This window comes from Gymnoscopelus microlampas (genome assembly GCF_963454915.1).
Source record: "Gymnoscopelus microlampas genome assembly, chromosome: 23".
Lineage (NCBI taxonomy): Eukaryota > Metazoa > Chordata > Actinopteri > Myctophiformes > Myctophidae > Gymnoscopelus > Gymnoscopelus microlampas.
The window spans coordinates 21,894,016-22,036,282 of NC_139960.1; the positions used below are offsets into that span (position 1 = coordinate 21,894,016).

The 142,267-nt window shown below is 41.3% G+C and overlaps 11 protein-coding genes across 16 annotated transcripts in view; 7 read left to right on the plus strand and 4 right to left on the minus strand.

Annotated features, from left to right (window-relative positions):
• Window positions 1-1,879: 1,879 nt before the first annotated feature.
• LOC311040331 (uncharacterized protein) lies at window positions 1,880-14,481 on the minus strand. The gene is made up of 10 exons (XM_084050543.1): window positions 14,396-14,481; window positions 10,529-10,725; window positions 10,065-10,182; window positions 6,276-6,388; window positions 5,847-6,018; window positions 4,316-4,621; window positions 3,360-3,511; window positions 3,084-3,191; window positions 2,863-2,907; window positions 1,880-2,067 (listed from the first exon to the last, which is right to left on the minus strand). Exons 1-10 carry the CDS (start codon window positions 14,436-14,438, stop codon window positions 1,900-1,902), a joined length of 1,422 nt encoding a protein of 473 aa, XP_083906669.1. The 5' UTR covers window positions 14,439-14,481; the 3' UTR covers window positions 1,880-1,899.
• Window positions 14,482-16,745: 2,264 nt separating this feature from the next.
• On the minus strand, window positions 16,746-27,321 carry LOC311040330 (uncharacterized protein). Of its 2 annotated transcripts, XR_014600256.1 has the most exons (11): window positions 27,176-27,321; window positions 25,628-25,794; window positions 25,173-25,287; window positions 22,845-22,954; window positions 21,965-22,127; window positions 21,116-21,427; window positions 19,271-19,431; window positions 19,028-19,135; window positions 18,777-18,821; window positions 17,130-18,382; window positions 16,746-17,068 (listed from the first exon to the last, which is right to left on the minus strand). XR_014600256.1 is itself a non-coding variant. In XM_084050542.1 (10 exons), exons 1-10 carry the CDS (start codon window positions 27,216-27,218, stop codon window positions 18,215-18,217), a joined length of 1,392 nt encoding a protein of 463 aa, XP_083906668.1. In that variant the 5' UTR covers window positions 27,219-27,321; the 3' UTR covers window positions 16,747-18,214. The 2 variants fall into 2 exon arrangements, 1 of the variants encoding a protein (XP_083906668.1); XM_084050542.1 differs by having other exon boundaries at window positions 16,747-18,382.
• A 684-nt stretch (window positions 27,322-28,005) lies between these two features.
• Window positions 28,006-37,908, plus strand: LOC311040314 (uncharacterized protein). 3 transcript variants are annotated; one of them, XM_084050516.1, is made up of 10 exons: window positions 28,006-28,223; window positions 30,054-30,223; window positions 30,521-30,653; window positions 32,275-32,390; window positions 33,315-33,480; window positions 34,131-34,442; window positions 34,714-34,874; window positions 34,945-35,058; window positions 35,814-35,858; window positions 36,456-37,908. In XM_084050516.1, the coding sequence occupies exons 1-10, from the start codon at window positions 28,181-28,183 to the stop codon at window positions 36,621-36,623; spliced, it is 1,428 nt and encodes a 475-aa protein (XP_083906642.1). In that variant the 5' UTR covers window positions 28,006-28,180; the 3' UTR covers window positions 36,624-37,908. The 3 variants fall into 3 exon arrangements, with proteins under 3 accessions (XP_083906642.1, XP_083906643.1, XP_083906644.1); XM_084050517.1 differs by having other exon boundaries at window positions 34,951-35,058; XM_084050518.1 differs by lacking the exon at window positions 28,006-28,223 and adding an exon at window positions 29,202-29,276.
• Window positions 37,909-43,638: 5,730 nt separating this feature from the next.
• Window positions 43,639-43,866, plus strand: LOC311040320 (cytochrome c oxidase assembly factor 5-like; the record flags this gene model as incomplete). Its single annotated transcript, XM_084050526.1, has 1 exon — window positions 43,639-43,866. One exon carries the CDS (start codon window positions 43,639-43,641, stop codon window positions 43,864-43,866), a length of 228 nt encoding a protein of 75 aa, XP_083906652.1.
• A 536-nt stretch (window positions 43,867-44,402) lies between these two features.
• LOC311039775 (CDP-diacylglycerol--inositol 3-phosphatidyltransferase-like) lies at window positions 44,403-45,140 on the plus strand. The gene has a single exon (XM_084049754.1). It carries the CDS (start codon window positions 44,428-44,430, stop codon window positions 45,106-45,108), a length of 681 nt encoding a protein of 226 aa, XP_083905880.1. The 5' UTR covers window positions 44,403-44,427; the 3' UTR covers window positions 45,109-45,140.
• An 8-nt stretch (window positions 45,141-45,148) lies between these two features.
• Window positions 45,149-51,655, minus strand: sdsl (serine dehydratase-like). Its single transcript, XM_084049753.1, has 9 exons — window positions 51,607-51,655; window positions 50,609-50,769; window positions 50,035-50,071; window positions 49,218-49,357; window positions 48,795-48,883; window positions 48,209-48,442; window positions 47,650-47,780; window positions 46,194-46,280; window positions 45,149-45,637 (listed from the first exon to the last, which is right to left on the minus strand). Exons 2-9 carry the CDS (start codon window positions 50,753-50,755, stop codon window positions 45,534-45,536), a joined length of 969 nt encoding a protein of 322 aa, XP_083905879.1. The 5' UTR covers window positions 50,756-50,769; window positions 51,607-51,655; the 3' UTR covers window positions 45,149-45,533.
• Window positions 51,656-53,199: 1,544 nt separating this feature from the next.
• LOC311039788 (malonyl-CoA-acyl carrier protein transacylase, mitochondrial-like) lies at window positions 53,200-57,533 on the plus strand. Its single transcript, XM_084049772.1, has 6 exons — window positions 53,200-53,527; window positions 54,237-54,539; window positions 55,511-55,598; window positions 55,735-55,952; window positions 56,566-56,703; window positions 56,931-57,533. The coding sequence occupies exons 1-6, from the start codon at window positions 53,357-53,359 to the stop codon at window positions 57,204-57,206; spliced, it is 1,194 nt and encodes a 397-aa protein (XP_083905898.1). The 5' UTR covers window positions 53,200-53,356; the 3' UTR covers window positions 57,207-57,533.
• Window positions 57,534-57,719: 186 nt separating this feature from the next.
• On the minus strand, window positions 57,720-61,902 carry bik (BCL2 interacting killer). The gene is made up of 6 exons (XM_084049773.1): window positions 61,850-61,902; window positions 61,731-61,759; window positions 59,402-59,504; window positions 59,046-59,198; window positions 58,540-58,654; window positions 57,720-58,326 (listed from the first exon to the last, which is right to left on the minus strand). The coding sequence occupies exons 3-6, from the start codon at window positions 59,494-59,496 to the stop codon at window positions 58,219-58,221; spliced, it is 471 nt and encodes a 156-aa protein (XP_083905899.1). The 5' UTR covers window positions 59,497-59,504; window positions 61,731-61,759; window positions 61,850-61,902; the 3' UTR covers window positions 57,720-58,218.
• Window positions 61,903-62,813: 911 nt separating this feature from the next.
• ttll1 (tubulin tyrosine ligase-like family, member 1) lies at window positions 62,814-85,080 on the plus strand. Its single transcript, XM_084049955.1, has 10 exons — window positions 62,814-63,179; window positions 63,573-63,687; window positions 65,040-65,248; window positions 66,117-66,297; window positions 67,710-67,847; window positions 68,302-68,410; window positions 72,442-72,585; window positions 73,212-73,298; window positions 76,365-76,528; window positions 83,529-85,080. The coding sequence occupies exons 2-10, from the start codon at window positions 63,575-63,577 to the stop codon at window positions 83,656-83,658; spliced, it is 1,275 nt and encodes a 424-aa protein (XP_083906081.1). The 5' UTR covers window positions 62,814-63,179; window positions 63,573-63,574; the 3' UTR covers window positions 83,659-85,080.
• Window positions 85,081-92,529: 7,449 nt separating this feature from the next.
• Window positions 92,530-132,286, plus strand: pacsin2 (protein kinase C and casein kinase substrate in neurons 2). 3 transcript variants are annotated; one of them, XM_084049713.1, is made up of 12 exons: window positions 92,530-92,651; window positions 106,070-106,161; window positions 106,378-106,534; window positions 108,953-109,188; window positions 113,693-113,845; window positions 114,418-114,593; window positions 118,437-118,557; window positions 120,282-120,329; window positions 123,126-123,259; window positions 126,054-126,221; window positions 129,060-129,241; window positions 129,995-132,286. In XM_084049713.1, the coding sequence occupies exons 2-12, from the start codon at window positions 106,105-106,107 to the stop codon at window positions 130,105-130,107; spliced, it is 1,545 nt and encodes a 514-aa protein (XP_083905839.1). In that variant the 5' UTR covers window positions 92,530-92,651; window positions 106,070-106,104; the 3' UTR covers window positions 130,108-132,286. The 3 variants fall into 3 exon arrangements, with proteins under 3 accessions (XP_083905839.1, XP_083905841.1, XP_083905840.1); XM_084049715.1 differs by lacking the exon at window positions 126,054-126,221; XM_084049714.1 differs by lacking the exon at window positions 120,282-120,329.
• A 704-nt stretch (window positions 132,287-132,990) lies between these two features.
• arfgap3 (ADP-ribosylation factor GTPase activating protein 3) overlaps window positions 132,991-142,267 on the plus strand; it is a 14,341-nt gene continuing 5,064 nt past the window's right edge. Inside the window, exons 1-11 of the mRNA XM_084049912.1 lie at window positions 132,991-133,138; window positions 136,099-136,217; window positions 136,603-136,675; window positions 137,312-137,443; window positions 138,226-138,306; window positions 139,634-139,736; window positions 140,202-140,261; window positions 140,913-140,959; window positions 141,068-141,216; window positions 141,573-141,710; window positions 142,005-142,133. Coding sequence (XP_083906038.1) covers window positions 133,070-133,138; window positions 136,099-136,217; window positions 136,603-136,675; window positions 137,312-137,443; window positions 138,226-138,306; window positions 139,634-139,736; window positions 140,202-140,261; window positions 140,913-140,959; window positions 141,068-141,216; window positions 141,573-141,710; window positions 142,005-142,133 — 1,100 coding nt within the window. The 5' untranslated portion in view covers window positions 132,991-133,069. The remainder of the gene's footprint in view (window positions 133,139-136,098; window positions 136,218-136,602; window positions 136,676-137,311; window positions 137,444-138,225; window positions 138,307-139,633; window positions 139,737-140,201; window positions 140,262-140,912; window positions 140,960-141,067; window positions 141,217-141,572; window positions 141,711-142,004; window positions 142,134-142,267) is intronic.

Genomic DNA, 142,267 nt, shown 5'->3' on the forward strand with positions numbered 1-142,267 from the left:
AGAGGGAAAAAAGAGCAGACCAAGTCAACAAAAAAAAGTATAATTTACTTGAGCACCTGCCCCTCAAAATGTCTGTGCACGCCACTGATGTTATTGCTCCCAGGAATACAGTGGGAAGGAGAAATGCATGTGTCTAGTACACCGCAAGGGAAATCACTATGCAGGGGCATCAGTTTCCTGAAGTAGGCAAATCTGAAGAGGAGAAAGGGGATTGTCGTATGCAGAAGAAATGAAGAGAATTGAGGGGGAAATAGAAAGGATGGCAGGACATGAAATGGAGGGGAAATGATGAGAGTTGGGATTTAGCAAAAATATTGGTTTGGCCAAGGTTCCACAGATAGAGAGCCCATTTATTTTTCCCATAGAGATTTCAGAAAATATTTATATAAAAAATGTTAAGCCTGGAACCAAGCAATCCAGACTCCTGGTGAATCATGACCACAAAACATTTGATTCTGTGTCAAAAAATATTGGAAAACTGCAAACAAAAGTGTATTTATTAAATATAGTATATAATATAATTAAATATTAAAATATGTTTGGACACAGAATCAAGTGTTTTATGGTCATGGCCCATGGGTCACCAAGAGCCTGGATGGCTTGGTTCCAGGCTTAAAATAATTTATATAAATATTTTCGGAAATCTCAATGGGAAAAGGTAACGGGCTCTCTATCTGTGGAACCACAAAATGGCCGTCCATTGCTATTCCCTATACAGTCCATTCCATAGCCCAGACCCAGTGGTCTGAGTTTGTGTGAACCATAGAGTTTAAAATATTAAAAATTAAATAAATAAATATTCATATTAAATTCCCTCAGTGAATTATCTTCTCTTCTTTTTAGTGTTTTACAGCGGATGGCATCCATAAAGTTGCATTACCGCCATCTATTGGAATGAAATACTCTGACTATAATATATCAGTGTCCCTCCCTGGATGTGCGAATATAATAGTCAACTTCCACCCAAAGTGATCCTCTTGCTTCCATATGCTGTCCGTTCCTATTCACCCTAGACCCTTATTAGGCCTAAGATGGTGTGAATTCTTCCCCTAAAGTAATGTCCAAGTCTTCCCCTTTGACATCCAGTACATTTTTGATTGATTGATTGATTGAATGCTTTTTTAGTCAAAAATGTAAACAGCACGAGGTACAGTCAGACATTCAGACTAAAAGGATAACACAAAAAACTCCTTGGGACCTGTTTCCATTGTGGTCTTATGTAATTCAATTCATAAGCATAGCATAAAAATAACACAATAATACACATCATCAACAAATACAAAACATTATGTGCACAAAGGATAAAAAAGGGGGCAAAAGCGCCAGTGAATGACACCTCCTTTCTATGGCAAAATGCATTTATCCTCCCTTGTGGTCTCCTGATAGATGATTTTTCAGAATCAAAATTTGACACGTCAGGAACCCCTGGGGAGTTCCATTACATTACAGGGTGTTGCATTCATTGTAGCTTCCACAAGCAACAACACACAGGCTGGCAAAATAAACTAGTTTGGACTTTGTTCAATTGTAAACTTAAGCAAGATGAAGCTATCAGGATTATTTATAGCCCTTAAGCACTCACGCTGTGTCCTCGGTGTTCGTTTATACATTTTTAAATAATTGTGAGCAGTCTAATAAAAAAATTAAAAAATTAATGAGCTGTGCTCTATTTAAATTAGACCTGTTGTGTAAACATGGATCTTTACAATACAATGTGACTCCATTGCGTGGGGGAGAAGTGTTGGGGCCGTGAGAAAATCATCAGTCAATGAGAACCTGAGATTCAACGTTCTGTGAGATTGTCATGCCGGTACGTTATGCAGGGGATAAAAGGCCGGCAGGCTAATGTTAAGTCATAAAGCATCAACTGATCTTTAGATTTTTTCCCTAGTTTTTTTCCTAAAGAAAGTTGAGTTTGTCTGAGGTGTAGACATCAGAGTAAGGCGTGTCTGAACTGAGGGGTGGAGCGGAAGGGAACGTCATTCCCTTCAGCTCAAACTGGGGTTCAGCACCAGAAGAGAAGAGAGAATCATATAGAGGAGGTTCCTCTGGTCCTGTGATCCTCGCCTGGAGAAAGACATTATACTTTAATGCAGTAAATATACAATATGAGAAACTACTTGAGTAAAAAGTATCAGCATCAAAACATGATTAAGCACATTAAACGCCAAGAACGTAGTCCTACGGTCCATTAAATCCAACTGTTAAGCGCCGAGACCGTAGTGCTACGGTCCGGGTGCTTTTTCCTTTTTTTTTTTTTTTTCAATTTTCGACATGGACCATTTTCAGTGTAACACCACCGGAAACGGAACTATTTGCGATCCGTTTTTTTCCCGTCGGCCTCCATTCTAAAGCGCACACTAAAACTCCTTTTTCTCCCTTGTAGTTTTTTCTCCTCGGTCATCACTGTTTAACATAAACCGTTCTAACTACAACATGGGTGCCCCGTTTGACACGTGGTCTGCACTGGTAGACACAGGGACATGTGCACGATGTTTACAAACAGTGCATCGCGCATTCTTAAGGATTTTAACGGGGTCTATGGCGACGTGAAAAAAACAAAAAACAACAATAAAACCTTGGCACTGGTGAGTACATTATGAGATTAACCTCTGGCGGTGGATGTGTTAAGGAACAAAACTAAAAGTACTCCCAATTGTTCAAAAATGTGTCAATCCTTTTCGAAAATAGCCAAAGTATAAAATAGAGTTTAACAGTATGTTTTGTAATATGCAGAGTAACTAAAGCTGTTAAATTGTAGTGGAGTAAAAAGCACATCACACAGGGCTTAGCGGAAACGAGGCTTTGGGTTTAAGCACAAAGCTATTTGGTTTCCTTATTTATTTGGGAGTGGGTCCATACCTCAGGTTGAGATGAGCTCATATGAGGTTCTTCAGGACCAGGCACCTGTAAGATGAAACAATCCTCATCAATTCTGATCTGTCAGGTTATACATCAGTGGTTCTCAAAGTGTGGTACAGGGACCACTCACTCAGTTATGGTTCCTTGAAATGTAAAAGTTTGAGAACCACTGGTATAGAATACATTTGAGGTGGACACATTATGATATGTTAAACAGCTACCAGTGGTGGCTGGTAAGTGGATCCAGGCTCTTGGGGGTAGAGTGGGTAAGTTGGTCCATGTGATGGACTAGGACTAGGATGAGCTGAAGTGGACGGCTGAATGTTGTCCTGTAATTGAACATAGCAGTTTGACAAGAAAACATAGAGTTGCTTCAAATATGAATTATTCTGAAATTAGTCTAAGCAGGGTGTGTTTGTGTTGGGTACTCACATCATGGTAATATACATTGTGTTGGTGCTTACATCATGGTAATATACATTGTGTTGGATACTCACATCATGGTCATATACATCTGGTGCTGTGTCAGGAACATAGTTGTTCTTTCTAGTGGTCTTCTTGCAGCAGCGCTTTCTCACATACCAACAGCAGAACACCACCGCTAATATGCCGAAAGCACCACCAATATATTTGAGATAAGGGTAACGCTCTGAAAGAACAGAAAGAAATGCCCTGGTTTGTTTATGTGAACCAGAAACTTTGATGAGATTAAAGGCTCTTTTTCGAACACAAGAACTAAAAGAACCTTGCCGTGCCTTGAAAGAGGTTCATGATTTGTTTCCATTTGCGGCTTGGTTTCACATATGGTTCTCACAATCTAATTTAGGCCCTGCTCAGGAGGTACTACTAACGTTGACTTCTGGGAACCCAAGAACTCAGAACTAATATTTTCAGCATTTGTCTAAAATAGCTATTTTCACCCTGTTTTTTTATGAGGTACTTCCCCCTTCAGCGGTAGTTATGGTTATAATGCAAACTAAATGGAATGTGAGCACAAACTCCAGTCACAAAAGCAATATCAAAAACTTGCTGGGCTCCAAAAGTAAATCATGTAAAGAATGATAGCCAGCACTCATGTTCTGTCCATTCAGGTACTTCTCATTTATTTAATAAAGCAGGCAACATGACCCAGAGACAGACGCGTTTCGGCTACAAAGCCTTCCTCAACGTAGTCATCTTTCGATGAGGAATCATGATTGCGCTGAGGAAGGCTTTGTAGTCGAAACGCGTCCGTCTGGATCATGTTGCCTAATTTATTAAATAAATGAGAAGTACCTAAATGGACAGAAAGTGAGTGTTGTCTATCATTCTGGTGCAATCAAACAAAAAAACATCACAGAATTTCATGAGTTCTGGAAAGTCAGATCAGATTATGAAGGTTCTGGGTTACCCTTCATAGTGGAAAAGGGCCATTAACGTGGTAGCAGGATCAGTGCAGCATACTGTAACTCACCCTTTACCTGCAGAAACACTACGAGGGCCAGGTTGCCCTGCAAGTCACTGAAATCAAGGCGACCCGAGTCTGATGGCTGGAGGTCCTCAATGGCAATCTGCCGTGTCGGTCCATACAGCTTTTTAATTCTACCTGGAAACATGTTGAACGTGTTGAACTGCAGTTTGCCTGCCTTCATCACCAGCACTTTCTCTGAATGATCCGCATCTGCTTTAAAGGTCATGTCAAACAACGCAGGATCCATCCCAAATAATGTGATGTGGAGGTCCTCGCCCTGGACTTTCTCCTGAAAGTACTGTCTCTGTTCTGTAATATGAGATAGAAGGGATGGCATTTAAATAAAACTATGGAATTAAGTCAGGATGAAAGATTGAAATATCAGAGGATCATTTGCAGTGGTGGACAGTAACAAAGTACATTACATATACTTGCATTTTTTTGTTTTTTTTCCTTTTTGGATACTTCTGACTTTCACTCCACTACATTTCAAATACAGATATTGTACTGTTGAGTGTACTATCTGTCTACCAGAATTGAGGAGGACACCCATGGAGTGCGGAGTCAGTGTTCGCTATTGTCTCACAGCAGACGCATGCTCCAAATAACTCCACACTTTGCAGACACAACGTTGTTCCCTAACAGCAACACAACAATAATTCACCTATAATTCAGGGCTCCAGTATACAGTATGCAGCCGCGATAGGCAAGCTAACAACCTTAGACTGTATCAGCCATATGGATAATTAGACAGATTATTAATTATAAGGAGGCGACAAATTTGTTGCAGGCTAGGCCTACCTGATGTAATGCCAGCTAGCCTACCAGCTAGCGTTAGCTCAATCGTCTCCTCATCTCATAGTCATACAACTCAAACATGACAATTGGGGGTAGCCGCTGTCGTATATACTGCCCACCATTTCTTTTACATGTATTTCTTTTTGACAATACAGAGATCTTCATATACGGAGATCTCTGTCTGTCAGTCCTTGTCCCTTTTATGGGCATGCCCATAAAAGGGACAAGGACTGACAGATAGAGATCTCCATATATGGCCATATTAGTTGGATCACTGGTCCCCAACGCGGCCCGATCTCTAGATGTGAGGACCGCAAAGCGGCCCGAACCTCCAGTAACTCTAAGAAAGGAAAAGTACATTATGAATCAACCACTTAACCACTTGAACCTCAGTAGCCAAAAAATAGGGGGGGGGGGGGGCAAAAATAGCTGATCTACAAGCTCAAAGCACTTGTAGGTCAGCTATGTTTGCCCAATAAATTTGGTGTAGATGGGAAGCCAAAAATAGCCGATCTCCAAGCTCAAAACGCTTGTAGATCGGCTATTTTTGCCAAAGAGATTTGGTGTAGTAGATGGAGATCAGCTATTTTCACTACTATTAATATTTTTGTACATTTCTGGAAAATCTTAGATTTTTTTAAAGTATCTATACTTTGACTCAAGTAACTGGGGTTGAGGACTTTGCCCACCACTGAGTTGTTTGTGATACAATGTCAGATAATTCTACATCATTAACCTTCAACTTTCATCCTGTTTCTGGAAACAAACTTGTGGTTTATGTCCCTGAAGGTGTAGTAGCCAACAGATTCATAGGTGAGTTTGTTCATCATCCACTTGTTGTTCAGCATCCTTCCCCTGCCTCCTGCCTCACTGGCTGCCGGGTTAGTGCGATTCCACAAGACCTGGGACTGGGTAAAGAAAAAACAAAATCGATCATTTCATAAAATAAACGGCTTGGGTATCGAGAGTTACTATTCATTAATGTTGACAATTATTGATGTCGGAATCGATAAAATCCTAATGATAGCCATCCCCACTATTTTGGGTATTAGTATAGGCGGAAAATAAAGACATAACAAAACTTTATGAAAATAGCCAATCCACAAGCTTGTGTTGCAACGCGTTGTGAACTTGTAGATAGAATAATCAATAGTTGCATTCCTACCTCGTCTGACCCATATGTGTAATCAAGAGGAATGAATTCCAGGGAATACGCATTAGTGGGACATCTGAAGTAGTAGTCAGATCCAAACGCCTTTGTCACTCTACTTGAGCAATCTAAACAGACACACACACACACACACACACACACACACACACACACACACACACACACACACACACACACACACAAAATCAACATTTTAGGACAGTGATTTTACAAATGCCATTTTTACCACTGTTTAACCATAATCCTAAAGCCGCAAATAGCCAATCCACAAACTCACAACAGGTCGTGCTGCGATGCCTTGTGAGCTTGTAGATCTACTATTTTCGGTGCACGACACCCACGTGCAACTAATAAATCAGGCATAACTCCAACCCCAACCCTTAAACCACAAAATGAATCTTTTCATAACTGTAAGCCTAACACTAAGATTATGTTTTACCATAAAACAACCATTTCTCTTGTGAGGACCAGGTAAATGGCCCTCACAGTGTCTATTTCTCAAATTCTACTATACTTATGGGGACATTGGGCCCTCACAAGTACAGTAATACAATACACACAAACATGCAGAGGGGGAAACATGAATAATACTTAATAATGAATGTGACAGGGGTTAACTGGTGTGGGAATCTAGGTGAATGGTGCACCCACTGCACCTGACTTAGTCACATGACCAGGAAGTATAAAATCCTAGCTCCTGCCAGTAGAGAGCCATTTGTCTCTGCTGTAGGCTGCATGGTTCATGCTGGGAGGAGGAGAACACATGGTAGGCCAAAAAGTTCAAACTGAACCTTGTAGATCTGCTACTCTGTGCGACCCTTTTGTTTGTTGCAGCTAATGCTAATGTTAGCTTATTGTTTGAGCACATGTTACTGCTGGCTTTTGTTTGTTTGGTTGCCTATTTTCTGTTGAGCACATGGAGGCTTCCCATGCTCTTTAGCACTTTAATTTAGCCAACATCATTGTGTTTTATTATCTTATTTTAATGCATTTATTTATTATTTCAGTTTTACAAATGAAGTGACCTCCTGTGGTGTCTGTTCTGTCTGCCCTACCTGGAGACACAGTATACATTTTATGCATTGCCTCTTTGTGGATTTTAATGTATTTTAGTTTGTAACATCACTGTCTTCTTTTATACAGCAGCTCTGGTGTTGAGGTTGCCCCCCTCGCCTTGGCCTTGCATTGTGTGCACAGTTACTGCAACACAAAGTAGGGTTTAAGCTGTTCTTTTAATGATTTGAATATAGTGTTTTATTTAGTGTGATATTAGGGCTGGCAACTAATGCGTTTTGTTTGTCTCCTTAAAGGGACCACACCGGCCACTGTTTTCCACTGTTAATTTACTCTTTTTGTTTTGTTTATTTGATATAACCTGGCACTGCATGTTTTGTATTTGAATTTTGTATTTATATTGCATGATTTCTTTGAGGCCAGGCCTGTCCCCTTTTCTTTTCCCCTAGTTATTTTGGTATTCACTGTGTGCACGGGCCGACCCGCCCTTCCTTAGACTGCGAGAGGTAACTGTTGGATTGCCATTTTAATAGTAAATACCTTGCCTTAAGGACCTTAATTGTCGTGCTAGTTTGTAATAGACAACAGTGATGTGTTTTGTAATTTCATGGTAATAAAGTTGTTATATTTTTCCACAAACTGCCTCTAGTAAAGTAATTGTTCCTGTTTAAGGCAAGTTGAACAGTGTAAGGTTTAGGGGTTCCTCCTGCCCCCTCCAAAAGCGGGAGGTGGCGTAGTCAGGCATATTACGGTATTACTACTCAGTTACTACACTGACATTACAGTGAAATAATGTGGTCAGGACTTGTGATGCATATCAGTTTGAAGGGCGTGGCTCTGAAAGAGTCTCGCTGTCTATAAAAGGGTGTGTCTGTGTGTGCGTCTGCATGCATGGGCCTGTGTCTGTATTTTGCAAGACAACTATTCCACAATCTCTGAATGCTATATAGAGTCTGGAACTGCACAACCCTGAAAAGCAGAGAAAGGAAGCTGTCATCTGTTCGTCATGTCTGTTGACGAAAATATACTTTGAAATATCTTTTAACGTTTATTTTTTGTCGCATTCCTAAGCCAATAATTTGATGACCAGTGGACCGATAGGCAGCGGTTCCGCTCATCGGTCATCAAATCATTGGCTTAGGAATGCGACAAAAACAAAAGAAATATCCATGAATTCAAGTCTCCATGGGGTGACTAATCGAAAAAAATACATTTTGGGTGTGAACTATTAGCCTGGTAAACCCTCCCTCCGGAAATCTCATTTCCATTTGATTTCAAGAAGGAGTCTGGTCTGAAACGCCTTTCTGCAATAATCGCTGTGGGCTGGAGTTGGGCGGGAGTAATACCGTTGACTGACAACCCCTTCAACCAATGATCGTTTTCCCCCTTCAGCCAATGAGCAGTTCATTTTGACGAGCTCCAGACTATGTGACGCAACGGGACTTTTGGGACGGCCATGCCGAAAATAGGTTGCCTTATTGGGATACATGCGTGTCACTCCCCGCCCCTGCCGGTTCTCTAAATTTATATTTTTAAATAGGCTCTGTCATGATTAATTGACCACATATATGAAGTTAAACAACTAAATTCTATCCAAACGATATGTTAATAGTAAATTCCGTGCCTCAAAAAAGAAGTTTGAGACCGTTTTAAGAACGAAACTAAGAAGTGACGGCACTCGGAGAACAACAATGGCTGCCGTTCGTCTTTTGTCGGCGGCTCTCAGGCTGCACTCGGGTTCATTCGGGCTCACTCGAACTCGCCACCTGATTGGCCAACTGTCGCTGTCAATCACAGAACAATGAGCGACGACGCTGATAGGCTCGTCGGCTCGGCGAGCAGAGCGATTATTGGAGAAAGGCGTTTCAGACCAGACTCCTTCTTGAAATCAAATGGAAATGAGATTTCCGGAGGGAGGGTTTACCAGGCTAGTGAACTATCCCTTTAAACATAGAAAGAAATGACTGTCACAAGGTGACGAGTTGTTAGCTTGTGGATCTGTATGTCTTTCTGGAGCTAATCTCACAAACCACTGGACTGATCAGCGGCAAATTTCTTCTGTACTCACTAATTTGTTGACATATTTTCTATACTTTTTGAAACATTTAACTTCCCTTTTTATAATGGAAATCAGTGGGGCTCGGATTGTCCAAATTTGGATAGGGATGATGCAATCGGTTAGACTATTTCAGAGGCAGGCCAAATAAGGAAGGTTGCTGAAACCATGACCAAATGTACAGTAATCACACATGCATATCATGCATACGTCATATGGCTCTTTTCAACCATGAAGTGTAAAACCCACAACCTTCCAGAACCGGTTTAGTTATTATTTCATAGATTCTGTTTACGTCTCCATTATAACCAGAGACTCCCCTGAAGGGGGAGGTACGTCATAAACAGTGTTCATTTTGACAGCAAATCTTGATTTTGTTTTAGTCACAGTCTTTTGAATAAAATTCTATTTAGCTTTAGTCATCTGAAATGTTTTACTTTTAGTCTAGTTTTAGTTGACTAAATATTATAAGGTTTTAGTTAACTAAATCCACATCTGCAAGATGGAGCATGACACAGCACACACAGCCAAATGACTTGTCTTTATTTTTTGACGAAATTGTCAGTATATTTAGTCATAGTTTTAGTCATCATAGCTTAGTTTTTATTTAGTTTTCGTGAGTGAAAAAAAGGTAGTCGACGAACATTTTTTGTGGGCCTAGTCTTGTTATTTACATAAATCCTAGAACAGCACTGGAACACATATGGTCTCACCTTTGACTTGCACTCTGAATGGGTACATGAATGACTCTTGATAAGCGAAAAACCCCTCATCTCTCTCTGTCACCTCACGTATGATGAACTTAGCTCTCGATATCTCGTAGCGTGGGTCCTTGGGGAGAACACAAAAACAGAGACGAGAGCCAATTGTAATTCTACCCTTGTAAATTCGTTCTGCTTCAAGTAAGATCGTAGGATCTGTCATAAAATAATCCTCGATTAAACTATCTGAACATCAAAGGGGTTGGCATGAGACTATATAGTCTGCAAAGAAATGGTCAAATGTCCTCAACCCAGGTCTGAAATGTAATCACTTCAGGTGCAAGGCCACTTGGCCTTTGGTGTTGTATATTTTGTCAAGAGTAGTAATGGAGTGTACAAAAGTTATGGGGCTCCCTGAAATTAAAATGTTTGAGAACCACTGATGTAGGAGATCATATCCCATATGTCTAACTCACCGTCCGGTTCTTCGTGGTCACTTGTATCCGTTCATCATTTGGTACACTATAGCTGCCTGGTTTAGCTGGCACGAAGTACCACGCTCGAAGAAAGGTAGAGACCATAGGGCTATGGTATGGTACGGTATCTTCCAAAGATATAGTCAAATCACTCCCATAGCATTCCGGCTCTTTCTGTGTGATCCATCCATATGAGCCTTCAAACACAGACAGAGAGAGGTTAATCATCTATTAACCTATCTCATACATGGGCAACTGGTGGCCCGGGGGCCACATGCGGCCCCCACCTTCACTTAATGCGGCCCGCAGGTTAATATCGGAACACTGATATATTATTGATTTCAGCTGTTACAATTGCAAACATGCTAACATGACCCGCTTTAATTAATTCTATACGTCTATATTAGTAGCTTAATGACTAGTATTAAGAATCAGAATCAGAATCAGAATCAGGTTTATTGTCACATCACAGGTTTACAAGGTAAAAAAGTGGGTGAAATTCGTTTTTGTACAACACTCCCATCGCAACGTTAAATTCCGTAGAAAGAAGAGTGGGGAGAGAGAAAAAGAAGAGGGGTAGGGGGTTAAGTGGGAAGGAGATCAACAGAGAACAATAGAAGGCCAAAAACAAGTTATCTACATATTTACAAAGTACCTGAGATAAGAGACAAACTAAGGTGCCTGAGCATAGCAGCAATGTATGTATACTGTGCATGATATACTTATAGACGCTAAGGTGCTTAGAGAGAAAAGAGCGCAGTAATAAAAAAAATAAATAAAAAAAGATTGTGCGTTATACATGGGGATTAAGGTGCAGAGGGTCAGTGCGTGTTCACCTAAGGTGGACTGACCCTGGTATAATCCGCAAGTAGCTCCATGAAGGAGAGCAACAAAAAGTAATCTTTAGCATTGACTAAAGCTTTTGCCACAAAGAGTACAATTAAAGCCCTCCTGTGTGTATCAACATGTGTTTCTTAAGATTAGCATTGACTAAAGCTTTTGTCACAAACTGTACACTTAAAGGGTTTTTTTCCCGCTGGTATGATTCCTCATAAGTCCAAGTCATTTCCTGGTATAATAATCCACAGGTGTGTTCAGGAAGAGCCAGAAAAGTCTGCAGCCAGCTGGGCAGTACCGCCTATTGTCAGGCTGCTGGAAAGGGGCTCATGCTTCATTCAGCATTCTGACAGCAGCCGGGTTAAAACTATTCCAGAACCTGGTGGTGGAACTCTGGCTGGTTTAGCTGGTTTAGCTAGCTATAATTAAAATTATATTGTCTTTTTTATGTCCAATATATTTGTATCTAAGTTCATAAAGTTAACTTGAAATTCAATTCAAAATTTACTTTTCAGGATTCCAATTCAAAAATTGCAAAAAAATATTCAGAATTTCAAATAGCAGAAATACAAGCTCAAAACACGTTGCACTGTGTTTTGAGCTTGTAGATCTGCTTTTTGCTACTTTTGTGTGACATAGAATGACGAAGTAGGGCATTCATTTACGAAAAAAGTTAAAACACCGAGATATGGTTTCTGCCCGACAGTATGAAATGTGGCCCTCTGGAGTGAGTGTGGAAACATAGTGGCCCTCTCCATCATCAAAGTTGCCCACCCTGAGTCTGCTATCTGAACATCACAGGGGTTGGTATAAGGGCATAGTCTGCAAAGAAATCGATCAAATGTTTGTATTATTTGCAGGTATATAGTTAATAATGAATTACCATGGTGGAAAGTAAAGTATATTTACTCAAGTACTGTGCTTAAGTACAACTTTGAGATACTTTTATTTCACTTGAGTATTTAAAAATGTCAATACTTTATACTTCTCCATTACATATCAGGGGCAAATATTGTACTTTTTAAATCCACTGCAATTATTTGAAAACTTAAGAGCAAGTGACATCACAGATTTAGATTATTAATTAAAACAAATATTTATTCCGCCTATGGCCAGTCAACCCCGTCCGCATGCGCAGTAACTGCTCCCGTAAGATTGCATTGGGAAAACATGCCACAAAAAGCGATTAAAACGCTCGTTTCAAGACGTCGGTTAGTATTTTTTTCGAGCGCTAAAATATTAAACATCCGAGAGCAGTGGGGACGACCTTTACTTTTTGGATACGGTGTGCGGAAAAGGGTAAGAATCATGCATAGTACTAACGTTGAGACTGGACGCACAGGTGATTGTTTGCAATCAATTCCCAACCTGTTGTTTCGGGGTGCACTGGTTTCAGCACACCCCAACCCCCTCTTTGTGTGTTGGCTAGTGAGGCGCGTCCTAGCGAGACCTGACAGAATGGGTTTCATTGCGCGCATACTGGTTGAGCGCGTACTGGTTATTATCAGTGTGACGTCGTCTGTTAAGGCGTTGGTTCTCAAAGTGGGGTCCGGGGACCCCCAGGGGTCCTTGAGGGAGTTCCAGGGGGTCCCCAGCTAAATGATGGATAGTTAGGAACCAAATGGACCCTTATTAGTTCATGAGCCAGACAAGATTTCATTATCGAAAGAGTGGGCAAAACCAAACCTATATTAAATTGTTCATAGGGTCAATATGAGTAAATAAATATATGATAACCTTTCCACAGGAGTAGCTTTTTCATGGTTATCACACATTTTGTTGTTTTCCCCATACATACATGACAGGTGAAAAAATTACAACATTTAAAAAAGAGTTATGATAATGAAACTTCCTGACATGAAGACAATGATTTATCGTATTACAAGTTTTCTGAAATTGTATATTTAAATATGCAAATTAGGCATTTAGTCCATGAGCCAGAGCCCCAAAATTGAGCCAGATATTGAATATTCCCTCGTTAAAAACCTTTGCCTCCAACATCTTAACAAAATGAAATAAGTATGTTGACTCTGGCTTTGTCCAATGTTGATTCTGGAAAGTTATGCAAATTTGGGCATATTTTCCTAATGCCTAATTTGCATATTTAAATATACGATTTCAGAAAACTTGTAATACGATAAATCATTGTCTTCATGTAAGTAATCAACTCAGGAAGTTTCATTATGATAACTCTTTTTTTAAATTTTGTAATTTTTTCACCTGTCATGTACGTATGGGGAAAATAACAAAATGTGTGATAACCATGAAAAAGCTACTCCTGTGGAAAGGTTATCATATATTTATTTACTCGTATTGACCCTATGAACAATTTAATATATAGGTTTGGTTTTGCCCACTCTTTCGATAATCATTGCTCAATTTTGGGGCTCTGGCTCATGGACTATATGGGTCTGTAACTCTGAGAGTGTACAAATGGAACCAACGGGTCCATTTGGTTCCATTTGTACACTCAGAGTTAAATTATAATTGATTTTACAAAATAAATTGGGGTCCCAGAGATAGAAATGCCATTAAATGGGGGTCCGTAGCCTCAATGCATGTCAAAATGGTTGAGAACCACTGTGTTAAGGGGTCTATATTCGCCGGTGTCGCCTCCTACAGGCACCCGAGAATGTGGAACCTTAGCTACAGTATACACGAATCCACGGCGCGCTGCCCTGCGCGCCGCCATTGCTGCGGTCTGAACGCTACGCGGACGTAAGACCGCAGCAATGGCCGCCTACAGGCAGCTCCAGGCAGCGCGTCTGTGGATTCGTCTTATGGTTCACATGACGCTCGTCTGTCATCGTATTGGTTTGACAGTCACGTTTCAGAGCTAGTGCCTAGCCTAGCCGCCGCGCCCTAGTCTAGTGGAACCTCATCTCGGAGCTCTACAGCGGAGAGAAAGGTTCCGATTGGAGCTATAGATCCAAGGCTAGATAGTTACAATAATGTAGTAGCGAAAAACTGAAGTTATATTATTTTACATCCATTGCGTTTGCATTAACATGACAGACATGAGTTACTTACCACCACAGTAACATGACAGAATCACCAGAAATAGAAGTAACATGTCCTTTACAGAGAGAAGACAGCTAAAGACTGTAGATCCACCAACTGCTGTTATTAATGTCTAATAGATACAGGTTAAAAGAAACACATTAGTAAAAAATAAATGATCTAAAAGTTAACCAAAAGTAAACAAGCCAGTTCATCTTCTTCTTTTTAGTTTCCGTCAGGCTGTACACTGACACGTGTAATGCTGCCCTCCACAGGCGAGGAGTTTACTACTTTACCCTACACCATTGGTTCTCAAAGTGGGGTCCGAGGACCCCCAGGGGTACTTGAGGGGGTTCCAGGGGGTCCCCAGCTAAATGATGGACAGGGACCAAATGGACCCTTATGGGTCTGTAACTCTGAGAGGCCGACAGTATGAACCAAATGGACCCTAACGGGTCCATTTGGTTCCATTTGTATACTCTCAGAGTTAAATTAACATTGATTTTACAATATGAATTGGGGTCCCAGAGACATACATGCCATTAAATGGGGGTCCGTAGCCTAATGCATGTCAAACTGGGGGTCCTTGAAATTAAAATGGTTGAAATGGCACTGCTAGAGAGCCATAAAAATCTTCTATTATGGGGGTCCCTGGCTTATCTTTTCAAATGGGGGTCCGCGGTCTAAGTGTCAATTTGGGGGTCCTTGACATGAAAAAGTTTGAGAACCACTGCCCTACACTTTCGAATATAGATCAGTAGAGTGGAGAAAGCCCAAGACTGTTCTTCCAATATGCTGAAAATTCACCTCTGGTGTAAAAAAAATCACACCCAGTGTGAAGTGGGCGGTGTGTGGTCATCACAACATGACTCACTTTAAAAAAAGGATAAATTACTTTTTTTAAAGTCCATACTGCTATTCATAGGGCTGCACATGTGTCATGTGTTTCGCTAGCCAATCACAGTCCTGAATTTGCAAAGTCAGCCAATCACATTACAGTTAGTGGTGATGACACTAGCTGTAATGTGATTGGCTGATATGAAAAAAGTATCGATTTGCATTAACAATGGAAGGGTTAGGGGGTACACAAATTTTTTGGTCGGTGTCCAAAACTCACTTATAGGGGGCGGCTACACCGCCCCAAAAATAGCCTTAAAAGAGAAGCCTTTGAGGCCCTGATCTGCCAATTCCTCAAACATCTGCTGCCTTTCATTTCTGTACTTCTCACATGACATGAGAACAAGACATATTGCACTGTCTCCAGCTGTCCACACTGACGGAGTCCGTCTGGATGTTTGCCTATGACATTTAAGCAACTGGCTAGACCACAGTGTCCCAGTGTCAGCCTGGTTATAACAATGTCATCCCTTCTCCCAGAGTTCATTGTATACTTTTTTTTAAATATAGATGGCTGTACAGAAAAATACAGCCTGCTCCTTTCCTCTTCTGCCCGCTCTTTTTGCCACTGGATCTCTAGCTGTACAAATGCTAAAGCACTCAAGTTTTCCTAGTGGACCTGGACCTTCAGATCTATAATTTCTTCTTTTTTTTTAGCTTACTTGCGACCGTCAGATATTTCATTGCCTTTGACCCATACCCACAGAAAAACAACTTGGCAGCCCATTGTCTCTATCCTGCACATGCAACACATAACCTCACAGATCAAGTCAGAGCGGGCCTTTGATTCTCAAACCTCTCAAAGCCACCAGAGCAGCCGCAGAATCTGAGCATATCATACTTTTTGCAGGTTTGACCTCCTCTATCCACCACATGGCCCATAAAATTGCCAATAGTTCAGCTGAAAAGACAGAAATGACGCCAGTTATGCGGATACTCTTCTGGATCTGACGCTCCTCCACATACATGCCAAACCCAGTTTTCCCAGAGACTGGGTACTAGACCCATCAGTAAATATCTGCACATATTCTCTCTGGAACTGACCTAGGTACCTATGCACATGATCACTTGAAAGCTCTCCTTTCCGGCCCAACAGGGACAAATCCACTTCTAGCTCTGGGAGAAACGAGAAAGGAACAGGAGACCTTACTGACCAAAACATATTGTCCTGGTTTAGCCCAATGTTAACTGCAAGCCGTTGTATGTGGCGAAAAAAGGTTGCTTTGTCCTCCTTGCCTGTAAACTCCCAACACTCCTCCAATATGCATTTTTCTGCAGAGCTGTATTGAAAACCGCTTAATTTAACCCAGTAGTGAAGTGACGTCCCAGCTTGTTTCTCATGTTGCTTAATGGTGCCTCCCCCATTTCAACCAGCCAGACTGGAATAGGAATTGTGACGTGATTTTGCTGACCCAAACACTATACTCCCATAAAATGTAAAACAGCACAAGGTACAGTCAGACATTCAGGCTAAAAGGATAACACAAAATACTCCTGGGGACCCGTTTCCATTGTGGTCCTATGTATTCAATTCATCAGCATAGCATAAAAATAACACAATAATACATGTTGACAAATACAAAACATTATACATACAAAAGGATAACAAGGGGGGGGGGGGGGGCGGCAGTGAATGACACCTCCTTTCTATGGGAAAATGCATTTATCCTCCCTTGTAGTCTCCCGATAGATGATTTTTCAGGCCAGTTTTGAAAGAATCGAGTGATTTACATTTCTTAATGGATGGTGTCAGGGCATGCCACATTTTGGTGGAAGTAGTAGAATGAGAATTTTCGCATGTTTGTTCTATATTTGGGTAGCACCAGAACGTTTTCACTCTCTCTAGTATTGTGGCTGTGGGTGTCACTCAGGTTGGAGAAGTAGTTAGTCAGGTATGAGGGTATTGAGGGCACTGTCCCTTTGACCATCTTAAAAACCCCAATCCCATTTTTAATTGCTTAACACTGTCTTCTTGTACAGCACTTTGTAACATTGTTTCGAAAGGTGCTTTATAAATAAAATGTACTTACTACTTAATTCTATCCTGGCCGCTTCCAGCACCATCTTGACTCTTTCTGACTTTGTTTGTATATGGACCGCACAATTGATGACCATTGCAAAGAAGGCCAAGAATCGTTTCTCGTCCAACCATGCAAACGTTTTTGTATCAGTTGTTGTGCACTCCCATTTCATGACTTTTGCTAAATATATCATGTGTACACGGATGTCTTAAAAAAAAAAAAAAAAATGTATACCAAATCTGCCGCCGTCTTTTCAGTCAAATCATCGTTTCCCCTCTCTCAAAATTTGACACGTCTGGAACCCCTGGGGAGTTCCATTACATTACAGGGTGTTGCATTCATTGTAGCTGTGTCATTGCATTTCACAAGCAATGACACACAGGCTGGCAAAAGAAACTAGTTTGGACTTTGTTAAATTGTAAACTTAAGCAAGATTTAGCTATCAGGATTATTTATAGCCCTTAAGCATTCACGCTGTGTCTCTCTCTCGCTCTCTCTCTGTCATGTCAGCTCCTGCAGTCAAATCCTTGGTGTTCGTTTATACATTTTTAAGTCAGCAATCCAACTCACGGACATCTGATGGGCTTGTGAGCAGTCTAATACAAACATGAAAGTATAGTTTATCCCAAATAAATGAACAGCATAGTAGCCTCGTAGTTACTGTAGTTTCACATCCTACACACACAGAATGGAGTAGTCAGTGAGCTGTGTTCTATTTAAATTAGACCTGTTGTGTAAACATGGATCTTTACAATACGATGTGAATCTCCATTGCGTGGGGGAGAAGTGTTGGGGCCATGAGCAAAAAAACATCAGTTAATGAGAACCTGAGATTCAACGTTCTGTGAGATTGTCATGCTGGTACGTTATGCAGGGGATAGAAGGCCGGCAGGCTAATGTTAAGTCACAAAGCATCAACTGATCTTTTTTCCTAAAGAAAGTTGAGTTTGTCTGAGGTGTAGGCATCAGAGTAAGGCGTGTCTGAACTGAGGGGTGGGGCAGAAGGGAATGTCGTTCCCTTCAGATCAAACTGGGCTTCAGCACCAGAAGAGAAGAGAGAATCATATGGAGGAGGTTCCTCTGATCCTGTGGTCCTCGCCTAGAGAAAGACAAAAACTAAATTAAACTTTAATGCAGTAAATATACAATATGAGAAACTACTTGCAGTTATATTGAAAAACACACAGTTACAAGTAAAGGGCCTGTTTTTTTTACCTTTAAAAAGTAAAAGTACAAAAGTATCAGCATCAAAATATAATTAAAGAACAAAACTAAAAGTACTCCAATTGTTCAAAACTTTTCGAAAATAGCCAAAGTATAAAATAGGGATTAACGGTGTGTTTTGTAATAATAATCTAAATATGCAGAGTAACAAAAGCTGTCAAATTGTAGTGGAGTAAAAAGCACATCACACAGGGCTTAGCGGAAACGAGGCTTTGGGTTTAAGCACAAAGCTATTTGGTTTCCTTATTTATTTGGGAGTGGGTCCATACCTCAGGTTGAGATGAGCTCATATGAGGTTCTTCAGGACCAGGCACCTGTAAGATAAAACAATCCTTATCAATTCTTATCTGTCAGGTTATACATCAGTGGTTCTCAGAGTGTGGTACAGGGACCCTCAGGGTTCTAAATTGATCTTTACAGGTCTGTAACTCAGTTATGGGTCCTTGAAATGTAAAAGTTTGAGAACCACTGGTATAGAATACATTTGAGGTGGACACATTATGATATGTTAAACAGCTACCAGTGGTGACTGGTAAGTGGATCCAGGCTCTTGGGGGTAGAGTGGGTAAGTTGGTCCATGTGATGGACTAGGACTAGGATGAGCTGATGTGGACGGCTGAATGTTGTCCTGTAATTGAACATAGCAGTTTGACAAGAAAACAGAGAGTTGCTTCAAATATGAATTATTCTGAAATTAGTCTAAGCAGGGTGTGTTTGTGTTGGTGCTTACATCATGGTAATATACATTGTGTTTGGTACTCACACCATGGTAATATACATCTGGTGCTGCTTCAGTGTCAGGAACAGAGTGGTTCTTTCTAGTGGTCTTCTTGCAGCAGCGCTTTCTCACATAGCAACAGCAGAACACCAATGTCAATATGAAGACCGCAACACCAATGTATCTGAGATAAGGAGGATAACGCTCTGAAAGAACAGAAAGAAGTTCCCTGGTTTGTTTACGTGAACCAGAAACTTTGATGAGATTAAAGGCTCTTTCTCGAACAAGAACTAAGCGAACCGTACCGTGCCTTTAAACGGATTGAACAAGTTATTGATTTGTTTCCATTTGCGGCTTGGATTTACATAAGGTTCTCTCAATCTAATTTGGGACCTGCTCAGGAGGTACTACTAACCTTGAGTTCTGGGAACCCAAGAACTCAGAACTTATACATTCAACATGTGTCGAAAATAGCGAAAATAGCTGATCAACAAGAACTTGTAGATAGGCTATTTTCACTTTTTCATTTGTTTTTTAATGAGGTACTTCCCCCTTCAGCGGCGGTTATGGTTATAATGCAAACTAAAAGGAATGCAAGCACAAACTCCAGTCACAAAAGCGATATCAAAAACTTGCTGGGCTCAAAAGTAAATCATGTAAAGAATGATAGCCAGCACTCACATTCTGTCCATTCAGCTACTGGCAACATGACCCAGAGACAGACGCGCTTCGGCTACAAAGCCTTCCTCAACGGAATCATCTTTCGATGAGGAATCATGATTGCGCTGAGGACGTCTTTGACCCAGAGGAAAGCGTCCGTCTGGGTCATGTTGCCTGCTTTATTAAATAAATGAGAAGTACCTGAATGAACAGAACCTGAGTGTTGGCTATCATTCTGGTTACACGCACTGACATTTGCACCGTAATCCAATATAACGCACTGACCTTTTTTTCTTTTATTGTGCTTTTCTTTTTTTTCTCTAAGCACCTTAACCAACCAACATCCATAAGTATATCATGCACAGTATACATTGCTGCTATGCTCAGGCCCCTTCGTATTTTTTTTTATCTCAGGTACTAGTGTAAAATGTAGATAACTTGTTTGGCTTTTTACCAGGTGCTCGAAGAGCGCCGGGTCTACAGACAGGCTGGGACATAGTCCGACACCTAAGTGTCATTGGCTGTCCTGGCTGTCCTTCACTCCTTTAAGCCAATGGCGACCCGAATGGGGAGACGGCCCGCCCCCCGCAGTAACCGTGCTCCGCTCCGCTCCCTCATTCACACTGCAACAGTTGTTGCAGACAGTGCAAGTTTTACTGCAGCCTCAGGCAGGAGGGTTAGCCTAAATGCTAGCGTGCTTCATTAGACCTAGTTTGGCTATTAAGTTATTATTTGGCCATGTTCACACTGACTTCAATCTTCGCTATTGTTGGGAAGACCTGTGTGGTGGTGTCAAAAAATGTTGCCACCACTTATATAAAAAACATTATAGCGTTTAGCGTTGCAGATTCAATGTTGCCAGGTTTGGCGAGAGAAACAAGCAATCCGAAAAACAAGTAATCAGGTCTATGAAAACAATCACACACACACGCACGCACGCACGCACGCACACGCACACACACAGAGCACCTGGTAGGATATGACTTCAAGTCATTTCTTTCTTGTTTGTTGTTCTCTTGTTTGATCTCCCTTCCCACTTGCCCCCCCCCCTTTCCTCCGCCTCTTCTTTCTATGGAAATAACGTTGCGATGGGAACGATGTACGAAAGTGAATTTCACCCACTTTTTACCTTGTAAACCTGTGATGTGACAATAAACCTGATTCTGATTCTGAAAGTGGAAAAGGGCCATTAACGTGCTACCAGGAATAGTGCAGGATACTGTAACTCACCTCCCTTTACCTCCAGAAACACTACGAGGGCCAGGTTGCCCTGCCAGTCTCTGAAATCAAAGCGACCCGAGTCTGATGGCTGGAGGTCCTCAATGGCAATCTGCAGCGTCGGCCCATCTAGCTTTTGAATTCTATCTGGAAACAGGCCTGACAACCGCACGTTGAACATCAGCAGTTCGCCTGCCTTCATCACCAGCACTTTCTCTGAATGATCCGCATCTGCTTTAAAGGTCATGTCAAACAACGCAGGGTCCATCCCAAATGTGATGTGGAGGTCCTGGCCCTGGACTTTGTTCAAGTACTGGTTCTGCTCTGTAATATGAGATAGAAGGGATGGCATTCAAATAAACCTCATTAAAGTATGAAATTAAGTCTGGATGAAACATTGAAATCTCAGAGGATTATTCGCAGTGGTGGACAGTAACGTAACGCAAGTACATTGCATGTACTGTACTTGAGCATATTTGTTTTTGTGGATACTTAGGACTTTCACTCCACTACATTTCAAAGAAAGATATTGTACTACCATATTTCAACAAAAAAAAAGGAAAAGTACATTATGAATTAACCACTTAACCATTTGAACCCCAGCAGACATATTCTGGGGGGGAGCAAATATAGCCGCTCTCCAAGCTCAAAACGCTTGTAGATCGGCTATTTTTGCCAAAGAGATTTGGTGTAATAGATGGAGATCAGCTATTTTCACTACTATTAATCTTTTTTTGACATTTCTGGAAAATCTTAGCATGTTTAAAGTAACTGCACTTTGACTCAAGTAACTGGGGTTGAGGACTTTGCCCACCACTGAGTTATTTGTGATACAATATCAGATAATTCTACATAATTAACCTTCAACTTTCATCCTGTTTCTGGAAACAAACTTGTGGTTTATGTCCCTGAAGGTGTAGTAGCCATTGTATTCATATGTGAGTTTATTCAACATCCACTTGTTGTTCAGCATCCTTCCCCTGCCTCCGGCTGCCGGGTTAGTGCGATTCCACAGGACCTGGGACTGGGTAAAGAAAAAACTAAATCGATCTTTTTTTTTTTTTTTAATAATCGATCCCTATTTTGTAGGGTTGGGTATCGAAAGTAGGTTCGAAGAATGAAGGAACCGAATCCAAATCGTTGGGTATTGGGTACCCATAAAAATGTATAAAATCCTAATCATTTAAGGGTTGAGTATTTTCCTCTAAATAAAGCGTACAAAAAGCTTTAACTGCTACCGTTTCCATTGTGTTGACAAGACATGGAATATAATAATAACGCATGAGAGGTTACCAATCATTAATGTTGACAATTATTGATTTAACATTAGTTTACAGAGACAATTCAGCATTGGCTCCATCTCAGGTACTACTAACATACCCAGTTTCTAATAATACTAGTAAATATTATTTACTTCAGTTATTTTGGGCATGTAGGTGGAAAAAACAAACAACAAAATACAAAACTCATTATCTGCCAAAAACATTTATAAACTTTTTTGAGAATTTAGCTATTGCCTGCCAAAAACATTTATAAACGTTTTTTCTTAGTACTAGCTTAGAAAAGTCTGGCAGTCTGTGAGGGTAAAAAAAAAAACTCTGGCAGTTTAAGAGTTAAAGTATATAATATAGGGCTAAATGGTAAATCAATTTACTGATTTTTTCTTATTTTTTTTTTATAAAACTTGCTTTTCAATTGAAAAAGTAATCGATAAGAAAATAATCAATAGTTGCAGCCCTACCTCTGACCCATGTGTGTTTTCCAGAGGAGTGAATTCCAGGGAATATGCACTATTGGGACATTTGAAGTAGTAGTCAGATCCATACTCTTTTGTCACTTTACTTGAGCAATCTAAAAACACACACACACACACACACACACACACACACACACACACACACACACACACACACACACACACACACACACACACACACACACACACACACACACACACACAAAAGAGTGGGGGGGACATGATTAATACTTAATAATGAATGTGACAGGGGTTAACTGACATTACAGTGAAATAATGTGGTCAGGACTCGTGGTGCATATCAGTTTTAATGGCGTGGCTCTGAAAGAGTCTTGCTCACTATAAAAGGGTCTGTCTGTGTGTCTGCATCTAGGCCTGTGTCTGTCACAATTATTTTGCAAGTTTTGTTTACAACGCCTAGTCTCGCGTAGCCAGACAACTATTCCACACTCTCCGACTGCTATATAGAGTCTGGAACTATACACCTTGAAAAGCAGAGAAAGGAAGCCGTCATCTGTTCGTGTCATGTCTGTTCACGAAAATATATTCTAACACTTATTTTTGAATTTCCGTTTCTGATAAGCACCAGGCTAAATAGACTTTGATTATTTGGATTTACATTTACACCAAATTAGCTAAACTGCAAAGACGAAACGGGAGCAGGGAGGAGGCGGGACATCCGCTTTCCTCCCCGCTCATTTTCAGCGCGGACTGTATGACGGAAGCATTTGAAAATTGTGTGAGTCAACAGTCTGTATGTCTGTCTATCTGGAGCTAATCTCACAATACCAGTGGTGCTCAACCTGTGGGTCGGGACCCACAAGATTTTGGGGGGGTCCCCAGACGACAGTGAAGTGACAATTTACGGACTTTAAATACCAAAAAAAAAAGAAAAAAATACCATTACTGCTAATCAAAAGTAATCAACAAACTATACTATAAAAACTGGTCAAACATTGGCCAAATTGTCAAATAATATAAGAAAGAGGCAACATTTTTGAAAATAGACAATCTACAAAGATTAGCTATTTTCACAATATTTATCCGTGGAACCGAGTCAAACTAAATGTAATGCCTCAACTCCTACATTCCAAGTGCTTATCAGGGTGGGGGATCCCCATTTCAAATATGATTATTTTGGGGGGGGTCACGGCCTGAAAAGGTTGAGAAGTTGAACCACTGTCAAAAACACAAGACTGATCAGCAGAAAATGTCTACTGTACTCTTGTCACCAGGCTCAATAGAAGAATCCCACTAATTTGTTCAGATATTTCTATACTTTTTGAAATATTTAACTTTTACTTCCCTTTTTATAATGGAAGTCAGTGGGGCTCGGAATGTCCGAATTTGGGTAGGGATGATGTCATCGGCTTGACTATTTCAGAGGCAGGCCGAATAATAGAACTGGTATCTAATAGAAGTGACAGGTTGCTGAAACCATGACCAAATGTACAGTAGTCGCACATGCATACGTCATATGGCTCTTTTCAACCATGAAGTGTAAAACCCACAACCTTCCAAAACCTGAAACTTTCCAGAGCCTGTTCAGTTATTATTTCATAGTTTCTGTTTACGTCTCTATTATAACCAGAACCACCAGATACGTCATAAACAGTGTTCATTTTGACAGCAAATCTTGATTTTGTTTTAGTCACAGTCTTTTGAATAAAATTCTATTTCCTTTTAGTCATCTGAAATGTTTTACTTTTAGTCTAGTTTTAGTCAACTAAATATCATAACATTTTTGTCGACTAAATCCACAGTTAAAAAATGTTGGCCTTGATGCGTCGTAATGCCTGATTTATAGCTTAGCTGTGTGCCGAAAATAGCCAATCTACAAGCTCACAATGCTTGTAGATTGGCCATTTTCGGAGCAAGACACCCACACGCAGCCAAATGACTTGTCTTAGTTCAACTGGATCTCTTCTCCACTAACCTAACATTGGCATCCCCTAACATATTAGTCTAGTTTTTTATTTTTTGATGAAATTGTCAGTATATTTAGTCATAGTTGTAGTCATTATAGCTTAGTTTTTATTTAGTTTTTCTTACCGTGTTCTGAGCAGGGCCCAAATTAGGTCCTGAGAAACATATAAGAAACCTAGCCATAGCGGAAAGAAACAAATCCAGAACCTGTGAAATATGTTTCACGGCAAGGAACGGTTCGCTCAGTTCTTGTAGTCAAAAAGCGCCATAGATAACGTCATAGACTGGCCACATGAAGCCTTGCCATTATAGGGCCCAGTCTTGTTATTTACATAAATCCTAGAACAGCACTGGAACAGATGAGACTGAAGTGTCATATGGTCTCACCTTTGACTGCCACTCTGAAGAGAGTGAATGACTTCTCATAAGAGAAATACCCCTCGTTTCTCTCTGTCACCTCCAGTATAATGAACTTATCAGACGATATCTCGTAGTGTGGGTCCTTGGGGAGAACACAAAAACATAGAGACGAGAGTCAATTGTAATTCTACCCTTGTAATCAGTTCTGCTTCAAGTAAGATCTGTCATAAAGTAATCCTGGATTAATTGATTAATCTGAACATTACAGGGGTTGGCATGAGAGTATAGTCTGCAAAGAAATGGTCAAATGTCCTCAACTCAGGTCTGAAATGTAATCACTTCAGGTGCAAGGCCACTTGGCCTTTGGTGTTGTATATTTTGTCAAGAGTAGTAATGGAGTGTACAAAAGTTATGGGGCTCCCTGAAATTAAAATGTTTTGAGAACCACTGATGTAGGAGATCATATCCCATGTCTTACTCACCGTCCAGTTCTTCGTGGCCACTTGTATCCGGTCCGCAACTGGTATCCTCGTCCTGCCTTTAGTTGGCAGGAAGAACCACTCTCGACTAAAGGAAAGGATGGGCGTTTCCTCCACAGATATAATCAATTCACTCCCATAGCATACCTCATAATATTTTCCATATGAGCCTTAAAACACAGACAGAGAGAGGTTAATCATCTATTAACCTATCTGAACATCACAGGGGTTGGCATTAGAGCATAGTCTGCAAAGAAATCGATTAAATGTTTGTATTATTTGCGGGTATAGAGTTAAGAATTCATTGTGTAAAGTAAAGTATATTTACTCAAGTACTGTGCTTAAGTACAACTTTGATGTACTTTTACTTCACTTGAGTATTTAAAATGTTCAATACTTTATACTTCTACTCCAGACTAGTACATCTTAAATCCACTGCAATTATTTGAAAACCTAATTACAAGTTACATCGCAGATTTAGATGATAACTACATTAGCCGAAATCACAATGTGTCAATGGCAATGCATTGTGAACTTGTATATCTGCCATTTTGTCAAATTTTACAAACTTGTGAAATGGGACAGTGTGCATAATGAGTACTTTGGCACTTTAATAAACGTAGGGTAAGTGATATTTTTTTGGTTGAAACGAAAGGTTTTTGGTTAAAAAGTGAAAGCTCTATATTCTGATTAGTATTCATTGCTAGAGTGTGTTTTATTCAGTAACAGGTGGTCTCCCTGTCTCTCCAGTTCTTTAAGAAAAAGAAAATAAGTGTTCAGGTGGGTTGCCAATTTCAGCGTACTTATCACTCAGCTTCAATTTTATAGTTTTCCAGTTCCAATTTTGCCTACTCACTTCTTTGTGTCATTACTTCCAATTTCACTTGTTTATCCCCTGTATTCTGTATGAGTTCTCTGTCCTGAATGGATACAATTGGTATCAAGACCAGAAAATGTTCTGCTACTAAAGAGCTGGAGAGACAGGGAGCTCTATACTCTGATATTATAAACATTGTTATGGTTGTTCTGTTTGGAACAACCATAACAATGGTTCTCCAGGGGTCTCCTGTTACTGAACAACCATAACAATGATTATGATATCAGAGTAATAGAGCTATTTAACTCTTATCAAAATAAAACAATTTGAATACGAAAAAATGTATACATTGTGGTATAAAAGTTTGAGTACTGTTAGTTAGCTAGTAACTAACTGTTAGTTACTAGCCTTGGATCAAGACTATCATAAACACATGGTGGACAGTAACAGAGACAGAGTATACGGGGTGCTCCTTCCATTCCGACATCTCACCACTCCGACTAGTGGCTTCCGCGTGCGGTTAGGATTAGGGTTAGGTATACGACGAGTAGAACGACAGAATGAAATACATGTACTTAAGTACAGATTCTGAGGAATCGGATCTGTACTTTACTTGAGTATTCGATTTTGTATATAATTATTACTCTTACTTGAGTACATTTCCGAGACAAATATTTTACTTTTACTTGAGTAACATTTTTACTGAGCTAGTTTTACTTGCATGAGTTACTTACCACCACAATAACATGACAGAATCACCAGAAATAGAAGTAACATGTCGTATACAGAGAGAAGACAGCTAAAGAAGATCCACCAACTGCTGTTATTAATGTCTAATAGGTTCAAAGCAACAAATTGGTAAAAAAAAAAAAAAAAAAAAGGACAAAAAGAAAAAAAAGAAACCAGGTAAACAAGCCAGTTTTTTCCGACAAAACATTTACAGGGAGAATAAACACGCAACCCTCCACCCACGTGACACTCCCTTCTGCCCAAGACGAAAATGGCAAGACTCAACATCTACGATTTACTTCGGATATATATTATAACTCTATGGTTTACTTCCCGTATCTGTGTGAAGTGAAGCCGAGGGGGATTCCCTTTCTCTTTGGTGTTTCGACCAGGTGGGCGTGGTTGCATCCTCCCTCACACACAGTGTGCCCCCACCTGGTCGAAACACCAAAGAAAGAGGGAGTCCCTAAACAAACCTACACCCAACTGATTTGTCTCTCTGAAAAAAAGCCATTTAAGTATGAACATCTTGGGAACATTGTGTGGCTTGTGATGATAGGGTCCAATATGTTACGTAGTTCAGTGACCGTGGGGATAAAGATTGGTTCAGAAGCTGTGTTCACTCTTCCATTGGAATCAATAGACTCCAAGCTGCTTCCTGTCTCCTAAAAAGGCGTCCACCTACGTCACGCAGAAACGGGCAGTAAACCGGAGATGGTGTATCTTGCTAAATTAACAATCTTTGCGTTCACTCTCCCATTCATAGCTCCCATTGGATGAATAGACCTCCAACCTGCTTCCGGTCTCCTAAAAAGGCGTCTGCCTCTATTATGGTCCGCTACTTCCCGTTAGTTTACTAGTATCTCCTTGAAAATGTTTATTTTGATGCCAACTGCCGTAAAACAATAAGAATAATAACAATACGAAGAAGAATTGTAGCCTTTAACCTGTATTAGGACATTAATAACAGCTGTTGGTGGAGTGTTTATTGTCTTCTCTATGTAAAGGACATGTCACTTCTATTCCTGGTGGTTCTGTCATGTACATGTGTTGGTAAGTATCTCTGTCATTTTCTAATAGGGATATAAATAGTCATGCAAAAGCCAGTGGTGGAAAAAGTACTCCGATATTTTTCTTAAGTAAAAGTATCAATACTGCAATGTATTGGTAGCAAAATGTACTTTAATATATTACCAAAAGTAGAAAGTACTCATTATGCTTTATACTCATTATGTTGTATCACAACACCTCCAAGGCCTTAAAAACAAGGCTCCAAACATCCCAAAACAAACTAGTAAGGCTACTTCTTGGCCTCAATCACAAAACCCATCTAACCCCTGCTCATTTTGCTAGGATGCTGTAAGCTGATTGTATGACATTCTGTATAGTAGTGTATCTGTCTGTCTCTTATATGTCATCATGATTTGTGTGCATGGGGATCTCATCTTAAACAAGCTCAGTGCTTAATGAGTCTCCCAGTTTAGTAGACCTTGTATTGTGAATTTTGTACTTCCATGTACTGTTCTCATGTCTTACTAAATAAAGTACATCAATCAATCAATCAATCAATCAATCAATCAATGCAGAATGTCCCATTTCACAAATGTATAAAAATCATTTGAAAATAGCCGATCTACAAGCTCACAATGCCTCGCAAAGAGACGCATTTTGAACTTGTAGATCGGCTATTTTCAAATTGACAAAGTATAGGTCAAGTGGTTTTGTAATAAACAAAATCTACAAAGTAACTAGCGACTAAAGTTTTCTAAAAATTGTAGCGGAGTACAAAGGACAATATTTGCCTTTGAGATGTGGAGCAGAACAGTAAAGTATTGAAATATGGAAATACTCCAGTAGAGTAAAAATACCCCAAAATTGTACTTAAGTACAGTGCTTGAGTAAATGAACTTAGTTACTTTCCACCACTGGCAAAAGCAAGGGATTTAAAATAATTCACCCATATTTCAGTTTTAATTAACAGTATTTGGAAAAAGTAGCCTACTAAGTTAAGTAAAAAAAAGTAACACACTCAAGTAAAGTCCTGTATTCAACATTTTACTTGAGTAAAAAGTACAAAAGAATTGACATCAAAAGGTGCAATTAAAGGTGCAGTAAATGCATTTATTTGTTAAAATAAATAACTATACTCTGATAGTAATCATTGTTATAGTTTGTTCATTAAAGGGTCCCCCGTCTCTCCAGCTCTTTAGTAAACAGAAAAAAATGCCATGCCTGCTTGCTCAGGGGATGAATTGAATCTTGACCATCAGGTCAAAATTTGTGTCAGATCCTGTGTCTAGGTGAGACATGACCTTTGACCCGATCTAAATGTCTCAAGAGCAGGGAGACAAACATACAACCACCCCAATAAGTTATATTGTATTGTAACATAATGTGACATAGTGCCGCTTTTAAGTGCCAAAAGTAAAATTCTTTCAAAAATGGCAGATCTACAAGCTTACAAACGCATTGTGAGCTTGTAGATTGGCTAATGCATAAATGACTAATGTATGTTTTTTTTTTTTGAAATTCAAGTCTGCAAAGTAACTTGTAATTAAGTTTTCAAAAATTTATAGTGAAGAAAAAAGTACAATATAATACAATACAATATTTGCCTCTTGAGTATATAAAGTATTGAAAAATGTAAATACTGAAGTAAAGTAAAAGTACCTCGAGTACTTAAGCACAGTACTTGAGTAAATATACTTTACTTTCCACCGCTGGTAAATGGCAATTAATCCTGAATTCTATACCTGCATGTTGAATTGCCACAAATAATACAAACATTTGATTGATTTCTTTGCGGACTATGCTCTCATGCCAACCCCTGTGATGTTCAGATAGTTAAATAGATGATTAACCTCTCTCTGTCTGTGTTTTAAGGCTCATATGGACGATATTATGAGGCATGCTATGGGAGTGAATTTACTATATCTCGGGAGGAAACGGGTCTCATTACCTTCCATCGAGAGTTGTTCTTCCTGCCAATCAAACCAGGCAGCCGGACGATACCAATTTCTGAGGGGATACCAGTAATGATGGAGAATGGGACGGTAAAGACATGGGATATGTTCTCCTACATAGGAAGACCATATTTAAAAAAAACTGGGACCCATAATCACTTAAAATCCGATTTCTAAAGTAGTGAAAATAGCCGATCTACAAGCTCACAGCGCTTCGCAATGCGATGCATTTTTTTCTAAATTCTTCTAAATTCTTTTCTAAATTCAGAAAAGTGTGTGTGCGCGTGCATGCCCGCGCAGGCAGGTGTGTGTGTGTGTGTGCGTGCGTGTGCGAGTAAATTACAATTGACTCCTGTCTCTATGTTTTTGTGTTCTCCCCTCTTCCAGACGTTGGACCCACAGCGCTACGACATATCGTGGGATACATTTATTATACGGGAGGTGACAGAGAGGGATGAGGGTTTTATTGCTTATAAATTGAGCAGCCACACATTCACTCTCTTCAGACTGTCAGTCAAAGGTGAGACGTATGACACTTCATTCTGGTCTGTTACAGTGCTGTTCTAGGACACTGGTTCTCAACCTTTTCAGGCCGCGACTATTTTCACAATTTCTGCCTCTTTCTTATACTATTTGACAATTTGGCCAATGTTTGACCAGTTTTTATAGTATAGTTTGTTGATTACTTTTGATGCAGTAATGGTCTTTTTTAATTTCATTTCATTTTTTGGGGGTATTAAAGTCCTTAAATTGTCACTTTACACTACTGTCATCTAGGGACCCCCAAAATCATGTGGGCCCGGACCACCAGGAGTCCAAATGGTCCATTATGAGTCTGTAACTCTGAGAGTCGGTGTACAGGTCAGTTTGGTTCCATTTGAACACTCTCAGAGGTACATTAACTCTGAGGAATGTACAATGTACAGTACAGTAGATTGCGGGTTCAGGCATAGTTTAGTTCAGTGATTCTCAACCTTTTTATTTTCAAGGACCCCCAGTTTGATATGCATTAGAGCAGTGGTTCTCAAACTTTTTCATGTCAAGGACCCCCAAAATGATATGTATTTGGCCGCGGACCCCCATCACAATTTGTTTTTGTTCCAGGGACCCCCAGAAACAAAGATTTGAGTTACAAATGTTCGCTTTAAAAATAATAATTACATTTTTCACGATTTTCAAAAAATAGGAGATCTACAAGCTTGTATATCATCTATTTTTGAATAGCCAAAGTATAAAATATGGATAAAGGGGTTAAAATGATTGTGGCGCTTTATTAACTAATTTTGCTGGGGACCCCCTGGCACCCCCCCCCCCCCCCCCCCCCCAGACCTTATTTGCCCAGACCTGTGACACAGTATTGAGAACCGGCGTGTTCTAGGATTTATGTAACTACCGTAACAAGATGTCATGGCTTCATGTGGTCATGACGCCAGTCTAGTCCAGTACCTTAACCCTATTTTTTAACATTACCGACACGAAGCGGATAAAAGCGCCACATTTTGCATGAGGCTTCTTTAGGACCTACTGATGGATTCTAGCCTGGGATCCAAACTTTATTTTGAAAATTATCCATACAATTATCAATATCCAACCAATAGCTTTGTTTACAAAGCTGTTTTTGTCCTGGAAAGGATGCGCTGTGATTGGCCAGGAAAGTCACTTTGATTGGCAGTTGTGCCGAACGCTCACCCCAAAACATAATTTACAAGACTGTGGCGGCTTGTGTGGGACAACCAAGGTATGGATGCGTGTGTAATGACAACTAATAACAGATTCATGGAGAAGAAAAAAACACTTGATTGCAACAAATAGCGTAAGTAGCGATATGCTTATGGGCTCCACTCTGTGCTATTGGGGCTGCTGGGGAAACTGGACGACAGGGGAAATTCTGAAAAAGACCCCATGACCAGTAGGAAAAAAAGGATGTTATTTTAGTCCGGACTTGTCCTTTAACCCATGTCACATTCATTATTATGTATCACGTTTTTCGTGTGTGTGTGTGTGTGTGTGTGTGTGTGTGTGTGTGTGTGTGTGTGTGTGTGTGTGTGTGTGTGTGTGTGTGTGTGTGTGTGTGTGTGTGTGTGTGTGTGTGTGTGTGTGTGTGTGTGTGTGTGTGTGTGTGTGTGTGTGTGTGTGTGTAGATTGTTCAAATGAAGTGACAAAGGAGTATGGATCTGACTACTACTTCAAATGCCCCGATAGTGCATATTCCCTGGAATTCACTCCTCAGGAACTCGCATACCCGTATGGGCCACAGGTAGGGCTGCAACTATTGATTATTTTTTTAATGATTATTCTATCGATTACTTTTTCACATGCGTGCGTGTGTGTGTGTGTGTGTGTGTGTGTGTGTGTGCGCTCACTTGCTACAAGTGACAAAGTCACAAGTTGACATAGAATCAGTAGATTATCAACACAGTATAATATATTATTTTTAGCATGCTTTTAAGTTTTATCATGCTTTTAAGTAGTAGTTTTAAATGTACTTTGTGTCTTTTATAGTGACCTAGGTATATATGTATTGACTGTATGTTGTCTTTTTAACCACTGCACAAACGAAGTTCTGAAAGGAAAATAAAGTTGTTTGAAGTTGAAGTATTATGGTGCTAGTAAAGGCTGTGTTGTTACTGTTGTGTTATGGTCGTTTGAATTATAGTTTATATTTGGGAATCAATGGGACCGCCATGACATCGCGACACCTATCAGTCTCAAAGACACTATTTTGAGGAAAAAATAAGAAGAAATTTGCGTGCGAGCATGTGGCCCGCACTGTAGTCGGCCAGGCCCAGTTTTGCCTCAGTCAATTTAATTAAGCGTGAGTCACCAGCTCGCGTTGATTAAGTCCCTGCCCTTTGTACACACCGCCCGTCGCTACTACCGATCGGATGGCTTAGTGAGGTCCTCGGACGGGCCCCGCCGGAGTCGGTCACGGCCCCGGCGGAGCACTCGGAAGACTCCCGAACTTGACTATCTAGAGGAAGTAAAAGTCGTAACAAGGTTTCTGTTAGTCAAAGTAGTCATCATAACTTAGTTTTTATTTTGTTTTTATTTTGTTTTCGTCTGTGAAAAAAGGTAATCGACGATCATTTTTCGTCATAGTTTTAGTCGTCAAAATTAACACTGTATCCAACCCTACAAAATAGGGATCGATTATTTTTATTTTTTTAATTTTTTTACCCAGTCCCAGGTCTTGTGGAATCGCACTAACCCGGCAGCCAGTGAAGGCAGAGGAAGGATGCTGAACAACAAGTGGACGATGAACAAACTCACCCATAAATACAGTGGCGACTACACCTTCAGGGACAAAAACCACAAGTTTGTTTCCAGAAACAGGATGAAAGTTAAAGGTTAATGATGTAGAATTATCTGACATTATATCACAAATAACTCAGTGGTGGGCAAAGTACTCAACCCCAGTCAAAGTACAGATACTTAAATAAATTCTAAGATTTTCCAGAAATGTAAAAAAAATATCAATAGCAGTGAAAATAGCTGATCCGCAAGCTCACAAGTCATCACAAGATCTGCTACTGTATAGATCTACTATTTTCACTATATTTGAAATAGGGCATAACAACAGAACTGAGTTTTAACTGTACTTGGACTGTTGTTTTCCATCTACTACACCAAATGTCTTCGGCAAAAATAGATCTACAAGTATTTTGAGCTTGTAGATCGGCTATGTTGGCTGCTGAGGTTCAAGTGGTTAAGTGTGGTAATTCATAATGTAAGAAAGTACTTACTGCTTAAGTGGTTAATTCATAATGTACTTTTCCTTTCTTAGAAATATAATACACTCAAAAGTAAAATATCTGTCTTTGAAATGTATAGTAGTGGAGTGAAAGTCTCCAAAAATACAAAAACAAATATACTCAAGTACATAGTGTACTGTCCCCCACTGCCAATAATCTGCTGAGATTTCAATGTTTCATCCATACTTATTTCCATACTTTTATGAGTTTTATTTTAATGCCATCCCCTCTATCTCATATTACAGAGCAGAACCAGTACTTTTATGACAAAGTCCAGGGCCAGGACCTCCACATCACATTTGGGATGGACCCTGCGTTGTTTGACATGACCTTTAAAGCAGATGCGGATCATTCAGAGAATGTGCTTTTGATGAAGAAAGGCGAACTGGGGGTGCACAACACGTGGATGTATGAAGTGTTTCAAGATAGACTTCAAAAGCTAGATGGACCGACGCTGCAGATTGCCATTGAGGACCTCCAGCCATCAGACTCCGGACGCTTTGATTTCAGAGACTGGCAGGGCAACCTGGCCCTGGTAGTGTTTCTGGAGGTAAAGGGTGAGTTACAGTATGCTGCACTGATCCTGGTAGCACGTTAATGACCCTTTTCCCAGAACTCAATATTAGTAGTACTGTACTCCCTGAGCAGGGCCCGAATTAGATTGTGTGAACATTATGTGAAACCAAGCTGCATATGGAAACAAATCAAGAACCTGTTTCAAGGCACGGTACGGTTTGCTTAGTTCTTGCTGTCGAAAAAGAGCCTTTAATCTCATCAAAGTTTCTGGTTCACGTAAACAACCCAGGGCACTTCTTTCTGTTCTTTCAGAGCGTTATCCTCCTTATCTCAGATACATTGGTGTTGCAGTCTTCATATTGACGTTGGTGTTCTGCTGTTGCTATGTGAGAAAGCGCTGCTGCAAGAAGACCACTAGAAAGAACCACTCTGTTCCTGACACTGAAGCAGCACCAGATGTACATTACCATGATGTGAGTACCAAACACAATGTATATCATCATGATGTACCAAGCTGCATTTTTTTATTTCAACATCCTTCAGTTACAGGACAACATTCAGCCTTCCACTTCAGTTCATCCTAGTCCATCACATGGACCAACTTACTCTTACCCACTCTACCCCAACGAGCCTGGATCCACTTACCAGCCACCACTGGTAGCTATTTTATATCATTATATCATCATAATAATTTGTCTCAAATGTATTTAACTCAAGGGGCAAGGCTGAGATATTTACTATGAGGCCAACCCGGATGTTTAGTAAATGTCCAGCGAGAGGCGCTGTTTCACCCGTGCCGACCTGTGAGTTCAGAAAGAATTTATTTTAACGCAAGCCGATGGGTTTTTACCAACTTTCAGACTCGATTTTCTTACTGTAATAAAAATTGTCATAAATTCTATATGCTTCCAGTCACTAGTTTAAAGTCTCCTTTCAATCATCAGGATATGCGTTTTGCTAAATTATGGTTCTATTTATTATAAAATTGACGATAAAGTAGGCTATTCTCTAGGAGGGGCGGGATGATTTGATTGACACGCTACACAACCAATAGCATTCATTCCCCGCCCCCCGCTCTTGATTGACAAGTTACCCAACCAATAATGGTCTGAACTCATTCTGACGCGTAGTGAAAGATGGCGGATCTACAGTCTGCAGCAAAGGATTCATTTTCGGTCTGTAGAAAGCAGCGGAGGGGGTTTGTCCATCTCATTTATACAGTCTATGATTTAACTATAACAGTGGTTCTCAAACAAATTTCAATGATCCCCATAACTCTCAGAGTTACACACCTCTAAAGGTCCATTTAGTACCCCCTCAAGGAACCCTGAGGGTCCTTTTACCCCACTTTTGAGAACCACTGATCTATACCCTGACAGATCAGAATTGATAAGGATTGTTTCATCTTACAGGTGCCTGGTCCTGAAGAACCTCATATGAGCTCATCTCAACCTGAGGTATTGACCCACCCCATACCTATAAATAGGGAAACCAAATTGCTTCGTGCTTAAGTTAATGGAATGAACGGAATTAGATTAAATATTAAATATTGTACTTTTTACTCCACTACAATTATTTGACAGCTTTAGTTATTTTGCAGATTTATATCATTATTATTAGCATTATTATACTTAGGCTATTTTTTAAAAGGATTGTCAATTTTTGGAAAGATTGGAGTCCTTTTAGTTTGTTCTTTAAAAATATTTTGATGCTGATACTTTTGTACTTTTTACTCAAGTAACATTTTTAAAACAGGCCTTTACTTTAGTTTCTCATATTGTGCATTTACTGCATTAACCCATTAAAACTGGGAGAGCATCTGTGTCATTTTAGATTTTTGCGTTGGCTATTCAAAAATAGCAGATATACAAGCTCGCAGCGCTGCACTTCGTGCCTGCGAGCTTGTATACTGTATATGCTATTTGTAAACATGTTTTTTTAAATCTTGAAAGTGTTTGAAAATGTTCGTTTAGAAGGCATTTGTAGAATCGGCCTCAGGTCTTAATGGCTTAAAAGTATCATGCAGCATAATTGTTTTGGTCTTCTTTCTCCAGGCGGGGACCACAGGATCAGAGGAACCTCCTCCATATGATTCTCTCTTCTCTTCTGGTGCTGAACCCCAGTTTGAGCTGAAGGGAACGACCTTCCCCTCTGCTCCACCCCTCAGTTCAGACACGCCTTACTCTGATGCCTACACCTCAGACAAACTCAACTTTCTTTAGGAAAGAAACAAGGAAAATCTAAAGATCAGTTGATGCTTTGTGACTTAACATTAGCCTTCCAGCCTTTTAATCCCCTGCATAACGTACCGACATGACAATCTCACAGAACGTTGAATCTCAGGTTCTCATTGACTGATGATTTTCCTCACGGCCCCAACACTTCTCCCCCACGCAATGGAGAGTCACATCGTATTGTAAAGATCCATTAGCTTTAAATAGAGCACAGCTCACTGACTACCCCTTTCTGTTTGTGTCGGATGTGAAACTAACTACTAGGCTACTATGCTGTTAATTTATTTGACTATACTTTCATTTTTGTATCAGACTGCTCACAAGCCGATCAGATGGTGGGGTATCCCCTTGGTAAACTCACTCTGTGAGTTGGATAACTGATTAAAAAATATATAAACGAACACTGAGGATTTGAGTGGCACACACAAAATTGCGAGCCGGTAGATAAGTATATTTTTATGCATATTTTATAAATGTTGGATACAGGACTGTTACTCTACCATTTCTCCATTGTAGAAGTGACTGACTGACTCCCACAGTCACACAGGAATAAACCCTGGAAATTAACCACAACCTAGCCTGATATAAATTATGCGAACATTGTGCGAAAACAGCTCATCTACAAGCACACAACTGTGACATGTTGTGAGCTTGTAGATTGGCTATTTTCGGAGAAGAGATTTGTTGTAGAGGGCAATAAGGAGGAGAGCAAGTATAGACCTCTGGGGCACCCTGGTCTTAGCCAGCCTGAGCCTGGGACCTTTACATCCAGATGGTAGTAGAGAAAGCCTGCTGGCTTTCTCAATCACCATCAACAAGGTGAGGGGCATTTAAAAAAAAGAAAGTCTTCTTGTATCGTTGCAGTCGCAAAGTTTCACATTTTTATGTTTTTTCATAAATTTAAGCCCTACTTCACAAGATTGTCGCACTATAGTAGTGAAAACAGCAGATCTACGAGCTCAACGCCTTGCGATGCAATTGCCCCCCTTTAGTGTTTTTGGGTGGGGGCGTTTGCAATTAATTAACCACAGAGGATAGGGTGCTAATTTAAAGATGTTTTTACATTAGAACCTGCAGCTATTCTTAGCTTTGTTACTCAATAATAGGCTGTAGGATGTACTATGGGATGCTAAAGCTGCAATCCGTCTGTTTTATGTCTCATATTTATTTTCTATCTGCACAAATGTAGACTGTTTTTGTTTACCTTTTTTGCATACTTACCTTTTTTGTACTGTGTTTGTAATAGCAAAAATAAAGTGTAATTTCCCCTGAAGACGGCTATTTCTTTAGGGGGGTGTCAGTGATCTCGCCTAGAGTGCCAGGATGGCCAGAAACGCCACGAAAAGGAGCTGCTTCATTTGTCTGTAAGTGATTCATTCAAACATGTTTGTAATAAGTTTGTTTTGATCAAATCAAATTCTGCAATCAACAAATTCTCTAATGTCTCTTTTTGCAATGTGGGGCATTGTGAGCTTGTAGATAGGCTATAAAAAAAAATCATGACACGTTGTGCGGTGTTGATTAACCACCGTTAAGCGGTTAATCAAAATATTTTAAAAATCGCACTTCTTGATTAATTGGGAAAGTAATCAATAGAATAATCGCTAAGAAATTAATCGATAGTTGTAACCCTAATACACAGTACCTGATCAATGTACACTACACTCAAAGGGGATGGGGACAGCTGGGAGGAAGGCCGGCAGTGGGTCAAGGTCCCGGCCTCCCAGGGGTCTTTTTGATTGATTGATTGATTGATTGATTGATTGATTGATGTACTTTATTTAGTAAGACATGAGAACAGTACATGGCAGTACATAACAGTACATGGAAGTACAAATTCGCAATACAAGGTCTACTAAACTGGATAGCTCAGTTAAGCACGTAGCTTGTTTAAGATGAGATCCCCATGCACACAAATCATGTTGACATATAAGAGACAGACAGATATACACACTACTATACAGAATGTCATACAATCAGTTTACAGGTTACTGGTATGAAGTATGAAGGGTGAAAAATATGTACAAAAAAGAAAGAGAGGGGGGGGGGTAGGTTAGGTTAGGACATGGGGTAGGTTAGGACTTGGACAGGGGCCATTTTTGAATTGCAGCCTCCTGAAGGTGTATCTTTAGGGCATTTTTGAAAGTAAGTAGGGTTTTACACTCCTTTACTCCTTTTGGTAGGGCATTCCACATTTTAGATGAATAGCATGAGAAAGAGTTCATTCCCTTTGTTGTGCCAAATCTGGGTTGAACATGGTTTGTGGAGCTGCCTCTGGTGTTATGATCATGGACTTGATTAACATTTTGGAAGTATTTTGACAAATACAGGGGGATCCCAATGTTGTGGTGTATCTTAAAGACCAGGCCCATAGCAAGTTGCTGTACTCTGTCCTCAACCCTAAGCCATCCAAGCCTAGCAAAATGGGCATGGGTTAGATGGGCTTTGTAATTGAGGCCAAGAAGTAGCCTTACAAGTTTGTTTTGGGATGTTTGGAGCCTTGTTTTTAGGGCCTTGGAGGTGTTGTGATACCACGAAGTGCATGCATAATCATAATGACCTTGTATGAGGGCCCCTACAAGAATCTTCAGAGTATTCTTACTGACTTTACGAACAAGCCTCCACATCCTCCGTGTTATTTTGTGGACCTTTTTGATCGTCTTTTCAGCGTTTTTGTCACCTGAGAGGTTTGCCTCCAAGATGGAACCCAGGTAGGTAATTTCCTCCTTTCTTGTGATAACATTTACACCCACTTTGATCGTGAAACTCTCAGCCTTTCTAAGGTTAGGGTTGGACCCAAAGAGGATGGATTCAGTTTTACCCAGGTGTAATGAGAGTTTGTTGTCGGAGAGCCAGATGCAGATCTTGTTGAGTTCAGTGCTGAGAGTTTTCTCAACCTGCAGCCTGTCCCTGTCCGAGACCAGCAGAGCCGAGTCATCTGCGAACAGGAACAGTTTGCAGTCGCAAGCTGAGGACATATCATTCACATATATCAGGAACAGTAGTGGTCCTAGTATGCTTCCTTGAGGAACACCACAAGTCACTGGGAGGGGAGGGGACTGGGTGCCGTTTACTTCCACCACTTGCTCCCTCCCTTCCAGGTAGGATCTCATCCAGTTCACCGACGTGTCATCAAAGCCTATTGCTTTGAGCTTATTGATCATAATTGGGTGATTAACGGTGTCAAAAGCCTTCTGGAGGTCCAGCATGACCATGCCGCAATATTTGCCCTTGTCGACATCTTGTTTGATAGAGTCGTTCAAATAGAGAAGGCATGTGTCAGTGGAGTGGTTTGTTCTGAAACCAGATTGGAATTCGTAAATTAGATTTTTTTCGGCAAGGTACTTATCAACCTGTTCATAGACTATTTTTTCCATGACTTTCGAGATGGAGCTAAGAATAGAAATAGGGCGGTAGTTGCCAGGGTCTAATTGGTTTCCTTTTTTGTACAGAGGGGTCACTCTTGCTTTTTTGAAGTCGTTAGGGACCCGTCCCTGTATGATGGAGAGGTTTATTATGTGGGTAATGATTGGGGCAATGGAGGCGGCTGAGTCTTTTAGAAATTTAGCGGGGATGTTGTCGGGACCTGTGGCTCTGTGTTGTTGGAGTGCACTCAATTTTTTAAACACCTCATCTGTTGACACAGGGGAGAGTTTAAAATCATCTTTGCGTACACCCTGTTTATCGTAAAATGAATCAACATACTCTCCACCATGACTCCCAGAGTGAGGGGGTAGTTTTTCAACTAACTCTGAGGCCACGGTCGTGAAGAATATGTTGAGGATTTTACTCACTTCCCGTTTGGATGAAATGAGAGTGTCATTCACCTTGAGGTTTATGTTTGTAAACCTGGTTTTCAATTTCTTGCTGCAGCCTAGTAGGTTGTTGAATAGCTTCCAGAGCTCACGTGGTTTGTTTTGATTTTCCTCAATTTTGCCATCGAGGTAGCTTTTTTCTGCTAACAACAGCATGCCATTAACCTTGTTTCTTAGCATGTTTTTCTCTTTTTTGAGTTTCGCTACGTGGGATTCGAGACCTTTATTGAAGCTTTTGGCAAGTTTGATCCTACTTTTATGATAGTCAGAACACTTTTTGTCTCTGACTTTCATGGTAGCAAGGATATCCGAATTCATCCATGGAACCGAGCGGGTTTTGACCCTGATGGTTTTCATGGGAGCCACACTGTCCAAATTTTGAATGAATTTGGTTTTGAAACCAAGCCAAGATTCGTCTACCTGTGTGCTGTTTAGTACGTCGGACCAATCCTGTTCCTCCAGTCTGTGATCTAAGTCCTCACTCTTGTAGTTTTTGAGGTCTCTGATCGTGACTGTTTGGTGGTAACCGGTCTTAGGTTTACGTTTCTTTCTGGTGCAGAAGATCATGTTATGATCAGATATGCCACAGGTAGAAACACCACTATTGAGGATTTTGTCCTTGTCCGTTGTTAGAATGAGATCTATGATAGTTTGAGTGGAAACACACAGCCTTGTGGGCTGAGTGATCAGCTGGTGGAGTGAGTGCCGATTACAAAACCCCCTGAATGACTTAAACACTGACGCTTCCTTACGGAGCATGTCAGTGTTAAAGTCACCAAGAAGTACTGTCTCCTCATTGTCCACTTTAGCTAAACATTCATCAAGTCTATCATAGAAATCAGCCTGGTTAGGAGGTCTGTATATGGTACCGACTAGCACAGGTTTAGCATTTTCAAAAATGATCTCGACCCACACAGCTTCAATGTCTGCATCATTCAGGTCTTCGCGAAGGATGCAGACATTGTCTTTATGTACATACATGCATACGCCGCCCCCGTTTCTGTTCCTATCTTTTCTGAAAAGTTTGTAGTTTTCAATCTCAATATCAGTATCATCTATCGTATGATCAAGTTTCGTTTCAGAGAAAGTTAAAATGTCAACCTTACCATCATAAAACATCTGCTTGATTTGTGTTAGCTTGTCTCCTACAAGGGAATTCACATTGAGGTGTATCATGTGCAAGCCAACGCCAAACGATTTTTTCATTTGTTCAATGAAAAGATGTCTGTCCACTGAGAGTCCACAGAGAGGAGCAGTGTCGGGGGGGGAGGGGGGTTTTGAGGTGTTAGCGTCCATCAAAGCCTCCGTTTCGCTGTACGCGGCCATCTGTGGGGGTTGGGGGGGGGGGTGGGGGGTTGGGCATCGTCTGGTTCTTGTTGGTAAGCAACCAGCTGTGGGGCTTGGGGGATGGGGGGATGGGGGGTTGAGGGGGGCCTTCGTCTGTGTCCACGGGGGTCCATCCTGGTCCGTGTGCCGCCTGGAAACGCCAGATGTGTCCGTGGATAGGTTTCTTCCGTTGCGCAGCGTCTCTCCGTCGCGCGTCGTGGTGCGTCGAGTACGGCTGCGGTGTCGTAGTGGTCCGAGGGTGCGTTGGCTTGTTGGGACCGGGAGCTAGCGGCGTGGAGTTGCTGTTGTTGTGCGACGTTGTCGCTGGCAACGATAGCAACGTTAGCAGCGCTAGCTTCGTTGGCCAAGTTTGCCTCTCTCGCCAGACGGGCAGAAGTTTGCCTGGTGGTAACTGGGCCTGGATTAACGTGGATATCACCCGACAGGAGAAGAAAAAGGATGGTTAAAAATCTTCGGTCCATGCGTACTGTCGGGGGCGCGTACTTTCTAGTCGAGTCCATGCCTAGGAGCATATGGAGAGCTCCAGCCGCAAACCCCAGATGTTTTGATTCTGTAGTGTCGTCGAGTAGGTAGAAGTCCGAGTGTTTTTCGTTTTTCATTTCCCGTGGATTACCCTTTTCTGTCTCCATCAGGTGTAGATTTTGTGGATATTCAAGGAATGAATCCGTTGTCCACGAAAGGATGAAAATGAAGAGTATATCCAGTGAAAAACTGGCAAATATGTTGCCATGAGAGCGCGTCTCCAAGCGGGAGCGCGGAGAGCGCGTCTTCATGCGACTTCTCATCTCGGCGACTAGACTAGACTAGACTTTCAGGTAGTTAGGGTCCGCTTTTTTTCTAGTGTAGGCTACAAAATACTGGCCAATGCCAAGTTAAACCCAGCGCACTTTTTCTATTTAGCAGGGCATAACAGCTCAGATGTTCTCAAAATATGGGTCAGTGCCAACTGAAGGGGTCACAGGAAGTCACACTTAACTGAAAAAAGAAAAATGTATCCTTCCCATTAATGTTTTGTTTTTGAAAAGCATAGCCTGTGAATGCACTCTCTTTGGTTCGGGTAGATATACAGTAGGCTATATACTGTATTCCATTTACAAATGTGTACAGAAACTCTGCTTTTTTTTAACTATGTTGATAAGAGAAAATATTTTCTAATACATATTCATATTCAAGGCTACCAATGTATGCTTTGTTTTTAAATAAGCTTTATTTCCAATTATCACTTTTCAATTTTGAAATTGAAAAAAGAAACATTTTCAACCCTTGCATGTGGCTAACACTTTTCAATTTTGAAATTGAAAAGTGTGGGGTCGCCATAAAATGGGGTCCTGGTATAAAAAGGTTTGAGAACCCTTGATATACGTAGCTTACCAAGCAACACTTATTTGGTATCACTGCAAGATTTACATGCTTAGCATTTATCCTTAATTATTTCATACTCTATATTCTGACAGTAATCATTGCAATAGACTGTTATGGTAACTCTTATAGTTACCAATATGGGTGTCCCTGTCTCTACAGCTCTTTAGTAAAAAGGAAATTCATTTTCAGGTCAGAATACAAATTGTATCCAATGAGAGAGAACTCATACAGGAAAAAGGATAAACAAATGAAATTGGAAGTGATTACAAAAGAAGTGACTACTGTCCAATCAGAGCGAGATGGAGGGGTGACATCATCAAATGGTATGATGATGAAGCCTTGTAAAGAACAAATGGAACGGTGGCGTGTGTCATTAAGAACCAACCAATGGCCTGCATTAACATTTCTCCAATCAGGGAACCCATTCGGTAAATTTTAAACATTAACATTCCTCTAACAATGATAGTTGACCTTCAATAATGCCGAAACACTACGAGGATAAAGAGCAGGATAACAGAGCTTGTGCTGGTATTCGAGAGGATTTTAAGGAATGTTTGCTTCATCACGACTGCGTCTTAAAGGAGGGCAAACTGCCCAGTGATTGCTTGAAGGAGGGCCATTGCAAGGCCCTGCACACCTCCTTCTTTGAGTGCAAGAGGTCCATGCTGGACCCAAGGTCAAGGTTCCGTGGAAGGAAAGGATATTGATAGGCGCCCAAATATGGAGTTCCAATTGGTTTTAAAATTCTATTTCAAGGACCCCCCGTTTGGTATGCATTAGGCCACGGACCCCCATAACTCTTGAGAGTACAAATGGAACCAAATTGCCCCTTTAGTTCCATTAAACCTTTTTAAGGGTTCATTTTGTTCCTAACCATCAATCATTTAGCTGCGGACTCCCTGGAAACCCCCTCAAGGACCCCTGGGGGTCCCCGGACCCCACTTTGAGAACCACTGCTATAAATAACACAAATCTATCTGTCCAAATAAGTCCAAATATGTAGATGACTGAGTGACGTCATATGACTGACCGGCTTCCCTGATTAGCCAACCCAACCCATCGACTTGGCGGATTGGCCAAGCTGTGTGTGACATTGGTGCGGCTGTACCAATTTAAGTTCCACATTGTGTTTTTCCTCCTTTAGCCCAAAACAAACATCCACACATGTTTTTCAACCCTTGCATGTGGCTGGACAGAACTTAGTTTACACCGATCAGGAGCCCAAACGTCATTTGTCTTTGACTCATTTTTATAATCCTATGTAAAATATGGCTGAGGAAAACATATTCCTTTTCGTTCCGAATTTGATCGGGTACGCCCGCATCGTGCTGGCGTTAATGTCATTCTACTTTATGACAAGCTGCCCGGTGCGTGCCGTCCTCTGCTATCTGCTCAGTGCTCTGCTGGACGCCTTTGATGGCTACGCTGCCCGAGCACTCAACCAATCTACAAAGTTTGGTGCCATGTTGGACATGTTGACAGACCGCTGTGCCACCATGTGCCTCCTGGTAAACCTGGCCCTGCTGTACCCTTCTTATACGTTCTTATTCCAGCTCAGCATGTGTCTGGACATTGCCAGCCACTGGCTGCACCTACACAGCTCAACGATGAAGGGATCTGCCAGCCACAAGGCCATTGACCTCTCTGGCAACCCCATCCTCCGTCTTTACTACACATCCAAGCCAGTGCTGTTCGTCATGTGCTCAGGGAACGAGTTGTTCTTTTGTCTGCTCTATGTTCTCCATTACATTGAAGAGCCGGCTGCCTGGCTGTACTGGCTCCAGGGAGTCTGCGCCATCATCTGTCTCCTCAAGTCCGGCATCAGCCTCCTGCACCTGGTCACCGCCTCTCAGAATATGGCAGCTATTGACGCAGCAGAGCGCGAAAAGGCCAGGACCACCGAGGCCAAGCGAGGACCCAAAATGCGGGGACCATTTGTAGCAAGTTGACCCCCAGCACATTTTTGTTTAACCACTTGAATCATTACCGCCTACAATTAATCAATGGCAAGAGAGATTGTTGAGAGTGTACACGAGAAGAATCACTGCTAAGCCTAAACTCCAGATGAAGTATGACATCTTTATAAAAACAATTGGGCTCCTGTAATAGGTCATTTTAGCGTTCCGGATGATCATAATTTGCATTGTTGTTCTAGTTGTTTGAGTTGTTACTTTTTTCTTTGTATTTGATAATGAGGATGGTGGTACGTTGTTCCAAAAAGTGCACTTGCTTCAGAGAACCCCCAGAAATGTCATGTTTATTATTCCTGGCAGCTGTATATCTATCATTCTAGATCTTACATTTGTGTATGTGCATGCATGCGTGCACACACCACACACCCACACAGACAGTCACACACCTTAAACATACAGTTTTACGTGAATAGTTTGTTTCTGAGATGTATTAGCTGTTGTTTATTGACGCTGCTGCCACCGCACACTATAACCACCAGAGGGCCTAGTGGAGTTGGAAGTCGTCCTGAAAAGAGAGAGGGTCAAATGAAACATAAACCAGAAATGATTTATATCTCTACAAAATGAACAAATTATATATATCTATACAATATAAACTAGAACCAGGAGACCTGGTACTGCCAGACCCCTAGTGGTTGAAATCTGAATGGCCGGGCTTCGCATGACGTGTGTCCCTTCTATGTCCCTTCTATGACGAAAGGGGGACAGACTTTTTTGGCTGGGGCCGGGGGACAAAGTGACATACCATGTATGGACAAAACAGATACAAAGCCTCATATAAGCCCGACCCCTTGGGTCTGGCAAAAAAATGTATTGCAGGAAAAAATATAATAATGTTAACTAGTAACCCTGGCTAAGGGTCGGCCTACATGAGGCTTTGTCTGTCCCTCTTTCGTCCCCCTTTTGTCCCTCTTTTCCTCTTTTCCTCTGCACACACGTCAAGCGAGGTCCGGCCATTCAGATTTCAACCACTAGGGGTCTGGCAGTACCAGGTCTCCTGGTCCTAGTTTTTATTCAAATCGACTAGTTTCTTTTAATAATCAATTAAATGGATTAGTTACCTTTCTCCTGTAAGCTACAGATGACCCCGCTGTATACAGCTGCTAACGCTGCTCCACACGCCATTTCTACCAACACACGCTCCTCATCTGGGGAATACAAGCACGCACACACACACACACACACACACACACACACACACACACACACACACACACATCATGATTTGTGTGCATGGGGATCTCATCTTAAACAAGCTAAGTGCTTAATGAGCTATCCAGTTTAGTAGACCTTGTATTGTGAATTTGTACTTCCATGTACTGTTATGTACTGTCATGTACTGTTCTCATGTCTTACTAAATAAAGTACATCAATCAAACACACACAAAACAAAAAGTATGATAACTCATGCATTTAAACAGCCAATGCAGATGTATACGTAATGCCTAAAGTTCAACAAGATTATGAATAATCTTTCATTTGACCACCTGGCGTCCCTATTTTTGGAGCAAGTAAAAGAAACTAAAGCGAGGATTATGAAGTTACATTTGTGTCTTTATGAACTAATCAAAGACACAAATGTAACTCCATACCATAGAGCAGTATTTCTCAAAATTTAAAATGTCAAGGACCCCCCTTAACTCTCACATTTTACAAATGGAACCAAATGGACTCTAACGGGTCCATTTGGTTCCATTTGTACACTGTCAGAGTTACAGACTTGTAAGGGTCAATTTAGAACCCCCTCAAGGAACCCTGAGAGTCCCTATGGACGCCACTTTGAGAACCACTGCCATAGAGGATAGCTGATCTACAAACTCACAACGGGTCGTGAACTTGTGGATCAGCTATTATTCAGTATATGGCCCGGTAGGACAGAGTACATTAGGGCTGAGTTGGTTATGTGCAATAGTGTTTCCCAACCTGGGGTCCGGGACTTCAAAGATCACAGGGGCTTTGTCTGTTTGGAGGTAGTCCCAGATTGACATTGTTAAAAGTTAAAAAATAGCTAAACTGGCCAATCTACAAGCTGAAGCTTGTCTAGTTTTGCTATTCGTCGTATGAGTATAGGGCTTAAGTGGTTAAAATGGCACGCGTGGGGGGTCTCAGCTTTGTCAGATGTAGGGTTGGGATCCTTTAGGATTTTAACGATTCCGGTTCCTTAACGGTTCCCTCTAAACGATCTGATTCCTTAATGGTTCCCTTTAACGATTCCTATAGGGGATTCCAAATGGACGTTCCATTTGTACACTCAGAGTTATGATGGTCCTTGGAATTAAAACGTTTGAGAACCACCGGTATTTGTAATTGTATAGCAGACGTGAAGTCCACATACCAGCTCTGACAGTGTGATAAAAAAAACGGTTCCAGAAACAGTTCCAAATGTGATGGAACCGTTTCCGGTTCCTCAATGTTGGATGAATGGTGGGGGGGGGGGGGGGGTCCAAATAAAAACGATTGTGATTGTGTGTTGTACCACTGAGGCACAGCCTTCAGTCAGTGTGCTGGTTGACTCACCCAGGAAGGTCTCCACAGCCTGCAGAGCTTGTTGATCCGTCACCACTTCCGACAGAATGGTCAGCTCATCAGACTGGCTGTATTCGAATGCCTTTGAGCAAACTGTCTTAGCTCCGAGACACTTGGCCTCACTGTGCACAGAGAGAGAAGAGAGAGAGAGGACAGGGGGGGGACAGAGACAGAGAGGACAGATGATGGTACAGTCAGTAACTTGTTTAAATGTGTTATAAACATCTTACAGTAATTGTCCAAGAGACAACAGCTGTTCTTTTGACTGTCGAGCCACAGAACTGGAAGTGGACAGATGGGATGGATGGATGGATGGAAAAACATGATTTATTTATTCATGTATTTATGTATTTATTTCTATATTACCAATCTGCACCAGTTTAGGTAGTCAGTTAGTTTAATGTGGAGTTTTGTTCTGTTTACGTCCATGGAACTTGTGAAATATTCCTGCATCTTGGCTAGTGCATACTTGCAAAAGAGACTTTGTCTCAATGTATTTTTACTGGTTAAATAAGGTTAGAAAGAAAGAAAGAAAGGAAGGTGTGGTCACCTGGTGATGTCATCCAGGGTGACGACCTTCCCTGCTTTCACTGCAGCATTGAAACAGTCTGCCCCCACAGTCTCCATGGCAACAAGGGGCACGTCCAGCCAGCCGGCCTCCATCAGGCCCTGGGCGACCCCACACAGGAGCCCTCCTCCCCCCACAGAAATCACCACAGCCCCAGGCTTCAGGTTGGGGCCCATGGAGGCCGCTATCTCTGTAATCACACTAGCATGGCCCTGCCTGGTGGGTAGTAGTAGCAACCGTTATATATATATCTCTCTCTATATATATATATATATATATATATATATATATATATATATATATATAGAGAGAGATATATATAGAGAGAGAGAGAGAGAGAGAGAGAGAGAGAGAGAGAGAGAGAGAGAGAGAGAGAGAGAGAGAGAGAGAGAGAGAGAGAGAGAGAGAGAGAGAGAGAGAGAGAGAGAGAGAGAGAGAGAGAGAGAGAGAGAGAGAGAGAGAGAGAGAGAGAGAGAGAGAGAGAGAGAGAGAGAGAGAGAGAGAGAGAGAGAGAGAGAGAGTTTTTTTTTCTTTTCTTTTTTTCAAACAAATAGCAAAAAATGTGTACCATAGCAGGGGGTGGTCAAACGGGGGAACGTAGGTGAGACCCTCAGTCTCTTTTAGTCTGAGCGCTTCCGCGTTGGCATCGTCCCACACCTAGTGGACAGACCATGTAAAAACAATAGTAATGTCCTCCCCAGATCTTAACTCTAACCACTTTCAACCTGGCCATCCTATTAAGGGAATATCATTATAGGACAAAATGTTTGAAAGTTTTCAAAAAAAATAATCAAAAGTATCAGTAGTACTTTTGCACAACACTGCTATATGACAAAGTATAAAATAATAGAGCATTCATTTATGAAAAGAAAAAAATAAATAAATATGGAGATACAAGGTTTCTGCCCGACAGCGACAATATAGTGTAATGTGTACATTATGGATATTCTATGTGATATACTGTAAGTGATAGTATAAACAGTAAGGTCACCTTGCCCACTATGTTGACAGTGGCTCCCTGGTCCTGCAGTCTGTCCACCACCAGCTGAGGAGACGAGGCAGGCACCACAATGGTGGCTGGTAGGCCCATCTTCCTGGCCACGTAGGCTGCCGCCATGCCGGCGTTACCCCCTACAGACAGCAAGCAGAGCATTATAGCGTATACTCTCTAACACAGTGGTGCTGGGGACCCCCTGGTACCCCCCCCCCCAAGGACCCCCAAGGACTTTGAAAACCAATGCTCTAACAGACGTACATTACATTTACTCAATTACACTTACGTAAAGGGGTGTTTCACTTTACAACACGTCTTGTGTCCTTTTAATGTCTACTCCGACTTTTGTGTGCACCCAGATATTTGATATTCATTTTATCAGACATGCCCCCCCTCCTATATAAACTGAACTTCAAACTCTATTTGGGTGCGGCAGTGGCTCAGGAGGTAGAGAGGCCGCTTGGGAACTGGCAGGTTCCCAGTTCGATCCCGGACTCTCCCAGAGCTAGTGTCAAAGTGTCCTATGAGCAAGACAGTGAACCCCTAGTTTCTCCCGATGAGCACGTTGGTGCCTTGCATGGTTTCCTCTGCTGTGAATGTACTGTAATGCACATTGTAGAGCGCCTTGGATAAAGGTGCTATATTAATGCACCATTTACCATTTTAACCACGTTAGACTCATTTGTGTCTAGTGACTGATATTGTCCTTCTAATGCGTGGGCCATGTTTTTCAATTGCTTGTTTCTTTTTTTTTCTCCTTCTTTTTTACGAGGTTTGTACCCGACAGCAATGAATGACATGCAAGAGCTCTCACCTGAAGAGCAGACCACTCCTTTAGACTGCCTGGCCAGCTGCACAGAAAAGGAGACGAGAACAGAGGAGATGTTGTTTAGAGAAGTTGACAAAAAACACATTCATGTGGAATTGTGAAAAAATATACCAGTGAAAGATTATATGAAAAATAACTTTGGTTTAATTGAAAAGGTAACACAATATGAATTTAAATAAAACATACTGCAATGTAGAAATACTCTGTTACAAGTAAAAGTCCGGAATTCAAAATTTACTTGAGTGAAAGTACAAAAGTATTGGTATCAAAATGTACTTAAAGTAGCAAAAGTAGAAAGTACTCATTATGCAGAATGTCCAATTTCGCAAGTTTTTAAACGTATAAAATGTATAAAAAATCTTTTGAAAATAGCCGATCTACAAGCTCACAATGCGTCGCGATGCGACGCATTGTGAGCTTGTAGATCGGCTATTTTCAAATTTCCAAAATACATATGGGGCTGAAGTGGTTAATGTATGTCATGTTTATGTTAATAAAAAGGGGACTATTATTAACATAGGGGATTATGTTAATAAAAAGTTCCACCACTGGAGGCTACCTGTTGGCAGAGGTGTCCTATCCCACGTATCTTGAAGGAGCCAGAGGGCTGGGAACTCTCCATCTTCAGGTAGACGGTGGTTCCCAGCCGTTTGGACATGGAGACGCTCTCCAGCAGCGGCGTGTTGATGTGGAAATGCTCTGACATCACTGCAGCTGACACTGAACAGAAACCGTTTAAAACAGTGGTTCGCAACCTTTTCTGGATCAGGGCCCATTTGAAAACCTCAAAAGCATTCACGGACCACCCATTTGACCACTTAACTATGGGTGGGCTATACTATCTATATACTATGGGTGGATACTATCTATATTCAGACAGTAATCATAGCTATAGAGTATTTGTCCAGGGGTCTCCCCTGTCTCTCCAGCTCTTTAATAAACAGAACATTTATTATTATTTTCTAAAGAGCTGGAGAGACAGACCCTGTTATTGAACAAACACTCAATAATTGCTATCACAATATAGAGCTTTTTGAAATATCACCTTTAACAGTAAATATTTCATGTCAAGCTGTTTTACCACAAGCCTATTAACTGACAAATTATATTAATTGAAAAGGTCTTATGAAATACTATTTAAACATATCTAACAAAGCTACAACATTGGCTGAGAAACAGTGCCCTTGTGCACACAGCATGTATAACCTATGCTACACTGCTCCCTGGTGGACATCCTAATAACTACACCAACAGATGTCTACTGTTTATTATAACTATGGTTTTCAAACGCTAAAGCTGGGATCTGGATCTGCTTTTACAGTGTGGTATTGTTTTGTTTCTATGGTAACGTTCCATCACAATAAGAAATATTGTATGAATAGAATATGAATATGAAAAATGTACACTGTCTGCAGGTATCCTGATTATTAATGTTGGTGTTTAGTGTAAACAGTGAAAACAGCACTTCTCATGCACTAATCTAATCTAAAGTAAAGTTATGTCACGTTTCTATACAGCAATTATTAACTGTCCTAATGATATTAAATGCAGACTTACATAGAATACTGACAGAAGCTCTACTGTATGTTGTTGCTCATCGTTTGAGTACTGAGTATCAGTACCAGTGTTGCCAGGTTTTGAGAAAGAAACAAGCAACCAGGTCTATAAAAACAAGCCCAAAAGAAGCGAGTCCTTCGCCCTTATACATTGGCTATTTAAAAAAGAATCTTGAAAACAACAAATATTGTATGGGGTCGTCCCTGACATAAAATGTTTTCAGATGGGGGTCCGCAGACAAATACATATTAATTTGAGAGGGTCCTTGACAGGCTTAACTTGAAATGTTTGAGAAACACTGGTTTAAACAACATTAGGAAACAAGCCCAAATAAGCAACTACACTTTAGAAACAAGCCCAAAAAAAAACTGCAACCACCAACTAGCAATATTTACAAGCAACTTTACAGGAAAAACAAGCCCAAACTCGCTTATAATAAGCGGGCATGGCAACACTTGTCAGCACAAATCTGGCACAAATCTACTACTGTAACCAGTCAGGATCCCATATCCCAGAGGGACAGGAGCATTGTGATTGGCTAGTTGGTTGTCAGGGGGAGGTAGTGGAGACCAGAGGTTGGTAGAGTTGCCAAAAACTGTACTCAAGTAAAATTATGTTGTACTTAAAATAACAATGACTCAAGTAGAAGTAAAAGCAGTCATCCAAACAATTACTTGAGTAAGAAAGTATCTAGTGAAAAAAGAAGGGGGGGAAACTGCTCATACTGAGTTACTTCATATGAACTGCCTGATTAATTGTTTGAATAAGCAAAATTGTAATTGTAATTGAAACGTCTAAAATACAAAATTATAAGTGCTTGTCCAATAGAAATACCGGTAAACTCTGAGAGAATGAAACAAAGAATGTACATTTAATTAAAAGACAAAATAAATGGTAAACATGAAAGTAACAAGTAGAATGTTGCCAAATCATTTGAAAAATTATACTTTTACTCCATTACTTTGGCCAGTGATTATACATTTCAGTAAAATTGTAATTAATTTCAAAGCAACTTACCAGGCTGAGTGTGTAACTCTAGTCCCCTAAGCTGTCAACATAAAAACTTCAACCTTTGGATTCCTGCCAAGGTTGTAAAACTACTTCACCTCTTGTCCTCAAGTCACACACTGTGCAAAGTCCCTTGTCATGGATTAAGTGTAAGGTTTTACAAATAAAAGTCCTGTATTAAAACAATGTAGCATACTCACTGTCAGCGTATGAGGGCTGTGCACATGCAGGGGCTGCAACTATCGACTATTTTCTTAACAATTATTATTTTTCAATAGGCCTAATCGAGAAACGTGTTAAAATATTTGTCTTATTCTTTGTTGCAAAAATAGCTGATATTACTCACAACACGTTGTGCTCTTTATATCAGCTATTTTAACATTCTCATTCTTGGATAATCTCATAGCGGCTTTGCCGGGCTTTCCGATCTGGTTAAACAACCAGCCGATTATCTGCTTAACACGATCCTTTTTTTAAATTCTATCCTATTCTAAACTGCCCAAACTCCGATGCAGAAGGTGGCGGTAATTCACCAATAAACTGGACAAAGAAGAAGATAAACAAGAAGACGAAGAAATAGAAACATGGCGCCACCCTTGAGGATCATGCCGGGAGATGATCACTTCCAATTGTAACACTTAACCTGGATTAGTGGATTTGGTTGTTTTCCTCCTTTATTTTTGTAGTAGACATGAACCACCGTGGTGTATATATAATAATTTAAGTGTCTCTAGATCATAACATGTTGAGAACAGGTTGTAGAGGGCAGCAGGTTGTCCTGGTGTCACTGTGTAGGAGGCTAGTGTCTTCCAGCTCCAGCCAGGATGGGACCACCACCTCCACCGGGACTCATCGACCACCTCAACGCGTGCCCGAAACCGCGGCCCCCGAGCCGGACAGCGACGCTTCGGAGGTAGGGCTGTCAGTAGCCCCTTTCGGGACCCTGTTTACCTTTTTTTGTATTTGGGTCTAGGCTGTCAGAATCATTACTTAAATTGCCTAGCTCTTGTCCATAGCGTTAGATTGATTGATTGATTGATGCACTTTATTTAGTAAGACATGAGAACAGTACATAACAGTACATGGAAGTACATATTCACAATACAAGGTCTACTAAACTGGAAAACTCATTAAGCACTAAGCTTGTTTAAGATGAGATCCCCATGCACACAAATCATGATGACAGATATAGACAGACAGATATACACACTACTATACAGAATGTCATGCAATCAGTTTACAGAAGGATTTATCCTTAACGCTATGTTACTTTAAAAATGTGAGTACATTTTCAAATATTTTCCAATGAAATAGCAGATCTGCAAGCTTGCAGATCTGCTTTTTCCACTATCTTGAATTTTTTTTGAAAGTCTAAATTTATTAAATGTGTCAGTAATATCTTTGCCTGTAATGTATATAGGCCTATGTTTCTTTGTATATTTAAGTTATTTGTCATATCTGCCCTGTGTAATTTGTGATTATTAATTAAATAAAAAAACAAACAGAAATTAAAAAATGTATTCATTCGTTCCAATGTTCAATGCCAAAAAACGTGTTTAAATCATGAATTGCAATTATTTGTGTGAGAATTAATCGTCAACTTAAATTTGTAATCGTGACAGCCCTACTCAGAGGAGCACGGAGAGGGAGCCACCGGCCGTTCGAGGAGGAAACCCCCCGGCCAGCGCTCTGTGTTCCTGTTCCCCGGGCAGGGCAGTCAGTTCGTGGGCATGGGGAGAGGGATGCTGCGCTACGGGAAGGTCAAAGAGATGTTCTCCGCGGCGGAGAAGATCCTGGGCTACGACCTGCTGTCCCTGTGTCTCCACGGACCCCACGAGGACCTGGTGAAGACGGTCCACTGCCAGCCCGCCGTGTTCGTCACCTCCCTGGCGGCGGTGGAGAGACTCAACCACGAAAACCCCCAGGTAATAGTGATGGTTTGAATACTTAATTAGAGAGAAAAGCAAACGGCTCGATGTACAGTCATACATTTGGGATAAAAGGATAACACAGTCCTGCAGACTTGTTTCCATTGTGGTCCTATGTATTCAATTCATCAACATAGCATAAAAAATAACACCAAAATACAATATTATCAACAAATATGAAACAGAGTGTACAGAGTAGGAACAAGAGCCGGGGGGGGGGGGGGGGGGGTGTAGACAATGAATTCCCCTCAAATATATGAAATATACTTTATATCCTACATACGTATATCGGGACATTGCATTTAGTTAATTTAGTGAAGAAGGAATAACTGACCATATTTGTTTATAAGGACCTGCTCTGTGTATAACATTGATTCAAATGAATGTTTGTAATAACATTTTTTAAATTAAATTACAAACAATCATGACACATTCTTCAAAAATGTTTAACTCAAAAATAAAACTACATTGTTCTATACAATATACAAGATCAATATAGAGATACACTGGTGATGGGGACAGTTGAAAGGAGGCCCGGCAATGTCTGGGGGTATGGGGGGCTTTAACACATTCACTGCCAGGGGCTTTCTAATGCTGGCAGGTAGCTTCTGCCAGCATTTTTAAGCATTCTGACTAATCTTTCAAGAACCACAGAATATTTATCTCCAGTATGATCGATCCCCTGATGGTTGCTAATCACGGAGGAAATCACTGTGCTTCCGTGAAGAAAAAAATATGTCATCGTGACCTCCCGTTCTCTTGTTATACCCAGTTGAAAATAGCATGTTTTGCCAAAAATACATAGTAAAACACAGGAGCCGAGATACAGGATTTTAAAGCAATAAGTTAACCAGGAAGTGAATGGAGCAGTAAATCTTCGGATCACGTTATCTTGGGTTCTGCAGTTTGTTGAGCAGCCTGAACACTGAGTGTTATTCTAATCATGTGTTGTATACTTGTACCTGCAGGCCATTGAGTCTTGTGTTGCTGCGGCAGGATTCAGTGTTGGAGAGTTTGCTGCCCTGGTCTTCTCTGGTGCAATGGACTTTACAGAAGGTACTAACCCTAGAAATACATCCCTATCCTATGTCATCATCATTAAAAGTGCTGTAAGTGATTTGTTCGAAATATGCTAGTGATCCAGAGCTCAAATGGTTGTGCACCACTCATCTATCCCACCTATGTCCTTCAGCTCTGTATGCAGTGAAGGTACGGGCAGAGGCCATGCAGAAAGCGTCGGAGCTCACCCCCAGCGGCATGCTGTCAGTGATTGGTCGACCGCAGGCCCAGTACAATTACGCATGCCTGCAGGCTAAGGAGCACTGCAAGAGCCTGGACATCCAGGAGCCTGTCTGCAGGGTGGCCAGCTTCCTCTTCCCTGACGGCAGGGTCATTGCTGGTCACAAAGAGGTACAGAGTAGGGCTGGGCGATATGACTTCAAATCAATACCACGATTATTTCAAGCTCAGAATTTTTTTTAGCAAATTGAAGATCTACATGGTCACAACGCGTCATGTTTCAGATAGAAAGAACCAGGAAGTGCAAAATTGCTAATGCTGTTTCTGGGTTTTGGGACTACAAACTTTGCCACTCTATAGAAATAATAAAAACTAAAAACTATTCTGGGCACTTGGGTGGCACAGGGGTAAAGTACCTGTTGAATCCACACGGTGCTTCCGGCTTGGCTTGAACATCTATATACGAACACAATTGGCCATGTTCAGGGGAGGGATGCAGAGCAGGGAAGGCGATCTTTGTCGCCGCATGTACTCCTACAGGCCACCTGTCAGCGGGGGGTGTTGAACGGGAGGATTAGGATGGTTATATGATTATATGTCCTTCCGGTGGGGGCTCCTCACTGACAGGTGAGCCAGTAGGGTACAACAGCAGTGGTAACACAGACATGTGTTGGGAGGATTAATTGGCAAAACGACTAAATTGGGAGAAAAAAGGGGTAAAAAAAATTGGCTATGCTTAAAAAAAACTAATCTCAGTTAGCAGCAATGTCCTTTTCCCTCCCAGGCACTGGACTTCCTCCAGCAGAACTCTCGGCAGCTCCATTTCATGAGGACAAAGCCTCTGGCAGTGAGTGGAGCGTTCCACACGGAGCTGATGCAGCCAGCCATCCAACCCCTCAGAGAGGTCCTCAGACAGGTGGAGGTCAGTATGCCCACCTCCTCCAACTAAAGCCTGACCAATGTATGCACAGTCTCTGAATAAGTGAAGATATTTAGAGTCTTCAAAAACATAAATGTACAGTGAATATATGAATGACACCACCATGAGACATGTAGGATTATGTACATGTTAGAAATCACACCACTGTTGGTGAAAAACTGTGATTCCATTCATGAAGTTTTCTCTCTCTCATACACAAATCCATTCAGGTGCGTCGGCCGGAGATCAACGTGTACTCCAACGTGGACGGCAAGCGCTACATGCACGAAGGTCACGTGCGCAAACAGCTGGTGAAGCAGCTGGTTTCACCGGTGAAATGGGAGCAGACGCTACACGAGATCTACGAGCGGAGCCAGGGTGAGTCTTTTCCTCGCACCTACGAGCTCGGCCCGGGGAAGCAGCTCGGTGCCACACTGCAGAAGTGTAACCTGAAGGCCTACAAGACCTACACATATGTGGACGTGACCGATGACGAGGATCACTGATGCAAAGGACTCTCACAGAGCGAAATAACTGACAAAGGAGGCAATCACACCGAAGTGCACAATAATCGATCAGTTTCTCCATAGTGCTGATTTGTGGGCATTTAGATGTTAGTTCTGCCAAACTGACAGGACAGACCCAGAGGTAAGTGTCATTACAAACAACCTGGGGCGGACAGAAGCACTGATACCGTCCCCACTTTTTCTGTGTGGTGATGGCTTTGGCCGGCACACAGGGAGACATAATGACTTATGCCGCAATCAGATAAATGATTATAATGTTGCTTTGTAGTGGAATTCGCCTTTAAACGTGTCTACTTGATCTTTCTCAATCCATTTGAGACGAGAGCTAATGAACTGGGATTTTGGACTCTCGCTATTAAGACCAGGTGGAACTGAAAAGCACTGACTGGCTGACTTTATGCTCTTGCTCATATATTATTTTATAATTAAATGGATGTTTTGTTATGAATGAGACAATGTTTTCTGTTAATTCAATTTATTTTCACCACATCAGGCATTTTCCAATATAGAATAGAAAGTCCAGCTCCCTTTATTGCAAAAAGAAAGTTACAAAACTCTGCTGGACAGAAACTGTTATGTTTTAGAAACATGCACTTTTAAACTTAGAACAACAGAACAACAGTGAACCATCATAAGGTTATACACAGGAATTTCCACAGGTTTACAAAGTCTAATGTGTTGACATAACCACTTAAGGGCTATTTAAAAATTCTAAACATTTTTGAAAATGGCTTCACCCTCAACTTGTAGAGCTGCTATTTTCAAAAACATTTAAATAATGACATGCCAAAGTTATTAATTAATAATCAATGAACCATATTGTCCCCAAACAGGTGCCAAGTGTATCACAACCTTTATATTAAAGTATTACTCATTAAATTATTATAAAAAGAGAAACTGAAAAAAAATCCATTACAAAATAATCACCATTTTGCACACAATTTCAATGTTTTAAAAATATGTTATGACCAAAAGACCCGCTTATGGCCTGCTAGCCTTTCCACTCGACCCATAATGCAGTGCAAATGGCTGGGGTGGCAACCAGTGCCACTGTCACAATTATCCCTGTGGTCCAGCCAGTGTAGGTAATACTAGACACCTGTGGGGGAAAATTGCAGCATAATTGGTATATTATATTTTACTGTAGTATATTATAATTATGCAGTAAACTTGGGCTGTCCTCAACTAAAAACATTCTTAGTCAACTATAACAGTCCTAAGAATTCTGTGACCAATCGATTAGTTGATTTAATCGACTAATGTGTGACATCGTAAAAAACACAAAGAACTGGGAGAATAACTAAAGTGTTACCCAGCCTGTCCAGGCCTCTGCTCTGAGGATCCCCTGCCCATGTGTGGTGGCTGCTAGCCAGGCCTTCAGCACAGCAGATAGACCATGGAGTCCCACTCCCTGGTGCTGGATCTCCCTGGAAGAGATTAAACATGTCTATTTCCAAGTTACATTGAATCTAGGGCTATAATCAAACCCAGGTCGATGTTCTTACCGATTATTCAATCGTTTGCCTTTTAGATGCATCGAATAATCAAGAGTTTTTTTTTCAATCTTTTTTTATATTTATCTATGAATCAACACAAAATAAACTGTGTATATATTTTGTTTATAAGTGACTAAATCGATTAGTTGCACAAAATCGCCACCGTTTTGACTGAGCTTGATTAAAATCTTTTTTACATTTTTATAGTTTGATTAACTGTTGCACCCCTAATTGAGTCAAAACGATTTCAGGGATTTGTAGTGAAATACATTATGCATGCCGTTAGAGACGGTCAGATGTTATGGTCAGCAATCAAGCATACCGATAGAAGGTCCTGCTCAGTGTTTGGGCGAATCTTGGTATCTGGACAGCTGTGGGCCACTGGTTCTGCAGTCTGCTGGCCCAGTCCCGGTCCAGCCGGTCTCCTATTTCTGCCAACTGGCGACCAATGGCTCGAGCCGCCCTGTCATTGATCCTAAAGGGGGGAGTATGATCTCTTGTTCAGTGAATAAGTTGTAGGGCTGCACAATGAATCCAAAGTAATCAAAAATCGTGATAACTATATTAAAGTATCTAAGTGATATTTTTTTTGTTTAAAATAAAAGTGTGTGTGTGTGTGTGTGGGGGGGGGGGGTTCGTGTCCAAAAGCACCCGGACCGATCTGGCCCTAGTATTTACCTGACGTTCACATCAGACCTGGTGCTGGTGTCATCCTCATCAGGGCCAGCCTGGAGGGACGTGACACTGCTTGGCTGACTTGATTGTTCCATCATCTTGTTTACTGGGCAGACACAATAATCATTGTGAAATGTACTTGAATGAGAAAAGACTTGTTGAAATCAGCTGGAAGAGTGAAAGCTCCGATCCGTAAAGTTTATGTCGAACCCAGGATTCGAACTCCGGATCACCCGCACAAGAGCCAATATTTCTACTCTTGAGCTATAACAGAGTTTGTTTGGGGAGGTGAGATATTTCTGGATATTTTTGGATACCAACTCCACACAGCATTGCTTTGCTAGTTATATATATTGTATTAACATACTCTACCATTCAGATTGGTTAAAATCATGTTTTATTCACTAAAAGGATTGCAGCTTTAACCACTTTAACTATAACTTAGTTGATCGGAGTACCCCAGGGCTCTATATACTTTGTCCACTCCTTTTTCCAAATCTCTTCGCTGAAAATGGCAGATATAAAAGCTTACAACGTTGTGTTGCGACACATTGAGCTTGTAGATCTGCTGTTTCCGCCGAATGTTCACCTGTTTTCGCAGAATGTTTGCCTATGTTGATATGCCAAGAATAGGGATGCAAGTGTTCATTAATCATTAACTGTGTGTGTGTGTGTGTGTGTGTGTGTGTGTGTGTGTGTGTGTGTGTGTGTGTGTGTTCGTGTGTGTGTGTGTGTGTGTGCGCGCGCACCAGTGCATGTTTGTTATCCTAACATGACTCCTCCTAACGCTCATAACCTTACCTGTGTAAATAGTGGGTCATGTGACCAGGATAGGTGGTGGGTGTGTTACCGGGGAGACAACAAGGTTCTTCCTCACAGTTGAAAAACATGACATCATCTATTGTTAGATTCACTTGCCTGGCTTGGCATTTCCCTGTCTGAGATGATGTCAAGAAAACTGCACCGAATGTATATCCCATCAACTAAGAAATTAGTCAATAAATATTTACACATTCACTGCCTATCTTGGCTTGACATTAATTTTAATTTCTCTGTCTGAGATTACTTATTTACACTTATTTCAATGACTTAATTGTTATTTTAACCAATCTGTATGTTGTAACTATTACATCTGCAGTGGTTGGAGGTGGTCTCCCTACACTTCCTTTGAGACAAATAGACCCTGGTGTCGGGTAGGACAAATACTGGTTGACAAGTAGTATTGCCTGGAGCTCATAATAATCCCAATATCTCTCTTGTCCAAGTGCAGATGCTGTCTTGGCTCAGCGGTCACGTCCTGGGTTCAAACTTCGAATCCCAGTGAGGAGGATACAAAAGTTGGAGATTGCAGCTTTGGTAGTGTACAAATGTAACCAATGATGAGTTATAAATGGACAATTTAACACTGAGGATTTTACTGTGTATTTCAATGATCCGTCCATAGGCCTTAAACTTGTTCTCTACTGTCACCAAACCTGTTCCTGTGTCACCTGAGATCACATGCTGGAGGAGGGCTGAATGCAAATGCTGCATTTAGATTTACATAACTCAAATCAACCAAACTGCTCTTTCCTCCATCCAGGAAAACAATGAATACCAGTAGCCAAAATAATTGGTAAAACCAAAACTTTTGAAACTTAACTTTAACTTAATTTCTAATTAAACATCTGAATGTACAATCAGTCACTGAGAAGTTATCTCTGAGATAGTTGGTGTGAATTTGTCCATGCACAAATATTATGCAGTCGATGGCTTTTTTTGTGGCTTTTATATGGCTGTAATAACAGCTTTAAACATTAAACTGCACGTTCATAACATGGCTGATCGGAAAATCTTTGATTATTTTGTAATAGTTATAGCCTATATGGTTCATATTTTAGTGGTACTACATAATAGTTTTATGTCATGGTTTTAGTAGTACCAGTTTTTGTTTTTTATATATTATTTTTAATCTGGGAGGAACAACATTTCAAATTGTTTTTTTTTATGTAGGCTTATATGCAAGTACACAAGAAAATGACAATAAACGGAATCTTCTATGCAGTCTAATCTATGTATGTTATCTAGTTGTCATAACAAAGGGATGAAGTCATCTCTCAGCCATATCAAGCAAGGTCATTTTGAAGATCACATAGGAATACTAGTTTTCCAATTGATTTACTTTATATGTATTCTTAACACGGTAAAAAAAAAAACATATCCATTGTTATCCCTCTGTAGTCTTTTATATCAATGTATGTGTGATATTAGTCAAAGGAGCATTTGGTCCACACCTGTGATAAACAAGAGAGCAGGTGCATGCGCCAAAATTAATGCTCCGATTAAAACTTACCTTTTATGTAGATTAAAGTAGACGCCGCCCTGAAACAAACACACAGACATTACGATGAAAACTTTTCCAAAATTAGTGCCGAAAAAATGATTTAAGAATGTTTTTTTGACAGTACTCACAGCAGCGTCCTTTAATCTTGTTCTGTTCAGGTAACTGCCAAGAATATATCATTAGCCACGCCTAGACGTGCTGTTACAGGTATTGACCGCCTGGGGGCGTCTCCACAGTGAAATGGTATGACCTCATCAACAGGCAGAGCCTATTCCGCCTAAATTATTTGTTTGGGAAAATGCAATTAGTTAGTTAGTAAATACATTTGATTTTGGTCTAATGAAGAAAATGTTTAAATGGCTTTTCAAAGAGGAGTTTTTTTTTCTTCTCGTTTAGATACCAAGCACAGGGAAATATTTTATACCTTTAAAATTGTAAGAATGAATTTAGCTTTTTGGATCTTTTCATTTTTGTAATGCAATGCCATGCATAGTATGTAGGCTATGTATTTTATGCATTTTCTTGTATGTTACAATAAAATGCATGCTATAATGAGAAAGGCAAATTGGATAAACAAACTGCATAATTCAAATTATTAAGGTAGACTTAGTACGGGTGGGTTATTATATATTATGGATACAGTACATTTCACTAAATGTACTATGGTTTATTTTGTTCAGGGAAGCAAAGACCATTGGTCCTGCTCTAAGGTCGAAGGTGCATAGATTGTACAACAGTGCCACCTATTGGTAATGAAGGGGGTCGTTTACTTCAGTGCGTCCTAGGTTGCTAGGTTATTCACCCCGGAAGAGCCAAGCCAACGACAACAAGGTATTTCTTTTGGAATTTTGTTGTGGTTGTTTGTTTTGTTGTTGCCAGCTTATTTTTTTTTAAATGGTTTCTTACATTATATTTCCTATGCAATTTAAGCCTTGCAGATGTTAGCCATTGATTGTTGATTTAATATTTTATTAACATTTTGCAAAAAAGGTACAGTGGTACAGATTTATACAAAAGGTTGCTAAAAACGATAACCCAAAAAAGCTTAGAGCTTTTTTTCCATTAAGGTCATGCGTATTCAATTAATCGAGAAGAAAATGCATGACGACTTTTATTGTGAAGAGCATCTTTTGGCCGCGTGAGCGTTCCGTCATTGACTTCTTCTCTCTCTTGGTACATGATGCCACTTGGATCAATAGAGCAATGAAATAGCTAGCTATCATGCAACCTATGTTAGATGTGTAGTTAAAGCTGCTATGGGTGATGATGCCGACAAACGGACGATTTCGCTACTCGTAGACGTAATGCTATAAAGGACAACCTAATGCGTTTGCATCCCTGGGTAAGTTAATACCCAGCCCAGCCTTTGCAGCAGCAATTCAGGGAGGATTCTGCTACTAGCCACCTTAACAAGAACCTGATGACCCAGGCTCTTCCTGAACAGCTAGTGTGTTGCAGGTCAGTATAACTACTACTAGACACACCAAATATGCACTTATATTGTTTCCTAATGGGTTCCTTGATTGACAAGACAGCATGACATTGATTGATTGATTGATTGATTGATTGATTGATTGATTGATTGAATACTTTATTAACAGTCTGCAAAAAAAGCACAAAAAGTACAGTTATATACAAAAGGATGCTAAAAGGATTAAACCCAAGAAAGCACTATGGCTTGTTTCCATTGGGGTCTCTCTCTCTCTCTCTCTCTCTCTCTCTCTCTCTCTCTCTCTCTCTCTCTATGTGACACTAAAGTGAGTTCTTCATTTTAGCACCTCATGATGAATCCCTCATTGCATGTCTTCCTGTGCACCTGCCAGGCTGTTTACCTGTTGTACTGGTCCACAGCCATGGCTGGTAAGGTGAAGTGGGTGACAGACATCGAGAAATCGGTTCTCATCAACAACTTTGAGAAGAGGGGATGGGTCCCAGTCACCGACAGCGAGGATTGGAACTTCTACTGGTAGGATTAACAACCGGCACTTTCACTTATAGAATCTTCACCTCAACCCCTCTTCCTGGCAGGCACTGTCCATATATCAACCCCTTCCTACTGTAGGCTGGGATTAAAGCAAAAACATATCTCACGACTGGAAATTTGTGTTGGGTGGTCCCAATCTCCCAATCTGTGATTTGTGAAACAGCGTGAAAGGAGTCCCCATATTGTTTCCTAAACAATATGTATGATTATGATGTTTAGGTGTTATCATTCTAAAACTATGTTCTTGCTGTTCTACATACGGTACAGCCAAGCAGTTGAATACATTTCAGATTGAGGCTTTGTGACCTTTTCTTTCATGAAATATCACAACACCAGAACACCAATTTACAATGTACAATTTAAGCAATAGAACATGTATTCTATTGCTAGTTTGACCCATGCGAATACTCTTTAATCTTATAAAAATGACTGAAATCAGGCGACTGAGAACTTGAAACCATGTGTCTGTGCAGGAGTTGCAGTGTCTGTCATGGACGATCTGCTGCAAACAACAAGCTTGTATCAATTTACAATTTAGGCCAGGGGTCTTTAACTGGGGGTCCGGGACCCCTAGGGGTCCTCAGAGTTACTACAGGGGTTCATCCTTCCATTTGTCCTACAGGGGTTCATCCTTCCATTTGTACACTCTCAGAGTTAAATTAAAACTTGAGGATTGTACAGTGTAGATTGAGAGACAAAATCGTATCAAATGGGGGTCCATGGCCTAATGCATATCAAACAGAAATGAGTGCTTGAAATTAAAAAGGTTCAGAGTCACTGTCATAGATAATGAATCACACACCAAAAGGCATTTTATTTCAGACCTTTTATGGTGTCGTGCAAAAATGGTGAAAATAACCAATGTACAAGCCCACAACGTGTCACATTGCGACACGTTGTGAGCTTGTAGAATGGTTATTTTCACTACTAAAGAGAAAAACGTACGTGCCTGCCTACTGCCGCAGAGGCTGGGGGTTTGAATCCACGTGGTGCATTCGACTTTGTCATGGGTCTATACGAACACAATTGGCCCGTGTTCAGGGGAGGGAAGCTGGGCGGGGAGGGTGACATTTGCCATTGCACGTAGGCGGGAGGAGTAGGACAGAGGCTCTACAACTAAGTCCTCCCGGTGGGGGCTCCTCACTGGCAGGTGAGCCAGGAGTGACAACATACGAATGTGTGTGGGGAGGAATTAATTGGCAACTAAATTGGTAAATATTTGCCTGTAATGACATACCTTAAATAGGGATAGATTATTACTTGATTATTTTATTAAATGATCAATTATCGATTGTTTTTTTATAATCGATTAAATCGATATTAATTGTGTGCAGGATGAGCATCCAGACCATCAGAAATGTGTTCAGTGTAGATACGGGTTACCGGCTGACGGACGAGCAGATGGTCAACCACTTCCCCAACCACTACGAGCTGACCAGGAAGGACCTGATGATCAAGAACATCAAACGCTACCGCAAGGAGCTGGAGAAGGAAAGCAGCCACTTGGCCGAGAAGGACGAGAATGGGAAATACATTTATCTGGGTATGGTTGGAGAGCGGCAGAATTAGAAGTCAGTCAGTCAGTCAGTCAGTCAATCGATCAAATCAAATCAAATCTCTCCCTTTTTTCTGGCTCAAACTAATGGAAACATGTAATTCCTGCACATTACCATAGCTTGCAAACTTTAGTTTACATGCCAACAGCAGTGTGCAGGACTCCATTGCTCCTCAGCATATGCATTCTCACCTCGCCAGACGATTAGAGATCTCCACCTACTGAAACATCTGGTGATCTAAATTCAATGAATAGGCTACAACTGGGTGGAAACCATTTGGAAATTTAACAAAAATAGCAGCATCACAGAATCAATGCAGAGACTTTATAGGCGTTCCTTCCTATGGGATGGTATCAGGATTGGTTTTCAAAGCATTGGCCATAGGTTTGTTAGTGCTAGTTATCCCATGCATTGAATTTAGATGCCAGATTCCCCAGATGTATCAGTAAATCTCTGATTGTCTGGCCTATGTGAGACTACGGCATATGGTGCCTAAGACCATTGTCTCCCAAACAGTGGGTAAATATCCCCCTTCCCCCCCCCCTTTTTGTTTCCTATATTAAAGAAATATATATTTTCAAAATATTTTTAAAAGTTTAAACAAACAAATCACAACTTTTCAAAAAAACTTTAAACAATTCCAACATTTTTGAAAAGTATTTCATAAATAAAATCAGAGTGACACGTTGTGAGGTTTTAGATTAGCTATTTTCACTAGTTTGAGTGAGGGCAAAAGTCAAATTTATCTTTTGGGTCTCGAGCTTAACCGTTTGGGAACCACTGCCCTAGACAAATGTCTCATGTGTGCCAAATTGATATTTTAATATTACTATTATTTAAAAATTATCTTTATAGATTTTGTCCCCGTGACCTTCATGCTGCCAGCTGATTACAACCTGTTTGTGGAGGAGTTCCGTAAGAGTCCTAGCAGCACATGGATCATGAAGCCGTGTGGGAAGGCCCAGGGCAAAGGCATCTTCCTCATCAACAAACTGTCTCAGATCAAGAAATGGTCCAGAGACAGTCGAACCTCCTCGTGAGTCATGACACACACACACACGCACAAGACAGAGTCTAATGGCTCCCATGTGGCTTTTGGACTTCATGTGGCCACTCTATGACATCAGTCATCTATGACATATCTATGATGTATGACTCCATATTTGGGCAAAGTTTCAGCCTTATTCGACCCCCATTGACTTCCATTCTAAAATCAAGTTAAATTTAAAGAAATATAAGACACAGTATACCGTATTATAAAATGTGTGGAGGTACTTCCTTGGCCTACTGACAAAGTACACAAGAACCTAATCGCTGATCGGTCCATCGGTTTGGGAGATTAACCCAGGGCAAACACACTAGCCTCCTGCAGACGCCATGCCACATCATCAAGTTAAATGTTCTCAAATAGAAACTTTGTGTCCTGGTCACTGCCTCCCCCTGGTCAGCCGGGGCGCCTGATGGAGGGGAAAGGAACTGGTTGGAATAACGTGTTCCTTCCACGGGCTACGTCCAACCAGGGAAACTCTCCCCCTGTCAGGTGATAAAAAGGTCAGTTGGCTCTCATGCATTGAAGGAGGCATGAGCTCGGCCCTGGCCTCCCTAGGTTGGCAGAGGGAAGGTAGTGCCCAGGATTACATAGAGAATTGGCACTGGGTGTAAAAAATGGGGTTACAAAATCGTGGGATAAAAATGTGTAAAAAAAAAAAGAAAAACACTTTGTGTGCCTTCAACAAACAAAGGGGATAGGAGGGGTGCTCAACCCAACAATACCTTTAGAGAAAACTAGTTTATGGCAAAAAGACTGTTGTTAATTATTAGCTCTGCTTGAGTTGCCTTCAACGGTTTTGTAATCGGAGCATACCGCTATGTATACACATGGCATGACTCACTAAGGTCTGATTGGTGACTTTTTAAGCGGCTCCCTTCGATAGCTCAGTTGGTAGAGCGGAGGACTGTAGTGGTGATGGCTGACATCCTTAGGTCGCTGGTTCAAATCCGGCTCGAAGGAGTTGCTTTTGGAGGAAAAGAATGTAACAATAGAAGAGTTGAAGTGTGCCTGCATGCTAAAACAAACAAAAGGGAGAGAGACGGGTTGCTCAACCACATTGGCAAATCATCTGTAGATCTTGAATTGTTTATTATTGTATCTGAAATGCAACTTTGTAGCAGAGTTGCAGGTGTTGACAAGTGCAATGTCACAGACTGTTGTCTGTTGTGTATGTTTTAAATTCTGAAGTTATACATTTTTCCTGAAGTTTTACACAGAGATTTTTGCCTTGACTGACAAGAATCCACTGTAAAATAACTTTTATCTGCCTCTGATAAAAGCACATTTGTACACATACTGTAGGTGCAAATGTACAGTGACAAATGCTCCAAAACACCTAAACAATTTGGAGAGATAATGCTATTTGTGATACTTGACCCCATGCTTGTTGCCTACAGCTTCGTAGCGGCCTCCAGTGGCAAGGAGGCCTATGTCATTTCCCTCTACATCGACAACCCACTTCTGATAGGAGGCAAGAAGTTTGACCTGCGTCTCTATGTTCTGGTGACAACCTACCGGCCCCTTAAATGCTACATGTAAGGATGTCAGGAGCATAATCATTGCATAAACTATTTTTGCAAATTCAGAAAGATTTTGAGAGTGAAAGTGAAAGCCTGTCAGTGGGTTTTATAAATATTGAACACACTAAATAACTACATTTTCCTGAAAAGTATATAATTGGCCGCGAACCCCCATCTGAAAATGTTTTGTGCCAGGGACCACCAAATAAAATAATTTCATGTTTTTTTGAGAATAGCTGTTCTTTGTGAGCTTGTTGATTAGCTATTCTCAAATAGCCCATGGCATGTATATAGGGTTCAAGTGGTTAAAATGATTTTTATGCTATATATTAACACATTTTGATGGGGACCCCTGGACCCCACTTTGAAAACCACTGTTCTAATGTAGTAAATACTATTATTATTATTATTATTATTGTTGTTATCTATTATTATTTAGGGGTTCCGTTTTGTTCTTATGATATTTCAGGTTCAAGCTGGGTTTCTGCAGGTTCTGTACGGTGAAGTACACACCCAGTACCAGTGAGCTCGATAACATGTTTATTCACCTCACTAACGTCGCCATCCAAAAACACGGGGTGAGTTTACGCTGGCTTTTACTATCTGTCTATCAGGCCTACAGCCATCAAAGTACATTGTTTCACCAAGACATTGCCATAATATTAAGGGAACACTATACAGGTTTTCCTACATAATTATCATACTAGCTGGAGACCCAGGTTATTGCTTGTCTATGACGTCAGCCCAGTGTTGGCCCGCCCTATACGCGAACAACGCGGCCGCTACGGGCCCCGGGAGTTGCCAGGGGTCCCCACCAGCTGCTTTTAAAGTGACAGTACATACATTGCCTTGTCTGCAAGAACTTCTGTTTAATGATAGATAGGCCATAACGTTTGACAAATTTGGCATAAAATAGCTACCAATAATAGAAAAGGATCAATCGTGGGATCGATAAGAGGATTAAAATGGATAAAAAATTGCTAGCCCTATTCATATTTGATTTTAGTTTTTGCAGGCAATACATTTCAAATGTATGGCATATTTTGTTTCAACCTTTATGGTGAACTCTATTACATATGTGGACAGAATTGACCCAAAATCTGAGTAATTAGTGTCATTGAGTACTTTTTTGTTATTGATAATTTGGTCTTAAATGTAATTTAAAGTGACATTAAAAAAGTCCGCTTAGGGCCCCCAGATGGACAGGGCCGGCCCTGCGTCAGTCATCCATTACGTCAGTACTATTACTAGTACTAGAGAGGGAGAAAGAAACTATTTCGACCACAGAATAACCGGCCAAATCCTCTGGTTAGTGTTCCGGCTCGAAGGACATCCTATGGGAAACATTTAACTCTTAATATAGAATAGTAATGCATATATAATAACTATACTAAACATAATAATAATAATGATTTGTTTCTGTCGCAGTACATACTTTACATACAGAGCCTATTTCATCCACACAATAACCTGGCCAATGCTGGGTACTGAACCTGAACACTCACACGTCATCAATTGACACGTCAGCACAATAATGCTGGGCAAGCACATAACCACGCTGCATATTTTGTCTGTAGTAGAAGATACTATTATTATTATACTATTATACTATACTATATATAATATTATGCTATTATACTATTAGTCAATGGGTTGCATGTCAATGTTCTCTGTGTGTCATTGAAGCAAGTTGTAGCAGTCTAGTTGACTAGAACCATCTAGTGATGTATTGTGACATCACTAGGTGGAACTACTGGAACACTGTCAACTGTGTGGCTGTGCAGACCATGGAGTGAACGTGAAGGCAGGCTCCTCAATCATGTGGATGTTTTTATACTTAGGCTATTAAAAAGTACTCGATTTACAAACTCACAATATGTGGTGATGTGACATGTTGTGAACTTGTTGATCTAAGATCTTGTTGATTTTTTAATAGTTTTTAAAAAAAGGAAACATTTGCTATATTTCTAAAACAATTTTGTCTAAAATGACATGCCCAAAAAATAGGGACACCAGGGTTAAAGGACTAGTTCACCCAAAGAATTACTTATTTTCTATCAATTACACAACCCATGAAGTCTTGAATTCATGGCGTTTTTTGATAACCAGCGGAGTCTCCAGTGAGTCTCCTACTGACCAAGCACCCCGTCATTAAAAATGAGTGGTTCAGGAATGCGACAAAAAACTAAAACATCTCCATGAATTCAAGCCTTCATGGGGTGTGTAATTGATAGAAAACAAGTAAGTACTCCTTAAAGTGGTTAAACTTGTGCAATGTGAAATGCATGCCGGTGCATGTACTGTAGGCTATATGAGCAGGACAGCTCTGACTTCCTACAACTTTCCATTGACAAAACATGACCCATTACCCTTCCTGTCAGTCATTTGCAAACCAGCCCCCCATCCCCCCATCCCCCCAGTGACAACTGAGTACACATTGCTAGCCCATCCCCCATAGCATGTGCTACTCCGTTAGTAGGTGGAGCTGTGAAGGGTCTGGCTATGCAAGACTAACTAGTCCCTGTTAGTCATTCGTTCAGCAGCTCCCTTCGATAGCTCAGTTGGTAGAGCGGAGGACTGTAGTGGTATTAGCCTGACATCCTTAGGTCGCTGGTTCAAATCCGGCTCGAAGGAAGTGCTTTTATTTTCCTCCAATGTCTTTATTGAGAATATAACAATTGTACATTGATAATGAAATACAATGCAGTTTTATTTTTTTGTATATATAACACACACACACACACACACACACACACACACACACACACACACACACACACACACACACACACACACACACACACACACACACACACACACACATATCTCAGGTTCAACCAGACTAATACTGTAACAATGGTTACATATACCTGTACATGTTATGAATTCTGCTAATCATTCATGTGCAATGAGCAATAGAAATGTACCTAACCAAAGAGAGCTGAGGTGTGGAGAACCCTGCCCCAACAAATACTCCCACATACACGAGAAGGAGTTACTTGAAGAAATTAAAGATGCAGCTCCTTACTGGTAATAAACTATTAATACAACAATATAACTGTTCTATATAAGCTAAGACACCAAAAAATATAAGAACCACATTATTATGGAAGTATGGTTTGGGTTTACTGGAACAGCAGCTGAAAATCAACGAATCGTGTGGATTCTTTATATGAAAACAACTTTAACCCGTAAACACAGATCAGATTCATCTGATGATTAAAGTTGGACCCAACAGTACCTGTAGACAAAACTATTTCCTTCACCAAATCAAAGGCTGAAAATGATTAGCTATGTTTGAGGTGCCTTCAACAGCCTGGTTATCAGAGCACACAGCTACGTACATGCATAGCACGGCCCACTAATGTGTTGGTCAGTCTTTGGTTAAGTAGCTCCCTTCGATAGCTTTAGCTCAGTTGGTAGAGCGGAGGACTGTAGTGGTGATGACTGGCATCCTTAGGTCGCTGGTTCAAATCCGGCTCGAAGGAGTTGGGAAAACTTGAAGTCGTAGTATTGGATCGTAATACTGACTCTACTATACAAGCTGTCCTACCTAAGGCTCTCAAAATACGTAGTACATAGATTGGATGAAACGTGTTTGTTTTGGGTTTACTGGAACAGCAGCTATAAATTAACAAAATGTCCCTATTCTGGGCATGTTATGATAGGCGAACATTTGGCAAAATTGCAGATATACAAGCTAACAATGTGTCACAATATGACGCGCTATGACCTTGTAGACCAGCTATTTTCAGTATCGAAGTACAAGAAAGGGGTGTCAGGGGTGTCAAACTGGTGGCCTCCGGACCACATGTGGCCCACCCTTTGATAGCTCAGTTGGTAGAGCGGAGGACTGTAGTGGTAAAGTCTGACATCCTTAGGTCGCTCGTTCAAATCCGTCTCGAAGGAGTTTTGACACATTTTGACACACAAAAATCAGTAATAATCGGTAATCGGTATCAGCCATGAAAAATCTGTATTGGTCGATCCCTAGTTGTCAGCTAGCTCCCTTCGATAGCTCAGTTGGTAGAGCGGAGGACTGTAGTGGTGATGACTGACATCCTTAGGTCGCTGGTTCAAATCCGGCTCGAAGGAGTTGCTTTAGAAAAACTTAAGTCCTAGTATAGAATCGTAATACTAACTCTACTATACAACCTGTCCATCCTAAGGCATTCAAAATACGTATCACATAGGATGAGACATTACATGTTTGTTTTGGGTTTACTGGAAGACCCAGTTTGGGGCCTTAAGCATGCTGGTAACTGGAGTTATGGCTGTTTAAACCCCAGCCAGGAACACAGAGGGGGTGGAGCAATGGTGCGCCTGTTGCACCCAGGTGCCACACGTGGTCCATGGTGTAGCTATTCTTATGGCAGACCCCTGGCCAGTGTTGGTGCCAAGTTTGGTGCGGATCGAATCAACGGTGTGCCTCGCAGGTCCACAAGTTAGGCCCGCCGTCGGTAACCCCACTAGGATTGTATGTCAATGTAGCACACAGTGAGACTTTTATTGCTTCAAATGACCAATTGACCAACAGTAATGATTGTGCATCGTCCGCAAAGTCGCAATGCTGCCCCTTAAACATTTTTTAATTTGTGTGTACATTCAGGATGACTACAACCACGTGCACGGAGGAAAATGGACGGTCAGTAACCTGCGTCTGTACCTGGAGAGTACTAGAGGGAAGGACGTCACCAACCGACTGTTTGACCAGATCCACTGGATCATGGTGCAGTCACTCAAGGCTGTGGCTGTGAGTGGAATACACACAAACAAACACAACACAATCACCCACCCGTACACACACACACGCGCGCACACACACACACACACACACACACACACACACACACACACACACACACACACACACACACACACACACACACACACACACACACACACACACACACACACACACTATGTGACAAGCTCCTATACCATTGCAGTGACTCAAGCTATCCAAAAGATACATGCCAAACATAAGTGACTTTTAGAAGTTCGCTACTTTTGACATCCAATGTTGATTGTATTTGCATTTAGTTCCTCTTAAGGCTTTGCTGTCGTAGTGATTTCAATGCTCTGACCTCTTTAAACAGTAAAGGTTCCTCTTATTGAACATACATTACGCTAGACTTATTGCACACTTCCTTTTTTTTAATTCAAACCTCTTGAATCACTTCCCTATTAAGGCTACAATACAAAGATACCATCTTCTGTGATGCCTTTACCCACAGTGATTGTGTAGCTTTTATGATCATTCTCTTTGTCTTATCTTATCTTATATCTTATATTTGTAGTTACATCATGTCAACCCCTATATTTCTCCCTCTCTCTCTCTCTCTCTCTCTCTCTCTCTCTCTCTCTCTCTCTCTCTAGCCTGTGATGAACAACGACAAGCACTGTTTTGAATGTTACGGGTACGACATCATTATCGATGACAAGCTCAAGCCATGGCTTATTGAGGTGACTTATTTCACACGAACACACGCACGCACGCACGCTCGCGTGCACGCACGGACACAGTACAGGCCCATAAACACAGACCCGTACAGATATAAAGACATGTAGTCCAGTGTTTTCTTGTCTGTAGCTGTTGCACGTTTACTTCAGCGGTTCCCAAATGTTTTCAGTTCAAGACTCAAAAGATACATTTGGTGTCTCCCTGGGACCCAAACGTACAAGAATACATTATGAAATAATCACTTAAGCCCTATTTAAAAATAGTGAAAATTGCTGATCTACAACCTCACAACGCAAAACAAAAACAAACAAAAAAACTGGATATCGTTGCTGTTAGGTAGAAACCTCTTATCTCCATATTTTAACGTGTTTGTGCTTTTTCGTAAATGAATTTCCTACTTGATCATACTACAGCGTCACACATACAGTAAGTACCAAAAAAGCATATATGGAAGCTCGAACGCACTTTGAGCTCGTAGATCTGCTACTTTTGCTACTGTATATTTGAATTTGAATCCTGAAAAGTAACAGTTTTGGACATATGAGGGGTCCACCTGACAGACGATATTTCTCTATTATTGACCTAAAAACTGGGTCACGACCCCAAGTTTGTGAAACACTAGTTTACATGACTGCACAGTAAGCAGCCCTACATTCCTTTCCCTTGAGTGTCAAGCAACTTGAATGCCCCGAGATTTACTTTTGTGTGCGTACGTGTGCATACGTGTGTGTGTGTGTGTGTGTGCGTGTTTGTGTGTGGGTGTGGGTGTGGGTGTGTGTGTGTGTGTGTGTGTGTGTGTGTGTGTGTGTGCGTGCGTGTGCGTGTGCATGTGCGTGTGCGTGCCTGCATGTGCACAAGTATTTGCTTAAGGTATGTCATTCCAACAACCATTCAGGGCATAATAAAAACGCAGACAAGCCTTTTTATTATTTTATAATTGTATTGCGATTTATGTGTTTTCCATTTTAGTCTTGCTTTTATGGATTTTAATTTTATGGTTATCATGTTTTGGGGGGTTTCTGTCTGGTCAAATGCCTTTATTGGAAAGAACGTTGGGTCATCTCCTGTTGATTTGAAATGTTTTCTTTTTGTAAATAAAGGTGACTTGACTTGACATATAAGTGATTTAAAGAAACCAACTCTATACCAGTGGTTCTCAAACATGTTCATGTCAAGTTTGCCTTTTGCTTATTGTTTATTGGTCACTTTTTATTTCATCATTTCCAATTTCACTTGTTCATCCTGTATCCTGTATGAGTTCTCTCTCCTGGTTGGATTAAATTGGTATCCCGACCTTAAATGCATTTTCTGTTTGCTAAAGAGGCGGAGAGACAGGGAGACCGTTACTGAACAAACACTCTAGTCTATCTATAGCAATGCTTGTTATCGGATAATAGAGCTATTTAACACTTATTTAACCGAAATATATTACTTACACCCCCTTTAAATGAACAACATGACTAACTATAAAGAATATCCTGTTTCTTGGGGCAGTTTATGGGCTTGTCGTAATTTCACACACCTGCATCTTAAAAACATTTGGTCACCTTTGGAATAAATTAGATGAAGTTGTAGTATGTTAAGTGTTTGCTTGTGCTATATTTAGTTGCTGTTTTGCATTGGACTAATTGGACACCCATACAGAATCATTTGCTGCGTTTGTGTTGACTAGGTCGAAACTATTTCTGTTCAGAGAAAAATCTGATGTAAATTTATTTTGGTTGACACAAAGTGGTCGAAGGGCATGAATGTTCCTCAGTGCAAAAAACATATCCGAAATGCTTGAATTCCATTGTTCCCTTTTAACCTTTCTCTTTTGTGAAGCTTCCCTAAAGAGTTAATATTTCATTTTCCCTTCTTTCGAGGTTGTGTCATATTTATGTTAAGCTGTAAAATGCGTTGTTGTTCCCAGTGGCAGAACTGCTTGCATGCCTGTATTAAGCTCTCATTAGCATGTAATGGATGAGAACAGCTGAGAACCGTGTGTGTGTGTGTGTGTGTGCGTGCGTGCGTGCGTGCGTGCGTGCGTGCGTGCGTGCGTGCGTGCGTGCGTGCGTGCGTGCGAGCGAGTGTGCGTCTGCGCACGCGAGCGTGTGCGTCTGTGTGTGAGTTTTGATATGCAAGTATTTGTTGTGTCTCACACTGTTATAAGTCATAACTAGAAAAAGGTCTCCGCCAGCCCAGGTAGGTTATTGTGGGCCAGCAATGAAACGATAAATACCGATGGCACAAAAACAAAATCACTCAGTGCCTGTATGGGGAGTTGCATCATGATCCAAGGAATAGAGGCAAGAAAAGATTATGATTGTACAACCCACGGTTAGAGAGTTATAGGGCAATACGTGAAGTGGATTGTGTAGCGCCACCATGAGGATATTTTAAAAAGAAATGGGGTGGTGGTTCTTCCTTGGCCTAGTGGGAATGTGCGTGCAAAGTTTCATAGCATGTGTGGACAATAACACATTGTGGCATGTTGTGCAAAAGAGGCCACCCCTGCAAACTTTGAAAGTCAATCGTAGCCAATTGGAATGGAATATAAGACATCTGAAATACTGCCAGTCACAAAAGTGGCTGTAGTAATGGCTTCCTCACTATGTCAGTGAGTGCTTGTGTTTGTGTGTATTTGTTTACAACCAGTACACAGTGGCTGCAGCCAACACGTTGGCAGTGTAATCCATTTCCTGTCTGATAAGAGACGCTCCCCATGGAGAGTACAGTATGTTCATGCTAGCAGTTAATGACTCATGTTCTTTCCAAACTGGATGTTGAAAGTCTGCGTATGCATGTTGGCATATATATATATAGCATATCGTCGCTGTTGGGCAGAAACCTTATTTCAACGCCTTTTTTTGTTGTAAATTATTGCCCTACTTTGTAGTGCAAGAGTGTCACACAAAGTATCAAAAGTGTGTGTATTTCCTTTTTTTTATTTAACAAGACAAAAGCATTTACAAACACAATGAAGGATACTTTGACTCTAAATGCAGGTTTTCACATGGAGCGTGTGTGTGTGTGTGTGTGTGTGTGTGTGTGTGTACACGTGCGTGCGTGTGTGTGTGTGTACCCAGGTCAATGCATCTCCGTCACTGACCTCCAGTACAGCCAATGACCGCATCTTGAAGTACAACCTCATCAACGACACCCTCAACATCGTCACGCCCAACGGGGACATCCCCGACTGTCGCTGGAACCGCAGTCCACCCCGAGAGGCCCAGGGCAACTACCAAGTCCTGTGAGTTACAGCCAAATGACCCATTCACAGCCAGAGACAGCTCTACATCCTCCAATAAGTGAGAGTTTCCGAGTTTCACACGGAGGTTAAAGATATTAGCCAGTGTCAGTGCTGCCAGCTTTGCTTTCCCCTTCTCCCATTACAAAGCGTGACCCATTAACCTTCCTGTCGGTCACATGCTAGCCAGCTCCCTTCCAGTTGCTAGGGCGGAGGACTGTAGTGGTGATGACTGACATCCTTAGGTCGCTGGTTCAAATCCGTCTCGAAGGAGTTGCTTTGGAAAAACTTTAAGTCGTAGTATAGAATCGTAATGCTAAATCTACTATACAACCTGTCCATCCTAAGGCACTCAAAATACGTACCACATAGAATGGATGAAACATTACATGTTTGTTTTGGGTTTACTGGAACAGCAGCTGAAAATGAACTATTTACGCTAGTGTCCCTATTCTTGGCATGCTATGATAGGCAAACATTTGGCAAAAAAAAATAGCAGATCTACATGCTAACAATGTGTCATGATATGACGCGTTATGAGCTCTGCGATATGGACACATTTTTATCTCTCCATATGTTTTATACTGTAAATATTAAATAGAAAGGGAAATACCATACTTACTGCATGTCATCATGTCATGATATATGATGATATTCAAAATCCCAGACGATATCTATTCTCATATCACGATAACAATATGATATTGAAATATTGCCCAGCCAGTAAAAGATGGAAATGAAATTACAATACATGCATAATCATAAACTCAGTTATAAGGACAAAATACTATCATCAAACAAAATGATTTTATTAAAACAAACAGGAACAGCTGCTTATTGTGAAAAGTACTCGTATTTCTATTTCATACAGTAGATCAGTTGGTTGACTGGAGGACGGTAGTGAAAATACCAGAAATAACCTTCATATCTGTCCTTTTGCTTTTAAGGATATAAAAAGGATATATTATGTCTTATGTCTTTGTATTATTATTCAGGCCATTCATTTAATAAGAGTAGAAATACCAGTTCATAAGAGCTGCGTTTGAGCGCAACATACCAACGAGTTTTAGATCTGTGAATTGCTTAACCCTGTCCTTGCACATTAAACATTTTGAAAATATTTGACGATTTTAGATTTGTTTTGGAAAAGAAACATTTATAATGACATGCCCAAAATAGGGAGGCAACGTTGAAAGTTGTTTAACAGATTACATCTACAGGATTACATGATTAAACAGATTATTACACAGATAATACAGGATCCTATGGGATGAAAAAACTGTTATAATTTAACATCTCAAACCTTATTAACAGGCTATAACCTACATTGAACCTGAATTGAAACCTGGATTATGATTAGAATCATTTTTTATAGAATGGTTGTATTAAAGGGCTGTGAATATTATGAAAGACTTTATGAATGTCAAATAATCAATGATACAAGGAATGCCCAAATTCTATAGAGATGTTTTTGTAGCAGGGACAGAATCTCTAATAAATGTAGATTATGATACAATAATGCTGTATTGTTACAATCATACCACTTGTAACCACAGACTATTGGTAGTAAAATTGATGGTAAATGGTGCATTTATATAGCGCTTTTATCCAAAGCGCTTTACATACAGTGGGTGACCATTGACTTTGTCGCTTTTCATAAGAGAATCACTTCACTCATTTGCCTCACCCGCTTTGCAGTAAATTTAAGTTCCAAATACTACCACAAGGTGCCGCTTTGGAGTCACTTTTTTTGTGACAGAGAGACAGACAGACAGACATACATACAGACAGACAGACAGACAGACAGACAGACAGACAGACAGACAGACAGATGTCTTATATTAATAATAATAATAATAATAATAATAATAACTAGCAATAATTACCTGTGCTTAGAGCGTTTAAATTGGGTTTTCTGTTCAGCGTCGGGCAGTCAGGAACGCATCTCTGTCATTTTAGAAATTTTCAGACACACATTGGTTTCTGTCTGTCTGTCTGTCTGTCTGTCTGTCTGTCTGTCTGTCTCAAAAGTCCGTGGAGAGAGAGAGAGAGAGAGAGACAGACAGACAGACAGACGTCTTATATGTTTTTTTTTCTCGCATCAATTTCTGTATAGTATGATTGTACCTCTTTCCTCTGTAAATGAAATAGTCTAGTTAGTGTAGCGGTTAAAACTGATGACGCGTGATTTTACAACCCGGGTTCGAATCCCACGCTATAAGCATGCTGATCTGCTATTTTTACTTTTACTTCTACTCCACTACATCTCAGAGGAAAATATTGTACTTTTACTCCACTACCATTATTTGAACGCTTTAGTTACTAGTTACTTTGCAGATATAAATCATTACATTATAAAACATACATTATTTGCCCTATTTCACATAGTCTATTTGAAAATGGCCGATCTACAAGCTCACAACGCATTGCGACGCATTGTGAGCTTGTAGATCAGCTATTTTCAAATATTTCAGTACTTTAAGTATATTTGCCAATACTTTTGTACTTTTACTTTGATTGAACTCAAGTAACATTTTGAGTTCATCCATGACCGTAACAGACGACCGTCATGTGATCCATGGCCAACAGCGAGGCGTTTGTTTTCATTCTTATAAAACCGCGTGGCTCATTTATATGCACGTGAAAGTAACTAAGCGGAAAGTAACTAAGTACATTTACTCCATGTCCACTTGTTGCTGACGGTGCGTGGTAGTGTAGGAGCAGCGCTGTAAAAGCCCCAAGCGTCATCGGTGCAGGAAAGATGCGTATTTGGTTGTACACACGGAGACGCAAGGGTGGCGTTTTCAGTCGGAATTCAAATCATGATGCAACACTTTGTGAGCTTTTATGGGACACTGTTGTACAACAAAGTAGAATTCATTTGTGAAGAAAGAAAAACCCATTAACAGTTGAAAATAGCCTACACCCTACACCATTTCTGCCCATCCCTCTAACTTCATGTAGGCGCATTAAAAATATCAAAATTGGCCGCTCTGAATTTGTATCTGAACAAATACTTTGATAGAAGAGATAGGCCTACAGAGGTACTGTAGGGGGGAGGGGGAACCTGATAGCAGAGTTCCTCACTTGGCTTATTTGGAATAGGCTGCATACATTAACATAACCGGTTTGGCAAGAGACTGGGCCAGTGTTGTAGGCTAGTGCTAATTTTGGAAGTGGGGGAGCGCGGTTCTTGAGCGGATTGGAGTTTTTTTTGTTACTTTATTTCGGTTTTAGGGTTAAGCTCTGATCCACCCGTCCCCCCCTCCCACGAAAGCCCCCCGACCCCCCGCACGCAACCACTCCGCCGCGCTGCGCCAGGCCGCGCTGCGCTAAGACGCACTGTCTGTGCCTGTGGTGGCCAACTGAAAGCTATAATAACATAGTAGTATGACAAGGGTGCCATTATATTCAATGATATTCAATTGTTTTGTGGAAAACACATGGCTCATCATGCTTAATTAAAGAGAGACTCACTTGCCTTTTCTAAGTGCTTTTCATTGTTTGGACAGAAGAAATTGTAAACATTTAGCCAATATTCGATCATCATTAAATAACAGACAGTGAACTGGTAAACTGGTGACAGCATGTCATGGATAGCACATTAATTCTTAAACAATATTGAGGAGGAAATAATTATAAACGAGGAAATAAAATAAAACAAACCAAAAAGACGCCAATAACCCCTGTCTTATAAAAACTGCCAAAGTGGCTCGGGGTTATCTGACATGACAGGCTGTGCCACTTTGGTTTTTGTGCTTTCTGCCGTGCGATTTGCTCGCAGCCAAGTCTTGACATAAGGCTCTGGATTCCAGGACCTGAGCGGAGGTCCATGCTGTCTAATAAACATCAGAGCCGACACACGTTCTGTATGCAGTCGCGAACGGAGTGATGTTATTATGAGGTTCAATGTTCATCAAACTAAAGAGAGAGAGAGAGAGAGAGAGAGAGCAGTGTCCCGTAAAGTAGTAGTGGAAATAGCCGATCTACAAGCTCACAAAGTGTTGCACCATGATGCTTTGCGAGCTTGTAGATCTGCTATGTTTTAAAATAAAAGTCTGTCTGTTGGTTTTATGAATATTAATCCATTATACATACATTATATATATATAACGCACTGGCCAATACAAACTAATAGACGAGAATGAATAATTTGTATGTTCATCGCGTGGGATTCGAACACGGGTCGAAAAATCACCGGACATCAGTTTTAACCGCTACACTAGCTGGGCTGTTTCATTTATAAAGGAAAATGTTGGAATATTACTACACAACAATTGATGCGAGAAAAAAAAAACATATAAGACGTCTGTCTGTCTGTCTCTCTCTCTCTCTCCACAGACTTTTGAGACAGACAGACAGAAACCAATGTGTGTCTGAACATTTCTAAAATGACAGAGATGCGTTCCTGACTGCCCGACGCTGAACAGAAAACCCAATCTATTGGCAAGAGAAAAAAATACGTTTATTTTCCCGTCTCGTTTTATCAATTAAGACGTTAAAATTAAACTAATGTTAAGCGCAGCATCATGCTATCTAACTTTATTTGCTTAATATTTTGCTTAATATAAATGTCACATCTTGTACTGTAAGCAACATACAGGATCTTTCTCTGTCTTTCTAGGAAAAACAGTGCCTAAAAACCCCAAAACAAACAATTTTGCTATTCAAATGAGCTATTGGCATGATAAAACATACGTTTACATTTTCCAAAGCAAGTGTCAAAACATAATACAAAAGTGTAAAGTAATGTATGTACGTTTGGAGAGGATATACAGTAACTAGTAACAAATATATTCTTGCTGTCTGCTGTGGGCTGTAGGCAGTAGACCGCTGCTGCCCCTAGTGGCACAGAGTGGAAATCATACATGCCCTGCATGAAACGCATGAGAAGAATGAAAAAAAACGACAAAGTCAATGGTCACCCACTGTAGATTGTGCATTACATTCACCCATTCACACACACATTCATACACCGTTTGCAGAGGAAACCATGCAAGGGACCAACCTGCTCATCGGGAGCAATTAGGGGTTCAGCGTCTTGCACAAGGACACTTCGACACTTCGTCACGGTTGCCCATTCGGCCGCTCTACCCCTGAGCCACTGCCGCCCCTATGGATGCTTAAGCAGCCCCCTTCGATAGCTCAGTTGGTAGAGAGGACTGTGTGGTGAAGATTGACATCCTTACATCGCTGGTTCAAATCCGTCTCGAAGGAGTGGGTTTTAAGTTAGTAGTAATGACAATGTGATAATGTCAAACACAGTTGCCATGAAAATGAAACTACAGTATTACCTGTAACCATGACCAACTCAGTTATATGGCCAAAATACAATCATCAACCATGTGCTCTACAAAGAAATATGTAATTTAATTGAACAGAAACAGTTGCTTATAGTGAAAACGTATTCTCTTCCATGCAGTAGTTTGGTTGGTTGACCGAAGTACGGTAGTAGAATTTGTTCCTGTTTCATGTCTGGCACCACTTAAACACTACATACTTAGTTGACTGGGGTCCCCCAGGGTTCTATACTTGATACCCGCCCTCTAGTCCACACCGAATCTCTTCATCAAAATAAGCATTTCAGAGCAACATACCAAAGAGTATTAGTTTGGTGGATTGCTTAACCCTGTGTTTGCACCTTAGCTGAAATGAATATTTAATGCTTGTGTATTGCTAACCAGCAAACAGTTAATATCTTAGCAGGCTGGTCTAAACCCTGAACAAAGTTGGTTTTCTCATAGTTCAGAATACCCACCCAATTTTCTGCTTGCTGGAATGTTACCCAATTAGCTCAAAATGTTGTCAGATGTTGTCCAGTAATACCTTGACACTGTGTGTAGACTGTGTATTGTTTACTTCTATGTATCATGATATCATGTGAAGTCCATTTGAAGCTGGTTGAAAGTGTCTTTCATAATGCTTTTATCCATACTCAAAGCTTCATTGAGAATCTGTATCTAGATTGCATCCTCAGGGAAAGCAGCTTTTATTTTTGTGAATGTCTTGCAGTTTAGACTTCATGGGTTCATGTACTTTCATCGCCCACATACCATAAGCAACTTGTTTGAGACAGATTTGAAACAGGGACCTAGGGCATCACAATCATTACCACTACAGTCCTCCGCTCTACCAACTGAGCGATCGAAGGGAGCTGGTTGTGCTCATTCATGGGCCACACGTGGCCCGCGGGCCGCCAGTTTGACACACCTGACTTAAACTTTTGTACGTCGATAGTGAGAATCGTGGTCTACAAATGCGTAACACGTTGCATTACGATAAGTTGTAAGCTTGTAGATAAGCTATTTTCACCGATTGTTTGCCTATTTTGGCCGAATGTTTACCTTCTGTATAATGTCCAGAATATGGTCACTAGGGACGGTTCATGTGGTTAAAGATGCACTGAGTGTAATTTGTTCATTTTCAGTTGCTGTTAACTCAAACCAAGGATGTACTGTGACTTCCATTATATGTGGTTCGTATTTTGAATGTCTTAGGTTATACAGTACGGTTATTATATTTCTATTACTATTCTATAAGAGTCAAATGTTTTCCAAAGCAACTCCTTCGAGCCGGATTTGAACCAGCGACCTAAGGATGTCAGGCAATACCACTACAGTCCTCCGCTCTACCAACTGAGCTATCGAAGGGAGCTGCTAGATCAGTCACCAACCAGGGATTTAGGGGGTCATGCTGTGGGGGAGATGCGCATATAGATGTGCTCTGATAACAAATGCCTCTCCCGCACACGCACACGCACACACACACACACACGCACACACACGCGCACACACACACACACACACACACACACACACACACACACACACACACACACACACACACACACACACACACACACACATTTGGGGGGGAGTAAATCCATGTGAAAGCAACAGGAATTCCTTGTATGCTCTTTCAAAATTCCCTTTCTCTGTCTGTAATTCTTTATCGCTTCCTTTCTCACCTGCACCCCTTCACTTCCATCCTCTGTACCTCTCAGGTACGACGAGGAGCAAGCGCTGAGCGAGAACGCAGAGCGTGACCTACGGAGCCGTTCGGGTCAGTCTCTAGGGTCAAAGGGCACCAGAGGGGGTGCAGGACTTCGTCCCACTGCCGCCACCTGGAAGTGAGGTTGCTTGACACAGCCATGATGACTATCTGTACATTTCTTGAGAGGTCCGGTCAGCTGGGGCATAGGGAAGGAAATGGGGCCACCCAGACATTTTGTAGGCCACCCCACCTTCAGGATGGAGCACCATCCCCCTCCTTCCCTGCATTTCATAGACAGACACACAAAGGGCTGGACCAAACGCATGATGATATTACAGACCACCTGCTGTTGGAGAGGTGAAAAAATAAGGGCGAGAGTTTGTGAAGGTGACTCGAGTTGATGTTTTTAAGTGGAATAAAAATAGCAAAAATAAAAGTGGTGGAAGGATTGACAAAAGTGAACTTGAAAGATACTATGCATGATTACAGACTGACGCTTTAACTTGAGGTGGCTGCTATAGCATTCAGTGAGATGGGAAACCTGCAGTTATATACTGTAGCTGTAGACAATTTAATTGTGTGAAAGAGAGTGTGTTGAGTGAGAAACAGAGTTAAAACTAACAGCACTGGAATGTATAGAGAGTTAGAATTTAAGGACAGTAATTCAGTCAATATAGAATTAGACAATTTAATGTACATAACCACATAATAGTTTTTTTAATACAATATTTATTATTCAGTATGTAATTGCTGGGATGTTTTCAGTAAGATTGATTGTATTCAATGCTAAAACACATTGCACTTTGTTGTTTTTGTTTTCAGTTGCTTGATTATTTAAGTTTTTTTTTCTCACAATGGAGTTTGAGGTAAAACACTGAGTTCAGTGTTTCTAAAAGCCTGGCGGGTGGCGCTGGCCGAAAGCCAGTGGGGTCACTCTCTGGCCCCTTTTCCACCAAAAGAACTTGGTTTTAGAACTGGTTCCGTTCTAGATTCTTGGAACCTTGGTGCTTTGACGGAACCGGCCGCGAACCGGCTTGCGTTTCCACCAGTTTTAAGCAGAACTGATGTAATTGGGAGCGGCATAGCTGAATGGTTAGAGAGTATGCCTGGGTAGCACGCGTCCCCAGTTTCCTCCGGTTTGACTCCAGGCCTGGCAAGCAATGTGTCAAATATGACTGGTTGAAGTGTCTATTTCACAGGGGAAATTCAATCTTTCAGTTACAGTTTACCCTTTCTTATCTATTTTTTTAAATGATGATTTCTCGCTTGCTTTTGCCACTGTTTATATCGCTTCTGCATCTTCCAACCTGTAGAATAGTGACACGGCCACTTTGGTTCCAGTTCCAAATCAACTTTTATGTTTCTGAACCAATCCATTTTCAGTGGAAACACTCTGAACTGGTTAAAAGGTTGTCTGGAAAAAAGAACGGAAGCGTTTCAACCCCGGTGGAAAAGGGCCCGCTGTGGAGCATGAAGGTGCACAGTGAATTCCATGGCAATCCATGCAGTACTTTTTCTCTTGTTTGGTAGTAAAGTGTTGGACCGACAGACCAACACAACAATCCTCAGAGCCCCACTAAAATGTATCATTTATTGCAAGTATACTTAATTATAAGCATGTGACAGCATACTTGGTTGTCACTTACTTATTCGATGCCCCTGAGAGATGATACATGCCTTTAAGGGACTGAATATATGGATATGTGTTAGCTAATTAAATATATTTACTTCTTTTAACGTGTGTTTTGTTGTTGGCTTTTTTATGTCTGAGCTTCTTTGTTTTATTTTATTTCGTTTTTGTAACAGCGTCCTACGCCATTACATGGACGGCTTCAGTGTATTGAAGATCGAAGAGTTCCGGTAGAGGTTTTGTAGAATTTGATGCAGTAGGTTCCAAAGTCCAAAATTAAATCAAATTGAGCCATTGTCATTCACATCAAAAAACGAAATAAAAGATAGTAAGTTATGAAAAGAAACGACAATAAGAAATCTATAATCCATGTATATGTAGATGTAATCATAGTATATAACCAAAAGATATGTGTGTATGAGGCTGTGTGTGGTTGAAAGCTTTGTCCATTTGGCATTCCGTGTTCAACGCTGACTGCACCTGTTTTGCATTTGAATGGTAAGACGTAATTTCTTCAGGTGCTCCCATACCCAGTTCCTGTTGCACAGTTCATTGAGTTCAATAGATGGCACAACTACACCGTTGATAACTTATGTAAACAAAAGTCTTAAACAATAAACAGCTGGCTCCAACAAACTTGCCCCTATACAAACAAAATATCTAACTGAGCCAAATTAAAGGTTCTTCTATAAGTAGCGTTTGCTCTGATAGCCTCCAAGGCAGCCAGCTATATCTTACTGATTGGGCATTCCAGTGTGTCTGTTTTGGTTTTGAGAAGGATGCTGTGACACTGTGCACCTTGATGGTCATGACTTAAGGACTCTTGATAGAACTAAGGGCGAAGGAATCGATACTGAAATTGAAGCCCATTTCCTGGTTCTCTTAAGCCATGCAGTTCCTATTAATGGCCCAGCAGATGTCGCTATTTCACATTCTGCAGGCTGTGAAGGCTGCAGGAAAATAGACTCTCAATACAAGTGAATGAGGTTTTGGCCAACCTTTACACTTGATTTTATTACCGTAGTTTTTCAATCGCTAGTTTAAAGTCTTTTTTAAATCATCATGACATGTGTTTAGTAAATTGTGGTCCCATTAAAAAATAAAAAGATAAAGTAGGGTATGTTTCTAGGGCTTCTACTGGTTCTACCGAGTGAAGACACGCCCTCACTGCGATTGTAGCCAATAGCAGTCATTTCCGGTTTCATTTCAGGGCCAGAAGTTCAAAGATGGCGGATTTCAATTTGCTGAAAAAGTGTCTTCAAAGCGGTCTGTAGAAACCAATGGGGCTCCCATTGTCCATATACAGTCTATGGCTATAACCTAGGGTGCATTTGAGTCAACACTTTCTTGATACTCTAAGCCATCTGGTCCAGAACAGACCCTTAGTGTGTTGGACTTTGAGCTGACTAAGATGGTTGTAAGAAAGCTTCCAAATCTTCCAGATAGTTTGAGACAGTCAAAGATAGTCTTTAACTATCTTTCTTGACCAGCCTAATTAAACGCCACCATACCCCACGTGATGAGCTCTATGGGGGGATTAAAGGTCCATTTAACTTCGTTTTGCTGAAGGGCATGTTCCATTTTCTGTCTCAATCATGACAACATGTGATTTCTGCCACTGTGACTGGCCTGCTGATAAACGTTTTGGAGCATCATATTGGAGACTGTTTACTGGGAATTGTAGGAGGGTGTTTCACTTCTGGCATTGCCGTCTTGTTCAGTCACACCACAACGCTCAAAAGACTATTTCCAAACACTGGATCCTTTCTATACAATGAACTGTTATTCTTCTCATGACCACTCTCCTACAGTGTTGTCAGTTCCTCTGAAAAGCTTTCGTTCTGGCAGAAATTACAGTAATAATGGCTTCTTCTACCATTACCAGATCATATGCTGTGTGTGAGAGAGCAGCATTTGTTCCTTTAAACTGCTTAATCTACATTTCTATTCTGTCATTATGCTTGTCTTTATTCGTTCCTTGTGCTTGTACAATGGTCCGTACTGTGCTTCCTTACATTTTTTACTCAATTGTAACAGAAACTTCTACAAGTGACGAAACAATGTAGCAGGTTGTGTTAGATTTCTCAAGTCTAAAAGAGTATGTGCAATAGATAGACCTACATTCAGTCAATAGCAGTACAGCAGTAAAAAACAGCTATGGGTAACAACAAAATACTACTAATAGTGATAAAGGTACAAAGCAGGTAGCAACACTGGGATTAGGAAAGGAGTACTAGATACCAGGTATACCACAGGAACAAAAACTTGCCTGGCCCTCTGCACTTGGACTAGCCTAAATTATGTTCAGTACAGCACCAGAGTTATTGGCGTTATTGGTGAGTCATTAGTCCATGGACCAAACGGAGTGACCGTTGCAGCATTGATTAGCCTCAGGGCTACCTGCAGAAAGGACAGCATAACGAATGCATAATTGCGCTACTGATGTTGTCAAAAACAAGTACACGTTTGATTGTTGGCTCTTGCTCCTGTTCTTTCTCTCATGTCAATAGGCGTGCAGGCCTACATACCCACACCTGCGTTTGTATATCCTCTCCATTCTTCCACTCCGTCAGCAAGTGATGATATCTACTCTCCTTTCTGCTCTTGGACCCATTTGAGTCTCCTGCAGGTCCACGTTCCTCCCCAGTAATGCAGGACTTGTAGGTGCACCGCAAACCATGGGAAACTATAGTCTTACTAATCCCTGTGTGTTTTGGGTCCAAACACCATCACTTCAGTTTTGTTATTGTTCAGCATCCAGCAATTACTGGACATCTAGGACCCTATGGCTGCAAGACCAGTGAGGCAACTGAGGCGAGGTCTGATGGATTTAAGGACAAATCGTTTTTTGTATTGTCAGCATAAAAATCTAAAGATACTTGACCTAGTGGTAACATATACGTGTAGATAACGAACAGTAAATGGCCAAGAATGGACCCTTGAGGAATGCGATATGAATGTGATATTTGCATAGCTAGAGTAGACTTTCCCAACTGATACAGAGAAGGTTCTGCCACTCAGGTAAGACTTAAACTAGTCTAGCGCAGTCCCAGTCATGCCTACCCAGTTTTCTAGACAATCAATTAATGTACCATGATCAACTTTATCTAATGCAGCAGAGAGATTCAACAGCCAATACAGTATAACTTTTTCTCCCCACGCCACACAGTCAGTAGGATACAACAGCAGTGACAACACATTTGTGTATTGTCACTGCTGTTGTATCCTACTGACTCACCTGCCAGTGAGGAGCCCCCACCGGGAGGATGTAGAGCCTTCATCCTATTCCTCCCGCCCAACGCATCCTGCTGACCCAGCCCGTAGGAGCACAAATATCACCTTCCCCACCCGGCTTCCCTCCCCCGGACACGGGCCAATAGACCATATTCACACGGCGGCCATATTGCCATTAAGTCAATGAAATGCCACCCCAGTTGCCACCCAGTTGCCACAGCAACGCAATGTTAAATTCCAAAATGGCCACCGTGTGAATATGGACTATAGTGTTCGTATAGACACTCGACAAAGCCGAATGCACTGCGGTGGATTCGAACCCCCAGCCTCCGCGGTGGTGAGCAGGCACTTTACCACTCTGCCAGCCAAGCGCAAAACCCACCTCTTAAGACTTGCTTTCCAAGCTATGCCCCATTGCCCCCTGTTTCTGTTTAATGAATTATTTAATTTCACTATTTATTTTGCCGTAAAGGGATAGTTCACCCCCAAAATGTCTTTTTTCTATCGATTAGTCACCCCATGGAGACTTGAATTCATGGATTTATTTTAGTTTTTGTCGCATTCCTAAGCCAATAATTTGATGACCGGCAGCGATTCTCTTACTGCTGTCTACCGATCCGCTGGTAATCAAATTATTGGAATGCGACAAAAACAAAGAAACATCCATGAATTCATGTGTCCATGGGGTGACTAATCGATTGAAAAAAGTAATGTTTTGGTGGAACAATCCCTTGAAAGAGAACTTTGAAAAGAACTTTGTATTTGTTTTGTTTCAGTAAATCCTCTTTGAGTGTCTAAAAAAGTGCTATTATTATTATTAGTGTTACTACTAATACTTTGGTAATAAAGGGTCATTTAGAAGGGTCATTTATAATTGTAAAGATTGTTGAAAAAAAATATTCAGTAGGGATCGAACAACAACCATAAAGAATACTTATCCATTTTGGTTGAGTTGAATCCTCTTCAAAAGATAGCATCAATGTATGAGCTTTATAAAGTTAATTATACTAGACCATACCCGGTCGGCGCAGCGCATCCGTGGGGGGATATGCGCACATGATCTGGCAACCCGGGAGGCAGTTCGTCCCATAGCTGGGCAGCCCCGTAACCATGGCGACAGTGTTTGACACAAAAACGCTAATAAGAAGCTGAGATTTGATGAAATCGAAAAACGGGCTTCACAGTTAAGTTCAGATGGTAATGGTCAATGGCTGTGTGCAAAATCAGAGCAATTGGTCCAGCCAGTGAGGAGAGCCGGGTAGCTTCACCTCCACTACAAACGCACAGAGGTTACTAGAATTATAGTAGGATAGAATATCATAGGGAAAGCTTTAATTGCTTCTTACCACGTAGGGTGATAAGGGGCCCTAAAGCCGATACAGTCCGCCTAATCTGTCTGGATTGGAGAGTAATCAAAGATCAGATCTACACAACAGGGTATATGACCTCTATTGATGTGTTGAACTTGTCATAGTTACCACGGCAACATGGCTCCAGTTCATACTCCTATGGAATGGCATGGAGCCATGTTGCCGTGGAAGGTTACCTTGAAGGTTTGACACCCCCCTAATAACTGCCTCCCTTGATTTAGTCTGTATGTGTTTAAGATTATCTAGTGCAGCAGTCGTGGTCAAGGGTAGTTTTTCCATACTTTGTACTTGGAAATTGAGCTGGTTAGAACATGTAGTAAGACTAATGGGAGAGTTGTGTTTATTAAACCTTTCACGAATGTTGGTCCATGTTTGCTGGCCAGGTTTCACAATATGACCTCTATAAGGCAATGTTTTCTAACATCAGCCCCCATTCTCACAATTAAGGACTGCTCAAACTCATGAGGGCACGGAGTGTGTATTATGCGAGATACTGACTAAAATAGTCTTTCTAATGTAGTCAGCACTGGAGTAAGCCAATGCTAGAGACCAAATGTACTGAAATAACCTACGTATGTAGCTATATGAGGTATGCTCATTGTGCTTAATGTGAAGAAATGGGTCGAGGAGACGTACAGAAGGTATGACTGGCTTGGTTTACTGTGGTTGTGTACACGTAAGGTATAAGGTTATATCCTACAGTATATGAGTTTACGATATCTAAATATGTGCATTATAAAACTGTCTATACCAGTTGTGTGTATTTCCAAACAACATCAGAAAGTGTGTATTGCTTGGAAGAGGTGCTATATTTGTGGTGGGGTTGTCTAAATATGGAAAGAAATTTCAGATACTTTTAATCCCCTATTTCTATCATTGGTCTCTCTCTCTCTCTCTCTCTCTCTCTCTCTCTCTCTCTCTCTCTCTCTCTCTCTCTCTCTCTCCCTTCCCTGCTCACTTCTATCATACTTTTTTTTAATGCTTAAACAAAGCAATTACTGTTTAAACAGCCATGGTTAAGAAACCAATACAGTCCTGTCTTGTTCCATTTTTATATTCATGGCTTTATTGTTGACTTTTTTATATAATCTAAAGTCAACACGGTCTGAAGCTCTAAAGGTTATGAGTACTGCAGCAGGTATGTAATGTTTATGAGACTTATTTGTCCTACAATGTGTCATCATAGATAGATCATATTATTGTATACTATATTATATTATATGAAATTGATATAGTATCAGTAACAACAAATGGCATTAGAAAAATCGACAAAAGAAAAAATGTAATGAAGCAGGTTTTTAATTTCATATAGGCCTATGCAAAAAATAATATTAAAGGCATGAATTAATCATAGGCATTTAATATTTTATTTTTTTTTCAGTTTAAAAAGGAAGAAAAACGTTTTCACTCATAGTACCAAACTTTATTTCTCCATCAATGTTTTGAAAATGTTTTGATCTTCCTGAGGTTCAAAGGTTGTTTTTTTCTCATCCACCTGAAAGTTTCTGATGACTGATTTATGCTTCTTCATACAACGGTGTAGAATAGATTGATGAGAGGCACCGTCATATGAGGAAGTATAAACCGGGCTTTAAAATGCAGTTACAATAAAGTTATAGACTTATATTCGTTCATATTCATCACAGAGATTCTTCCGGTTTTCATAGCTTTAGTTTTTGTACAATGTTTTAAGGTTTCTAAGTATGACAATAATAAGGCTTTAATAACAATATTTGGACGGTTAGCACATTTGGTACAATGCATATGAAGTTTTGCAAGAAGTAAGAGAAGGTTGATAATATACATTTTGTCTACGCGCTTATTTTACAATTTTTTTGAAAGTCCAAATATTACATGCTGAATATTCAATCGAAGAGTCAATTTTGGAATGTATGGAATTATTAGATCGGCTATTTTCAGCGAAAGCTTTCCCCACAATAACAGAAAACAGAAAAGACACTAGTATTGAGCCCTGACGGACTCCGGGCGGTCGGTCACCCATATGGGGTTAAAGTGGTTAATATCAATCCAAAAGACATGACAGAGTAAAACCCTACTCTCAGAGCCGGCGCGCCCTATTAGGCAGAGTAGGCAGTTGCCTAGGGCGCCACTAGGGGGGGGGGGGCGCAAAAAAAAAAAAAAAAAAAGAAAACACTTTTTTTTTTCTTTTTTTTTTCAGAATCTAGGTGGCGCTGTGGCAGAAAACGGTGGCGGTGCGGGGGGGTGGGGCGCCAGGAAAAATATTGCCTAGGGCGCCAAATTACCTAGCACCGGCACTGCCTACTCTCTTTCAAAACTGCCCTAAAAGAGTACCTTCAGGTGGCTGCAATTAAAAACTGGCCCCTGTAAGTCATAACCTAACCCCCCCCCCTTTTTTTCTTGAACTTTTTACAGCACATATTTTTGTTTTTCTTATTTTTAAAGTTGTAAACTGTTTATATGATGTTCTGCATAGCAGTGTATATCTGTCTGTTATTTAATGTCACTATGAATTAATTGAAACAAGCCATTAGGCTTTCATGGGCTTTTCAATTTGACCTTGTATTTAAACTTTAGCCTACTTTCATGTGCTTTTTTTCTGCAAACTTCTAAATAAAGTATTCAATCAATCAATCACAGTAAGTACAATCCCATAATAAATGAGCTATAGTCTCGTCAACATTTCCACAAAAAGAACAAAGTGTGTCAAGTAAAGAAGTTACTTCATTTTCATTTTTTTTTTATGTGAGGGATGTGACGTCATACAGGCGCGCCTCCCCCCGCCCCCCCAGTCAGTCAGTCAGTCGATGGACGGTGGCTGCCGAGCAGGAAAAAGAACCCAACGGGGATACAAATAACACTTATTTATACTTATATACTATTGAATATCGACCCTCCAGAGGAGTGAAACATCTAACAGGTAAAGTTACTAATTTTTTAACTTTAACTTTAGAGGAGAAACTCCTGGGTTTTTATTATAACGCCCAGCTGGGTTGTTGAAAGTCGCAAGAAGTGTTAGCAGTTTAGTTTGTGATTGGTGCTGTTATTTATTGGACCAGCAGGAACCACACAGTTTACTAGTTATTATGTACCAGTTATGTGACCATTAAGTTACCTATAGATTAGACTGGTTGGTGAATCCTGTATTCATTGGAGTTTATAGCTGTGGACTCGGGATTTTACGGCTGTCAAACATTTAAAGAAGCATTTGACAAACTTAAGCGCAGAGAGCAAAGCAGCTCACAGGTATTAGTTATTAAAGCTACTTAAGACATTGTTGAATCACTGTTACAAGGGTGAAACCCTGTGATTTGTTCTGTCGATCTATTATTGACTTATTGGTATTCTCTAATGATAACAAATAATCTCTCAGTATTCTTATGTCAAACTTCAGCCCAGAGAGGAAGCAGCTCTCAACAGTGACCTGGGATCAAGTATTAAAAGTTATTATTAAAACCACTTAAAGCCACCGCTGCGTCACAATTGAAACCTTGTGATTTGTTCAGTTGATCTAGTATTGAACTTATTGGTATTCTCTGATCATAACAAATAATCTCTCAGTATTATGTGTAGTTGTGTCAGTGTCAAACTTCGGCCCAGAGAGCAAGCAAGCAGACCAGGGATAGCAGAAGTATTTTAAGTTATTATGAATCATGAATACTAATTAAGCCACTGCTGCGTCACAATTGAAACATTTAGATGTGTTCAGTTTCTCTCGTATTGCTACACAGCAAAATGAAATGCTGATCATTGTCATTTTAGCTGTTAAATCATCACTCAGTATTCTCAAACCGGGTTTATATCACAGGTAATAGGAATCGTTTTGCCTGTCCTGCAGTCTAATTCATTCATTCAACTCGTTCAAGTGTACTAATGGAACTAAATGGGTCAATTTAGTTCCATTTGTACACTCTGAATTAAATGAACAACACAGAGGATTTTACTTTGTAGTTTCTATGCAGTGCAAATCTTTTTAAAATGTCAGTGGTTGTCAACCTTTTGAGGCGGTGACCCCCCAAAGTAATCATGTTTGAACTGACAACCTGACAAGCCCTTGGAAAGTAGGAGTTGAGGCATTACAGTTTGACTCGGTTCCACAGATACATATTGTGTAAAATAGCCGATCTACAAGCTTGGTTAGGCTTGAGAGCTTGTAGATATGTTATTTTCAAATAATCTGCTTCTTTCTTATACTATTTGACAATTTGGCCAATGTTTGACAAGTTTTTATAGTATAGTTTGTTGATTTCTTTCGATGCAGTAATGGTCCTTTTTCATTTTATTTTTTTGTATTAAAAAAGTCTTAAAAGTTCTTAAATTGTCACTTTACTGTCATCTTGGTAAAGGGGACCCCCTTAAAAATCATATGGGGACTCCCCTGGGGGTCCCGACCCACAGGTTGAGAACCACTAGTCTAGTACACAGTCAGTGTTCATTCAACTCTTGCAAGTGTACAAATGGATCTAAATGGATCCATAAGGGGATTTTACTTTGTAGTTTATATCCAGTGAAACTCTCTTTAAGTGATGAAGGGCGGGGTTCCTTTTCCTAAGTAAAGATAACCTCCAGCCCCGCTTGCTGTCAGATCATGCTTATATTGTGTGTCTAAGTACCTAAGGTATCACTGTGTGTGTGTGTGTGTGTGTGTGTGTGTGTGTGTGTGTGTGTGTGTGTGTGTGTGTGTGTGTGTGTGTGTGTGTGTGTGTGCGCGCGTGCGTGCTGCACACGTGTGTACACTGAGCCAGGTCACCAGGGTGTTGCTGTCTTTATTATTCTTGCAGGGGCTCTCCTACTCACAGCTGTGGTAAGGGGTTTAATTTGTGCAGTGCTTGCTTCATGCCATTACTTTGGACTTTGGAACACAAGCTTGTGTGTGTGTGTGTGTGTGTGTGTGTGTGTGTGTGTGTGTGTGTGTGCTGCTGACATGTAAGAAACTGGGATAGGATAGGTTTTGTTGTAGTAGACTTTCTGATGGTGTGGATGTGTGTGAAGTGCTCTGCAAGACATCAGGCTTTTGCTCACAGTAGTAGTAGTGGCGTTAGGAAAGCAGGGGACTCTGAATGTCTTCTCCAGACATGTCGGATAGTTATTAGTCAATCGTGAAGAAATCTTAGTCATGAAATGGAATGTGTGAGTCAGTGGGATTTCATTAAGTTTATTGCGATTGCCCAGGAGGTAGTGGATTGGGGTATGCTTAGCAACCAAGGGTATAGGTACACTCCAAGTCTTTGAGAAAGAGCGTTTTTATGGTAAAGCAGCACTGAAACCTCTGTGAAAATGTTTCAGTACTGTTTCCTCCTTGTGTTACTGTGAACTGGTTGTTTCTTCTCTCTGGGACAATGTGAACTGGTTTCGCCGTCACTGACATGAGCTAATCTTAGCATGGGCAGTCCAATTTAGGCTTTCAGGAGCTGTTCTCTATTTAGAGTGAGGCTTGTCGGTGTATTCTCAAAGACTGTACCCAAATCAGTTTAGGAGATGTAGGCTAAACCGGCCTAAAACCGAACTGTCTACTCTGAGTGGTGTCATATTCTTGTGTAATATGTTGAAGTTTGTGTCTCTGACAACTGTCTCCCCTAAACTGTAATACAGAAGACCAAAAGTCTAACATCAGGAGAGACACTTTGGACATAATCCCTTTTCAGTGAATAGGAACTTTGTTTGCTCATGCTGCACAGTGCACACTTTGAACTCATGGACCTTTTATGCTCAAATCATGTTTAATATTATATTATTGCAGTGCTGGAAGTTGGTCTGATCCCGACAGAAAATTCCCCTCCAGGATGTTCTCTCTCTCTGTCATAATATCCGAGAAGCGTCCATGTGCATGTATCTAGAATAAACTGTAGACACAGGAATAACACATGACCTGTGTGTGTGTGTGTGCGTTGGGGGTGGGGGGTTAGTTTCACATTCATCATGCGAGCCATTCTGCTGCTTCTCTTTTCTTTGACTTGGTCCAGGCTGTTCTGTCATGTGAACAGACAGATGGGGTTCCACAGGAAACAGTGTAGAATTTGCCTGACGGTGACGTCAGGGTCTCCCTCTCCCTGTCACGTAAACGCAGTGTTTCCCTCTATTATGTAGCTCTCCCCCTCGTCGGCGCTTCCAGTGGGATATTGCCTGAAAGAATGGAACAAATCCTATTGTTTCTGCCTGAATATGGACCAGTGTTTTTAGTTTTTTTGGCGGGGCAGGGCTGGTTGCGTTCCCACCAGGCTGATGCAGTGTTGATGGATTGATTGATTCATTGTCTCCTGTTTTTGGAGCATTGCAGTATATAGCCTAGTATGATCTGTCAGTGTCATTCGGTACACACTACACAGCCGTGATTCTCAATCTTTTTTACCAATCACATTTTTACACTGCAAAAGCCTCAGTGTTAATTTAACTGTGAGTGTACAAATGGGAACCAAAACGGACCTGCATCACTCGTTTAGCTGGGGACCCCCAGGCCCCATGCTGAGAGCCACTGCTGTAGTGTACAGCATGAATGGGTTGGAGCGAGGAGGAGGGGTCCGATCGGCCCATCCAGTGCATGTGAGCTCTGACTGCGTTTTTTGCTGTGCAGCTGTCCAACCCAGAGCAGGAGAGAGAGGGCAGAGGTGATCGACGGACGGGCCAACAAAGTCAACTTCGTGAACCGTGGTTGCCATGGAAACATTCTGACCCTGAAGCTTGTGTGTGTATATCGTCTCTGTCGGGTGGGAAACCTCATATGTCCAAAACTGTTACTTTTCAGGATTCAAATCCAAAAGTAGCAGATCTACAGACTCGAAACGCGTCGCTTCGTGCCGCGTTTCGAGCTTGTGGATTTGCTACTTTTGATGCTTTGGTGTGACACTGTAGTATGATCAAGTAGATTTGTTAATTTACCAAAAAAAAACACAAAAGGTTAGAATATGGAGATAGATACGAGGTTTCTGCCCGACAGCAACGATATGTTTTCTTTTCCACAGCACTCAGTAGGGATTTAGTATTAATGTCCCACAGAGTGAGCTGAGGTAGCACTGGTGTAGGCCTAGACTGGCTCAGCTGCACACTCTGCCAAAGAGAGTGAGCTCCAAGCCCTGTTTGAAACAAAAGAAGGAAATGGATAATGGGAAAAGTCACCTCCAGGCAGATAAGCAATTTTGTCATGTGATTATTATGGCATTGACATACATAGCAGGAGGCTAACTTATTTTTTCAGCCTGCACATTATGTAACTGCGCCGTTTTCCTGTATTCCACCCGACAACCTATTGTTACTGGAGGGCAGGCTTGAAAGTTTTGCACCGGGAAAAAAACGGTTGCTACCCTTGAGCCAAATTTAATCCTGCAGTGATTCTTAACAGTGGATCACCTCAGTAATTCTGACCACTAGCTGCTATTCCTGAACCAAACAAATACACGGACAGGAAGAGACAGATCCATTTTTCCTGTACTACATTAGACATCCCTCCCACCCCAGCGCGGGATAACTAAATCAATGTAACCTGAATTCTGACCCTGAGTTAGGACGGGACGGCCATGGAGATTGGAGAGAAATATGACACATCACCTCACAGGGTGACTCTGCTCGCTGTAATCTGGCAATTATACAGCAGTGTTGTAAGGGGGTGGTGTAGGCTTGGGCAGTGTCAAGGTAATAAGTAAGTTATACCAGGGTATTAAGGAATCCTGAAGGTATAATCATTTTCAATACTGTCAAAAAATGCAGACATGGAATCATGCAAATATTGTCATATGTAAGTAACACTATTTCTGTTCAGCCCACTTATGTGTAATTCTTGCCACAACATCAAGTCAGTGCCATCGGGTCCTCCAGCAAGGTGTTCTGAATCTATAGAAGATGAACTGTGCTTATTTCTTGCCTATTCATTAATCTATGGGCTATTTAATGACATTAATCCTAGCGTCCCAATACTCTCTATGCACAGCACCCATATTGGCAAGAAATTGGGCTGCTTCCTTACTTCATTCAGAGGTGCTACCATCAGTCATGATGACTGATGAGTCTGAGGAAGATGCAGTATCATGGAAACGTCAGTCTTGTTTTATACTAACACCATAATAAAGAGGCTTAATGTCCGAGCTGCTCCAGTGTGTTCTGATGCTGTTGTGTTCCACTCCTGTTGTCACTTCCTTCTTTCTCTTCATTAGAATCATTGATAACACCTGGGAAGTACGCCAATCTACAAGTTCAGAACACATTGCAATGCAATGTGTTGTGAACTTGTAGATTGGCTATTTTAGGTGAAAAGATTTGGTGTAGAGGGAAAAAAGTAGGGGGCATAGTATATAATCCTGGGGGACATAGGTCAACTGAAGTAGATACAGTAGGGTTAAACCCCTTTTTTCTATTACACAAATACCTTCATATAGGCTACCGTATACCTCGGTGAAACGCCTTGAAGGTTTGAAGGTATGTAAAAATAGATACCGCCCACGCGTGGTGGTCTTAATGATCTTGCATATGCTATGTGTGCACATGTTTCACAAGCGATATCTTTATTATTGGGTTATGCAGATGTCAGCAGAATGTGGACGCTGGATGTGACGCTAGTGTGACAAAACACTGGTTGTGTGGTGAGAGACCGGCGTTGTGACCTTGTTGTAGATGTGCTATTTTTGGCACACGACACTGTCATATGATGAAGTATGTAAATAAGCTTGGCCAATCCGATTGTCGAATGGATAGGGCGCCTAGTCCGCCTACCATACCGCATGGGCTCTAATGCCTGGTGGCGAATCCCAGTGCCCTCTCTCCCAGTTTCCTGTGTCTCTCTCTACTAACTGTATGTCTATCAATATGGTTAGAAAGACACCCCCCCCATAAAAACATCAATCAGGCTTAATAAAGGCAGTAATAAAAGATTGCTCTCATATAAAATATGTGAGCCCTAGCTCTCATAATGTCACACAAAAGGTTGTATGTTAGACCTTCATCTCGCTCTCTGTCTCTTTGAGTCTCTCACACACACACACACACACACACACACACACACACACACACACACACACACACACACACACACACACACACACACACACACACACACACACACACACACACACACACACACACACACACACACACACTGTCCCTTGCCCTATCATGGTATTTTTACAACTCCATTAAACACCTCAAAGCCAGACATGACTGTGCCTGTCAGCTGTGGATGATCTCAGCTCTGTGTTCTCACTGTGCGTGTTCCCATGGCTTCCTATTCCAGAGCTCTCCTGTCATCTACAGTACACAACCCATGACTCTCCTTCTCCTACAGACAACTACCCTTATGGTGTTTTTGGTGAAAATATTTGGTGGAGAGGGGGCCTTCTTGTATAGACCCCTGGGGGACTCCGGTCAATTAAGTATATAGGGTTTAAGTGGTTAAGTGTGTTAACTGTTAAGTGCAGGCCCTGCATGTTGCATGCTGGGCCTGCTCCTCAGATCCCTTCTCCAGTGCGTTGTGTCTCTCCTAGTCCCTGGCCCCAGCTGTTGTAAAGGTCAGTGGCGTCTCATGTGTCTGCAGTTCAGTCATGACTCAGGTCTTCTCCATCTCAACAGCACACACAGAGAGACAGCACTCTGCTCATGTGCTTCCAATAAACGACTGGCTTATCACTGTGTCTCGCTATCTGTCTTTCTCTCTGGGCCTCTCTCTCTCTTTCTCTCTCTTCTGTTTCCTGTGCAGCTGCTCTCGACATTTATATGCAGCTCATCACTTGATCTCCGTCCACCCATGTTAATCAGCAAATTATTGTTGCTCCATGAAGCCTTACTCTGTTGTGAAACACTGCAGTAAGTCTGACCTGCAGGTCATGGCGAACTTAGTCGCAGATTTGTGTGTGTTTTCCTCCCAGTCAAAGTTGTAGCAAAACATTTACTGTTGGATACAGAACATATGGTGGAGAGCTAGCTTGCATTGCTGTGTCTGGCATTTCTCAACATGGCAGGGCATAGCTGTAATAGCCATCATCTTCAGTTTGGTTGATTTTCCTATTTACTAGAGTCTGACGCAGGCTTTAAGCCAGGTCTTGTTCTGTGCCGTGTATGCCAGCTTTTAGTTTTATCTTGAGGCTAGAGTCAGCTCTTGTGTCAGTGCTGAATTCCTGCATGCTTGGTACACTCACTAATCAGACCTGAGATGGATATTGCTGCTGTTATTTGATTACATAATCAACCAGCCATGTGCTGCAAGAATGTACATTCAGCCAAGAATGGACAGAAAATGTCTTCAGTTTGTGTAATGGTGCGGAAAATGTGCACAGTGATTGAGGCTTTGCTCTCATGCAGAGTGCAAAGAGTGCAATTGTTTCTTGTGCTTCTCTGGATCTATTGTATATTTGTTAGCTGGCATTGTATTTCACATTATTATTAAAAAAAAAAAGTTGGGCAGGGTTGTACATTTTTGATGACTTTAACCTGCGCTCTGCTATCAACCCCCCTCTTCTCTGTCGCTCCTCCCACCACAGAGAGTGCCTGCCTGTCGTTCCCACGAGTTGAGAGTAAAACATGCTGTCACCATCACGTGATAACCTCGTCCCATTGGCTACTGTAAACACCAGTCAATCAATATCCGTGATATGTCCCGCACTAGCTGTCTGAGGAATTCTGGTCACGTCATGGCGTCTTTTAGTGATTTTCTGTTTAGTAAAGATCTGGAGAGATGGGGAGACCCCTGTTACTGAACCAACACTCTAGCAATTACTTATTTAAAAATTAAAACATATCACTATTCACTATCACTAATCACTTGCATTCACTTTAACACAGCAGTCGTGAATGATCATGCATCTACTGCTTTAAGTGTTGTTGTCTGTCCAGTCCACGGATCACATAATATATAGATTTAACTCCATGTTCTCATGTAGGTTGACAGAGTGAGTGGACTTTTGAACTGTAGTCCAGGCATTGTTTACACTTGAGGGTCATACTATGTAAGTTGTCACACAGACGTTAAGATATGCAGGTGTTTGTTCTCGTTGGCTGTTGGTTACGTCAGACCTGGCAGAGAGTGAGCCCTGTCAAGGGAATGCTCATTTTCTAGTTTTAGTCATTTGGATTGTCTTGTGCAAGCTGCTGACCTAAGTAAGGAGCCTTTCTTTCTGTTCAATGGCCACACTAGGCAAGACTTGGGGTCCCTCAGGGCTCTATCCTTTCTTGCCCCCCCCCCCCCCCCCCCGTACACCAGATGGGTTAATTGAAAATAGCCGATCTATGAGCTTGTAGATCTGCTATTGTCCCCGAACGGTCGCCCCCCAGAATAGGGATGCTAGGGTTCAAGTGGTTAAAGGTATCCATAGTTCAAATCACCCACTATGATTTCTGTTACCACGTCTTAGACTAAAGCTGAAGGCATAACATCATAGGCTATAAGATTGGTTTCAAGGTGAACTGCTTATCTCAGTTTGTAGCACAATGAGTTACTGTGTGAACTCGGTTTGTTGTGGCTTCACATGTACTTTGTCTATTTAATGAATGTTTGATGTTGAGAAGCCTGTGTTTAGAGGAGATATTTAGCACTGTAGCAGTGATAACTGAATGAATGAAGAATGTGGACAGGTGGAAGAGAGGCAAGGGAGAGGCAAGGGACACAGACGAAACGATAATTCAGGATTTTCATGGTTGTGAATCTATCTGTCTCTGTCTGTTTCAGAAGTGTGTGTGTGTGTGTGTGTGTGTGTGTGTGTGTGTGTGTGTGTGTGTGTGTGTGTGTGTGTGTGTGTGTGTGTGTGTGTGTGTGTGTGTGTGTGTGTGTGTGTGTGTGTGTGTGTGTGTGTGTGTGTGTGTGTGTGTGTGTGTGTGTGTGTGTGCGCGCGCGTTCGAGGTGGATGGTGGAATATATCAGATGTATACTTAAAGATAAACACTAACAGCAATACATTATGTTATTCTTGAGCTGTTGACTGTTTGCGGCCTCTGCCCGAGTCTATTTGTGCGTGTGACTCATTTGTGAACATATTGTTGCATTCGTTTGGGTTTATTCCTTTTCAGAACGTCGTTAAGATGAAACACACAAAAGAGACAGTTGTCTCGCTGTACGTTTGTGTCAGTTGTTGCCCACAATGCATCCCTCTGTCAAAGTCCTTGCCCTCGAGGGCATGGGGCTACTGACCGTCAGAGCCAACACACACACTCAAAACATTCACACACACACACACACACACACACACACACACACACACACACACACACACACACACACACACACACACACACACACACACACACACACACGCAGACACAGACACTCACATGCGGACACACATACACAGACACTCACATACACACAGTACACAGTCTTAAGCAGCATCTACTCATCTTCTGAGTGAGTCAAACAAGCAAAAGAAACGGCCCAGTCAGTGTGGAGAGGAGGATGAGGAGAGGAATGAATGACAGGATGAATAGAAGAGGAGGGTTCCAAGGGAGAAGGAGGAGAGGAGAGGAGGGCAGACAGAGAGCTGTCTGTCTGTCTGTTCCGCTGTGCTGATCGTCCAAAAGAAACGGAAGCGGAAGCTCCTTGCTGTGTGACTCTGGACGGTTTTCTCACTCTCTCTCGCTCCCTCTTTCTGTCTGTCTGTCTTTCTGTGTCTCTCTGTCTCGCTTTATCGTTGTCTGTCTTTCTTTCTGTCTTTCTCTCTGCCTCTTTCTGTCTCTCTGTCTTGCTTTTTCTCTTTCTCTCTGCCTCTTTCTGTCTCTCTGTCTTGCTTTTTCTCTCTCTCTCTCTCTCTCTCTCTCTCTCTCTCTCTCTCTCTCTCTCTCTCTCTCTCTCTCTCTCTCTCTCTCCTCTCTCCTCTCTCTCTCTCCTCTCTCTCTCTCTCTCTCTCTCTCTCTCTCTCTCTCTCTCTCTCTCTCTCTCTCTCTCTCTCTCTCTCTCTCTCTCTCTCTCTCTCTCTCTCTCTCTCTCTCTCTCTCTCTCTCTCTCTCTCTCTGATACACACATCACACCAAGGCCTTGGCAGGCAGTACAGTGGTTCTGTGTGTGTGTGTGTGTCTGTCTGTGTGTGTATGTGTGTGCGCACACGTGCAAGAGCTATGGACACGATGGAGACTCCCACCTGCTGCCTAGATTATCAAAAGAGATCTCTTTCCACAATGCACACACACTATCTCTCTCTCTGTCTCTCTCTCTCCTGAACTATTTTCTCACTGGTGTGTTTTCCTGGATATGGTTGTGTGATCCATGGCAGCAGTCCCAGTTCTGCAGAATGATCTAATGAGAAGATAACGTTGCCTAGCCTGTATGTTTGTTTTGAACACGTGATGATTGAACATAAAGCAGCTTCCAGTCGTTGGTTTCGGGGTGCCTGGTAGCTCAGCCAGTTAGTGCAGGGGTGGGGTTCCCAAACTATTCCATGACACGGACCCCCAAATAGCCATAGCCTCTAGGCTGTGGTGGCCCCCCTATTCCAAAATGGCTTTAAAAAAACAGACCTCCGGACCCCTCTATTGGGTCTGTTTTTTTCCTTGAAAATGACCGTAAGGTCGAAATGTCTTACTGTTGTGAATAAAATTGGAGCATTTTAAAATTGAGTTGCAAGCCCTTATGCTCATGCATCCTTCTCACCTTTTTCACCCCTAACCAGAATATAGCATCATGGGAAGGGGCCTGGGTGTTGTCCATTGATTTCCTTATTTTTTTGGCAAGTAATATATATTTGTCTCCTTTTGGGTCCCTCACCAATTTACATCCCTGTATATTATGAATTATGGATTCCTCAAAAAATATTCACACACAAAATCAAGCGCAGTATTGCTTGCATCATATCACACGTGTCTCTGCCCTCTGTTTCTGGTCTCTACACCAGTGCTACTAAAAAGATTGCGGCCCTTGCTTCATTTTTGCGGTCCTTAATCGTCATTGCAGTTACCAATATAATTATTCTCCTTTCAGTGAGGATAAATAATTTGTAACATTACTAACCACAAGTGGATGTTTGTTTGTGCATATTATGTATTATGCCATTTCAGTCGTGGGAATGGGGTCAAATAAGCAGTAATATATCCACAGCTAATGTAAAATTTGCATTTGTGGAGGTAAATAACAAATCCATATGCCTTCTTTGCCGTAGAACAGCATTTCCAAAGCTGGCAAAATGTTCAATGTCACCACGATAGCACATGTTTGTTTTTTTTCAGTTTATCCACCAAAAACACTGACATTTTATTTCATTTGTTTTGTTTGTTCTGAGAGAAGAGTTGTGATACTAATTTCAAGTATGATTTTTATTTTAGTATATTTACCATTTTCTGATTTATTGCAACAGCAATCTGGTCACATTCTGTACTGTTCACATTTTGTGAATAAAGCATAATTTTGCTGTGTTGCCCCTGAGCAATGTTAAGTTGAGTAGCCCTGCTCTACACTGTCAAATCTGAGTAAACCCCCCCCCCCCCTCCAAACCCCCCTCCAAAAATCTCTAAATAAATAAATCGTCCATAGGACAAAACTACACTAATTGTTTGTGTGTGTGCGTGCGAGCATGCGATCTGGCTTCAACAGTTTGACCCGGTGACCAAATATGAGACAGACTGAAAATAAAAACTCCTCATTGTCCGTTGTGCTATTTTTATGCTTCCATTGCATTTTTAGGGCTGTTTCATTTAATCTAAGCAGGAAAACATAGAGACATAGATTCGAGGAAAGACACAGGCCGCAATCAAACGTGTCAACAAGTGATTGACACACTCGCCGGTCAGCGGCTGGTCCACGCCTCCCCTGCTTTGAATCCTGGTCCTCCACCCAGTGTGCTTATCCGGTGTATTTACGTTTGCATTGTTATGTAATGTTCATTAATATCCGTCTAAGTAAACAAATAAAGTAAAGTAAAGTGCTTGTATTTGAATAGAGTCAAAGCATGTCTGGACTGGACTGGACTGGAGACGTGAGCGCTGTTCTCCGTCCGACAACGGAACAGCCACTCTGTTGCTCTGATGTTTTGTGATGCCAGTCCACCCCTTTAGGCAGAGAATCATTTGTTATCCCCAACCAACATCCCAGCAGCATCCTGAGCCTCAGACGGGGAGATTTATTGACCAGTATATCCCTGTCACTCATCCAGAAGCGTCATTTCAGGTTTAAAAATAAATAATAAAATAATGGTCTTACTATAAATTACACAAATCTCTGTGTGCTTGTCTGTGCTTGGTGTAACGCCTTCATATTCGTATTCGGCGTGATGATGCCACTGTGAAGTGCAGTACAGAGCTTAAAGTCAGTCGGATCGGTGGTTCTTAAGAAATGGTGTGAAGAGTGTGCACGGCAATAGATGCAAAGGGAAGGCTGATCGAAGAGGTCACACTGGCCCGAATTAAACTAATTGGACTCAGAGCTAGGTATGCACCTGTTGTGCATTGACGTAATTGATGCAAACAGGATAAATCCTGTGTGCATCCCCGATTACACATTACATCCGTCACATAGTCAGCAGAATAACTCCACAGAAATCTTAACCGTCATTAGAGTCCAGTAACACTGTGCAGTGATATGTGACAGCCAGCTGTGTCTGTTTTGCACACGACTCTTAACTACAGTAACAAGATAGTGAGACATGACTCAGAGCACAGTGAGAAATGATAATCCCTTCCTTTCCTGTCAGAGTAAAATCGTCATTCATTTCTTATAAATAGGGTTGCAACTTGCAACTATCAATTACTTTCTTAGATTGTTCTATCGATTACTTTTCTGATTAATCAATAACCAAGTTATTTTTTGTATCTTTTGTTTATGTATTAACAAATATGTTAACAACAGATCAGCTATTTTAAAAAAAAAGAAGAATTTGCCTATAGTATGACATACTTGTAAATATAAAAGAAAGAATTCCTGCTGCTGTCTATGTATCTTTAATTTTTTTAAAGATATTTTTGGGGGCTTTTTTGAATTGAATTAACCCATTAAGACCTGAAGCCGATTCTATACAAATGCCTTCAAAAACGGTAGTTCTCACACTTTCAAGATTATATATGTTTTATGTTAAAAAATAGCAGATGTACAAGCTTGCACCGCGGCACAAAAAATATTAATATTTATATTTATATTATTCCGTAAACAAAACGTATATTAGAGTGCTTTGTGACAACACCAGAGCGCTCTGAAATCTGAGCAGATTCTCAGAACATCTGAAAAGTTCTCTGGTGAGGTCATTTGGTACGAGGTGTATCCTGGAAGGTATGTCATATGTTTGTGCATGTTGGTGTGCCATTTAATATGGACTCTCTCTCTTTGTGTGTGTGTGTGTGTGTGTGTGTGTGTGTGTGTGTGTGTGTGTGTGTGTGTGTGTGTGTGTGTGTGTGTGTGTGTGTGTGTGTGTGTGTGTGTGTGTGTGTGTGTGTTTTCTCTCTTCCCAGGCCCTACAGACTCAGGGTAACATAGGGCAACAACAATGTCAGGCTCCTGTGATGGCTCCATGATCGATGTCTCCAGTGACAGCTTCTGGGAGGTAGGACACACACACACACACACACACACACACACACACACACACACACACACACACACACACATTCTATTAATTTACTTTGCCTACGCTAATGTAACATCTGTTCTTTCTTGTCTGAACGTCTATCCATCCTTCTGTCTGTCTGTCTGCCTTATCTGTCTATTTTTCCATGTATGTCTGCCTTGTATGTTTGTCTGCCGTCTGTCTGTCTGTCAGGTGGGTAATTACAAGCGGACAGTGAAGCGTGTGGACGATGGCAACCGTCTTTGCAACGACCTGATGAGCTGCCTGCACGAGCGGGCACGCATCGAAAAATCCTACGCACAGCAGCTCACAGAGTGGGCCAAACGCTGGAGACAACTCATAGAGAAAGGTAGGCTACACACACACACACACACACACACACACACATTCTATTCTGTTCCCTGGATACCAAATAAAGAAGCCTTGTACATCTGCTGTTAGCCTTGCTAGCTAATAGCTATAATATCCAGTTGTTAATAAAAATACACTTCTTGGCTATCCTGGGAAATTATCCTGCGGACTACTCTCTCCCAGACCCACTACAGTTGGCTAACATTACACTAAACTGTTTGATGACAGCTAACGTATTTGGCTTATGTGAACACCAAGATAATATTAACCACTTAAGCCATATATTCTTCATCGTACGAATAGCAAAAATAGCCAATGTTGTAGTAGCTTGTAGTGATGCTTGTGGATGTAGTAGGGTATTGCAATTTATGTTTTACCCCTACATTTTTACATACACCATTTTGCCTATAAAGACATGCCTAAATTAGGGACACCAGGTTGCAAGTGCTTAACTAAGATGGTAAATGGTGGATTTATATAACTAAGCAACAGCTGACCAGATGTGTCAGCACAGCATGTATTTTGACAGTTGTCTCCTAGCAACATGAGTGCTTGCATGAATCCATCTATAGCACAAGGTTGCCCCTGGCTTTTAAACATGCTGAGTTGTCTAACATTGCCTGTTTTTTTGGGGAAGTTTTTATTTTTCTTCTTTTGTTTTGGGAGGGGGGGTAAAAGACTCATGAACCTTTAGCTGAGTCAGCTAAGTGTTGCTAACAGATCATTATTAGTGGCCGTGAGGCCGTGAGCTGAAGCACATTAGAGTTGTCTTAAAGGTTTCATGACATTCAGTTTTCACACATTAAAAGTCTTTGTCATGGTCCTTCAAACCTGTATAAAAAGTTTTGTGGATGGATTCAAGTTGTCAGTCGCCACAACAGATTTCAGTCTTTTGGAATCCAACATGTGGCTAACTCTTGGCTTTCTGATTATTTATATTTAGCTGTGACCGGTTGTGAGCTTATAGATAAGCTATTTTAGAATTGTATGTTTAAGAAAATCTTAATCAAGTCTGTACGTTTTTCAATTTGATTACAATAGTTATCAACAAAATATCGGTCAAAACATCACAAATCTGAGGTCTAGGACTCCAAATTCAGGATCGGCATCTGAACCGGCATCTGGCATCAGTCGGGCTCTTAATCTGGGCCTTGTTTTTCTCACCAGCTCAATACAACCTTTAGCTGAGTCAGCGGGGAGTTGGTAACAGGTGATTAGTGGTGGCTGACCTGAAGCACCTTCTCACCAGAGAGCCGAACATGGGTGGAGTGACCCATGGCTGTGTTTACTGGCACGCCTCCATTTCCCCAAATTGCATACTAACCTGTACAAAGTGCACGTGTGTGCACAAACCTACATCCCCATTACTAGGTGACTTTTATTTGGCTTTTACAGCTGACATGCTCCGTATGCTCCGTACGCAGACTGGGTCTCTGCACCGCCACGATAAATCATCACTTGAAATGGAATTGTGAAATAATACAAGTTCAAACTGTAAGCATATCTATGGAAATCTGAAATGTTTCATTTAATTTTGAATGGTCGGGTCTTTATAGCGAACACCCCGTGATCGTTCTATACATAAAATCCTTGTCACAGAATTTCATCTTTCATCCGCGAATTGATTAACCATTTATTGTAAGCGTTAGTTAATACTTTGCCACACAACAGTTTCATGCAAACAAAACGTGAGCTTGTAGATCTGCATTTCTCCACTTCTTTTGAATGTCCAAAATGGGGATTAATTATGAATCAATTATTGTATTAAAGGGCAAGACCACTTTGGTAGAGGTTAGGGTTGTAATCAAAAATAATTGCTCCATCGATTAGAAATTGATAATTTAAAATATGCTCCTCATTGACTTAAATGACTAAGTGAAACAGCTGTCAAAGTCACTCTTTTAGCATGTAAACGAACACAAACAAAGCTGATTCAGACAATATAGAACATCACCAAACCCAGTACTGTTTGTTGTTTTTCTAAAAATGTCAACTTCCTGTTCATTTTACTATTTGAAGATCCGGATCCACAGAACCAGTCTGGGGTTTCTTCCTAATAAAAATAGCTAAATCAACAGGAACTTAACATTTTTATAAAAAAAACAAAACAGTACTGGGTTTGGTGACGTTCTATATTGTCTGAATCAGCTTTGTTTACGTTCGTTTACATGCTAAAAGAGTGACTTTTAGAGCTGTTTCAGCATACAATGTAAGTCAATGAGAAGTATATTTAGAATCATACACTTCTAATCAATGGCGCAATTATTTTTGATTTCTTGTCCACCTTTGGAGTTACATCATGGCAAGGTTAACTACACAACCTTAAACTCCACCAAAGTAGTCTTGCCCTTAATGATTATTTCTTATAATCGATTAAATCAATTAGTTCAATTAACTGTTGTACGCCTGCTTGCAGGTCCACAGTACGGCTCAATGGAGCTAGCGTGGGGTGCCCTGTGCACGGAGGCTGAGAAGGTGAGTGAGCTGCACATGGAGGTGAAGGCGTCGTTGATGGGAGAGGACTACGAGAAGCTGAAGAACTGGCAGAAAGACGCCTTCCACAAGCAGATGATCGGAGGATACAAGGAGACCAAGGAGGCCGACGATGGCTTCCGCAAAGCACAAAAACCCTGGGCCAAGAAACTCAAAGAGGTCAGCATGATGCAGCGCACGCACGCAGAGCTTTTGTCTTTATATCCATGGGGGCATAGTCTAGAGCCGTAGGGATCCAGTCATTGGGTATAAGTGGTTAAAAACATCCCCCAATTTGTAACCCCTACCTTAACCCTAAACCTAACCTCTAAATGCCTAATACTAACCCTGACCCCAAACCTGAACCTTGAATCTTGAACCTGAATCTTTTATTCATTTTAACCTTAGCTCTCAGCCATGACCTGAAGAATGTTCCCACAAGGTTGATTTAGATCCTTTTTGGGGATATTTCATCCTCACGTGGATAGTAACACACGCACGCACACAAATGTAAAATTCTATGTCAGCATGCAGGTTATGATTGCCAGCTAACAAAATGATCCTTGCATGAATTACTTTTACCTCAGTGATTTCTGCCGTGGCCAGCCGTTTTACCCTTCAGTTGACAGGATTAAATGCGACTGACTCGCTATTGTTCATGTTTGTTTTCTTTTAGCTCTATGACTACCGGTTTGACAAACAACAGAGCGCTAGCACTACTTTAGCATGGAGTGGCATTATTACATGAGAAGATGTGAACCAATTTCACCCTGGCATCACTTTTTTGGGCATGTTATTATAGGCAAGAAAATAACAAAAAGTTTCAAGATTCTTCCAAAAAAGTATTAATTAATCAATTAAAAAAGAAATAGCAGATTGGCTATTTTCAAATAGCCAAAGTATAAAATAGGGTTTAAGCGGTTCAAGCCTTCAAATATGCACCCTTTGCAGTGTTTTAACTACTTGGTAAATGCTAAATGGTGCATTTATATAGCGCTTTTATCCAAAGCTCTTTACATAGATTGTGCATTACATTCACCCATTCACACACACATTCATACACCGATGGCGGAGGAAACCATGCAATTAGGGGGTCAGTGTCTTGCTCAAGGACACTTCGACACTTAACTCTTCTGGGGGGGCCCAGGATCGAACTGGAAATCTCACAGCTTCCATCCGGCCGCTCTACCGGCCACTCTACCCCTGAGCCACTGCCGCCCACTTAAACACTATATCGTTGCTGTTGGGCAGAAAATGAATGCCCTACTTTATCATACTATAGTGTCACACAAAAGTAGAAAAAAAGCAGATCTACAATCTCAAAATGCAATGATAAAAATGTGCTATTTTTGAATTTTTAAAAATTGATTCCTGTAAAGTAACAGTTTTGGACATATGAAGTGTCCACCCGACAGCAACTACAGTATATGCTTAGTTGACCAGAGTTGCCCAAGGGCCTATGTTAGCTAGGCCCCGTCCTTTTTTCCCCTCTCCACTAAATGGCCTTTTTGCCAAAGAGCTTGTAGATCGCCTAGTTTCTATTTATTTATATTTTCTATTGGCTATTTTCAGCAAACGTTCACCCCAGAATAGGGCTTTCAAACACAGGTGGGTTGGATGTTCAGAGTGGTATCTGTTCCTCAGGCTGCAGTGGTATGCAGCATGTGGAACCTTGTCAAAGATAGGAAGTGGGTGGCTGTGGTCTATAACCTAAATATAACCAAACCAAACACCATGCTGTGCCAAACCAGCACCCAGTTTCCTTGAGCACCTGTCAGAGACAAAAGTGACATTTAACAGGTGTGTGTGTGTCTGTCTGTCTGTCTGTCTGTCTGTCTGTCTGTCTGTCTGTCTGTCAACAGCTAATCTCCGGCCCAATCAATGTGATTCTTCCTAAACATTTTTTTTTCCATCCTGATTGACTAAGATTAGCTTCCAAAGATTGCAGGAGTGCTCCGTTATGAACAAAATGCCTAAAATCAGAACGCAGCGTGCGATTGCCGTGAAACTTCGCACGCACATTGCCACTAGGCCGAGGAAGAAATGCCACCCTACATTTTTCAAATCAGCCTCATGGTGGTGCCATAACGGGTCGATTCACGTTTTTACCTATAACTGGACCGACCTGTTTAAAACTTTGCACACACACTCCATAAAGACCAAGGAAAGACCTCTGCCCTGCATTTTTCACATCAGCCTTTTATAGCGCCACCAGGAGGCGGATTGTTGCAAAACACAGTACTCCTACAGATTTTGTCCAAACATCACGCAAATCGGTACACTCTCTCTTATCTCTATAGTCAAGTGATCAAGATGGATCTGTCCCATTTTTCATATTCCATCCTGCTTGCAACAAGCCACTTCACATTCATATCACAATTAACAGTAACTCAAACACAAAACTATATTCTACACTCCCACAAATCAATATATTGTGTCTGTGCAATAACTTCCTCACCATTAATCCCTCAACTTCTACAGATTCCACTCACCTCTATAATGACTGCATTCTTAACATTGCTGGCCCACAATAACCCACCTGACCTGGCAGAGACCTGTGCTCCAAGGAGCACTTTTTCTAGTTATTTTCTAATTATTATTCAATATTTATTTGACCACATTAACCCTGGCATCCCTATTTTGGGCATGCCATTATAGGCAAAATATTTCAACATTGAAATAAGCTCTCAAGCTTTATTGTGTTTTATCCTTTTCACAGATACAGTATTTGCAAATGTTTATGTACTGTATATTTTAGCAGCATGTTTACTACAGTGTGTGTGTGTGTGTGTGTGTGTGTGTGTGTGCGTGTGCGTGTGAGAACATATGTCTGTCTGTCTGTATGTACGTACACACACGGGTAGTGCGTGTGCAGTGCACACGCTTAGCTATTTGACATTCTGTGACTTCCTGTCTCTCTGCCGCTCTTCCTGTGAGTGAAGTCACAGGGAGACGGTGACTTCCTGGTGTTGTTCCCGGGGGGGGGCGGAGCGGGGCGGGGACACGCTGGTCCAGTTTTTGTAGCCATAGCGATTTAGTGATTTATGAGACGGGGGGGGGAGGTCCAGTGGGGAAACGGGCTAATTAATTGTTCTAGAAAACAAGTAGGTGGCGCTAATTGACGTTGGCACACGGTCAATACACAGTACACACACGTTTGTATTGCTATACTTGTGAGGACATCAACATTTATAGGACTCCATTTCTGCAGTTTTTAACCCTAAGACTAAAGCCGGAAATAGTCTGTTTTCGGTGCATGACACCAGCACGCAACTAAAGATAAACCAGGTATAACTTCAAACCCAACAACTAAACCTAACCACTAAATACCTAATCCGAACCTTAACCCCAACCCCAATCATTTAAGCCTTCTCTTTTTTACCGTAAAGCAATCATTTATCTTGTGAGGACCAGAAAAATTGTCCTCACAACTACAGCTAAAGTTCACTTACTGTACTGTAAGCTGTCTATGCTTGAACACACACCCACACACACAACTGCCTGTTCTATGAAGTGTTGGACCGAAGGTTCTGTCTGTTCTCTAAGTGTCTTCTATCAGAGGACATATGATTGGTACAACAGACACGGCTGCCGTGGCCCTGAGCCAGAACAAACAACAGAACAACTATCACCATGACATGGCCTATGTCCCAAAACTTTCACTACTACTACTACGGTTTAACCGGTAACTATTAACTCATTCAGTGCCAGACTTATTTCTGGCTGTGTTGTCCCAGTGCCAGAGCCAAAAATTCATTGTAAAAAAAAACGCTCAGGAACCGAGATACAGCCTTTTCAGTAAGAAGTTAAACAAGAAGTGAATGGAGCAGCAAATCTTCAAATCATGATATCTTGGGTTCTGATTTTTTTTTTTTTTTATAAAATGTATATATATATATTTGTATATATATATATATATATATATATATATATATACATATATATATATATATATATACATATATATATATATATATATATATATATATATTATTTTTTTATGTCTTGCAAATGCAAACATTTTTTTATTTAGAGATTTGTAATCGGCTAATACTAATGGTTAAACAGTTACTTTATTATCATACCGTATTTTTTGGTGTGTAGGTACCATGTAAAATACTACTCAAAGGTAAGGACGCGCCTCCGAGATATCTAACCTGTGTAGGTCGGAGGGTGGCTCAAGGTAGCCGCCCCCACCCCAATGTCATCACATTTGGAGGCTGCAAACTCCTTTATGAAAGCTGCCCAAGTTGCTACCTAAAGCAAGCTGACAGCATAAGAAGTTCACCTTTTCTAGTGTGTCTCCCTACTGTGGGGAGTTGGGAGTATGAGTGAATTCACTGGAATGAGTGAATGATTTGGGACACAGCCAGGGTCGCCTTCCCACTTCCTCTCTGTTGTCATTTTAATTCAGCAATAACAAAGTGGTTAACTGCTTTTGTTGCATTCATAATTCACATAAAGCTTTGAACCATTACACGCTCTTCTTAACTAGTTATTTATCCTTCTTTATTTATTCACTTGACAGAGCCTCACTCTGTTGTTCCCAGATTCTTAATGCTTGGTGGTTCTTCACTTCTCTTCTCGGGTCCCTGGCACAAAACCTTTTCAAATAGGGCCTCCGCAGTACATATCAATTTGAGGGGTCCTTGACTTAAAAAAAGTTTATGAACCTAATCTACAGGTGGAGACGACGAAGAAGTCGTACCACTCAGCCTGTAAAGAGGAGAAGCTGGCGAGTAGCCGGGAAAACAGCAGCAAGTTGGAGAACAGCAACCCAGACGCCCTGAAGAAGCTCCAAGACAAGGTGGAGAAATGCCAGCAGGAAGTTCAGAAGGTAACACTCTACAAACCGTGTGTGTGTGTGTGTGTGTGTGTGTGTGTGTGTGTGTGTGTGTGTGTGTGTGTGTGTGTGTGTGTGTGTGTGTGTGTGTGTGTGTGTGTGTGTGTGTGTGTGTGTGTGTGTGTGTGTGTGTGTGTGTGTGTGTGTGTGTGTGTGTGTGAGACCAAATAAGGTTTTATTCTTTTTGAAATAATTAACTTTTAAAAACAAAAATGTTATACTGGAAGCCAATGTAATCTATTACAGTTACTATGTCAAGTAACACGTCACAACCCACATCACCACCCACGACTTGTATAAAATACAGCAAACTTTCGGCACATTTTGCCGTTTTGAAACCGAAATGGGTGATATGAGTGATTTGCTCAGATCCGTCGAGAAAATGTTTTGCGATGGGGAGGGGGCACAGGTGTTGGCTATTCAAAATTAGCAGATATACAAGTGAGCTTCTATTTTTGAAAACAGTCTCAAAACATTTTGGAATATTTTGAATTTAATTTATTGTGTGTGTGTGTGTGTGTGTGTGTGTGTGTGTGTGTGTGTGTGTGTGTGCATTCATCCATCAGACTAAGGAACGTTATGAGAAGTCTCTGGAGGACTTGGACAAGGTGACTCCTCAGTACATGGAGAACATGGAGCAGGTGTTTGAGCAGTGGCAGCAGTTTGAAGACGGACGCATCCGCTTCTTCAGAGAGCTGCTACTGGAGGTCAAACAGCACCTCGACCTCTCCACCAATCACAAGTAAGACACACGGCCCACTCTCCATCAATCGGTGGCCAAGCACCGTATACAGGGGTGTGACAGTTAATGGAACTAATCGATTTAATCGATGATCACAAATAAGCGATAATTTAATACAATCATTATTACAAATCGATACCTATATATACCTGATCACACTACAGCGTCACACAAAAGCATCAAAAGTAGCAAATCCACAAGCTCGAAATGCGGCGTGCAGCGATGCGTTTTGAGTTTGTAGATCTGCTACTTTTGCTAATTTGAAGCCTGAAAAGTAACAGTTTTGGATATGTGAGGTTTCCACCCGACGGAGACTAAAATATAAAATGACACAGATGCTTTCCCGGTTTTAATGGGTTAATTGAAAATGTTATCAATACAATAAAAAGAAAATAAGCTATAGTTGCAGCCCTAACTGTATACCACCACCATCAGATGTCATACATGCACTACACACAGCCCACACACAGACGCTACCAACCAAACGGTTACAGGGATCACTCTCCATTGCAGACAGAGAATGTAGGCATTTAGCAGATGCTCTTATCCAGAGGGACTTAACTGATGGAGGAAGGTCAGAGGTCATTCCACAGTTGGGGAGCCATGAGGAAGAGTCTAGGCCGCCCTGGAGCTTTGGCCAACGTTTCCAAACACAAGTTTCACACAGTCATAGGTCAGACAGAGAAATGTGCCATCACAAAATAATTTTCCATGGCTATCCTGTTAACAGTCGCCCAAGCACTGAAATACATTGTAATGAAGATCCAATCCAATCTTTTATTTACTAGAGTTTCGGGGGGCTACGCCCCCCTCAACCCCAGCCGCGCACGGGGCCCAGCGTGGCCGTGTGTATATTGGGGGACCCAAATCGCCGGAGTGAAACTGTGGAAAAGTTTTTTTGAAAAAGGAAAAAATTTGAAGAAATAATATTTGTTATGTTTCAGGGGGTCCACAGGGTGTCCGCGGACCCCCTGATGGTCCACTGACCCCCTGTGGAGTGTTGGGACGCGCGGGGACACCCCTGGAACATTGCGGACCATTTCGGTGTTTTTTGTTTTTTCATGAAGGTGGTTGCTTGTTTCTGGCGCAGGCTGTGCAAACCTGGCAACCCAGCGCATGCTGCCGCACGTTTAAGTGGCGTAGCGTCATGAGGGTCAGTGGGGCCGTGGCTCGGTCAGTGAAGACCCTGTAGTGCGGATGATATGTGGCATAGAGGGGCAGATTGTAAATCCACAGAGGAAACATCCGTGGGCTACCATTGGTTCAGCGATGTGTGCGGTCGGCCTGCGGCCCCTCCTCCTCCACCAATGTGCAGTATTGAGAGGCCTGACGTCACAACAATTGGAGCGATGGGCACTGCACTGTGGTTGGTTAGGGTACACCTAGGGCCCAGGTAGAACCCAGTTAAAGCCTGCATGGGCAAACCCAGTTAGGACCCGCCTTGGTCCCACATAAACATGGCTAGTTGGGGCCCACCTAAGGGCCAGGTAGAAGCTACTTATAGCCTGCATGGGCATCGCAGTTGGGACTGAAGTGGATGCCGCTGACATTGCTGACATGGGGTCCATATGGTTTAGCCCACCTTGAAACCATATGGGAACTACGCTGGCATGCTGGCTGTAATGCAAACGCTGCATCATACCTGCAGTGTGTAGTTTGATGTTGTGTGTGTAGCAGATATACCTGCAGTGTGTAGATCAATGTCCATAGGAAAGTCAATGGCCAGCAGTGTTTTTTTTCCCCAGCAGAGTTTCTAGTGTCTCTGTGTCTCTCTGGAAGAGGTTGCACATGAACTCTGCAGCCGCACTGAGGCGCTCCAACACAAACACTCTGACATTAAGCTGCTTCACACAACAAACATCAGCACCACGCTGCTGTTTGTCCAAAAGACACAATATCTCCTCTCCCACCGACGTGATGTGTTCATTTATCGACAGCCGTACAGACTCCTTTTGACACATTTTACGTCGTTTATCCAGCTCTCACTGACTCTCCACATCGGGCTGTTATTTTGCTGCGATCAAGTCAACGATGTGAGAGATTAGCTATCACAGACGGACGGACAGGGGGTGAAACATAGTCTTGCGCCATGCCTTTCGGCCTGGCGGAGACAATGAAAAACCGAAAGTAAAGGAAATGGCCATTTCTGCAACAGAAGTAGTCAATAAACTATGCTATGAAAACATGGGCCACATTGGCAAAGAATGTAAGAAAGAGGCAATCATGTAGAAAGTAGCCGATCTACAACCTTACAAAGCCTCTCAACGTGAGGCGTTTCGAGCTTGTAGATCGGCTATTTTCACAATATTTACTTGTGGAACGGAGTCAAACAGAATGGGGGGGTCCCAGATCAAGTACGTGTATTTGGGGGGGGGGGGGGGGGGGGGCGGCGTGAAAGGGTTGATAAACACTGCTCTAATCGGAGCGAAATTATCTGAAATTACTACATGACCATAATGCAGGCTAACATGCGTTGCACGGGGCGGTCCTGCCATTACGTGAGTTACTGTAGTTGCTGTGGAGCTACATAGTTCTCCAGAAGACACACACAAACATACACCATCTACAATGGACGAACTGAGCAGCAATATAGACATTCACCACACGAACGTGCATTGTTGACAAAGTGATTGCACAGCCGCTGCAGGCATGACAACCAGGTTAGCGTTAGCGACATGGCAGCTATCACAGCGCCCTGTCCGTCGTGCTGCAACTGCCTGTGATGGCTACAGCAGTAACAGCAAGCTGTCTGCGATGCCATTGTCTGGAGACTGCTCTTAGCGTCACACGACCAATGAGAGTGAGCGCTGTAGTTGTTGCTAAGATACGGTGGCGTCTCTGCCCCATAGCTTGTAGATCTCTCACACATGATTGGCGTAGGCTGCGTTGCCAGGTCTGACTTTGTGTCTAAGCAATGGTCGGCTTATTTTTGCGCGCCTTTGGGCTCGTTTGCATTGTGCGCACGGCAGCGCTTGTTTAGCGTACGTCAGCGCGACGTGGCAACGGACGTGGCAACGTGAAAGGTGATTGGCTGGTGAAAAGAAACACCCGACGTTACACCAGAAATGGTGCCTGGAGAAAATGGTGACCAAAAAAAAAGTTTGGAAAAAAAGGAAAAAAACCCCGCAGCGGCTGCCTGCTGTTGTGGTGATGAGGTCGTGCGCACGGTAAACGGTACGAAGCTGCCTCCCCTTCCGTTTTGTCCGACATTTGGTGAGTAGAATTAATTATGTTGCGCGGTGGAAAAGGTGTAGTGAACAGTGAGATGTCCCCTACGCGAGGCGTAAATTCAGCGCGGCCGCCGTGGCGAGTCAGTTGGCGACATGTGGTCTGGCGGTGCGTTGTTTATTCGATAACAGAGCTGTGGGGTGTGGACACCGAGGGTGCGGAAGTCGGTCGCCATTTATATAGTTAGATATAGTACATTCATAAACAATGAAAAGTGAAAAAACGCACAAAAACATAGTAAAACCAGAGAAAAATAAAGATAATAAAACACAAATAAACCCATTAAAAATAAGTAAAACTCTCAAAATGGACAGTAAGTGGGCTAGCTTAACATCGGGGTAGCTCATTCCACTTTTTCAGGACAACATCAGAGAAGGCTCGATTCCCCCCTATGTTTAAGCCTAAAATAACAGTGCAGGTTCTGCCTGATTATTCAGATGTCCATTCATCTAAATGTGTAGTATATTTATGACTATCTTGATGTGGCCAATTGAATTTCCACAAAGCTGGAAGCTCGTATCCACTTACCTCATGGCTTTCTGTGACTATTTCTGCAGATGTTTGAGATGTCAGACATTGAGTGGCAAATAAAGCGTCGTCCTTCTTTCTCCACAGATTCCAGACAATCTACCACACGTTGGAAGACACGGTATCTGCCTCCGACGCAGAGGAAGACCTGAAGTGGTTCCGGTCCAACCACGGACCAGGCATGCCCATGAACTGGCCCCAGTTTGAGGTATAGCATGTCTGCTTGCTGCTGATGGTAGATAAGGAGCCACTGCTTGATTTATATGTACTGTACAGTAGTTGCACGTGTGTGTCGCGCACCAAAAACAACTGATCTATAAGCTCACAACGCTTTGCCCTGCGCCGCATTGTGAACTTGTATATCTGCTATTTGTGGTGCGAGACACCCGCGTACAACTACAGTACGTATGAATCAGGCAAAAGTCTGCCCTGGGATGGGAGGAGTGATGTAATGCGTCTCGTCTAGAACAGTGATTTTAAAGCCAAAACAATTTGAAATAATAAAAAAGCTAAGACAGAAGCACAAACATTTCTCTCTATCAGGAAAGATGTTTTGTGTCATACTCTGCTGAAAAACTATTGTACAGTAGTAGCGGGGGTACACTAGAAAATAAAGTTTTAGGGAGTCTAGAGAAAGGAAGATTTGAATGGTTTATGAAAAATGTCAAAAAATAGGGTAGCTTTTCCATAGCTCATAGCTTTTCCCCCATCAGTCTGCGGGAATTACGGCCTAGTTTCATGCTGGTCCTTGAAGCACATCTTTTGGCACCAGAAGACAAAAGTAAATCAACCCAGTGCCGTCAAGAGAGTGGCATAAGGAGCGATGTGTTTTATGTGATCATCCAAAGAGAGAGGCGAAAGCGAAAGAGAGGAAAAGACGTTTGGTGCGTGTGTGAGCCTGCAGCTCCAGGATTTATAGCGGCTGATGCTGCAGACAGAGCTGGTTTATTGGGACGGTTCACTCTTGGTTTGTGGAAAAATAGTGTTTGTTAGGGAAAGGTTGAGTAATTGGGGAGCACACAGGACGGCATTGTTAGAAAGTGTGTTTGGCAACTTGTCTCCCCAGGGCTTATCTTCTCTGTCACATGTATATACACACACACACACACACACACACACACACACACACACACACACACACACACACACACACACACACACACACACACACACACACACACACACACACACACACACACACACACACACACACACACACACACACACACACACACACACACAAAGATGCCTCATTGACAGAACCTGTCAAACTACTTTTGAACATTTAACAAACATTACTTGAAGCCATCTCGAAAGTATAAAAAAACAAGGCATTGTGGGCAAACCTGTTCTGCAGTTATCCCCAGTGAATAGATACTGTTCTTGTATCCCAAATCTGTTATTTATTACTGTGATTTCTCAGTTTGATCACTGATTTCAGACTATTTAATTGTGGCTATAATAGAACGTACCGTAGGAGATTCCTAGAACATTGTTTCTCAACATCGGGTCCAGGGACCACCAGGAGTCCAAATGGACACTTTAGGGTCTGTAACTCTCAGAGTTAAATGAGCACTGAGGATTTTACAGTGTAGATTGGGGTCCCAGATATAGAAAATGGTATGAAATGAGGTTCTGTTGCCTACTGCATATCAAACTGGGGGTCCTTTGAGAATCACTGTCCTAGGGAATTCTGCAGGATCCTGAAGCTATTTTACAATCTAAATGAATAAATAGTAATCTGAATAATCTGCTGAAATTATGTGGACCAAAATGCGACTAGCCTCAATCCCTGAGCCTTCACTCGGCGCTGCTTTGATCCTCTTTTAACATTCCTCCAGCTCTCCCTTGAAATCATCCTGCTTTCTCTGTGTGATATGACTGTCGGGACTTCACTAAACCCGCCATTTCATCCCCCTCCCTGTCTGACAGAATGTGGACTGGTCCAAGCCTCGCTACCATATGAGAAGGTCCATTGTAGTGAGTTCTGCATGGAAGGACTGTTCCATCACAACAGCCACTGGGGGAGGGATATATATTTATATACATATGTGTATATATAGTGTTTATATATATATATATTAGTATATATGTATATATACTGTATATGGAGAAAAAATAATATATATATATATATATATATATATATATATATATATTATATATATATATATACACACATTATTTTTCACCTCCATGCACAGCACTGTCACTAACTCCTCGCTGTTTGCATTTACGTGTGTTTCACAGATGCTTGTGTGTGTGGGTGTGTTTACAAAGGATTCAGTGTTTTTGTTTTAGTTTTTTGTTGGTCAATTCAGAATATGAAGAAGAGAACAGGACTTATGTCCCGACTATGCTCGCTGTCCATTGAACTTTGTCGCGTGCGTGCGAGCGGCCTTCCCTTTCCCCTCAAAAATGCTGGATGTTTATGTATGTTTTCCTGGATGTCTCAATTCCAAGAATCTCTCAGAATACCCCCCCCCCCCACACACACACACACACACGGTTACACACAACCCCGCCCCTCCTCTATTCTCTGTCCCCTCTGACCCCTCTGTGACCCCTGCTGAGTTTCACATGATAGCCAGCGGCGTTGTGATGTCACTGACCCTCGGAGGTCACTGGAGGAGACAGCAGACATCTTATCTGACCTACTGAGGATTTCAAAGGCCTGGAACAAACAAAGAAAGGGCTGCTAGATCTGAGGGGATAAGGGAGGACTCAAGGAGACTTAGAGGTCACACTGATTAGAGGTATAATAGCTTTCAGTAGGTTTTACTGGATTAGCCGCTTAAAACCTATTCGACAAATAGCAAAAAGTCAAACTTATAGATCGGTTATTTTAGCTTTTTATTTAAATGTGTATTTAAAGATGTGAAAAACCTTTGAAACTATTGGGGAAATTATCCAAGAATGGGGACACCTGGGGTTAATGTGGTTAAAGGAGCACTTACTAATTGTAACTTAAGATGGGGCCATTTCTGTCTTATCACTCTGTGTCTCAGAGGAGGACTGTGGACAGTTCAGAAATCTGCCTACTAGTGACATCTTATGTCCTTTCCATGGTAACTTTGTAGGAAGAGAAAGGCTGTAGTTTGTATTAGCTTGGAATCCGTGTCGATGATGTCATTGGTAGGCAGGTTTCTGAGCTGTCCATATACAGTACCTTACCAATGAGACCACTGGTGTTTGACCTTGTTCTCTGGGTGAAATGTGATGTCTCCGTGGGTGTCTCTGTGCTGGACACATGTTCATGTCTTTCATAATATCAGGCTTATGCTGTATTAACAAACACATGCACACTCACACGCAATGTTGCAATGACACTCCAGAGCAAAAGTCTCAGCCCTGAGAGAATGTTTGCGAGTACAAAAAGCAAAACAATTAACCCGCAGTACAATCCTCAATGTTAATTTAAACATTTGTAACTTGAGTGTACACATGTAACCAAATGAACCTGTATTTGTACACACTCAGCGTTGCCATAATGTGTAATGTATACCGTGAAAAGTTTATTGATACAGCATAATAAAGATATTTTCATTTCATTATGCCTAATGCATAATTATGCATAATAATGTGAAATGTTTCAATAACAAGATAAATAGTACATTGTTACAACAAGATATGTCTGTATGTCATGTCGGGTGGCGCAGTGGTAAAAAAGTCCCTGCCCACCACCACGGAGGTTGTGGGTTCGAATCCACCGTGGTGCAACCGGCTTTGTTGGCCATCTATGCAAACACAATTGGCCGTTGTTCAAGGGAGGGAAGTCGCCGGGGAGGGTGATATTGGTCATTGCACGTACTCTTACGGGCTGGGGCGGCACCTGTCAGCGGAGAGTGTTGGGCGGGAGGGGTAGGACGAAGGCTTTACGTCCTCCCGGCGGGGGCTCCTTGCTGGCAGGTGAGTCAGTAGGATACAACAGTGGAGACAACAAAAAAATGTGTGTGGGGAGGAATCAATTGGCATAAATTGGGGAGAAAAAATAATAATAATAATAAAAAGAAAATATCTTGTTATAACATGAAAAACATCTAGTTATAACAATAAACTTGTGATACTGATGTTTTCTTCTTTTTCTGCCATGGCAGCCATACACTTTATTAAAAAACAGGATTTTACAGTGCAGAGTTTGGAGTTGTGTTGGAGTGTGTGTTGCAGTGTAATGCAGTGCCTGTAATGCAGTGGTTCTTAAACAATTTCATGTCAAGGATCCCCAATTTGATGTACCCCCATCTAAAAATATTTGTGCCAGGGACCCCCATAAGAGAGGATTTGTGTCAGAAGTTTTTCAAAATGTTTGGAAAATAGCTGATCTTCAAGCTCACACCGTGTTGCATCCCGACGTGTTGTGAGCTTGTAGATGAATAGCCAAAGTGTAAAATAGGCTAAAGGTGGTTAAACTTTCCTCGTTTTTGCTGGTGTGGGGACCCACCTGGAACCCCCTCAAAAGCCCTAGAGGTCCCCAGTTTGAGAACCCCTGCTCTAACGTATCAGTGTTGTGCTGCTGGATATGGGGCCATCCGTAGAGCCACGCTGAATCGTCAAAACATGCATGAATTGGTCTACAAGTACTCATGGCATGGTTCAAGTTTGAGTACTTAAGTTTGTGTGTGTGTGTGTGTGTGTGTGTGTGTGTGTGTGTGTGTGTGTGCGTGTTCGTGTGTGTTTGTCTGTCTGTCTGTCTGTCTGTCTGTCTGTCTGTGTGTGTGTGTGTGTGTGTGTGTGTGTGTGTGTGTGTGTGTGTGTGTGTGTGTGTGTTCGTTCTAGGACTGGTCTGTAGATCTGAATCGGACGCTGAGCAGACGAGAGACGAAGAAGAGGCCGACAGATGGAGTCACATTGACTGGTATCAGTCAGACAGGGTCAGATCAACCAGTGCAGCCAGCCAAAACCAGCAACAGGTAGACATTCACACTTGCTTGCGCGCGCGCACACACACACACACACACACACACACACACACACACACACACACACACACACACACACACACACACACACACACACACACACACACATAGTGGTGCAACAGTTAATCAAACTAATCTATTTCAGCGATTATTAAATAATATATATATATAATATATTTTAATTAAACGATTTTGGGGGAGGGGGATTGAAAATATATTTTTTTCCAAAAAGAAAAGAAGCTCTACAAGCTCACAACACTTTGCACCGTGCCGGGTTGTGAGCTTGTAGATTGGCTATTTCTGTGTGACATTGTGAAGTATAAAATGTGCTTAAGTGGATGAATCGATTTGTTTATTCGATTAATTGATAGAATAATTGCTATGTAAATAATTGATACTGTAGTTGCAGCCCTACACACACACACACACACACCCTCCATGCTCCTGTGAAACCACACGGTACAGCTATGCCCCAGCAAGAGGAAGGCTTGTAAAACATTCCGTCGGAAAAGCTCCGGGAGTGACGTGCAAATCCCGGAGCCGTTTCCCAGGCAACGGCAAACATTTTGTAACAGATTCCTGGGCTAGGAGTCATCGACCGGTAGACCCCAGTCCAGTACCGCATATTTGAACGCCTGCCAGAAATAATGTGGAAATTTGGCCTTGTTGGTGCCGAGGTATTAATAGAGTTGGTTAGTAGCAGAGTGCTAAAGGATGGTCAGGCTTTTTACTATAGTCAGTCACTTCCAAAAAAAACGATCTCAGTGTACTATTAACCACTTGCCCCGTCACTATTCTGGGGCAAAGTTTTTTGCGGAAATAGCCGATTTACGAGCTTGTAGTAGGTTAACAATACTGACGCCATACAAACATCGGTTTATTCTTCGTCCATCTGTCCACCGTTCCTTGAACCGAAACAAGAACTACCCATGATTCACTGGTTCATTTAGGGTTCAAAGTTAGTTGCCTTGAACCAACGCCTTGGAGTCTTCAAGTGCAGATCTTCAGCGATTGTTTGAAATGACGTGATGCAATGTTTACACACTTCTAGCATTCCACAGTAGACATTCTCTATCTGTGAGGCTGGGGCACTAACGAGCGTCGCACATGGGGTTGCTAGCAGTATAAAGGGGAGTTGACGCTGGGAATGTCAGGCACGGAAAGCATTCGACCTCTGATCTCCCTACATCCTAGACCCAGCCTCCCAGCCTACAATGCCCATGTTTTGCCTGTTATCATAGGTGTGGGTGGGGTAGGGACTATCGTTTATTTTCTTAGAGATTATTATATTATTATTTATTTAATTAATCAAATAATCAATCATTTTTTTAATCATTTGTACTTTTTTATATATCAAGGAATCAACGTGATTTTTTTTCTTTTTGTAATCGACTAAATCAATTAGACTGAGTAACCACATGAGTTTTATTTTTGTTTTATACAAAGGTGCAATGCAACAAAGTGGAAGATGTTTGAAAAAAAAATGTGTGCCTATATCTCTCAAAGCATACTTGGTCTCAGTCTGCTGTTGCAGCCTTTTGGACACGATCCATGTATGCTACTGTATTAAAACAAAAACTAAAACATTTATATCCTCCCAAGATTTTATTTAAATTAAAACCAAAACAAAAAATGTATAATTTCCTCCCCCCAAGATGTATTATTTGTATTCAATTATCAATTATGTTTTTTATAATTTATTAAATAAATTGGTTTGATTAGCTGTTGCACCCCTAGTCTGAACGCACAGTTCTGCTGCACCCAGTCTACGTGAGAACAGTGTTTCTGTCACGCTCTAATTACAGTTTTTCCTGAAGGTCTTTTAATGCGTAATTACTCTGCTAAGCATTTGTTTTGCTGACAGTCGCCATCCAAAGTTACACGATGCCAAACTCCCACCAGCAAAGTGTTTTAGTGTAACGACTCCCTGTAGATTAGCTTAGCTCAGTGAGCAGGGCATGAATGTGTAAATAAAGGCGCTTTACACTCTCCTGGGCCGAACTGATAGCTGCTACTTTTCTGTAAACAGAATAGAAACACTTGATAAAGGTTGAAGTTTTTAGACTTTGATGTGGAAGGTGAATACAGTGGGAAGGAAAGCTGGTGTTTATTATGTGACTACATGTGACTTTGATAAAGCCCTCTATCCATAGAAAACCCAGAGCTTAATATTAATTGTTCAAGAGGCCATTCAGGAAGTGTTGTTGTGTTTCTGCAGTCAGGTTTTATCAGCAGGTGATTAAATTGTTCTAGGAGACGTTGCCTTTGTGCCCTAGTGGAAGTGATGATGTGCAAAACAAGTTACACCATTTTTTCCAGTGTGTGTCACTTACAGTTTCTATCAGATGTTTTTTACAGGGACAATGTACAGTAAACATATTTTTAGCTATGTTAAGCTCATTTACATCCGTACTCCCTGGAAGTTTGAACTGGTTTTAGTCTCTGTGGTCAAAAATATCTTTGTATCATTCACGACTCATTACAGGATTACATGACTCTAAAGTGTTATTGTGTCCTTACAAAACCATTGACTTGTCTCTACTCGCCATGCTGCAGCGCCTCCCCCCATCTGACTTTTTTGTTTTTTGTGCCAGGGACTCTCACAGCGTATTTCCAAACGCACCTCATGTCATCAACATCAAACACAAGTGCAGTGTGCACACTATTGTTCCCCATCGTTTGAACCACAGGTCAAGCATGTGATAAGTGGGAGTGTATTGTCCGTTTTGTATGTGTGTGTGTCTGTGTCACAACCCTTGTCTTACTTGTGTGTCCGTGTCGTCAGTCTGACGGTGCCGACTAAAACAGCACCGGCGGGTTCGAACCCCTTTGAGGAGGATGAGGATGATGAAGATGGTGAGGAGGATGAGGAGGAGGAGGAGGAGGTGATGAATGCCGTGGAGGAGCGGAGCACGGCCAACCACATCAGTGTGAATAAAGAGGAAGTGAAAACGTTGGTGAAACAGGAGCAAAAATCCCCCTTTAACCTGGTGTTGTCTGTGGTTTAGGAACTAGCAGCCTTGCAGCCTTTCCTCTTCATAGTCACCCGTTGTAGACCTGAAGCTCTTCACAGTGTCATCCTTTGTACGCAAGTCTGCTCACCATGGCTTCCATCGGCAGATACACACAATATTTGAGTTGGGTAGACAGAAGACAGACAGACAGACAGATCGATCTGATCTATAGATCGATCGATCTGATCTGATCAAGAGATCTTCATTGATCCCTGTGGGTAAATTCTGATTTCTTGCAAGCAACAGTCTGAAACGGCTTGAAACACAAGATAGGTACAGGTATGAAAGTATAAAGTGGATACTGTAGAGTCCACAATCTACAACCAGTAAATATGGTACGTGGATACGAGACTAATAAACATTATGTGCAGTGTCAGCCAGCCTACAGCTGTTGGTGTATGTATGGATAATACCGTATATGTCCATAAAATAAGGTCTGTAGTTAACATAAGACAAAGAGAGACATTGCGTCTTGGTCTTGTTGAACAAAACATTTGAACATCATAAGCCTTAGTTTGCCACAGAGCTGAGTTTCCTTAAATTATCCAAAACATTCTGCAAGAATTCCGTATGACGTCTCATATCATACAATGCAACAATCTGCCGAGAGAACCCAATGGCGGAGGTCACTTCCAGCCCGACATATATATGCTTCGTCGTACGAGAGGGTCGCACGCCGAAAATAACCTATCTACAAGATTTGAACGTGCCGTGACCGAGGCGCGTTCTGAGCTTGTAGATTGGCTATTTTAGGCGCGCAACGCCGTCGTGCGGTGAAGTATATAAATCGGGCATTCCAGGTCGGGCTACAACAAGACGTCATCACCTTTCCAGACATCTTCCATGTTTGTGTGTTTTCCTTCTTCTATCCTATCGTGGGTGTGACTCCTTCCTCTCCATCCCTGTTGTTTAGCCTCCTTCCTGCTTTATTGTTCAGCATCTCTACTGCGCCCCCCCCTTCCCCAAGGCTGTGCATTGCGCTGCATGGTCGTTGGAATGGCATCATGCACAAACCCCAGTGGTGGAAAGTAACTAGGCACACTTGCTCAAGTGCTGTAATTTGGTACAGTTTTGAGGAACTTTTACTTTTTACTCCACTACAATTATTTGACGGCTTTAGTTACTTTACAGTTGTAGATTATTCTTGAAAACATACATTAAGTGATAAATGATCAGTTTCAGTTCAGTTTATTTTTTATTTATAGTGCAACATCACCCCAAGGGGTCTTTGTGCACTTCACAACAGGTCATACAACAAAAACATCATACGACAAAAACACATTGGAAAAGAAACATAATAAAATGTGCCCGCACGCATGGTCAAACAATTACCATGCGGCAGTGCACGGCTCAATTAGTGCACAGCTGAAAAAAATTATGGTGTATTATTCTAGGTTAAGCTGCTAAATTAAAATCAGCACCACCATTACCAGCTGCAACATTAAAGTGATGAACACATTAATTCATTACTAATTACAATCCAATAATATGATTGTGAAGTGGGCCATTCTGCATAATGAGTACTTGTACGTTTGGTACTATAAGTATATTTAGATGCCCAAACTCTTGTACTTTTACTTAAACATTTGAATGCTGTGCTTTTGCTTGTAACAGAGCATTTCTACAATGTGACATTACTACCTTTACTTAAGTAAACTATCAGAGTACTTAACCACCGCTGGCACAAACCCAATGAGCGTCTGTCTGTCACTCCTAACAGCACCATATCCCGCCTGTCATCAAGTGTGTGTGACGTGCCCTCGTGCACGCGTCTGTCTGTTGTTGGTGCTCTTGTTTTTGTTGTTTTCACAGTCAGATCTGAATCTAATCCTCATGTGAATCGTAATCATGTAATCTCATAAAACCGCCCACATAATAGCAATTTGTCTATAATTTCCTTCATTCTCCAAATCTCATTATAGGCAAAAATCTTGAACTGTTCAAAAATAGCAGATCTACAAGCTCACAACATGTCTCATCACGACCAGTTGTAAGCTTGTAGACCTGCTATATTTTTAAATGGGTCTTAAGTGCGTCAAGTAACCCACAGCGTAAGCAGCTTGTTGTGTCAGTTAACACAGTGTGAACAGGTCCGACTGTAGAATGCTGTGACTATGTGTGTGAACAGGTCTGACTGTAGAATGCTGTGACTATGTGTGCTGGGTTTGCATTATTATTCCAACGTTTTCATTGGTGTTTAGCTCCCTCTTGTGGGCAACAGGATGGAAGAAAACACAATCATGCATTTGCAACAGTGATTTTGGTCTTGCTTGGTCTCTTGGTCATGCTCGTGTATTGTTCATGTGTGTTCATGTTGTCATGTTGTTTGCACCGTGTTGTCCCTTTGCCTTGACTCAGCACTATGTTTGTGTCGTTATGATCATGAAGTGAGCAAATTCATTGTTTACCCGCAAAAATGGCTGCTGCCAACAAACGCTTCCCTTGCACCGGCGATGTCACAAACCAGCATGGTTTCCACTCATTTACGCTGGACTGGGAAAGCAAATATTTCTTCTTGTTGACCATCAGTGTATTTGGACTTGCTTTTGGGCTTATCATTTGTGCTTGTTTTGAATACTGTGTCTGGTGTTGTATTTGTGTTTTTGTTCCTTCCTTTTTGTAACTCTTTACTTTTCCTTCCTGCTTCTCTCTCGCCGGGCATGCTGGGTTGTCCTGTCGGTGTGTACACGGCCCTGGGTTGGACACCGGCGGTTGTTAAGTTATTAGATTCACTTCTTGCTCTCTAACAAACTCTTACCCTTTTTTTCCCAATCCAGTGCCAGCAGCGTAGAGAAGACTCCGGATTGGTCGGACGAGGACACGGCCGCCAACCCTTTCTCCACCAACGGTGACAGCAACCCGTTTGAGGATGAGCCCACCTCCCCGGTGGTGTCGGTGCCCGTCAAGGCCCTGTACGACTACGAGGGACAGGAACAGGATGAGCTCAGCTTCAAAGCAGGTAGACACCACAAAAATGCCGTAGAGACGGATACAAACAGTGTACCTCATGGATTTACTACACGTACACGTACAGTACATGGATATTCTTTAACAGCTATTTTTGTCTTCTGGAAAAAAATTAAATAAATCCTGTCCGCATTCCCGTTCAGCAATTCCGTGGTAAAATTCTCGATAAACACACACCTAGGACCGCTTGTATAAGTATCAGTGTTTACAATATTCAGCGTTACATTCCATGGATGTATTACCGTTAACAATTTTGTTTTTCCTATGGCAAGGTAAGAGGAGTCCTCCTTTTCGTCCTCCTTTTCGCTCTCCAGTACCTTCCATTCATTTGCACAGCAACTTCCTGGTTTGTGCTGGTAATAGCGGGGACTACTTTCTTGTAGAAATTTGTCTTATAGTGAAATTGTTTCTGAGAACTGTTATAATTGGGATGTGTCTATGATTTTCATGTTGCCATATTTGTAACCATAGGCACTCCATGTCATGTCTCACTACACCATATCACTTCAATCAACAATCTCTTACTCCAGGCCAATTTTATGACGGATCCACATCCGAGGTTAAAGGCCAGAATCCTATCTGTCCGTTGTGTTGGCATGTGAAACGCTGACATAACACTTCACAGTGCGTTCTGCATCTCGAGAGCTCGCTCTCTAGGCGCTGGGAAAACTGTCAACCTGCGTGAAACACACCTGGAGTTTTCCTAGTACCTAAAAGAAAAACATCTTTCCCTTTGCTTTTCCAGGCGATGAGCTCACCAAGATAGGCAATGAAGATGATCAGGGCTGGTGCAAAGGACGGCTCAAAGACGGACAACTAGGCCTGTATCCTGCCAACTACGTGGAAGACATCCAGTAGTGACCCAAACGAAAGGGAAGGAAGTCTCTCCCTTCTGATGAAAACTGAACTCAGAATGGGAGATTAAAAGCGTTAAGCAGATTAGAATAGTACAACCCCAAAAACGTTGTAGCTTGTCATCTACAGTTTGACCTTGGTAGAACTTAACCACATGAACCCTATAGTCCCTATTCTCCGGCAAAAATAGCTGATCTACAAGCTCACAAACGCGTCGCAGCGCGACACATTGTGAGCTTGTAGATCACCTATTTTCGACAAAGAGATTTGTTGTCAAAGGAAATACTGGCAGACCTAGTAAAGAGCCCTGGGGGACCCCGATCAAGTATATAGGTTTTAAGTGGTTAAGTACCAAATCAAAAATCACCCACATCCAATTAACACTGACTTTAAGGCGTCCATGTGACCATGTGGGGATGATTCACACTAATTTCATAGTGGAAAAATGTAAATTATGTTTTAAGCTGACTAACAAAGCCACTGTTAGATTATTATTTCTGCTGTTACAAATCTGTTACAAATATAAGATAGGGAAATTACCCTTTTTCCCCCTTTTTCTTTTTTTATTCTTTTTTGTTTTTACAATTATTTAAATTTGACATGAAACCAAATGTGAACTTTACTTTCTACCTATTATTGAACACAGACACATTTTAAGTTGGTATTTTAAAATTACATTTTGAAGCAAAATTTAAATCCAGATGTTGAGAAAGGGCTGGGCAATATGTCTATTATATCAATATCATGATATGAGACAAAATATCGTCCAGCATTTTTATTTTAATATCCTGATATGGCTTAAGTGTTGTCTTTTCCTGGTTTTAATCACTTAAGCCCTATTTTTATACTTTCAAAACAGTTTGCTAAATATTTTTCTAATTTGATGATATGATCATTATACCAATATTATAATATCAATATCAAGGTATTTGGTCAAAGATATTGTGATATTAGAGTTTTCCCATATTGCCCAGTCCTATGTTGAGACCAATGCAGAGCTCAAATGTGCTCTCAACCGATAAGTTAAGTCAGCCACTCCCTCTCTGTTATTTCTAGTTTCAGTTTGTAGATCTTTTTATACATCTATAACAAATGGTTCGGAGATGTTCAAATCTACTCAGTTCAGTTCCTCTGTTCAAAATGGCTCAGTAGCCCTTGAATGTACATTCACTGATTGTATTGGCTCACCAATTGATTGTACACTTAGGCTGATGATGTTGCTCGTGTCGTCGCTGAACCACTCGGCTCCACCGAACAACTTGTGCTCAATCCTTAACACACAAATCACTTTATGTTCTATAGAGGATGTCAATTCTAATTCTCGTGAGTGTCATGATTTCTTTGTTTTTCTTTTAACACACTCTATGTTTTTTTGTTAGTTTTTTTCTCCTTCCATAATGGCGTCTCACTTGAAGCACCATATATGTTTATTCTTGCACTGGATTTCAATTGCCAAGTAATGGGAGATCGTTCTAGTGCTTCCCTTTTTTGAAATTATGTTACACGTTTTAAGCAATAAAATCCACTGCAAAGTATGATATTTCACAAGTTGGCAATGTTAAAGGTGTTTTTCTGCCTGCGTGTAAATAGCATAGAAGCCTGTGAACAAAAATAAAGCATTCAGGTGACGTTTAGTTGAAAATCGAAGACTTAATTTATATGCCATAAGTGCTTTTGTTCTCCTGTTGGAATGCTGTGACTGGGGAATCAGTTTGTACAATAATTGAATGTTGTTTTTTTTGGTTGGCAAATTTCCCATAATTTGCTGTTTTTGTTACATTTGTAAATATGATTGTTTTTTCTCTTTTACAGATGGCCATACTATAGTTTTAATCAACAAAATGTATCTAATTGGTTAAAAATAATACCTTATTTCCAAAATATTCTCTTATGCCTGATTTACAACTGTTCGTTATACGTGTTCTGTTGGGATGGTGAACTACATGCTCTTTCCTTTGCAAAAGCTCTAGTTAAATTCATTGATCGATTGATTGAACGTTTTCTTTTATTGATGCCTTTGACTGCAGCAGGAGCGTTAGTTTTCTGTTTTAAGGTGAGAGAAGAGAGATTTTGCCATGTTCCAAGACACACTGTCCACAGAATACAGTTACTTAAGATTGCACAGTTCAGATTGTACATGTCCCACATCATAAAAGAAATAAACAAATTCACTGAAACATGGTATTGGTGTTGTTGACTAATTCATAAATAATAGAAATAATTAAAACAAACTGATTAAAGCTTAGATGTGAAATTTTTGACAATGTTTGATTTTGATGTTTTATTTGTTTTATTATATTCAGACAATTAACAATGGGTCGTTAAATGCTCCCAAAAAAATGTAATCTCTCTGACACCTCTAGGGGGGCGCAGTCTGCCTCCAAACTATTCCGTTATCTGTGAGAAGCCCAGTCATTGGTCCAGAAATAATGGTGCCCAGGAGCAACTAACCAATCAGGATTGGCCACTAGTTAAAACACATTATTCTTTGTTGTATCATACTGTTTTTTGGTGACTGGTTATTTATTATTCTATTCTTTATAAAAAAGTTTTTTTTTTAATCACCAATTTCATATATCAGCTTTAAGGGGTCAAATTTGACCCTATGTCTTACTGTACATGTTTCTCTATCTGCCCTTGGTTTGCCGCCCCTTCACTGACCTGAGAAATAAAACATAAACCAATAAAATAAACATGAATAAAACAGAACTAGAGAACCGCTAGACCTTGTCTGCAGCCTGGGACGCGCCACAGTATTGCCCTGCACTGAAACTGCATTTCCCAGAGAGCCTTGCTACAACAACATAGACACGTGCCAGCTCTTCGCCAATCGGAGCTCAAGCGTGTTGTTTTCCTACTGACGTGTCGCATTTCGGCTCTTTCGGTAGATAAAAAAAAAGACGAACCAGCTCCTGTCGATGTGTTTGTGTGATCACTGATCTATTAGGTGTTAACAGTTCCAAACATGTCCGATCCCAGCAAGCAGGACATATCCGCTATCTTCAAGAGGTTGCGATCCATCCCCACGAATAAGGTGAGCTTTGGGATGAGATGTTTAACAAACGAGGAAGTGGACTCATGGACTTCACCATAGCTGACACTGACACGTCAAAGGTTTGAGACTGAGAGATGCTAGAAGACCTCATCTGATCTACCCAAACGTCTAAGATTTAATATAGCACTGTAGATTTAAAATCACCAGTGTAAGTGCTGAACGCTGAAGGTGTACATTACAAATTAGCCCTGATCCATGACTGCCATATAATGACAGTCATGGATGAACTTCAACCTGGTGTTTGCACTTTCTCCCTTTTTGGTCCGTACATCTACGTTAACGTTCAGATGTCAAATATAAAGTGCTTACCGTATGGCCACGGATGTTGCAATGATGCCCGGGCCCTCAAAAGTACCCGTATCTTCCATATTGTTGAATAAAAAGCATTTTAATCCGATTGGTGGCCATTTTCCCCGTATTTTCTCCACATGCTTTCAACTACGTGACCCTATTGGTTGGGAGATGTATTGCACTCTGATACATTATAACTCTATGAGAAAATGTCCACCGATCGGATTAAAATGCTTTTTATTCAACAATACGGAAGATACGGGAACGTCCATAATTGTAACATCCGTGGCCATGGGGTAAGCACTTTATATTTGAAATCTGAACGTTGATGTAAATGTACGGGCCAAAAAGGGAGAAAGTGCAAACACTATGTTGAAGTTCATCCATGACGGTCGCGACAGATGGCCGTCGTGTGATCATGGCTCAATACAAATAGTCTCTTCGAGGGTCCACAGTCAATGCAAGCAAAGCTCAGGGCTTTGTGTTAAAATATTAGATTTGTATTAAAACACAATTTTTCAAACTTTAAATAAAATGCATTTTCTTTCAAAATAAAACACCCAAAAAAAAAACATTTCAATCAGTAGGCTGTAACGACTGTGAGGACCAGAGGTTAAGTGAGGACAGCAGCTGAGTGGCTCAGCCTCAGCATTTGGACATTTGCTCTTATTTTTGGAGGCTTTAAGATATTAACAACCTGTGTCTCACGCACGATTTAATGCGTGAATGACATGAACCTAAAATACTAACTGCACAGCACGCACTGCACTTTATAACAACAGCTGCTTGTCACAGTGGTTCCCAGCTAGCGGCAAGCAGATGCTATGCTATCTTAGTTGCTAGTTAGTTGCAGACAGTGGTGGAAAAAATTACTCACATATTTTACTTAAGTAAAAGTGTCAATACTGCAATGTAGAAATACTCTGTTACAAGAAAAAGTTCGGAATTAAAAATGTACTTGAGTAAAAGTACAAAAGTATTGGTATCAAAATGTACTTAAAGTAACAAACGTAGAAAATACTCATTATGCAGAATGTCACGTTTCACAAGTTTTCAAATGTATAAAAAAATCTTTTGAGAATAGCAGATCTACAAGCTCACAATGAATGGCCGAAATGTATATAGGGCTGAAGTGGTTAATGTATGTTTTCGTAATAATACAAATCTACAAAGTAACTAGCTAAACTTTTCAAATAGTTATAGTGGAGTAAAAGTACAATATTTGCCTTTTGAGATGTAGTGGAGTAGAAGTAAAATTATTGAAAATTGTAAGTACTCCAGTAAAGTAAAAAATACCTCAAAATTGTACTGAAGTACAGAACTTGAGTGAATGTACTTTGTTACTTTACACCACTGACCCCAGGGGCCTTTGAGGGGATCCATGGCGGGGCCTCAGCCAAGTGAGAAGTAGTTTAATTTAACTAGAATTAAATATAGTTACATTGAAATTATTTATATACACACACACACACACACACACACACACACACACACACACACACACACACACACACACACACACACACACACACACTCTATCTCTATATATATCACACACATACATCTCTATATATCACACACATACATCTCTATCAGTGACTAATATTATGCACATCCTGCCATGAGCAGGACCTGCGGGGTAACACATTTTGTTCTGTCCTTTTATGGAATGACAATAAACTCCTTGACCTTGACCATGACCTAATGCCATGTTTAAACATTATTGCTGTATAGAGTGTTTGTTCAGTAACAGGGGTATGCCTGTCTCTAAGTCTCTCTGTAAACAGAAAAAAAACGTTCAGGTCGGGACACATTTTATATAGTCAGCGGAGACAACTCATACAGGATGCAGGATAAACAATGGAAATTGGAAGTGATGACACAAAGGAATGAGCAGAAAGATTTGGAATCGGAACACTATAAAATTGAAGATGATAAATGTGTTCTCTCCTGACTGGCTGAAATTGGCAGCCCACCTGAACATGTATTTTCTGTTTATTAAAGATCTGTAGAGACGGGGAGACTCCTGTTACTGAACAAACACTATATCAATTATTACTATCTGAAATATAGAGCTTTAACTTTTTAACAGAAAAACTTAAGGTTTTAAACAAATAATATCACTTACACTACCTTTAACACTATAAGTCTGTTTATCATATAGCCTACAATTCAAAATTACTTTCATATCAGGGTCCCTGGCACCAAATAAATTTAAAAAGGTCCCTAGCATAATGACAAGTCAATTAGGGAGTCTGTGATATGGTGTATAATCTGACTGTATGAAGAAAACGTTTAGAAAATCTGATTTAGGTTACGCTTTGCTCATCAGACTTCAATTTGAAGTGGTTCCACAATTGTACAAATGGTTGGATGTTTGGCAAACCCTATAGCCTTCATTACTGTTGTCATATATTGGCTTAGACCAGTGGTTTTCATACTTTTAATTTCAAGGACCCACATACAGTAACACTCATCATCAGACCTGATCCTAAAGAAACCCTGAGGGTCCTCGGACCCCACTTTGAGAACAGCTGTTTTAGACGTATGATATCAAGGATAGAGGTGGTTCAGATATAACATGCAGCCAGGATATTTATTTTTATTTGTTGTATAATTGTCTAATTGGAGAATTCATTGTTCCATAGGCTTGTTTCGACTGCTCGTCTAAAAACCCTAGCTGGGCCAGTATCACCTATGGAGTGTTTCTATGTATAGACTGTTCAGGGACTCACAGGTCTCTGGGAGTTCATCTGTCCTTCATCAGGTAACTAGCCATGTCTTCTGATTGCTAAACACAGTTGGGTCATTGACAGTTCATTATAGCTGTCCATTAGGACTGCAACAGTTAATCGAACTAATCAATTTAATCGGTTGTTTCAATAGATTTTGGGGTGGAATTGGAATTTCTTTCTTAGTCAATTCTAAACAATATATTAACTTTTTGTCGTTGATTGTATAAAACAAATATACAGTATACAGTACATAAACACGTGCTTCAAGTTCAAGATGATTAATATTATATATTATTTTGATACATCGAAAAGTCGATAGTTGTAGCCCGACTGTAGTTGTCTATTTCAGTGTTAAACCATTTCAGATAACAACTTACATTGCTCATGTCCTAAGATTTGATGTTGTGTTTCACACAGGTCCACTGAACTGGACTCTAACTGGTCCTGGTTCCAGTTGAGGTGTATGCAAGTTGGGGGCAATGCCACTGGGGTGAGTACCTAACCTGTCCTCAAAATATCAGCTAGTTAACCACTTTAACCCTAGTCTCGCGAGCCAGACTGTTGCCTCCCACAAGTTTCAAATGCTTCCGTCATACAGTCTGGAGCACCGAAGCTCTGAAAATGATCAAGCGATAAAGCGGATGTGACGCTGACGCCTCCTCCCCACTTCCGCTTTGTCTTTATAGTCGTGCAAATTTATCTGAATATAAATCGAAACAATTTAAGCATACATACTGTATAGCTTGCAGAAATGGAAAGATTTTTATTTTGTTAAGATATATTTTCGTGAACAGAAATGAAGAACAGATTCAGATTTCGGGAGGTGTAGTTCCAAACTCTATATCGCATTCGGAGATTGTGGAATAGTTGTCTGGCTACTTTAACCTTAACCCTACATTTTTCTAATTCTTTCAAAAATCTTCAAATGATTTTGAAAACGTTGAAAAATGTTTTTCATAGCAGATCTACAAGACAAAATAGTAGTTAAAGTAGCCAAACTCGGGTCGTGGTGAATGTGGAGTGCATTAAAACCTTGTCACTGTACATGTCTTGAAATGTGTTTAATATCATTTGAGCAACTGCTGCAGTGCATGGGTGATTTGAATGGGTGTCTTCCTGTGGACAGACTGCATTTTTCACCCAGCATGGCTTTTCATCCGGTGCTGCCAACTTGAAGTACAACAGCCGAGCTGCCCTGCTGTACCGGGAGAAGGTCAAGACTCTAGCCAATCAAGCCACCAGAAGTCACGGCACAGAGGTACTATTGCTGGTTCCACCTGTAGCAACGTCCTTTACTTTAGAGTTAAATAAGTTGATACCAGGTCTATATTCGTAATATTGTCATTATTTGTGTTTTGACAGTGACATACAATGAATGAATAATGACGCAAGCGTCATTTTCAGCAACTAGCGCAGTGCCCTTTATCAGAGTACTAGGAGGCCAGTCTATGGTGTCAGTCATCTATGTTTTTTTTATTTTATTCAAGCAAGCAAGCTGTCTGTCTATAAATGTGGTGGGTGTGTGTGTGTGTGTGTGTGTGTGGGTGGGTGGTACGGTGCTGAGTGGGAAGTCGGTCGGACCGGCAGTTTTCAGAACCGAAATTCTAAATGTCTGTCTCGCTCACTGAGTCCCTTTTTTATTCTTTTTTTTTACCACTTGTATACTTCGTAGTAAGACTTATAGCAAAACAGCTGATCTACAAGCTCACACACTGCGAGCAGTCAACAGTACTACACGTTGTGAGGTTGTAGATGTGCTATTTTTAAAAGTTTTTGACAATATGACATGCCCAAAATTGGGACTTTTAGACTGCCACAATCCAAAATAGGCAACTTAAACGTCAGCTGGACTGGTCCACACTCCACAACGCCATTGTTGTATTACAGTTATCGGCAATGACCCTTGGCCAATCACAATGCACACATGAAACTATCTGTAGTATAGTTAATGCTAATAATAATCCCCTAATGCGCTCATCTCTTTGTGTGTATGTGTGTATATGGTGACAGTGATGTATCTAACTCTCTTATTTCTTACAGTTATGGCTGGACAGTAACCCCCCCATGTCCCCAAAATCACTGGATGACAAGCAAGAGGACTTCTTCAGCCTACACACAGAGGTTTGTGTGTGTTGTTAGCTTGAAAATTACGCCTTGTCGGCAAGCAACGCCGTCTTGTGATGGAGTGTAAATTAAGCTTTATACGATGCATGAGGTTGTCAGATGCTGTGTTCACATAAGTGGCGACAAAAGCTACGACACTGCCAAGCTACATTGCTGTAGAGTCACCGTTGAAGTGTTGCTCAAGCAACACTGTGTAAATGAAAAGGATAGGATTAAATAGCACAGACCTGGTTACGGCAAGAATTACGTTTTCTTCCATTTACGAAACGGACTAGGAACTGGGGAGAGGGAAGGGGAGTGGTAATGGGGGAACAAAAACATGATTGATTGACACTTTACTGCATCCACTGAAGCGCTGAAAAATGTTGAAACCAGACCAATTTTGTTCTGTAGCGCGTGTCAAGAGTCAGACATTGTCATGTTGTTGGCTTCCACTGAAAATGACTTGTAGCCTGCCGCTTTGTCAATTGGAGTTCACTGTCATTTCACCTACAGTATCTAGATTCTCAAGAAGTGTTAAAGGAAACCTTAGCGCTCCGGTGACACAGCGGTAAAGTACTTGTCCACCACCGCGGAGTCTAGGGGCTAGAATCCATCGCGGTGCATTCGGCTTTGTCGAGGACTCCTCACTGGCGGGTGAACTAGTAGGGTACAACAGCAGTGACAACACAGAGAAATGTGTGTGGGGAGTAATTAATTGGCATAATAACTAAATGGGGGAGAAAAGGGTGTAAAAAATAATTGGCCACTCTAAAATGTTTTAAAAAGAGCGAGGAAAAAAAGGAAACCTTCAACCACTGTAGGTTTATACTGTTAAACCACAGCTGGCTTTCTCTTCCTGTTTCTTTGCGGCTGAAAGGCAACTTATATTTGCAGTGTAGTTATTTGGGTTTGTTGATGACATGTATTAATGTGTTAATATATGCTATGTTGATTAATTGAATACATATGACCACAATGGCAACAAGTCCCCAGGACTTTTTTTGTGTTATCCTTTTAGCCTAAATGTCTTACTGTACCCTGTGCTGTTTACATTTCTGACTAATATAGTATTCAATCAATCAATCAATCAGATGTTGTAGCTATGCGTTGTGAGCTTTTAGATCAGCTATTTTCGGTGAAGACATTTTGTGTTGATGGAAAAAAAGAGCGGACCTAGTATCGAGCCCTAGGGGACCCCGGTCAACTAAGTATATAGGGGTTTAAGTGAATCAGATGTCATGTATTTTTGTCGGTGCTGTTAGTAATTTACGCATCATCTGGGATCTTATGTGTGTGTGTGTGTGTGTGTGTGTGTGTGTGTGTGTGTGTGTGTGGTGTTCAGGTTGTTCCTGAGATTCAGAACACGGCCCAGATGACTCTCTACACCGCCCCTGTAGAGCGGCCTCCTCCTGCCCACCAGGACACAGACGGTAGAGACAGTAATGGTACAGTACACTCTCTAGTGGTTTATCAGCATACTGTACACCAGTGGCTACTAAACTGTGCTGTGAGAAGAAGTAGAAGTAGAAGTAGAAGTCGAGTTGTGTCTTGGAATTTTATGACAACCAGACATTATTATCACAATATTTAAAACTGTACAAAAAGTTATGAATTATCTTTTTCATTTACTAAATCGGTCATGTGTATGTGCTCATTTACCAATACAGAATCAAATTCTATACCTAAAATGTTTTACCACTTTGGCATCTTTATTTGGGGCATTTCATTATTGGCAAAATCATTTCATTTTTTTCCCACAACTTTTCCAAAATATAAAAAATATCTACAAGTTCACAACATATCACAACCACTGGTGTACAATATATCCAGTATACAGTAAGGCACTGGTATTTGACCTGCCAAACCACATAGACCATTAACCTCCGTCTCTCATCTCCTCTCACTCTCAGGTAACCCGGAGGAAGGTCCCACTGTTGACATGCTGAGTGTTTCTCCGAAAGCTCATACAGGTTCATTGAGGCATATACTGTATAAGCTACAATATACTGTTTGAGGACTGATCAAGAAGTTAGAAGAGAATGATATGCAGTAAAATGTCAAAAAAGTCTTGAGAAAAGGTTCTTGTGATCGACACGCCAACCGTTGTTAAGTTAATCAATGCCGAGGTGATAAGTGGCTGTCGGAATTGACCTTTTCTTTTTTACTTGGAATTGGATCTTTGGGTGATTTGATTTCTTGCACCACAGAAGAGACAAATCCAGTGGCAGTGTGTGTGTGTGTGTGTGTGTCTAGGGTGAACATCCAATCTACAAGTTCATAATGCATGGCCAAGCTCTTGTTAATACTTTTCATTAACCACTTTTAACCTGGCCCCCCTATTTTGGGCCTGTCAAATATGTACATTTAAAAAAATGGCAGTTCTACTGTTTTCCATTTTCTCTACTTTTACACAACACTGTCATACGACATTATGGCTTTTATGGAAATGTTTTAAAAGATAGACAAACAATGGAGATAAAAAGTTTTTACCCGGCAGTGACAATATATATAAAGGTATACACTGCACGTATAATACTGTACACATACAGTACAGTACAGTTTGTATGCATTTGTATGATGACTGACATGCTTTTGCTGTAACTACTACTCATCTTCTCCAGAGGCCCCGTCTGTTCTGAAGAAGAAACCCACTGGTACCAAGAAAACAGTACGTACTAAACACTTTATTTGACCTTGATTTGTGCCCATGTATGCATAATGTTCACATGCATTTGGAGTCATAATTCCAGAGTACATAAGTGTTTGTGTTTTGTAGCTGGGCTCTAAGAAGGGTGGTCTGGGAGCTCATAAGGTGAGCAACCAGAGTTTCTCTGAGCTGGAGAAGAGAGCGTTGGCTGTGGACAAACAGAGAGAGAAGGACGACAACACTGCTGGCAGGAACCCTGCTCAGTCTGATGAACCCATGTAAGACACCCTCACTGTTCTGCTTCTGAATGAGGCATCACCAAATGAATAGTTTGTTATATATATATAGTGAAATATCCGCGATGCATTTTCACATTGTTTATTCGTCACGCTCCAATTGTGTATGGACCTTGAGACAACCCTCACTGTTCCTTCAAACAACTAAGGATGAATTTAGCCTTGACCTTCCCGATATTTGTTAATTTTTCCATCCGTGTTGAGCCTGAGGTTGTGTTTGTGTCGTCTTGTAATTTGTTGTGGCTCTCTGCTTACGCCACGCCACCGCTTGTTTTCTGACTACACCTCCTTCCTTCCTTCCTTCCTTCCTTCCTTCCTTCCTTCCTTCCTCTCCTAAGTGCTCCTTCCCTGCGTCTGGCCTACAAGGATCTGGAAGACCAGAGGAAAAAACAAGAGCAAAAGCTGAAGGGACTGGAGGGGAATAAGAATAAGAAGGAGCAGGCTGACAGACTGGGCATGGGGTTGAGTATGAGGAGGTACGATATATGATGATGAAGATGATTATATCACAATGAAAAATATTTTTCAAGGTTTGAAAGAAAAAAACACCATGATTTGTTTTTAATCATTAATAGCGTATTAGTGTTTTGCCTATATTTGGTGTCCCACTTAATGTCCTTGTGGCCCAGTAGTGGGCCCTGGCCCACAGATTGGGAATCGCTGAAAAATGATACCACTAACTGGTTCTTCCAACAGTTACAAGCAGTACAAACATGCCAATGAGTTACAATGCAACTCATTGATATGTCCCCCTCTCCGTCTCCCTCTAGTGGCATGTCTCACTCATCGATGTCAGACATGCAATACAGTACCCAACAGGATAACCCCTCGCTCGCTAAGACTACCAAGGGACGCCGATTCACTGAGGTAGACGATGATGAAGGCTCCTTCAGCTCCAGGTTAGACGGAAAGACTTCTGTCAGTGGAGGGGGGATATGCACACACACACAGCAAGTAGGCTTGGTGTTAAACCATCGTCTCTGCAAGTAGGCTTGGTGTTAAACCATCGTCTCTGTCAGGTGGAAACCTCATA

What these genes read in the sequence shown, in the direction of transcription:
- LOC311040331 (XM_084050543.1), bottom strand. Translation starts at nt 14,438, where the DNA reads ATGTTACTTCTATTTCTGGTGATTCTGTCATGTTACTGTGGTG. An exon ending in AAACAGGATGAAAGTTGAAG is followed by an intron (nt 4,622 to 5,846) that starts GTTAATGATGTA and finishes CTCATATTACAG; the next exon opens with AACAGAGACAGTACTTTCAG. An exon ending in CAGATGTATATGACCATGAT is followed by an intron (nt 3,192 to 3,359) that starts GTGAGTATCCAA and finishes GTTCAATTACAG; the next exon opens with GACAACATTCAGCCGTCCAC.
- LOC311039775 (XM_084049754.1), top strand. Translation starts at nt 44,428, where the DNA reads ATGGCTGAGGAAAACATATTCCTTTTCGTTCCGAATTTGATCGGGTAC.
- LOC311040314 (XM_084050516.1), top strand. Translation starts at nt 28,181, where the DNA reads ATGTCACTTCTATTCCTGGTGGTTCTGTCATGTACATGTGTTG. An exon ending in AAACAGGATGAAAGTTAAAG is followed by an intron (nt 33,481 to 34,130) that starts GTTAATGATGTA and finishes CTCATATTACAG; the next exon opens with AGCAGAACCAGTACTTTTAT. An exon ending in AGTGTTTCTGGAGGTAAAGG is followed by an intron (nt 34,443 to 34,713) that starts GTGAGTTACAGT and finishes CTGTTCTTTCAG; the next exon opens with AGCGTTATCCTCCTTATCTC.
- LOC311040330 (XM_084050542.1), bottom strand. Translation starts at nt 27,218, where the DNA reads ATGTTACTTCTATTTCTGGTGATTCTGTCATGTTATTGTGGTG. An exon ending in TGGCCACGAAGAACTGGACG is followed by an intron (nt 25,288 to 25,627) that starts GTGAGTAAGACA and finishes GTTCTCCCCAAG; the next exon opens with GACCCACACTACGAGATATC. An exon ending in AAAACACACATGGGTCAGAG is followed by an intron (nt 22,128 to 22,844) that starts GTAGGGCTGCAA and finishes TTCTTTACCCAG; the next exon opens with TCCCAGGTCCTGTGGAATCG.
- ttll1 (XM_084049955.1), top strand. Translation starts at nt 63,575, where the DNA reads ATGGCTGGTAAGGTGAAGTGGGTGACAGACATCGAGAAATCGGTTCTC. An exon ending in AGAGACAGTCGAACCTCCTC is followed by an intron (nt 66,298 to 67,709) that starts GTGAGTCATGAC and finishes TGTTGCCTACAG; the next exon opens with CTTCGTAGCGGCCTCCAGTG. An exon ending in AGTCACTCAAGGCTGTGGCT is followed by an intron (nt 72,586 to 73,211) that starts GTGAGTGGAATA and finishes CTCTCTCTCTAG; the next exon opens with CCTGTGATGAACAACGACAA.
- pacsin2 (XM_084049713.1), top strand. Translation starts at nt 106,105, where the DNA reads ATGTCAGGCTCCTGTGATGGCTCCATGATCGATGTCTCCAGTGACAGC. An exon ending in GAGACAACTCATAGAGAAAG is followed by an intron (nt 106,535 to 108,952) that starts GTAGGCTACACA and finishes GCCTGCTTGCAG; the next exon opens with GTCCACAGTACGGCTCAATG. An exon ending in GCCAGCAGGAAGTTCAGAAG is followed by an intron (nt 113,846 to 114,417) that starts GTAACACTCTAC and finishes TTCATCCATCAG; the next exon opens with ACTAAGGAACGTTATGAGAA.
- sdsl (XM_084049753.1), bottom strand. Translation starts at nt 50,755, where the DNA reads ATGTCAGAGCATTTCCACATCAACACGCCGCTGCTGGAGAGCGTCTCC. An exon ending in TAGGACACCTCTGCCAACAG is followed by an intron (nt 50,072 to 50,608) that starts GTAGCCTCCAGT and finishes TTTTCTGTGCAG; the next exon opens with CTGGCCAGGCAGTCTAAAGG. An exon ending in AGGAGTGGTCTGCTCTTCAG is followed by an intron (nt 49,358 to 50,034) that starts GTGAGAGCTCTT and finishes TGCTGTCTGTAG; the next exon opens with GGGGTAACGCCGGCATGGCG.
- bik (XM_084049773.1), bottom strand. Translation starts at nt 59,496, where the DNA reads ATGATGGAACAATCAAGTCAGCCAAGCAGTGTCACGTCCCTCCAGGCT. An exon ending in AGGTCTGATGTGAACGTCAG is followed by an intron (nt 59,199 to 59,401) that starts GTAAATACTAGG and finishes TCCCCCCTTTAG; the next exon opens with GATCAATGACAGGGCGGCTC. An exon ending in CAGAGGCCTGGACAGGCTGG is followed by an intron (nt 58,327 to 58,539) that starts GTAACACTTTAG and finishes TTTCCCCCACAG; the next exon opens with GTGTCTAGTATTACCTACAC.
- LOC311039788 (XM_084049772.1), top strand. Translation starts at nt 53,357, where the DNA reads ATGTTGAGAACAGGTTGTAGAGGGCAGCAGGTTGTCCTGGTGTCACTG. An exon ending in CGGACAGCGACGCTTCGGAG is followed by an intron (nt 53,528 to 54,236) that starts GTAGGGCTGTCA and finishes TAATCGTGACAG; the next exon opens with CCCTACTCAGAGGAGCACGG. An exon ending in TGCAATGGACTTTACAGAAG is followed by an intron (nt 55,599 to 55,734) that starts GTACTAACCCTA and finishes TATGTCCTTCAG; the next exon opens with CTCTGTATGCAGTGAAGGTA.